Source organism: Dipodomys merriami, unplaced genomic scaffold (genome assembly GCF_024711535.1).
Source record: "Dipodomys merriami isolate MVZ:Mamm:240054 unplaced genomic scaffold, mDipMer1.0.p SCAF_17, whole genome shotgun sequence".
Classification (NCBI taxonomy): Eukaryota; Metazoa; Chordata; class Mammalia; order Rodentia; family Heteromyidae; genus Dipodomys; species Dipodomys merriami.
In genome coordinates this window covers 3745173-3888708 of record NW_027203048.1, presented here as the reverse complement: position 1 = coordinate 3888708, position 143536 = coordinate 3745173, and the positions used below count along the sequence as shown (strand labels likewise).

Genomic DNA, 143536 nt, shown 5'->3' with positions numbered 1-143536 from the left:
AAGTGGTAGAGCACTAGCCTTGAGCTGATGCTGAGGGGCAGCGCCCAGGCCCAGAGTTCAGGCCCCACGACCGACCAAAAAAATAAAGCAAAACAAAAAAAAAAACTTATCTTGGGGGGAGGGGGGAGGCGGGGAAGGGAAGTGAAGGGTAAACAAAGGAGGAGGCTGCAATGCTTGGTAAGAAATGTATGCATTATCCTGCCCATGTAATTGTAGCCCCTCTGTACAGTATGTTCTCAAATAAAATAAAATACAATTAAAAAAAAAAAAGAATGGGGGAAACAAGCAGAAGTCTGTATGAAGAAGGGCAACAGACCTTGAAGGAAGTGTGGATTTCCCCAGTCCACCCCTTACTGTATACATGCGGAAACAGAGGGTTCAGGAACAGGACTGAGTCAAAGTCACTCTGTGGGTGGAGGGGGAAGCTGATACTGCAGCCCAGGCCCACACCTCTTGGGTCAGTGATTGATCCCCACTGCTGTCCAAGCCCTCCTGTCTTCTCAAGAGCTGGGTTTTGAAGTCTGCTTCAGGCTTCACTCACAGGCATTTGGGGTTTGAGTCTCTACCCCATAATTCTCTTGGAACAGAACTGCTTTTTTTATTCTAGATCATTAGTCCCCAGAGGACTTGGGGGCTATGTCATGAGAATAATTTCAAGCTCAGTCTCTCTTTGAAAAGAAAAACTCTTTCCTATGTTCACAGGCAACAGCAGTGTTAACTGTGTTCCACCATCATCACAAAATATGCGAGTATGGATAATTCATTAAAGAGCTTTATTCAGGTCACAGTGTTCTGCTTGGCAATGGTGAGGGCCCATGACAGATGACATCATAATGGCAGGGGTAAGAGTAATCAGAACTCAGGGAGGGGCCATTCCTGCACTTTTCTAAAATCCCTCCCAAGGGTCCCAGGAGAAAAGACTTCAATCCTTTCCAAGGGCAGGTTCCCCAAAGACCTAATGATCTCTCACTAGTCCCTGCCTCTTAAAGGGCCCATAACCTCTTGACATGTGTTGCACTGGGAATCAAACATCCAACTCATGATTTATTTATTTATTTATTTTTTGCCAGTCCCAGGGCTCGAACTCCGGGGCTAGGTGCTGTCCCTGAGCTCCTCTTTGCTCAAGGCTAGTGCTCTACCACTTGATCCATATTTCAATTAGAGGTAAGAGTCTCAGGGGCTTTCCTGCCCAGCTGGCTTTGAACTGTGATCCTCAAATCTCAGCCTTCTGAGTAGCCAGGATTACAGGCATGAACCCTGCACTCACAAACCTTTGATGTTTGCACAAACCATGTCTAGATTATATTGCATCCCAGCTTCAGCTGTTTGTGCCAAGGGCACAAGGCTAAGATTGGGAAGCAGTGGACAGTCCTCCATCCCACTCTCCCTGGTTCGCAACATGGCTGAAGACAGATGTCCCATGGATAGTTGGGCAGGGATATCTTCTTGTTCTCCTCAACCATCTTACAAATAACAAAATGGAGCACAGATAAACACTGTGCTAATAGACATCCCACAAGCTGTAAGCTCAGTCTTCTCTTTCTTAATTTGTTTTCTGGGTGGTGGTGTGTTGCTTTGAGGTTTCTGCATTATTTCCAGCCCATTCCAGCAGGGCAGCTTGGTATACAAAGAATACTGTGAAAGCTCCTGAAAAGTGCTGTTAGTGACTTAATGGAAAGTGGCTGAGCTTGGGAGGGCTCAACAAAGCATATTATGGGATTGAGGTTTGATGCTTAAAAACAACAACAACAAACAACAACAAAACACACCTCATGCATAGGAATACTGTGGGCCTCTGGGAGTCACGTGAAACTGGGCAGCTCCCAGGTTGTAGAAACAGTGGTCATGACCATGACTAATCCATGCTCTGCTCCAAGCTTTGCAGATTGTGCTAGATGTGCCTGTAACTTGAGAAATCCTGCTCATTACTGAACGCTATTAGGGAGGAGGAAACTGTAGCTGGGTAGAAGCAGAAAGCCGCCCAAGGTCACTTCATGTAGCTGTTGGAGACACCCGGTTTCACCAGAGGCCACATCTAATCCTGGTACCAGGTACCAAAGGCAGGCAGAATTAGATTTGCACAACTCTAAAATAGATGCTCTTGTAATCTTGAATGGTCCATTTTTCTCTGATTTAGGGATGATGATCCATTTCTGGTTTTCCCATCCATCAGCAAATATTTATCAAGTTTGGCTTAGTGCTAGGTGAGCTGGTATATAAAAAGATTTATAAACATATCCTGTCCTTCCAGAGGTTCATTCTAGCCAAGGTAAGCAAGCCATACACACAGTAAACTCAGCCTGTGTGTGCTGGTATCTAGCCAGGGGCACGAACTCAACGTCCACACATGAAATACCACCTTCTGAAGTTGGGCTTTGTGGCAGGTCTGGAGCTCAGAGGAAAGACCCTAGTGGGCCTGGCTGGTCAGAGAAGACCGTTGTTTCTGGTGGTAACTGGCAGATCTCTCAGCCAGTGGCTTAGCTAGCTCTGTGTATGTTTGTTGATGTCACTTGTCATTCTCACCCCCTTTTTGTTACGCTGGTCCAGGGGTTTAAACTCAGGGCCTGGGCACTGTCCCTGAGCTTTTTTGCTCAAGGCTAGCACTCTACCACTTGAGCTACAGCTCTACTTCTGGCTGTTTTTGTGGCTAATTGGAAATAAGAGTCTTAACAACTTTCCTGCTGGGGCTGCCTTGGAACCTTGATCCTCAGCTCTCAGCCTCCTGAGTAGACAGGGTTACAAGCATGAGCCACTGGTGTTCATTTCCTATTTTTGTAACGAATTATGATATGATCAGCAAAAGGTCACTGCCAGCCTTCCTTCCTTCCTCAAATCCCTTCCAGAGCAGAAAGAAATGTTTGTTGTTTAGAAAGAAGTTGCCCAGTCTTTTGTGTTCTGCTGTAGAAAACCAAATGACTAGGCAATATTCCAGCTGCTTTACGTAGTCCTATTTGGTTACTAGAATTTAGAGGAATCGGACTTCCTATGTTTCACCTCACCTAACTAGTAACCAGTTATCACATTTGTATTTAAAAATTTACTACAAATGTTTATTTGTTGGGTACTAGAGTTTGAATTCAAGACCTCATGCTTGCTAGGCAGATGCTCTACCATTTCAGTCCTTTTGATTTATTTTGCAAATAGGGTCTCATACTTTTGCCTAGGTTATCCTGGACCATGATCCTCCTATTTATGCTTCCTGTGTAGAAGGATGACAGATACATGCTACCACACTCAGCTCTTATTGATTGAGACATTTTTGTTAGGCTGACTTTGAACCAGGCTCTTCCTGACCTTAGCCTCCTGAGTAGCTAGGATTATAGGCATGAGCCACCATGCTTGGCTTCTGGAAATATTTGTGCAAATGCACATAAATTTTAAATTTGTACTTTCCACATTGTTTTTACAAAATGACATGCACACATTGTCTCTTTGTAATAATATTTGACGGATTTTGTGTTTCTGCATATATAGAAAGCGCTTTCTTCATTTCATTTATGATGTGGCATAATTTAGTAAAGCAATCTCTATTGATGGACATTTGGATTGTCTCCAAACATTTGCAATTACAATTAATATTGCAATGGATGACAATATTCATACATCATCTCACCCAGATGCAAGTACATATGTAGTAGAAATTCCTGGAAGTTGGATTGCTGAATGCATTTGAGATTGGTTGTGTTCTGTCAAATTCCCAGCAACATGTTAGGTGGGTTCTTTTCCTATAGCCTTGTCAAGAGTTTGTTCTATCAAACTTTTGAAGTTTTGTCAAGCTGTGAAATTAAATAATTTCAATTTAATACTTTTAGTAGCTTCTCATCTTGATACAATTAAAATTGACAAAATTTGTAGGAATGTATGAAGATTTCCTAAAGCCTCCCCTTTCCTCCTATCTTCCCCCTTTCCTTCCTGTCTTTCTTTCTGCCAGGAACTTGGGTGCTGTCCTTGAGGGTTTTTTTTTGTTTTTTGCTCAAGACTAGTGCTCTACCACTTGAGTCACAGCTCCACTTCCAGCTTTCTGGCAGTTAGAGATGAGTCTCATGGTCTTTACTGGGCTGGCTAGCTTTGAACCATGATCTGTCTTCTGAGCAGTTAGGATTACAGGCATGAGCCATTGATGCCCTGCTTCTTTATGTTTTGGATTGGGTTTTAATTAGCATTTTTCCTAATTGAGGCTGCTGCTCTGAGTTGAGCTGAAGAGATGACTGATGACACAGCCGATAAAACAAGGCAAAGTTCAAGCAAGTGGGACAATCATTCAAATACTGTGTGGCTTCAGTCACTGTGTAGGAAGCAGAAGGAAGGCTGGCCAACTTCAGATGGCCCTTCACCCAAGAAGCCAAACACACCAACAGATATAGAGGCTGGGAAGCTACTTCAGGATGGCAGCCTGAATGGGAAGGTGTGTTGCAGGCTTTCCTTTATGTAAGAGTGGAGGTGTGTAGTACAGTGTTGGGCAACCTGCCCTTGGGAACTCTCAAAACGAACCAGGCAGGTATTAGTGATTTATATATGTAATCCTAGCTACTTAGGAGGCTGAAATCTGAGGATCTGAGTCCGAAGCCAGCCCAGGCAGAAAAGTCTGTGAGACTATTTTCAATTAATCACCAAAAAGCTAGAAGTAGAGGTTTGGTTCAAGTGGTTTAGTGCCAGTCTTGAGCGAAAAAGCTGAGGGAAAGCATGTAGGCCCTGAGTTCAAGCCCTAGTACTAGCTCAAAAAGTTGCCATTTTGAAATAAATATGAGTTGAATATTAGAGAAACACACACATACACACAGAAGCAAAAACAGAGGAAAGATTGGCGGATTGATGGATGGTGACCAAATGGAAGAATGATCGGACAGATGGATGTCAGTCTGTTTGTGGATTTGACATTCTATGTATCAAACCAGCAACTCCCTCTAGGTAGTACTCTATGTGTTTCTTTCACTTTATAATCTTGCTTCTTTTAGAAAACTAAAAGCAGTTCTCCCTTAGTACCTACTCTTCTCAACTTTTCCTTGAAGAGTTTTTTTTTCACTAGATGGTCCTAGGAATCTCACACTATTGTTTATTGTCTTCTTTTTTATTCTAAACTAATCAAATTAATCAAAGAACGCATAGTTTTCATAAACAGAACTAGAAGACTAATAATAAAATCCAATGATTGCTCAGTTTTCCTCATTCCTCTTCACCTCTTCTCTGGACTGTCTCCCTACTTCCTTTATCTCTGTTGCCACTTTTGATACCTATGGCCCCTTAGCCTTCACATCTCTGTGTGCAACACACTTGGCAGTGTGCCTTTAAAGCTCCCACCACACCAAGATGTAAGAACCTGGTATTCCAGTCCTTTCATCTGTGCTTAGCCACATACCCTTGTTTCTATCAAAAGAACAAATCACCTGAAGAGTTAAAGTAGTACTTGAAAAGAATGCTCAGGCTTGTCTCTTTACAGTTCTTCTGCAAGCCCTATGAAAACTCCATGCAAGAGTTGGTGCCAGCTTGCTAATATGAAGCACAAATGTCACCCCAGGTGACATGAAATTGACAATCAGACATGTGTGATCATTCTAGAGCATCCTTCCAGCCTCAAATAAGTTCATCAGCTGACCACAGGATTCAATGGAACTTATGCAAACCTGAAGAGAGAAAAAAAGTTTGAAGGTGCTAAGTTTTGTGGTATTTTATTACCCCACAAAAGCTGACCAGTAGCAATGCTTTGTTTTTTTTTCTTTCCCAGTATAGGCCCATTTCCTTATTCTTTTTTTTTTTACTTCTTTTTTTTGGGGGGGGGTCCAGTTGTGGGGCCTGAATTCTGGGCCTGGACGCTCGCTGTCCCTCAGCTCTTCAGCTCAAGGCTGGCGCTCTACCACTTGAGCCACAGCGCCACTTCCGGCTTTTTTCTTTTTGCTTATGTGGTACTGAGGAATCAAACCCAGGGCCTCCAGCATGCAAGGCAAGTGTTCTACCACTGAGCCACTTTCCCAGCCCCCCCATTTCCTTATTCTTAAACAACACACAGGCTCTATTTTCATTAGGTTTTTTTTTTGTTGTTGTTGTTGTTGTTTTTGGTCAGTGGGAGAGAGACTAACTCAGGATCAGCCAGCCTTCTTGCTCAAGGCTGTCACTCTACCACTTGAAACACGCATTCAACCTAGCTTTTTGCTGGTTAATTGGAGATGGAGAGTAATGTCTAATTTTTCTGCCCAGGGCTGGCTTCCAACTGAGATCTTCCAAATCTCAGCCTCTTAAGTAGCTGGCACTGGGCTCATGAACCAACCTTTGTGTTATCTATCTTATACTGTCTTCTAGTCCTCCTTTTGGCCACCCTACCAAATATACATGTCAGTGTTCAAAATATGCATGTTCCACGTCCTGTGAGATACACCACTATTTAGTATTTGTTTGACTACACCTTTTATTATCCTCAAATGTATATTGTAGCATACTTGACTACGTTTTTTCCCAAGTTAGTCACACGTTTCATACAAAAGACGCATAAGTCAAAGATTTTAATTTACTCATTAATTAATTCAAGGCTCCATCCCCGAAGATGCCAAAGCTGGAATATAAAGCATTCACCTACAGTGTTGTAGCAGGAATGTAAAAAGAATGTACAAATTGCATCCAGAGCTTTCTGGAGGGGTAAGATTGAATACGAAGTCCAGTGAACAAGCCTTACAAAGATGGATAGAACACCCCAAAGAAAGGTGGAGAGCTCTCAAGGCTATACAGAAGGGTGTGTAAAGCTGGCTGGTTTTAATGACACGCGTTTTCACTCGTTCTTCAAAACTGCCTAGTCTGGGTAAAAACAAAAAACCAAAAACCTACCCTTTATTTTGCTTCCGATTTCTTTAATCCTTTCTCCTTTGGCAGAGCTGAACAGGATTTTTTTTCCCCTCTCTTTTCCCCTCCTTCCTTCCCCCCCTCCCTCCCAACAGACTTCAGAGAGAGAGGCCGGTGGACCAAAAAGTAAGCCCTAACCCTCCAGGGAGCCTGGATTTGCTCCGGAGCGGGGCGGACAGCTCGTGGCCACGCCCCTCTCGGTAGACCACGCCCCGTCCTGCAGGCACCGTCCACAATCAGCCCAACAATGGAGCTACGCCTGAAGGTCACGTGAGCAATGCCGTCTTACAACGTGGCAAGGACTAAGCCCAGAAAGCTCTTCTCGCTCGCTCTCTGCTAGCCACTCCCTCTCGTTTCTCCTTTCTCCTATTAAATGCCTCTTGCCTGTCTCATCTCGGGGATGAAGAACACCCAGGTTCTCCCTAACTTGAACTACCCTAAGTCTACGAGCCGACGCTTGCCCTCTGGAGCCGAACAACACTGAGGCGAATTGCACTTTTGATTGGACGAGAGGACTTGTCAATCTCTCATTTTCTTCCAATCAGGACCTGGATTCGTCCAGCTTCCCTCTCCCTATTGGTCTACGAGGAGCGGTAGGAGGCAGGAGAACTGATAAATCGTGGTCCCGCGAGAATTCACTGCGCAGGCGCGAAGGAGCTGGCGGGGCCCAAGCTAGGGCGGTTTTGAAGACGCGTCGTTTGGCCTTGGAAGTGGCGACCGAGCTGTCTGGGATCAACCTCCGGGCACAAAGCTTTTGTTAGGGGGACTGGCTAAGAAGGAGTCATGGTGTCCATGACTTTCAAGCGGAGCCGCAGCGACCGGTTCTACAGCACCCGGTGCTGCGGTTGTTGCCATGTCCGCACCGGGACCATCATCCTGGGAACCTGGTACATGGTAAGTGGGGGGGCCGCACGGGAGAGCTGGTAGGCCTCGGCGCCCGGCCACGCCTGTACGCACGCGCGAGACCTCGAGGCGCTGGGTTTGTGGGGCGGGGGGAGCGAGTGCGCATGTGTGGGAGATGGGGGGCGTCCATCCTAGTAAGGGTTGGGTGGGTTGGGGTGGGGCTGGAAGCGGGGTGCTGGGAGCGGCGGGGACGTGGAAGTTGAGGCACTTTTTTTAGTTTTTAGTTTGTCCATGTTTTAGCCCCGAACGAAGCCTGGGAGTTTGTTAAGAGAAGTTGTCGGGGAGTCGCGGGGTGGGGTTGGACCGAGGGAGGTAGTTCTGCCTGGAGAACCGGAGGAGAAAGAGCGAGTGTGGAGAGACGCGGCGTTCGGGGCGGAGGGCTGCCGGGTTTGGGGGAGTTCCGCAGTTCGGGCTCTTTGTGCCCTGCGATGCGAACGGCGCCCCTCTCCCCCTCCCACCCAGCGCTCCCTACTGGGACAGCTGAGAGCGGGCCGGCGTTGTCTGGCCTGGGGGGAAGCCGAAGACGCCAGCTGTAGGCGCGCGCGCGCGCGTGTGTGTGTGCGTGTGTGTGTGTGTGTGTGTGTGTGTGTGTGTGCTTGTGTGTGCGCGCGCCTCATTCGTTCATGGAAAGGCCTCTGATTCGAGAACAAAGATAAAAGATTGCCTTGGCGGGGCCGTCTGCCAGGATCCCCGGGGCCACCCCTGCCCCCGTCCCCGTTTCCTTGATCGGCAGAGTCTACTCTGTTCCCGCCACATAAGCTAGAGATTCTGGGGTTTCCAGATCCGCGCGATTCTATGAGAACCTTGATGGATGGCTTCCGATCATGGTTCAGTACTTCACCCATTTGTGATTTCTTACTACAATCCGCAGGATCCCTTTCACATGGAAACTGTTTTACGTGTGCCTTCTAAAAATGTTCTGTTAGACGGTTGTAGGTTATTGCCACTTCTTTGAAACTTTGACCAAGTTTGGCTAATGGCGGTGATGTGGTGGGTGTGGGATGAGGAAGGAAGGAAGCTTAACTGATAGCTGTGGAGGTCCTGGCAATTGTGTGAGCAGCAGATGAAGGGGGAGATTTATCCCAGGGTCCCCCCCCCCCCGCATTTTTTACTTTCTTTGTACTTCTACTTCCCCATCCAGGATCTTCAACTCGTTAGTAACTATTTGGGCAAAAACAGATGAAAATCTTCAGTCAGGCAGTGTGTCAGGACCATCAGACCTCCACATTATTCCTGAACACCCTTGTTTTTACAGCCTTGCTTTTGTTAATGTACATTAGGAAAGAAAAGCCACAAAACTTGAACGTGCAGTTTTATTCATTTGTACTGAGGTTATTTTCATGTTTCCATACTTTTGTGCTTAGAAAGTCATGCTATTACTGTATAACTATCACTTTTCCCTTAAGCTCTCCCTTGCTCTGTGTTTTAACTGATTTGTAATACTGGATGTAGAATAAATGACATTCAATTGCTTCCTTTTATTTCCTTTCCATTTAGCTGTAGGATTGAGTCTTTAATTTCTTTTGTTTGTCCTTAGCTCTGCCTTCCATTCCCCTCAATGATTAGTTCGTATCTTTAGGATCCTCACGCCTTATTCAACTACAGCTTCCTTCTACAAAATGACCTTCCCTTCTCTAGCTGAGAAAACAAGAATCTGCCAGCCTGGGACTCTTGCCTGTAAACTTCATTTTCCTGTTTCTTCTCAGATCTTTCCCTCCACTCACAAAGGGTTTCTAATTTCTCAAGAAGAAAATAGTCACCATCCCAACTTCAGCTATTCAACTGCAGTTGGCTCAACTTCTTTCCAGTCTTTGCCAGGCAGATTTTTTTTTTAATGCTGTCTGCTTTAATAAGAGGACAAAGTGGGACTTATAAACAGGAAACCCAAAGTGCAGTGAGAAAAATTTGAGTAAGGGCGTTTTTTTCCCTTAAAAAAACAAGGAGTGAGGAATTTTAAGTCTGTTCCCTAAAGAAGCTGTTGGTGTGAAAAACGTTTCTCTTCCTTTAACTTCACAATTTAAAAGATGCCATAGTTGTTTTTACCTGGCAAGACTTTGGGTTTTTATAACATTGTAAATAGCTTAAATCAATTCGACTTAAATCAATTAAGCTGTTTACTGACCATTTTCAAGGTAAAAGGCTATGGTGATCATATAAAAGGGATAAATCACAAAGACTGGGTGTACTATTTATCATTGTATTCCTGTTACTTGCTACATAGTAGACCTAGATATTTCTTGTCTTGAACATGGGTGGCATTGGCCTTTAAGATACTTTGTAGCATTACAAAGTATTTGGAGCACAGACAAGAAAATGCAACTTATGGTACAAATTAAGGACTGGAAAAGAGCAACTGTTTTTATTTATTGCAGCATTGCTAGTAACTTTAAAAACTGTAAGCTTTAGTACATACAATGGAAAGATAATTTTTGCTAGATGCAGAGACATGTGAGATGTAAGAGCCCAAAATATAGTACCTCTAAATAAAGACTTGTCCAAACAGACTGTACTAAGATGGAGGTGAGGTAGAATGTCACTTCCCTCCTGATCAACTGTGTCATGGTTCCCTCCCTAACTTCCTTGTCCTGGTTTGCTGTTCCTTCATTCTGGGTGAGTCAGTACTTACTGTCTGTGGGGGAATATGTATGGCACTTGTAGCTTGTGTTGACCAGGAAACTTTAGGTGCTGTTTAGAACTTGGAAATTCAACCCTCCCTCCTTCTAGGCTCAGAAACTGTATCTGATGTAGTGTCTCTGCTTTCTAATACCTCTTTTCTTGGTCTTGTCTTAAGGCAGTTGTAACACTGTATACTGATGAGTATTTGGTATTGAATAGTCCTTGCAGGAAGAGAATAGAGAAACCAGTACCAGTTCTGTGTGCCAGAGTTACCAGCCCTGAAGTTAGCATTTGTCATTTTAGGTTTGAAAGAAACCTGCCTAGCTTAATACCTGGTTAAGTAATATGAAATTCCAAATGAATGCATTTAAATTCTTGCATTCCTAAAATTGTTTTCTGTCATTATTAAGGAATTTAAAGCTGGATTATTTTAACCAAGTTTCTTATAAGATGTAGCCTCAAATGTTTATTGAATGACTAAGGGTAGGATTAAAAGGCTACTGCCAGAGGTATTTTTCTGTATAAGTAATGGTGTGACTCAGGAGTACATGAGAAACCTTTGTAGTAATTGTAGGTCTTGGAAAGATGTAATATATAACTAATTTTTAATGCATGTCTCCCCTTCCAGGAGTCAAATGTCAGGTTGTTGAGAGAGAAGTGAAGACATGTCCTCAAGCAGTATACCCCTCCAGCCAGTTAGTATCTTTCTTCAAACACTTCACTGCCTTTGTGTATGCTATTTCTCTCCAAGTGCTCTTCTCCCCAATTCAGTTTTTTAAAACTTTAATTATTAAAGAGCTTAATTAGTGTATCTTTTATTTTTCTCTCCATGTGAGATGTCCTCCAGGATTAGGGGAGTAGCTCCAGTGGTAGAGTACTTGCCTAAGCATGCATGAGTCCCTGGGTTCAATCCCAACCACCACAAACTAAAAAAGTGCCCCTGGAAGGTGGTGGGTGATGTCTTAACTCTCTAAAATGTGTGTAGGAGTTAACTTACTGATTAGATCATTTGAGATAATTTTTAAATATTAGAGGGATGCGTTGTCCCCTCAGATTACTAGGGACAACTTGGTTGTAACTATATATAGTAGTAAACAACAAAAATTCTCTGTACATTTAAAAAATTCTTCTAAAGGTAATCAGTTTGGTCTTTATAACAGTAGTTCTTTGCTTAGAACCCTGTGGGAGTTTTCAGCCTATGAAATCCTTAATTGTGAGGCCTTGAAAACAAACACTCCTTTAATTGAAGTCTTAGCAGATAACTGGATTGAGACGAAATAATGCTGTGGGAAAATTTTTTAAGTCCCCCATTCTCCACGATAAGCCACAAATCTAGTCTCAACAAAAACTGTAATTGTAGCAAGTAACTTTTCTCTCCACATGCAGCCAAACTAGAAATCAGTATTAGGAGAAAGTTTTAGGAAAGCTTGTAATCAGATGGATATTAAACAATATTCTCTTAAAACAAGGACTGATGAGGCCAAGAAGACTTCAAAAATGAACTTAAAAATTTCTTGAAACAAATGAAAATCTGCAGAACACTACAAAAGTGGTACCAAGAGGGAAGCTCACAGCAGTAAATGTCTACATTAAAGAGTAGAAAGCTGCCAGGCGCTTGCTGGCTCAGGCCTGTAATCCTAGCTACCAAGGAGACTGAGATCTGAGGATTACAGTTCAAAGCCAGCCCAGGCAGGAAAGCCCACAAGAGTGTTATCTCCAATTAACCACCAGAAAACTGGAAGTGGTGCTCTGGCTCAGGTAGTAGAGTGCCTGCTTTGAGTTGAAGAGTTGAGGGACAGCACCCAGGCCCAAGAGTCAAGCCCCAAAACTGCCCCCCCCCAGCAAAAAAAGTAGGAAGCTCTCAAATAATAATACATCTCAGGGACCTAGGAAAACAAGAAAATACTAAACCATTAGCAGGGAAGAAACAGATCAGAGCAGAAATAAAAAAGGGACAAGCTGGATGCTGGTGGCTCACACCTGTAATCTTAGCTGCTCAGGAGGCTGAGATCTGAGGATTGCAGTTCAAAGCCAGCCTGGGCAGAAAAGTCCATGAAACTCATCTCCAGTTAACCACCAGAAAACTGGAAGTGGTGCTGTGGCTCAAAGTGGTGGAGTGCTAGCCTTGAGCCAAAAAGCCTAGGGACAGAGCCCAGGCCCCAGTGTTCAAGCCCCACAACTGGCCAAAAAAAGAAAAGTTGGGGTGGGGGTCAAAAATTTCAAGAGATTAGCAGATTGAAGTATCAGTATTTTCAAAACATAAAATTGGCAAATTCCTAGCTAGACAAAGAATAAAGACTCACAGTGAGCGCAAAAGAAGATACTTTTAAGAAAGACACAAAGAAGCAATGCCTATGTACCTCTATATTTCTATAAGATTATATATATATATATACACACACATACACACATATATATTGAAATTAACTCCAAGGTATAGAAACAAGAACTCTCTTTAATATTTATCTTTTGAAGATTCTCTTTTTAATGTATGGTGGGTTCACATGTAATCTTTGGGAGGGTGGGAGAGGAAGGTACAGAACTCAAGGGAAAAAGGAGATGACAGTGCAGCATTGGAGCTCACTGGACACTGGTGAAAGTGAACTCTACAACTCATGGGTGGAAATGGGAGGGAGGGACTGGGAGAGAGTAAAGGAACAGAGGACACTGTACAAAAGGAACTGTACTCAACACCTGATTTATGTAGTTGTAATCCCTCTGTTCATAACGTTTATAATAATAATTAAGTAAATAGTGAAAAAGACGCAAATCATAAAGAAGGAAACAGTACAATTCATGCCACAGAAACATAAGGAATTGTAAGGAACTATTATGAACAAATGTATGTTGATCAATTTGAAAATGTACTAGAAATGGGTAATCTTGAATACATAAAACCTATTAATGGTGAATCATGAAGATAGAGAAAACCCGAACAAACCAATAAGTAACTAAATTAAATGCAAAATAGTTTCTCAACAAAGCCTGCTTGAATTCTCCAAAACATTTAAAGAACAGCTAATATCAAGTCTTTTCAAATTACTTCAAGTTGAAGTGGAGGTCAGTATCACCTTGATTCTTGTCTGGTGACAGACAAGTTATTGGCTGATATCCCTGATGAATGTAGATGCAAAATTCTGGGCACTGGTGGCTCCTAACTAGTCAGGAGGCTGAGATCTGTGTGGTTTGAAGCCAGCCTGGGCAAGAAAGTCCGGAGACTCGAGTTCCAATTAAGCACCAAAAAATCTGGAAGTAGAGCTGTGGCTCAAATGATATAGTTCTAGCTTTTAGCAACAAAGCTCAGGGACAGTGCCAGGCCTTGAGTTCAAGTCCCAGGATCAGCACCAAAAGAAGGAGAAAACACTAGCAAACTGAATTCAACAGTACATTCAAAACAGATAATTCATCATGATCAAATAGGATTCATCCTACAGATGAAACATGCAAATCAATATCACCAGAATTAGGAATAAAACCTGTGTGACCACCTTAGTAGATGCAGAAAAAAACATGAATTTTAATCTCCTTTCACATAAAAATTGCTTAATAAATTACATGTTTGGAGAAAAACACCCAACACAGTAACAGCTATCTATGCCAAACCCACAGCTAATAGTATACATACTGGATAACTTTTCCTTTAAGATCAGGAACCCAGTGTGGTTTTCACACTTCTATTCCATGAGTACTGGAATGCTACAGAGCATTGGAGCAAGATGAATAGATGAAGAGCCCTCCCAGACCAGAAAGGAAGTCAAGAGATCCTTATTTGCAGATGACACAGTCAAATACATAAAAAGCCCTAAAGACTTCCCAGGGAAACTCTTAGAATGAATAAATTGAGTAGAAGACTTCAGGATATGAAACTAAGTTAACAGAAGTTACTAGCATTTTTATTATATATTGCTAACTGAAAAGTAAATACCTGGAAAAGAAAATAGGAAAGCAACACCATTTATAATTACTGTAAAATAAAATCTGGGAGTAAATCTAATCAGGAACCTCTACAGTGAAAACTGAACCATTAATTAATGAAAGAAATTGAAAAAAACAAGTAAATGGAAATTTGTTTTTACTCATAGAAGTCTTAGAATTAAAATGTTAAAATGGCTGTGCTACTTAAAGTGATGTAGCAATGTAATTTCTATTATACCAGTGTCATCCTTCACTGAAATAGGGGGAAAAATCCTAAAATTTGAATGGAGCAAGACTACAAGCAGCCAAAGTAATCTTAAGCAAAAGAAGAAAAACAACACTCAGCTTTGAAATATACTACAAAAGTATAGCAACCAAAATGGCATAGTACTGATATAAAAATAGACACATAATACCGGGGTCATGACTGTAATCCTAGCTACTCAGGAGTCAGATCTGAGGATCACAGTTCCAAGATAGCCCAGGCAGAAAAGTTCATGAAACACTTATCTCCAATAAACTATCCAAACAAGCTGTGGTTCAAGTAGTAGAAGACCTTAAGTAAAAGAAACTTAGAGGTAGTTCCCAAGCCCTGAGCTCAAGCCCGAGGACTGGTACCAAAAAAAAAAAAGAAAAAGAAAAAGGAAAAAAGGTACGTAGACCAATGGGACAGCATAGAGAACCCAGAAATATACCCATACACAGCCAAATGATTTTTAACAGAAGTGCCCCAGAGTACAGTTTTGGGCAAGCATACTCTATTCAGCAAACGGTGGTAGGAAAAGTAGATAATTGCATGTAGAAAAATGACACTAAATCCCTTTTCTGTCAACATACAGAAGAACCAACTTAAAATAGATTAAAGATATATATAAAACCAGAAACAACAAGACTACTAGATGACAATACAGGAAAAAGCATTCTGGCATTGGTTTGTGCAAGGATTTTTGTGAGCAAGAATATAGACATGGGCAACAAAAGAAAAAGACAAATGGGGTTATTTCAAACTAAGACGCTTCAACAGAGTGAAATCAAGCACGGAATGGGAGAATATACTTGCAAACTATGTGACTTAGGATTAATGTTTAGAATATATGAGGACCTCAGTACAAAAACACATTCAAAAATGTCAAATCAAAAAGTGAAATATCAGTCCAGTTAAAATGACAAAAAAAACCCAGACATGCTTGTGAGGATGTCGATTTTTTTTACTTATAAAAATCAGAACACACAATAAAGTGTTGCTAATAGTTGTGGATGAATTTGTATCTGTGTTTGGTCTATGTTTGAAGAGAATGTTTTTATATTTAAAGCTCCTACAGTTTGGCATCATTTTCTTCATTTAGTAATTTGGTTTGTATGCTTGAATATTTTTCTGCGGGTAGAATGCCTGTCTAGTAAGTGTGAGGCCCAGTTGAAACTGTACAGGACCACCAAAAAAAAGTCTGTATTGTGCAAAAAAAAAAAAAAGTCTTTTAACTGTGACACTTTTGGTTTATAAAGTTTAGCAAAGGAGTTTGCTGAATTGATTTCAAGCTGATATCCATTGGACAGACACTGTCATTTAACCTAAAGATGGAACTTGGCCTGCTTGCTTATAGAACATTTGTGAAATGTCATTCAGGGTGGACATGGGAAAGAATTATATAATAGGGTTTATGTTCTTGTAACTGTTCAGCATATCTAATGTGCAGGATTTTCACAAGGGAGGAGGGCAGATTTTGTGGACTTTAGTAAGGCAGTGCTAACTCTAGTCCTAGGTGAGGTTGGTTGGTTTGTTTGTTTTTTCTTTCCCATTCTGGAGCTTGCACTCAGGGCCTGGGCACTGTCCCTGAGCTTCTTTTTTTTTTTTTTTTTTTGTCGGTCGTGGGGCTTGAACTCTGGGCCTGGGCGCTGTCCCTCAGCTCTTCAGCTCAAGGCGAGCGCTTTACCACTTGAGCTACAGCGCCACTTCCGGTTTTCTGGTGGTTTATTGGAGATAGGAGTCTCACGGTCTCTCCTGCCCGGGCTGGCTTTGAACCGCAATCCTCAGATCTCAGCCTCCTGAGTTGCTAGGATTACAGGCGTGAGCCACCAGCGCCCGGCTTGTCCCTGAGCTTCTTTTGCTCAGGGCTACCACTTGAGCTCACCCTACCACTTGAGCTACAGCACCACTTCCGGCTTTCTGTTTATATGGTTGGAGTTCTTTTTTTTTAACTCTGGCCTTGGTGATGTCCCTCAGCTCTACAGCTCAAGGCTAGTGCTCTACCACTTGAGCCACAGCCCCACTTCCGGCTTTTTCTGCTTATGTGGTGCTGAGGAATCGAACCCAGGGCCTCATGCATGCAAGAGTGCTCTACCACTAAGCCAACTTCCTAGCCCTTTCTGCTTATATGGTACTGAGGAATCGAACCTAGGGCTTCATGCATGCTAGGCAAGCCATATTTCTAGCCTCTAGGTGGGATTCCTGTTTTGAATCATTAATCATTAAGAAAACTGTTTCTTAGCATGTAAACATGACGGTGCCTCCTGGGATGCCACAGGGTTTCACTATTGTTGGCATAATTAATCTTAAGATGGGATTTACAGGAAGATTCACCAAATGGATTTCAGCAAAATGTTTAAAGTAGATAAAATATTAGATTTTGCTAAAAATGGGGAGGAGGCAACTTTGTCTTCTTCAGCTCTTAGGGGATAATACTAATTATTAGGTTATAGATGATAATACTACATTATTACATGCTGATCATATTTTTACTTGCAGAAAGCTGAGTGAATCAACCTATAGAATATCAGAATCCAGAACTAGACACATTTTTTTTTTTTTTTTGGTCGGATCGTGGGGCCTGAACTCGGCCTGGGTGCTATCCCTCAGCTCTTCAGCTCTTCAAGGCCAGCGCTCTACCACTTGAGCCACAGTGTCACTTGCAGCTTTTTTCTTTTTGCTTATGTGGTGCTGAGGAATTGAACCCAGGGCCTCATGCATGCAAGGCAAGCGCTCTACCACTGACCCACCTTCCCAGCCCACATTTTTTTTTTTTTAATTAGCTCTATACTTGAGCCACACCTAGAACCCTCAGATCTGGAAAATCTTGATGGGCAAGATGAAATTTGATCACAAATACATTGAGGGCTATGCTTGGGGCCTCTCAATCAAATTGTGTTCTGGTTACAGATGGTAGTTTAGCACCTTTTTTAGTATTTAAAAAGACTGCTGCTGGGTGCTGGTGACTCATACCTATAATCCTAGCTACTCAGGAGGCTGAGATCTGAGAATTCCAGCCTGCAACCAGCCCAGGTAGACTTAACTCTGGTTAACTAGCAAAAAGCCCGAAGTGAAGGTGTGGCTCAAGTGATAGGGGACTACCTTGAACAAAAAAGCCAAACAAGAATAGGTAGGCTCTCAGTCCATACCAGTACTTGTGTGTGTGCATACAAATTTTTTAGGAAGTAAATGTTCATTTAACACTCAAAGAATGTACATCAGTACATTAAAAATAATGTCAATACAGTTTAAATTGTGTTAATTGAAATTTGCTTTCTAGAATGGGTAAACTCAGATCCCTATTGTTTTGGACTACGCTGATCTTAGTTCATTTTGTATCTATCGTTTTGGAGCTTATGTAAGGGGGAATGCAAAAGGGAAATGGTGAGTCAGCTGGAAAACATTGCACAGATAGAAGAGTGAGTTAAGGATCTGAGTTGTTTATTCTAGACAAGACAGTATTTAGAAGCTGCCTTAAGGTATTAGAGAAGCACTTAAATTAAGGAGCACATTTAAGACGAGTAGTGAAAGTTAAGTGACCTAGTCAAAAGTTTCTTTTAAGCTTTTAAGTCTAGCTTTGGGGGGGGGGGGGAGGTAGAGATGATGTGTTAGGCTTCAGGATAAATGTATTAGCTATATGAAGCTTTTTCAAACACAGATTCTGAGATTGCGTATGTGAGTAAATATATGAGCTCCACTTCAGCCTTTTTGTTGGTTAAGTGGAGATGAGAGTCTCACGGTTTTTTTTCTGCCTGGGCTAGCTTTGGTCCATGATTCCCAGATCTCAGTCTCTAGAATAGCTAGCCACTGGTGGTTTTTCTATGCCCTTTTAAACTAATCTCAGATTGTCCTACTATTTTGTATCCTTATTACTTTTTAAATAAAACACTTTAAATATGGGACCATTTAGAGGTTTTCTGAAGGCTGTTTCCTGATTGTAATCAATAAAATATAATTGATGTTACTCTTCACAGGTGGTAAACCTGTTGATGGCAATTTTGCTGACTGTGGAGGTGACTCATCCCAACTCCATGCCAGCTGTCAACATTCAGTATGAAGTCATCGGTAATTACTATTCATCTGAGCGAATGGCTGGTGAGTTTTAAGTTGGAAAAAAAATCCCCACTGGTTTTACCAATATAATTTAGAAATATACTTAGTTGGCAAAGTATTGATATGCTGACATTATACTTCAAAAGGTTAAATAAGTAAATTGAATAATAAGATTAACATTGGATTATTTAAACTACTTGTTGAAACAGGAAAGTATATGAATGATTTTTTTCAAAGGCATACAATTAAAATTACAGTAGGCCATTTCTAGCCACAGGATTTAATAGACTACTAGATTCTTGTGGAATGTAATTATGTGCCTTGCTTTAGAGCACAGTAAGGGGGAGATAAAATGATTGTAATATAAGATTTTGAGGGCTAGCTGGCAAGTTTACTTAGGATGGGAGATTTCCCCATGGAGTCAAGTAGAAAATACAGAATGTTTATGTATTTGATGAGATCTCTTGTTCAGGGTCAAATTCTGTATATAGTTCTGTTTGTATGGAGAGATGACACTGGGATAGAAAGTGGAGTAAACAGAATAAATTTCCCTGTATATCTGTTAATCCTGTTTATTTCTTGTAGCAGTAATTTTTAATTACTATTTATCTTTCTTTAAAATACAGGCACAAAAAATACTAGTGACTGTTACAGAATTCAAGTTATGGAATATAATAAACAGGAAATTAGACCTCAGACATTACCATGCAGACAAGTTCTGCACATTTAATTTTTTAGTTTCACATCAGAAAAATGTTCCCTGTTCTCTCTCTCTCTCTCTCTCTCTCTCTCTCTGTATATGTAGGATTTTAAGTCTCAGGATTTTGGACTTTATTAGCATGCTTTTATTTATTTATTTATTTATTTATTATTTATTTATTTACCTACCTACTTATTTACTTGTCAGTCATGGGGCTGGGGTTGGGGCACTGCCCCTGAATTCTTTTGCCCAAAGCTAACACTCTACAGCTTTGAGCCACAGAGCCACTTTGGTTTTCTGGTGGTTAATTGGAGATAAGAGTCTCATGGACTTTTCTGCCTGGGCTGGCTTGAATTGGGATCCTCAGGTCTCAGCTTCCTGAGTAGCTAGGTTTACAGGAGTGAGCCGCCAGTACCTGGCTCTTCATTAGTTTTTATTATGAACTTTATTACTTGTGACCCATTCATGGTTTGTGTCTGGTTATTTGGTTGTCGATATAATAATTTATGATCTGCAGGGCTAACTTCATTTTTCAGGTGCAGAGATGAATTTTGTAGCTTATCATATGTCACCACATGTTCAACATGAAACAACTAATATAGTTGTTCCCACAATTGGGATGTTTTCTTTTTTAATAGTTTGAGAATTTGAACTTGGGACCTTGTCTAGGCCAGCACTGGGCTTCAGTGTTCTTGTTTTCACTTCCTGCATAGCTGAAATGATAGCCATGTAATACCATGCCTGACTTTTCAGCCTCCTGAGTGCTGCAATTGTAAGCATGTGCTACCATGCCTGGCAACTTGTGTGTGTGTGCATGCACATGCCCTGGTCCTTGATCCTAAGCTTTTGTGCTCAAGGTTAGTGAATGCTCTACCACTTTGAACTACAGTGTCATTTCCAGCAATTTGGTAGTTAATTGGAGATAAGAATCTTGTGGACTTTATTGCCTAGGCTAGCTTCGAATGGAAATCCTTGGATTTCAGCCTCCTGAGGGAGCTAGGCTTATAGGATTGAGCCACAACTGGGCTCCGGCTACTTTTTGGTTGCACATTTTTTAACTGTATACTGTACAATTTTAATTAATTGGTTAATGCCAGAAATTCTTAGTCATGTGTGGTTTTCCTAAAACTGAGATATAGAGAAGAGTGAATTAATTATTTAGTGGTACTGGGGTTTGAACTCAAGGCTATAATGAGGCTATACATACATACACACATACACCCACACACTTTTATATTTACTCCCCACCAGTCCCACTTAAGGTCTCATTTCTGGTTTGTCTTTCTTGCTCAACAGCTGGCACTCTACCATTTGAGTAATACCTTTAGCCTGGCATTTTGCTGGTTAATTGGAGATAGAATATTCTATGGATATCGTTTCTCACTTCTCTAGTTACCAACTCCCCACCCTTTTTTGTTCTAATAAAATATTTTGAATTTCATTTATTTAAAACTCAGATAGGGCTTGCCTAGCATGCATGAAGCCCTGGGCTTAATTCCTCTGAAACACATAAACAGAAAAAGCAGAACATGGTGCTGTGGCTCAAGTGGTAGAGTGCTAGCCTTGCGCAAAAAGCTCAGGGACAGTGCCCAGGCCCTGAGTTCAAGCCCCAGAACTGGCCAAAAAAAAACAAACCCAAACTGAAAACAAAACAAAAAAAAACCTCACATACTAAAATAAGCATATCATTCCCCGTAATTGAATCTTTTCTGTGATGTGCACGTGTGTCCACACACTCAATGCAGGTCTTGTGCTTAAGTTTAGGGCAAGCCCTGCCTTTTTGCTCAAGGTTAGTACTTTACCACTTGAGCCACAGTTCCACTTTTGGCTTTTTTTGGTATTTAATTGGAGATGAGAGTCTCATGGACTTTATTTTCCAGGCTGACCTTAAACTACATTCTCAGATCTCGGCCTTCTGAGTAGCTATTGGTGCCTGGCCCATAATCAAATCTTAAAACCTGGTTGTTTTTTTTTGTCAGTCCTGGGGCATGAACTCTGGGCTTGCGGGCTGTCCCTCAGCTCTTCAGCTCAAGGCTAGCCCTCTATCATTTGAGCCACAACACCACTTCCTGCTTTTTCTGTTTTTTTATGTGGTACCGATGAATCGAACCAGGATCTCAAGCATGGAAGGCAAGCACTCTACCACTGAGCCACCTTCCCAACCCAAAAGCTGATTCTTTTAAATTAGAAATTTGGCTTTCCAGTTTGGTGGTACCTATTCTATTTAACTTTATATTGTTTTTATATTATATATATTCATATATACATACATACATTACATACATATATCCAAATTACATACATATATCCATATATATGGATATATGTATGTATGTATATATGAATTCTTGTTCGTGATGTTTTGTATCCTGTAGCAGGGAAGTACTTTAAAATTTGTAACATTTGGGGCTGGGAAGGTGGCTCAGTGGTAGAGTGCTTGCCTTGTATGCATGAGGCCCTGGGTTTGATTCCTAAGCACCACATAAGCAGAAAAAGCCAGAAGTGGTACTGTGCCCCAAGTGGTAGAGTGCTAGCCTTGAGCTGAAGTGCTGAGGGACAGTGCCCAGGCCCAGAGTTCAGGCCCCACGACCAGCCCCCCCCCAAAAAAAATCGTAACTTGTAGGTAGCCTGCTATTACAGAGTTTAATGCTAACTACTACTCAATGGTGAGCTTATACCTATATTATCCATTGGTGTGAATATATATCAGGTCACAGAGTCAGAGCTAACTACTGTGCCAAGAAACTCAGTAAGTCAAGTGTGGTTTAGTAATGTTGGAGATTATTTGAATGTTTTGGGAAAAAAATTAGTAAGCATGGGTTAGTGCAGAGTTGGAACAACCAAGGAAGAGTTGAGAAACAAGGAAGAGCATAGACCTGTGAGTAGAAAACAGACCAAATAGAAGGAAGTGGTGAGGTTAAATGTTGGGGAGACTGGGCTGGGGAAGAGGTAATTAATGGAGAATTTTGCATTTCAGGTTGTATCTTATTGAGGTTTTCTGTGTTTAATTTTTCTTCTAGTTAAAAATGCTTCCCATCTTTCAAGGTCAACTTTGTAGGTTGTTGGGGGTTTTTTGTTGTTATTTTTTGATTGTCTAATTGAAATGTTTTCTCCATCTGTTGAAGCACTTGCCATGTTGTATTGTAATTACCTATTTAGCCATCTTCATTTTTTTGGACTTGGAGAAGAGCACATTTGCTTTACCTATAACAAATAGAAGCTTTCTATGAATTTTTCAAGATTTATTTTGTTATTTATTTGTTTATTTTTGTCAGCTTGGTGTTTGAACTCAGGGCCTGGGTGCTGTCCCTAAGTTTTTTCACTCATGGCTAGCATTCTACCACTTTGAGCCACTATGCCACTTCGGTTTTCTGGTGGTTAATTGGAGATAAGAGTCTCGTGGACTTTCCTGCCTGGGTTGGCTTCATATGGTGATCCTCATATCTCAGCCTCCTGAGTAGCTAGAATTACAGGCGTGAGCCATCTGCACTCAGCATTGCTGACTGAGATGGATTCTATTCCTTCTGGCCAATTTTGAAATTTACCTTAAATGTTGTAAGCTATCTTTAAAACATTTTTTGTCATGAAGAGTTTTGATTTTTATTGTTGTTATATGAGTAGCTTAATTTGATTTTTGTTTCTTTCTTAGATAATGCCTGTGTTCTTTTTGCCGTCTCAGTTCTTATGTTTATAATCAGTTCAATGCTGGTATATGGAGCAATTTCTGTAAGTATGTCTTATTTTTACCTTTTTAAAGTTTGTTGTGTGGTAGTGATATCATATGTAATAACTGTGTTATTTTCTTCTACAGTATCAAGTGGGGTGGCTCATTCCATTCTTTTGTTATCGGCTCTTTGACTTTGTTCTCAGTTGCCTGGTTGCCATCAGTTCTCTGACTTATTTACCAAGAATCAAAGAATACCTGGATCAGCTTGTAAGTGTGTACACTAATTAAGCTTACCTTTTTTAAGGGTGGAGGTGTTGGTGGGTAGGATTGCACTCAGGACCTGGGTACTCTCCCTGAGCTCTTTGACTCAAGGCTAAGGCTCTGTCACTTTGTTCCACAGCTCTACTTCCTGTTTTCTGGGTTTAATTGAAGATAAGAGTTCCAGGTGTTTTCCTGCCCTGGCTGGCTTTGAGCTGCAGTCCTCAGGTCTCAGCCTGAGTAGTTAAGATTACAGGCTTGAGCCACCAGCACCCAACATCAGCTTAATTTTAAATAAAATAATTTTTATTGAAGTCCTGGGTAAACCTTAGGTACTATTTCTTAGCTATCCCATTTGCTTTTTAAAGTAGCTACTAACCCTTTTAAAATGAAAATAGAATATCTTCTTACCATACCATGTGGACAGTCTGGTATTAAAACTTGTTAAAAATGGACAGCATAGACTTTAGGTACTATTTCTTAGCTACCCCATTTGCTTTTTAAATTATTTTAAAGTAGCTACCAACCCTTTCAAGATGAAAATAGAATATCTTCTTACCATACCATGTGGACAGTCTGGTATTAAAACTTGTTAAAAATGGACAGCATAGACTTTAGGTACTATTTCTTAGCTACCCCATTTGCTTTTTAAAGTATTTTAAAGTAGCTACCAACCCTTTCAAGATGAAAATAGAATATCTTCTTACCATACCATGTGGACATTCCGGTATTAAAACTTGTTAAAAATGGACAGCAAAGAAGTGTAGCTCTACTTTTGATTTTCACTTTACTAACAATAGACTCACTTGCCTTTTTTTGGCCCTCATAAAATGATGGGTGTGCTGTTACCTAATAATCTGTAGCAAATGTCCAAGAGTCCATTCAGCTCTGTACTAGTCACCATCTGTGTGTGTTGTGGATACAAGGTACAGATAACTTCCTTCTTCTCCGGGAGCAAACCATGTATCTGAGGACTCAATACATGATGTCTGCAAAAACCAGAGGGGAGCTGTCTTAGCCAGAGTGAAAGGGGTGGGGCCCAGGATACTGGGCCCAGGTGGCCAGGTGGGGCTTTGTGGATGAGTTTTGGAGGGAAGGATGGCATTGAGATAGGTGAATGCTGGAAAAGAGGGTATTTTTGTTTTTAAAGTCAACTGTTAATTTTATTAGAAAATGCTACGTGGTAAGAAGGGAAGTAAAACACAAAATGAGCGAGTTACTTTGCTTGGGTTGTCATAAAGTCCTACACAGAGGTCACAAATGACCAGAATTCACTTCCTCTCAGTTGTGGAAGCTGTAGGTCCAAGCTCAAAACTGGCAAACGGGCTTCTCTTTGCCTTTCAGATGATCTTCTCTTCGTGTGCACATGGCTATATCTTAACACCTCTCTATCGGTCTCTCTCTCTCATTAACATACACTAGTTATTCAGGAGGAGGGGGGAGGATTTCACCATTGCATCTCCAGCCACTCTCACCCAAAATAGGGTACTCTTCATTTTGTTTTCAAAATGCTTTTAGAACTTTTTCTCTCCACTTGCAGGTGTGCTGTCCAGTCCATTTTTGCACATCACCAAATGTATCTTTCATTCATCCAGAATTTTGGTTGCTGCTTATGTGCAGGACACTCAGCTAGATTTTAGGGAAACCTCATTGGAGCTTACTGTCTAGTGAAAAAGTAAGAAAATTAACCATTAAGTTACTAAACTAGGCAGCTCTGTGAGTGGATGTCACTTGGATATGAGACCTGAGCTGGGAAGTGAGATTTAACATTTCGTTGGGGCTTTAAGAAGAATCAGGCAAGAAAGTGCTGAAGAAAAGGCTCTAGAGAAATGAGAGAGTCCTGGAGGCGAGGCAGAGGAGGAATGGGTAGGGGTGGGGGAAATTTGAAGCTGAGGGCAGGCTCTGGTGCCTGACAGCCAGAGGGTGAGGATGTGAAGAAGTGGCGAAGGTGTGAGATGGGCTGAGGCTGGCCTGGGAGGGGTTCTGGTAGTGGGGGCCTGGGTTTGTTGCCTGACATCTGTTGTCATCTCCGGCTGTAGCATCCCAAGTTGTGCCTTCCCACCTTCTGAAAAAAGTCCTCAGCATAGAAATGCTCCTTGTGTGGCTTGTACTCAGTATATGAAAATGTAATTACTGGAGTCTTTGTGTTGACATTTCCACTGAACACAGACGCATGCTTTAAACAAAAGAGCTTTGTAGAAGCGTTGGCTCAAGTGGTAGAGCACCATCAGCAACCAAGCCAAAAAAGCTGGAGAATGAGTTCAAAGCCTCACCCTCCCCCCCAAAAAAAACATGCTTTATAGAAAAGAGTATCAAAGTGAAGTTGCTTTTATAGGAATAGGCCTGTCTTCTTGTCCCCTGTGAGACTATAAGGTGCTTCTGCAGCCAGCAGTACGTCCTGATGTCTTGCCCAGAGTCAGAACAGAATAAGGGTTTAAATGAATGCAGTCAGTCCTTCTTAGTGTCTTCAGCGAAGCATATAATCTTGCCTGGGCTTTTAACCAGTAAAATCCCGCATTTTTGCCCATGTGGTGGAGAGTTGAGACAACAGTAACTTTTTAGAAAAAAAAAGTTTTATGTGGGACTCCGTTGCACATGGAAATTAGATAGCTCTCAGCGCCTTCTTATTTACTGATCAGGAACAAATCTGCAATCCCACATGGGAGACTGTGTTCTGTCAAGCTCCAAAAGATAAGAAATAGTGAAAAAATAAATAGAAAACTAGCTCGATTTAGACTTTATTGGAGTATTCTAGATATTTAAACGAGTAAGTATATTTTAAGTGTTTAGGGGCTTCAGATAATGTAGCTTAAAAGTACAGAGTTAAATCCTGTTATGAACAGCTTAGGAATTTTTATGAATTTTTTATTTCCCTTGTATTATTCTCCTCAAATAGTTGTACAAAGCACTTCAGACTTCCAGAGTCTTGTATTTGTATTCTTGAAATGCTGTCTATGTTTTCACAAAGTGTAACAGCTTTTATTTTTAACAACAGCCTGATTTTCCCTACAAAGACGACCTCCTGGCATTGGACTCCAGCTGCCTTCTGTTCATTGTTCTGGCATTCTTTGTGGTGTTTATCATTTTTAAGGTAAGTTGTGTACTAAACTTTAGAGGCACTGGTAAAACAATACTTAGTCATGGCCTTCCCCACTCCTTGGCACAGTGGATGGAGGATCGGTTGGAGGTGGGGGTCAGTGGAAGTGGTACTTCCAGGGGTCTATTGTTTCCAGGGAGTAGGAAGTGTCAAGATCTTTCCTAAGTATAAAGAACTTGCTTATGATTTCAAAAATAGTTCATGATTTGTGTTGCAAATCTGCTACCATTCCCTACATTCAGAACCCCAGAATTTCCTCTGTGGCACACTAGTAGACAGACTGATCAAAGCATCAACTTTTCTTCTTTGGAAAACTTGACATTTAAATGAGAGCCAGTAGGGAAAGGTTCTGACATCTGTTAGGTCCCAAATATCAGGTCCTTTCTCTACAGAAAATACGTGGGGAAGTGTTGGAAATCTGTCTGCATCTTCGAGCAGATAGTTGAAGTTTGTCTTTACCATTTCAGGCTTATCTGATCAACTGTGTTTGGAATTGCTATAAATATATCAACAACAGAAATGTGCCGGAGATTGCTGTATATCCTGCCTTTGAAGCACCTCCACAGGTTAACCACCGTTTACTACATGGAAATGTTGCTGGCCATTGTTGATCTAAAAGAGGAATGTGGTTTGATCATCTGTTCTGGGCCATAACTATGGTTTGGGGCCTGAGTAGCTTCAGTCACCAGCTTTCGGTATTTTACGATGGGAATCTTGGGTACTTAGGGCTAGACAGTCTCTGTACTAGTGCACCCAACTTGGCTGTTAGATGTCTTCATTCATGCTCCCCACAAGTGCTGGGCACTGTGTTGGAGGGTGTGGGGAATAAGATAGGAAATAATTGTGTTAGGCTCATATAGCTTCTAGGATTCTAAAGATGGCAGGGTAGCATTGACTGAAACTGGTATTGCTTTCAAATAACATCTGTATTCACCAAAGGGTGAGCTGATTCATCTTGGAGAAGAGGGCTCTGAGTCAGTTAGATGTAGAAAGGCCTACCTCTCCTGTCTCCTCAAGTTTTCAGCACATAGAATATATGTAGTTTATGTAGGGTCACCTTGTCACACTTGGAATTTCCTAGGTTAGAATGCACTATCTTACAAAAGTATGTCCATTAACCTAGAAGCTATAACTGTTCATGTCCTCTGACTACAACTGGCTTATGATTAAACTCAGGGTCTAGTCACCTCTTTGTGGCTTCCTATGTAGCGATTCAGTTGAGTGCCTTAACACATGCTTGCACATGCACTCCCTCCCGTACCGGCATTCGACTGCTGAGGTGTGATTGACATTCACTGGAATGAGGGATTGGGAAGAGTAGGTACTGCATGTTGAGAAATTCTAGCAACCAGGCTAGTTTAAAGGGAGAATTCTGCCTGCTTTCCAGCCATCTCTAGCAACCTTAGGTCAGACATCTCACATGCAATGCTCTAGAGTATTTAAACATCCTTCAGCTCTTCCCTGTAGGCTTGTATTCTCCTGCCTGCATTTCTAAAGCAGAATTAGTCTAGAAAGGATTTTAAAAGAGAATAAGTCTGATGGAACTATCTTTCTCTTCCTAGTATGTTTTGCCAACCTATGAAATGGCTGTGAAGATGCCTGAGAAAGAACCACCGCCTCCTTACTTACCTGCCTGAGGATGTTCTGCCTTTATCAATAAACCCTATACCAGCTTCTTGTCTTGTTTATTTTACAGAATGCTGCAATACATGTTTGATATGAAATACATTGTCTTTTTGTTTCAGCATTTTATTTTCAAACACTAAGGAGCTTTTGGACATTTATTAAAAGTCTTTGTTTTTGTTAAATCTATTACATTTTAATACTTTCTCAAGACAATCTAGGTTAAGCAAGAGCAAAGTGCCATTGTATGCCTTTAATGGGGGGAGGGGAAAGGCGTTCTACACATATATTCTTTTTATAAATTTCGCACTTTCTTTATAGAATGGTTTGTGTTTTGGTTATTTTCCACCCTGGGTAATTCCAGGAGTGAGTTCAGTGTTCAGGATGAGTGAGTTGGGTATAAGATCTGAGGTTTTCAGCTATAGAAGTAGGAAAAATAACACTTTGACCTGGGAGATAGTGGTTGCATGTTTTTAATTTGTATGTTTCCATTTTTGTGATAAGATGCTTTAATAAATCTCTTAAATATTTACTGTTGTCATTATTTTTTAACTCTTACCCCCCCCTTTTTTTTTGTAGATAAAGCCTTAGAATTGCCATAACAGTATGTAGTTGAACATCTCTGAAGGCAGAAATACGTTATGAGAAGTGGCACCCTCGTGTGAGCCTCCAAGTGCACTTATATAAACCTGGAGAGTCCAGGTCAGTCACGAGGCTGTCAGCAGAAACTTAAAGTGTTTATTGTAAAATATGCACATAATTGTATATGGTTTACTTTCATATGACAGATGGCACAGTTAGTTTTCCACCAGATCTCCACCCTGAAATGTACAAGGTGTCATGAGGTAGTAGGAGTTTTTTAGTTCCATTAGAACTTTTTTTGTTGTTGATCATGAACTCCAGGGCCTAGACACTGTCTGAGCTCCTTTGCTCAAGTCTAGCATGCTATCACTTTGAGACACATTGCCACTTCTGATTTTCTTGGTTTAATTGGAAATGAGTCTCACAGACTTTCTTACCCAGGCTGGCTTTGAACTGCAATTCTCAGATCTCAGCCTCCTGAGTACTTAAGATTACAGGTGTGAGCCACCAGAGCCCAGCTAGAACCCTTTTTTTTTTTTTGAAACAAGGTTTCATGATCTTCTGCCTTGGGACTCCCAAATGCTGGAATTGCAGGTGGGCACAACACTCCCCAGCTTCCACTAGAAGAATGGAATTGCTGTCCTTCACTCAGCCATCAGGTGGTACATAACATTCTAGTTAACTGAGGATTCATTTGAGACTGCAGTGCTGGACATGATTTTGGAAGCATTTCTTTCTTTTTGGGGGGGGGCGGGGGGGGGCTCCGGTCGTGGGCCTGAACTCTGGACCTGGGCGCTGTCCCTCAGCTCTTCAGCTCAAGGCTAGCGCTCTACCACTTGAACCACAGCACCGCTTCTGGCTTTTTTTTTTTTTTTCTGCTTATGTGGTGCCGAGGAATCAGACCCAGGGCCTCATGCATGCAAGGCAAGCGCTTTACCACTGAGCCACCTTCCCAGCCCTGGAAGCATTTCTGTAGCTAACTATTCTGTAGCTATTAAGTTGAAGATAGTTGAATTATAAGCCAGAAATTTCTCATTGATGGCTTTATAGAACATTTCATGATTAGTATAGCAAGAACAAATTATAATACACCACTGGTCATAATAGGAAGCAGATAGACCTGTCAGTCTGATGAATCGTGGATAAGTGCAAGAGCTGACAAGCAGCATGAGGAGTATAGTTTGCTTGAGCCAGGTCTCTAGCTTTGCTTTTTGCTGCTTATTTTGGGGATAGTCTCCTGGACTTTTCTGCCCAGGCTGCCTTAGAGCAGCCTCTTGACTGACGGGTTATGGGCATAAAGCTTTGGTGCTAGGCACATACATAGTTTTTAAAGGGAAGGGATGGGAAATTGGCATGCTGAAACTTGGCAGGAACCACAGTTCTTGTGAATTCTTGTGATGAATGCAACAGTGGTAGCTTCATTTACACCATGTAGACCTGTGGATGTATTTCACACACCTTTCAAAGAATTGTTGGATTGTAAACTCACCTTTCACCACTTGTAAAACCAACCAGAGCCAATAAGCTTTACATGTAAGAAGGAACTGTGTCTGGCAATATGCTTACTATAGTTACCTTTAGTTTTCAACCACATTTCGGATGCAGCTGTATTACAGCATGTGTGTACACACTCTGTCCAGGTCCCTGTACTTGGAAATATACACTACTTTTTTCATTTGGAACATTTAGCTTCGACCGCACAAAAATGTGGGTGGAAGGGACTTAAGAATTTGCCTCCAGCCGGGCACTGGTGGCTCACGCCTGTAATCTTAGCTACTCAGGAGGCTGAGATCTGAGGATCGCGGTTCAAAGCCAGCCCGGGCAGGAGAGACTGTGAGACTTCTATCTCCAATAAACCACCAGAAAACCGGAAGTGGCGCTGTAGCTCAAGTGGTAGAGCGCTCGCCTTGAGCTGAAGAGCTGAGGGACAGTGCCCAGGCCCAGAGTTCAAGCCCCACGACCGACAAAAATAAAAAAAAGAATTTGCCTCCACAAATTTTACATTGCTGATGGATTTGTTTTTTGGGTTTTTATTTTTGGTTGTGGGGCTTGAACTCAGAGCCTGGGCGTTGTCCCTGAGCCTCTTTGTTTTCAAGGCTAGCATTCTACCACTTGAGCCACAGCACTACTTCAGTTTTCTAGTGGTTAATTGGACATGAGAGTCTCACAGGGACTTTGCCTGGGCTGGCTTCAAACTGCAATTCTCAGATCTCAGCCTCCTGTGTAGTTAGGATTATAGGCACGAGCCACTGGCACCCTGCTTGGTACTCTTGTATTTTGATATAGGGTCTCATTTTGAAGTTCAAACTCCCAAGCATTGGAATTATGGCTGTACAGTACCACTCTTCTTGCAATAAAACTTGGGAATACACCAGCACAAACTACATGTAACAGTTGAAGTTCTTACAAAACCAAGAAAGCTTCCATTGAGAAAGTATTTTCTTCTCTATGGTGGCAGTGGTGTAATAATGTTTTCCATCAATGACTCATGTGTTCCCATTCATCATAGAACTTATTTTGCACTGAATCTAATTATTCTTATGGACCTGGTAGGCAACAGATCAATGGACCGTTTTCAGGATTTCTTTTACTTTCAAGGCAGGAACATATAAATAAGCTCAAAAACTTGGCTGAAAGAAAAAGCTGTATCTGCTTTTCTGTCATTGCTTGTTTTCTGTAAAAATCATGCTCTTCTGGTTAGGAGGAAATAATTTAGAATCAAGGTGAATGTTCCCAAATAATGTGGAATTCGCAGCATGGTGACTGCCAGTGAGCCCAAGATCTTAGGATTTGAATTGAAATTAGGATGCTTATTCATACCAGATGGAGACGGACCCTGTGAAGTTTATCTGTGAAATGAACTTGATTCAGTCAGTTCTGCATTTCATGAAGATGCAAATCCCCAACCTATGTGCTTCTTTTTGTTCATAGGATCAAGTGAGGTAACAGACTATAAATCCCTGTGTAAATGTTATGAGGTATGTGAGAGGAAGCCAGGGCCTGAGAAAGGAAGAAAAGAGGAATAGAATATTTGACCTGGAAATCAATGAAAGAGGGACTTTGTTTCTTGTCTGTTAGGTTTTTTGTATCTGTCATCATCTGGTTAGGTGATGCCAAAAACCTCTTCTTTGGGAACTTTTTGCCCCAGTTGGCCTTGAGTTGTGGTGGTCCTGATGTCAACTTCTGGAGTAGTTAGGGTTGCAGGCATGAGTTGTGATGCTTAGCTTGAAGAAATTTTAGGACCATAAAAGCAATATAGCAATATTCAAGTGATTGTTTTTTAAGAAAAGCTACCTGTAATTGATTCCTTAAGCCTTGGTTTAATATTCTTATGATGATGCTGGCATGCTGAGCCAGACCATGATTTCTGATGTTGCTATTTCCCCAAGCTCCCGCATCCATGAAGCCTCAGGTGGCCGAGGACCCAGCCCCCTGCTAGAGAAGGCCAAGGCAAGACCTCTGGAGCAGTGCCCAGGGTACAGCAGTCTGTTGTCAGTCAGTGAAATGAAACCAAGCAAAGCCTTTCCTGGGCAGCATTTGACTCTTGAAAAAGCAGTGCCAGGCTGTGCCTTCTGCAAACAATCTATCCTGGCTTTTTACCACCTTGCCATTGCAAAGCTCAGCACTAGCCTTGTTCTAGAAGCTTCCTAGTGTCTTAGTCCTCTCCAGGACAGGATGCCTGCATGGGGTAAACCAGTCTGTCTCAGAACTGGGTAGCAGTCAGGGCAGACAACTCTCATCCTGAGTTGGGACTCAAGTGGGTATCACATGGCGAGACACAGCAAGCAATCCCACTCAATCCCATTTGGGTCTCTTGCTTAGAAGACTAGTGTGGTGCTGAGCACAACACCCTCAGGACCTCATCCAGTATCTCTCAGCGGCTCCACTTCTACATATCAGCATATGATGTTAGAGAATTAAGTTTCCAACACTTGAACTTTTGAAGGAGGGGGCTATATAACAAACTATACAACAAATCTTTAAAAAAATTAACATATCCAACAAATTAATTTTTTTTATTTCACAAAACTAAAACTAAGCAACAGCTCTTAGTCCCTATTTCCTCCACTCACTGGGAACCACCCTTCTAGTTTGCTTTAAAAAAATGATCTTACTCAAGATATCTCATACATATCTCCTTTTGTTGTGACTGGTTTACTTCAGTTAGCATCATGTCTACAGGTTCATCCATATTGTAATGTGTTTGAATTACCTCTGGGGGGGAGAGGGGGAGGGTGTGGGTTGGTCATGGGGTTGAACTCTGGGCCTGGACACTGTCCCTCAGCTCTTCAGCTCAAAGTGAGCACTCTACCACTTGAGCCACAGTGCCACTTCCAGTTTTGTTTTTTTTTTTTTTTTCCTAGTGGTTAATTGGAGATAAGAGTCTCAAAGACTTTCCTGGCTGGGCTGGCTTTGAACCTCAATCTTCAGATCTCAGCCTCCTGAGTAGTTAGGATTACAGGTGAGTCACTGGTGCCTGGCTAGAATTACCTTTTTAAGGCAGAATACTTTTTGTAAATACCTCATTTTGTATACCAATTCATCCAAAGAGGCATAACGGTCGTTTCTGCTGCTTGGCTAGTGTATTATGGCCTGCTAGGAACATGGTACATAAATATAAAATGATTTTCAGATTACAACGTGGATAGACTGAAGAGCCAGTGAGAAGCAAGAGAGCCCTATTGTGAGTGTTGGAATGGAAGCTCATGGTCACCGGTGCAGCTCAAGCAGGCCCTGGGTTTGGAAATCTGTTCACACGGGGCCTCTCCTGACAGGTCCCCCATCTCTGTGCCACTGTGGGAGCTCCTTGAGGGTCCTCTGGGGCGATCCGTGTCCTGTGCTGCTGCCCCCCGCACTTCCGGAGAGGAGGTGGACTATAGGGTGAGCCTTTTGAAGTACCTTTGGGGACAGGCAGTTCTGGCGCTCTCTGGGAGAGATGTATATTTGGTTTTCTATTTCTGGTCATAGAAAATCAAATGTTTGTGGATGTTTGAGACTGGGATGAAAGTTCTCCATTCATGCTGCTAGAATCTGCGAGCCTGTCCCTCTCCCCTCGCTCCTTCCTGTGTTGGCTGGAGAGAAGGGGATGTGAATGTGGGGAGCGAGGCTTCCTCTAGCCCTGAGCCCGGCCTGCTCGGTGCTGGGGCGGGGGAGTCCCGGGGCTCCCTAACTGGAAGGCTAGGAGGGACCCAGCGGGCTGCGCGCCAGTGCTCCGGGTCTTACGAAGAGGGAGGCAGCCAGCCAAGTCCACCGGCCGCGGAGGACGCGGGGGGGACGCGAGTCAGGGCTGGCGGTGACCACCACGCGGCGGGCCGCCGGGCCCCAGACATGCCGCCGGGCCGCTGGAATGTGCGGACTGGGGCTCGGCGTTGGCCTGGGGCGGCCCGGGGCTGCTGGCCAGAGCGGGGCGGGGCGGGGCGGGGCCGCCGACGCGGGACCTTTAAATGGGCCACCTCGGCCGGCTCAGGTCCGGGACTGACCTAGTGGGTCCCACGCAGCGGACAGGTCCCCGCCGGCCCCCCGCGCCCACCATGTCGCGCCTGACCCCCGTGTGCTACCTCCGGGGACTCCCGCTGCTCTGGTCGCTGCTGCTGCTGCTGCTGCCGCCTCCGGCTGCCCCCGGCCCTTTGGACCGCCCGGGCATCCGCATCCGGAGGCCGGAGATCCGAGGCCCCGGCGGCAGTCCCGGGCGCAGCCCTGCTCCCACCAGCGCACCCCATGCCGGGGCCACCCAAGGTCCAGGTAAGGTCGGGCAGGGGGCCCAGAGCATGAAGAAGATGGGGGAGCCTCTACATCCATCAGAGGCTCCACATCTCAGAAGTGGTTCTGCAGAAAGAATCTCCTCCCCGCCCCGCCCCCCCGGTGGAAAGTGGGGTTCAGAGAAAGACACTGAGATGTCCGGGCTAGCATTTGGGTCTCCCCCTCCCCGCCCTTGGTGCATGACTTGGGCAAAGAGCGAAGGCACACGCCGACCCCACTCCGAGTGCCTCTCGGCCCTGCCCTGGTCCTCTTCTCGTGGTTCAGCGAAGCACACCTTTTCAGAGAGCCCACTTTTAGTCCTTTCCACAGCCCGCTGTCAGCGTGTGCAAGGCTTTCTCCTCTCCTCCTTGTTCCCGAGGCGGCCTTAGAACCCAGGACCTGGCAGAGGAGAAAGTCACTAGGAAGCGTGAAGGAAACCCCAGCTGCCTTCTGGATGGCCGGGACCTGGCCTGTAACCATCCTGTATCAGAACCCCTCTTCTGGGGGTTCTGCTTAGCTGACTGGGCCCCATACACCCCAACCCAGGCTTACTTAGCTCTCCCAAGACCTAAGAGACCTTGGAGTTTGCAAAAAGCCCCAGGTTTACCAAAGTCAAGGCACCCAGCAAATCAGTGTCTCCGCCCAGAATAAACTGCAGGAAACCCTAAGCAAGATTTCCACCACACCAGCTTACCATGCATTCGGCTTATGCAATTTTATCTTCCTTTCCCAAAGTTTAGCCTGGGTCTTGCTCGAGAAAAGTTGAACAAAACCATTTTCTCTGTGTGGCACCTATTCTCATCTGACCATCAACTTTGTCTGGTTGGTTTCCATTGTTTCTTTTCTCCTGCACTTTCCTGAATCTATAGACCCCAAGGGACTCTTTGCTGTCACACCCCAGCATTTGAATGGTAAATCTGGAAATAGTGAATGCATGCCATGAAAGCAGGCAGGGTCAGGGCTCACAGGGGTTAAGCTGGTAGCTAGTAAGATGTACGATGTTCTTAGTCAGAAATAGTGGGGGAGAGAGGGCAGCCTGCTTTTTCCCCAGAACTGGACTTACCTCCAGTCCTCACCCACCTTTCTTAAGGAGGGGACCGGGAGATGGAGTTGAGATTCTGTAGGGGAGACCATGTTTCCTCTAAGCTGTACCTGTTCTTTACTACCTGACACCCACACCTGATCTGGAGTAGTAATTCCTTAATAAACACCATCTATATGCTCTACATTTCCCATTTTTGTTTTTAATTGTTGAGTGTTCTTCAGGCTTTTATTTCTAGCAAGACTAAAAATTGGCAGTTGGCTGGGTGCCAGGTGGCTTGAGCCTGAAATCCTAGCTACCCCCAAAGGCTGACTTCTGGAGGGTCCAGGTTTGAATCCAGGCTGGATAGAAAAGTCTGAGAGACTCCATCTCTAAACTAGCAAAAAACAGGGCTTAGAGATGTGGCTTAAGTGACAGAGCACCAGCCATGAACAAACAAGCCAAGTGAGTGCTAGGCTCTGAGTTCAAACCCCAGTACTAGCAAAACAACAACAAGAAAAACCTTTTCAGTTTTTCTTGAGAGCCAATGGCTACTATTTGGTAGTGAGATCTGAAACACTATTAGTGCCCTTTGCTGAAGGGGTTCAAGACACCAGATGGTCACAGAATTGCCTAGCATCCTGGGCCTTACCCCTATTGCTGCTATAACAAATGACCATGAATTCAGTAGCTTAAAACAACACCAGCACCCAGCACAGCTTAACATTTGACCCTTTTCTGTTGCCCTTTTCCACTTGGGTTTTTATAATTACATTGGATCCACTCAGATCATCCAGAATTATGTCCCCACCTTAAGGTTTTTAAAGGTCAAGTTACTTCTTTCTCACAAAGTAGCATATGCGCGCATTACTGTGGTTAGGTTGGGACATCTTTGTGGGGGACGTGAGGGGGACATTATTTTGCCAACCACAGATCCTGTCCCCTTGTCCACCTGAATAGGATTCAGTGTGAAAAGCGGAGTAGAGAAGGAAGGAAGCTGGCTAGCTCAGGTTCAGTGTAAGGAATCACAGCACATTTAGCAAGGACATGGAGCTATGATTTGTAAGGCTGCCATTTGGGTGTCAGCAAAAGCATAGTCGGTTACAGGTTCCTATCACCCTGTTGTTTTGTTCTTTTTTATTTTTTAATTAAGTAGTTACAAAAAGAGGTTACCACTCTGTACATGAGGTTATGAGCATAATGCATCCTAACCACTTCCATTTCTCTTCCTCTCATCCCTACCCTCGTCATCTAGTTTAATTTTTACATAGTGTACAATGAATATAATGACTATATTTGCTCACTCTTCCTCCCTCCTCTTGTGTGTTCCTCCCCTTGTTGCTCTTCCCCCTCCCAAAAAACTCCCATGTTTCTATTTTTCCTTTTGTGTGTGTGTATCTGTGATGGTACTGGGCTTGGACTCAGGGCCTGAACACTGCCCTGAGTTTCGTTGCTCAGGTCTAGTGTTTAGCCCTAGCAGTTCTACTTCCAGCGTTTTGGAAATTAATTGGAGATAAGAGTCTTACAGATTTTCCTGCCCAGGCTGGCTTCAAACTGAAATCCTCAGATCTCAGCCTCCTGAGTAGCTAGCATTCTAGGTGTGAGCCACTGGTTTTTCTTTTTACTCTAAACATGAAAAAAATATATTTAGACTCACATCTGGACAAGACTTTCTACACTAGATCTTCCTTGTTTCTAATCCCCAGGAATCTTAAGGGATTCCCTGACATTCTGGAGTTGTTTTTTTAAAAAAAGAGAGATTTGTAATTCCTTTTGACTTAACTAAATAGATGATATATGGCATATTGCAGGCTAGCGGCTCAAAGTCATCCCTTAGGACTTTTATGGACACATGAGATAATGTTGATTTTTGTGGTGGAAAATGTTGCTTCACAAAGGGCAGCATGATGCTTCAGAAAAGCCCAAGGCGCTAGGAGTCAGGAAACCTGGAGTGTGACCACATCTAACCACTTTTTAGTTCTTTCTCCTTCCTGAACACTAGGTATATCTGCTGTTAGATGGGAATGAAAACAACCTGTTCACTTTCTCCCTCGCAGGGTCCTTTCAAAAATTGGCATCTGAGATCACTATAGTGACACTGAAACTGAGACCTCCCTCTTCCTCCTCCCCTCCCTCCCTCTCTCTCTCCCTTTCTCCTCTTCTTCCTCCTCTTCCTCCTCCTCCTCCTCCCCCTCCTCTTTCTTCTTCCTCTTCTTCTGTAGTACTACTAGGGTTTGAACTTGAGCTTGCTAGGCAAGTGCTTCTACCTTTAAGCCATACCTCAGCCTATTTTGTTAAAACATTGTTTTTGAGATAGGATCTTGAATTCTGCGGGGGGGGGGGGGGGGGGGGGGGAGGCAGGCGACTGGGCCTTGCTTGATCTGCCTATTTTAGGCTTCCCATCATACCTGGCACAGCAGGATCGTGTCATCAAGCCCAGCTCTAAGTTGAGAAGGGGTCTTGTGAGGTTTTCTGCTTGCACTAGCCTGGAATCATGATCCTCCCAATCTGTCTCTGGAGTAGCTAGGATAACAGACTTGAGCCATTTGTGCTGGCTAAGGTGATACCCTAAGGTATCCTCCAGGGCAGTGGAATAAAACTAAGAGGATACAGTTCAGCTTTTGAAAGACAACCATAAGTGGTATAAGCCTGATTCCAGACAAGACTTTTTCTTTCATAAATAGCTTAGCCTAAGAATTTGGTTGTTTTTTTTTTTTTTTAAATCTGCCTTCTCCCTGTTTACTGTGAAAATTTCCTGCTTCAAATAGTATCAATGTCTGTTCTTTCATTAAGAAAAGAGTTCATATGGACATCTCCTTAGGACTCCTTTTCTAGTTAGGTAGGACCATGCCTATGATATGTATGTGTGTGTGTACATGTGTGTGATATGTACATATGTTGGTCAGAAAGGGGGAATGGCCTTAAAATGAAATATGATAACTGGCTTCTTTTGCATCTAGCCTTGCTTGTAGGAGGGATTTTGGTGACTGAGACAGGGGTTGTGTAAGTCAGGTGGAAGGAAACAGGAAAGGCTGAGAAAGAAACTAAAGAAACTAAAACGTAATGTGTTGCTGCAGTGTGGTGCCAGATTCTTCTATGCAGAAAAGATGTAAGTGCCTTGTGTGTGTAGGGGGAGATGGGGGCCCAAGGGAGGGGCTGTACAGCTAGTCCCTCAGAAACTGGTGAATGAGTGAAAGAGAGAGAGAGCTGGCTAAGAGAGTTGGATGGGGCAGCAGGCCAGACACACAGGTCCGAGTCTGCTCCTTAAAATAAGAGATGCCCTCAAGGTTAGAGGTGCAATAGACACATGTCACATTAAATTTTTACCCACTCCCCACCCCTCCTTGCTTCGGAGAGCCAAGGTAGAAAGAAGCCAAGAAGAAAAGACTGGGAGCCATTCAGTCTTGCAGTTTGTGAAGACCTTGGAAGTAAAACATCAAGCCCCAGGACAGGGCTCTAGGCAAATTTTTGTGCTCAGCCAACATGAAGGTGAGGTATTTGGGCAAGCTGCATGCATGTGAATCCTCACTATAGGATACTAAAGGTTTTTGGTGTTTTTCTTTGTTTGTTTGCTTGTTTGTTTTATTTTATCTTGTACCTATCCTGGGGCTTGAACTCAGGGCCTGGGCACTGTCCCTGAGCTCTTTTTTTCTCAAGGCCAGCACTCTACCACTGAGCCACAGTTCCACTTCCAGCTTTTTGGTGATTAATTGGAGGTAAGAGTCTTAGGGACTTTCCTGTTCCCATTGGCTTCACACTGAGATCCTCAGATCTCAAGTCTCCTGAATAGCTAGGATGACAGGCCCGAGTCACCAGCACTTTTTTGGCTTTGGTGTTTTTAACACCCGCAAGGGAGGGTTCGAGTTTGGGTAAGAAAACAGGCAGAAGGAGCATTAGAAATAGTAACCTGCGTTCTGCCCGGTCTCCTGGATCCCAGGGTTCGTTCCCTGGGAGTAAAGATCACCTGCCCTTTCCAGGTGAGGTCTGATCGTGTGCCCCCACATCTTCCTCGGCAGGTGTTTGCAAGACCAGGCCTCTGGACTTGGTGTTTATCATCGATAGTTCTCGTAGCGTCCGGCCCCTGGAGTTCACCAAAGTGAAAACCTTCGTGTCCCGGATCATCGACACCCTGGACATCGGCGCGTCCGACACGCGGGTGGCCGTGGTGAACTACGCCAGCACGGTGAAAATCGAGTTTCAGCTGCAGACCTACTCCGATAAGCGGTCCCTGAAACAGGCCGTGGCGCGGGTCCGCCCGCTATCCACAGGCACCATGTCCGGGCTGGCCATCCAGACGGCGATGGACGAAGCGTTCACCGTGGCAGCAGGAGCTCGGGGACCCGGCTCCAACATCCCCAAAGTGGCCATCATCGTGACCGACGGGAGGCCCCAGGACCAAGTGAACGAGGTGGCGGCCCGGGCGCGGGCCTCGGGCATCGAGCTCTACGCCGTGGGCGTGGACCGGGCGGACCTGGAGTCCCTCAGGATGATGGCCAGCGAGCCTCTGGATGAGCATGTCTTCTACGTGGAGACCTACGGGGTCATCGAGAAGCTGTCCTCCAGATTCCAGGAGACCTTCTGTGGTGAGTTTGTGGCGCTGTCCTTCCGACTAGAAAGCGCGTTCTAGTTCAGACCTTGGGTGTCCAGAAAAGGAGATTCGTTCTTTTTGTGTTGTTTTGTTTTGGGTAGAAGTCTTGGGGCAGATTTAAATACATGCAGTGCTTTTTTTGGAGTGTCTTTTGTTTGTTTTTTTTTTTTAAAAAAACCAACTTAAGCCCACAGCATGGGTTTGAAAATATAAAGATGCACTGTATATAACTTGGTTTGCATATAAAAATCTTCATGTTTTCATTAGAAATGTGAAGGCCAGGAAATACCGAAGATAAATAATCCTGCGTGTCCTTGATGGGGATCAGGGGGGAAAAAAAAGAGAAAGAATAACAGTGACTCTCAAACACTCAAATTGAAGACATCTCTCTTGTCTTCTATCCTACACCACACTTTCCTCAGATCTACATCTATATCTATACCTATATCCATATCTATATCTAACTCTATCTCTTTCTTTATATAGCTCTCTATTATTTAGCTTTACCATCTCTAGACCTAATAGGACTCTATTTGTTCTGTAGAAGGCGGTAGCAGGCAAGCCCAATTCATGGTGTCTTTAGCCTAGGGAATACTCAATTTTGGATTAGACTGTTTCTCAATTCTTTATAGAATTGAATTAGGGACTGGGAAGATTGAGTTTGGGTTCAGGTGTGAGATACAGAAGCAGATAAAAAAACAACCAACCCTTGTTACTCTTCTACACTGTTCCTTCTTTAAGATGGAATTTAAATGCAAACATGCTAATTTCACTACAGTTTTTTAGCATGAAATTAAGGAGATCTGTCAGTACAAATCTATCTTGTGCTAGGGTTAAATTTTTGTCTAGTATTAGAATTATGATTTGTAGAATTATGATTTGATTTCTTTTTTGTCATTTGAAGATTACCTTTTGAAGCCCATTAGGGAATATCTAAACAAGTAGGGACAAAAGTGGGATTTAGATGAATTTCTAAACATAGATACCTTTTTCTGCTCTAGCTAATTTTGAACTGTAATCCTCCTGAGTTGTTAGGATTACAGGCATGAGCCACCAAACCCCAGCAATAGCTTTTTCTTGCATAGCACATTTCACAGCTGTTTATTCCACATGCATTTATGGATCACTAATGACACAGAAAAGTAGTCCCAACCCTTAAGTAACATTCTAGGTTAAGGGCGAGACAAGCCAGGGAGCCAATAACTACAATTTAAATTCAAGGAGACTTTATATCTAAATGAATGTGAACCCAGAAATCACCAGTTGGTGGGGAAATGGGAGACAGAAATTTGTCTGCCAAGAGTGGTCTCATCTCAGCCAGACCTGGCTCGAATCCTCTAACCTTTCCTGTCCCAGGACACGGGGCCTACCTATAATGGCTTTGGCTTTGGTGGAATCTACCAGGAATTTATTGGGCTCCAAAAGAGAAAGTGACTTTCTTTCTCCTAGAAAAAGCCCTCAAGCTTGTGGGTGAGAGAAGTTCCATCAGGGCTCGGGTCTGTGGCAAAGTTGGGTGTTAAGGGTAGCACCTAGGGCTGGGCTTGAATACCACAAAATAACAAGTGGTGGGTGGCAAATCGCTACCTCTTTATACAAAAGACCTCCCTGTCTGGGGGAAAATGCCCTCTCTATGGAGGAAAGACTGAGGGGCAGCTTGTTGGAGCCAACAGGTTGGAACGATCATTCCATGAAAAGGGCCTTCTTGGGAAAATGTTAGTATTGTCCTGTTGCCAAGGGCAATGGAGGCTGGGATACCCGCCACCCCAGTGCCCAGCCTCCTCTAACAGGCCTCCTTGGTGTCTGAAAGATGACTGAATTCATTGATTCTTCTTTGAAAACACATCACTTGGAAATAAAAAGTCCAGTCAGATATAAGTGGTTCCTGGGATCAAAAGATGGAGACACAGTTTAGCTGATGTAATCACATCTTTCTTTCTTTTCTTTTTTTCCTTCCTTCTTTCCTTCCTTCCTTCTTTCCTTCCTTCCTTCCTTCCTTCCTTCCTTTCTCTTTCTTTCTTTCTTTCTTTCTTTCTTTCTTTCTTTCTTTCTTTCTTTCTTTCTTTCTTTCCTTCCTTCCTTCCTTCCTTTTTCCTTCCTTCCTTCCTTCCTTCCTTCCTTCCTTCTTCCACCCACCCTCCCTCCCTCCTTCTTTTTTCTTGCTTGGTTTCTCTTTCTCCCTCCCTCCCTGCCTCCAACCCTCCCTTCTTCCCTTGTTTCCTTTCTTTCATATATATATATTTTAAATTTATGTGGTTGTATGAAGTTTCAATTCAACTGGTCAGTTTATGAGTATAAGGCATTTTGACTAAAGTCAGTCCATTGTTCTCCCCATTTCTCCCAACCCTACCCAAAGTAACCTAGAGTTCCATTTTTTACATATGTACATGGAATATTATGACTGTGTTTGCCCACTTCCCTTTTAAAATCTTTGATAGCATACGATTGTGATATTTCCATAGGTATCCATAATATATCTCAATTCAGTTTACCTCTTCCATTGATCTCCCTTACCTCTCCTCACTTCTAAATCAATTTCAACGTTTCTAAATCTATTTTCGTAATGCTACAAACCTCCATTGGCCACATTTACCCTCATTTATCTTCTCTTTGTCCTCCCTTCACTCGATGATATCCACCCTTACCAGAACCTGTTTTAATTTCATATTATTCTTTTTTTTTTATGTGTATGCATTGTATCAAGGGTTTTCACCATGATAGTTCAGATCTGAATATATTCTATTTTAATCAGAAGAACTCTCTTCCTCTCCTTCCCTGACTGAGCCTCTTATTCGTCCTTTTTACCTGTTTATATTTAGCATGCGAGGTCACTGTCCTTGTAGATATTAGCACCCCAAGTTGCATACACAGATTCCTGAGCTCAAGAACCCATGGTGCATATGCAAAAGCATGGTACCTGTCATTATTTGCATATTCAAAATAGGGAACACAGCTCAAGTGTGAGTGAGCTCCAGGCTGAAATATGCGTGCTGCATGTAAATTCTACTCAGGCCCAAAATATAGAAACCTTGGCACCCCCACCCTGTTCTGGCTGCAGTGGGATCACGCTCACTGACTCACTCACAGCACTTGAGACAGTGTATTCTACATTACTCATCTCCCATCTCTCATGGTTAGGAAGCAAAAAAAATTTTTTTTGTGGATATGTGAATAAGCTAAATAAACATCAAGTGGCCTGACCAATGGAAGAGGCTGGCTTCAGCTACTCCAAATCCAAAATTCACTATTTCCTTTGAGGAAATTTACAGAAGGATCTATACTTGTAGTGGCATTTCCTGTATACAAGTACTAGAAATCCTAATAAACCAGAGGCAGAAAACAAATAGCTAATTTCTTTTTGTTGTTGATCATAGGGTTTGAACTCAGGGTTTGGACATTGTCCCTGAGCCTTTTTGCTCAAGGCTAGCACTCTTCCAGTTAGAGCTACAGTTCCACTTCTGGTGGTTAAAGATAAGAGTCTCACAGACTTCCCTGCCAGGCTGGTTTTTAATCTCAGATCTCAGCCTCCTGAGGCTAGGATTACAAGATTACAACTCCTGAGCTAGGATTACAGGTGTACTGACCAGGGTGCAGACAAATAGCTATTTTCTATAGTGAATAATAAGAGTCAGAAGGGAGTCGGAGAGCAATGTCTTTCTGAATGGGAGAAAGTATGTCAGCTTTCAAATGTGTTAATGCCTCTTCCTGTATGCTTCCTTTGCACAGCTGTGGACCCGTGCGTGCTTGGCACACATCAGTGCCAGCACGTGTGCATCAGCGATGGGGATGGAAAGCACCACTGCGAGTGTAGCCAGGGATACACCCTGAACGTGGATAGGAAAACCTGTTCAGGTGGGGCCTACACAGGGGACTGTGCCTCACTTGGACTTATTTGGGGGCCTTCTCTCCAGGGGTGGGGCTGGCCTTATGATTTCACTGTCTCTTTTTAATCTAAATGCCTTTTTCTGATTGATTGTTCATCAATAATTTTCCATGGAAGGAACATGGGAGCAAAGTGAGATAATACCTTAGCCTAGCATGAGCCTTAAGTAAGAAAGGAAAAGTGTTAGTGGGAGAGGAGGTGAAAAGCATCTGAAAGTCTTCATCCTCTTGAGGAGTTGGCATCTTTCCTGAGTTTTATTTAATGAGATATAAGCATCACCTATTCTCTGTGAACATACATCCACAGGGACAATTAGGGAGGTCCTTGCTCGTGGCTCATGAATTCTCACACAGAGTCAACCAAGAATGGGAATTAGGTTTTCTTTTCTTTTTTTGGGGGGGGGGGAGGTAAGGGGCTGACTGAGACTGAGACTCAGACTCAACACTTGACACTTCACTTTTGCTCATTGGGTAGCACTCTACCAACTGAGCCATATGCCTCTAGCACCAGCTTTCTATATTTTTACCCTAGAAAAGAGTTTCCAAAAGAATGAAAACATAAAGATTATTTAATACGGGCTGGGAATGTGGCTTGGTGGTAGAGTGCTTGCTTGCCTAGCATGCATGAAGCCCTGGGTTTGATTTCTCAGTACCACGTAAACAGAAAAAGCCAGAAATGGCACTGTGGCTCAAGTGGTAGAGTGCTAGCCTTGAGCAAAAAAGAAGCTCAAGGACAGTGCCCAAGCCCTGAGTTCAAATTCTAGGACTGGCAAAAAACAAAAAAGATTATTTAACACAACCTACCCACATTATATAAAATAAAACTGAGATGCAAAGAAGGGAAAAGATGTACACACATTCGGCGAGTCTGTGAGTGAAGGAAACAATCCTAGACAATCCCTGCCCTCTACTATGATCTGCTCCCTTTATCAGCTGTGTGTGTGTGTGTGTGTGTGTGTGTGTAAGAAATGTGGCCTGCAATGATTTATCATCTATTTTCCATGTGCTCATATTTTTCCTATTCATCTTTTGATAGCTATTGATAAGTGTGCCCTTAGCACTCATGGGTGTGAACATATCTGTGTGAATGAGAGAAGCGGCTCTTACCACTGCGAGTGCCATGAAGGTTATACCCTGAATGCAGACAGGAAAACATGTTCAGGTGAGTGGGCTTGTCTGCCTACCTTCCCACCCACCTACTTACCTACCCACCCAGTGTTGGAAAGACAGGCCACATGGGCTGGGAATGTGGTCTGTTTTTCTCCCTTGCCAAACTTGAGTCTTTCCTTCCTCCCTCCCTCCCTCCCTCCCTCTCTCTCTCTCTCTCTCTCTCTCTCTCTCTCTCTCTCTTCTTTCTTTCCTTCTTTCTTTCTTTCTCTCTCTCTTTCTTTCCTTTTTTAAAATGTATTTTTGTTTTGTTTTTGATTGTGTTTTCCCATTTCTAAGTTTCGTTTGAACAGTTATGAATAATCACATGAATATGTCAATGTGTGTTGGCTCCTTTCCTCTCAGCCTTCCTGGTCCTTCCAAATGCTCAGACAATGTGGTAATTTAGTAGCAATTACCACCCCACAAAGGACTTATTGTTTACAAAGATAAGGAGAACCTGGTAGATAGTACCTTATCCAAATGATCAAAAAGATCAAAGCCTACGACAAAAGTGACATCATGTATGGCTATGTGCCTCACTGAGGACATGATAGCATGGCCGAGCGATAGCTAGTGCCGGGGTCATGAGGAAGCTCAGACAAAACACAAATAGAGAAAAATTTTTATTAAAAAATAATTTTACAGTACTTTTTTTTTTGTTGTTGTTGGTTGTGGGGCTCGAACTCTGGACCTGGGCGCTGTTTCTCAGCTCTTTGGCTCTAGACCAGTACTCTACCACTTGAGCCACAGTACCACTTCTGGTTTTCTAGTACTTTATTGTAGGTAAGACTCTCACAGACTTTCTTTCCTGGGTTGGCTTTGAACCACAATCCTTAGATCTCAGCCTCCTGAGTAGCTAGGATTACAAGTGTGAGCCACTAGCGCCCGGCGGAGTTATTATTATTTCTTACAGGCTCATGCCTGTAATCCTAGCTACTCAGAAGGCTGAAATGTAAGGATTGAGGTTCAAGGCCAGCCTGGGCAGGAAAATCTATGAGACTCTCATCTCCAATTAATTACCAAAAAAACTAGAAGTGGAGCTGTAGCTGAAGTGGTAAAGTGGCAGCCTTGAGCAAAAGAGCTCAGGGACAGCACTCAGGCCCTGAGTTCAAGTTGTAGGACCGCACAAGTTTTACACACACACAAAATACGAGGATTGAGCATATGGCCTGCATGTGAGAAGACTAGCTTAAAGCAAGTCCAATCCTGGACCAGGAAAAAGGACATTTGTGAAATATCAGTGAAATTTGAATTAGGTGTATAGATTTGTAAATTATATCGTATCTATGTTTTTCATAATCATGCTAAAGTAATATTTGTTGTTATAAATTCTCTTTTTTGCAAGCTTTTTTACAAACCTGAAATTGTCTCAAAATAAAAAGTTCAAAAATTTCAAATGAAGACAGTTTTGGAATATATTAGTACAGTGGGAAGGGCATTGAGTGACAATTTGAGCCTTTAGTTCAGATGCTGCCCTGTATCCATTGGTCTCCTCCAGGCTCATTTTCTCCATTTGTAAAACAGGAGAGGTTTGACCTACACGTTCTGCACGCTCAAATTCTGTGCTTTGCCAAGCCTAGTGTAATTAACCACATCACTGCTGTTATCTCTCTAAGTACAACAAACCTAAAAGGAATTTATTTATGACCTACTTACATTATAAAAACCCTATGTTGATTTTTTTGTTGTTGTTGTTGGTAGTGGTCATGGGGCTTGAACTCTTGGCCTGAGCGCTGTCCCTGAGCTCTTCAGCTCAAGGCAAGTGCTCTACCACTTGAGCCATAGTGCTACTTTGGTTTTCTATGAGCCATAGTGCTACTTTGGTTTTCTAGTGGTTAATTGGAGATAAGAGTCTCACAGACTTTCCTGTCTGGACTGGCTTTGAACCGTGATTCTCAGACCTCAGCTCCTGAGTAGCTAGGATTATAGGTGTGAGCCACCGGTGCCCAGCTGTTGATGATTTTGAAATGAAATTGAAGAAGGTTGTGTATGCAGGAATTTTACTTAACTCAGTCCACTTCTAGTTAGAGAAAATAGTGGTGACAGCTTTGACTAGCCTCCAGTAGGTTTTTCCTTTTCTATATTTCTAGCTGCAAATAAGGATGTTTCTAAGAATGTTTCTATCTATAATAAAAAGACCTTTTACTTTTTATTTCTTTTCTCCTGGACTTTTGTTTGGCAGCTCAAGACAAATGTGCATTGGGTACACTTGGCTGTCAGCACATTTGTGTGAACGATGGAGCTGGGGCCTATCATTGTGAATGCTTTGAAGGCTACAGCCTGAATGCAGATAAGAAAACATGTTCAGGTAAAGGGCTACTCCAGAAAACTCCTTTAAACTTGACTCTTTCTAGGTCAGTGACACCAACTTGCAACTTGCCAGGAAAGAGGGTTTTGGGTTTTTTTTTTCAGGTAACTTAACATTCAAACATTCTGCCATCCTTACATACTAAGGCATGCATTGCTCAGAAGGAGATGAGCTCACTGGGTTTTCCAAACACAGATCACTTCAGAAAATTACTAGGAAATGGGTAGGGAGTGGTGGTGGGGGTATAAAAAAAGCTAATTAAATGTAGAGACCTTATCCAGGAAAATTTTATAGCCCTACACACTGGAGATATTTTTCAGCAAATAGGAGAGGAAGTCTGCTGGACAGTAACTATTTGGTGTGATAGGCTGAACTGATCTTTTTTCCAGTTAAAATGCAGCCTGGAACTTCTCTGTAGTGTTAATCTTAAAACTTGATGGTTTCAGTAAAGGAGACTTTGTAAATGCCTGAATTAGACCCAGACACAACTTCCAGTAAGTCTGAAGTAGGACATTCCTTGACAGTTTCTAGCTGATCAATCTTCAGTCAGCCTGAGCCTTATGCCTTGCCTAATGATCCCTTGCCGGGACTGCAAATCCTCATTAATTTGATTTAAACTCACTGGCAGACCAGGGTGGCGTTTATACAAGTCAAAACATTCCAAAAGGAGAGAAATTCATGGCTCTTGAGATGGTGTTTAGTTTTGACATATTGAGTACTATCTAGATTTCATATGTCTTTTCTTTTCCCTTATGGAACTCTATTTCGAGGATCTCACCAAGGAAGATGAAGAAAGCTGGGCAGCGGTGTTTCAGACCTGTAATCCTAGCTATTAAGGTAGTGGAGATCTGGAGGGTTGCAGATCCATTGCAGATCTGCCTATTGTAGAAGCCATCATGAACAGAAAAAGTTGAGCAATTCCATCTCCAAAATAACTAGCAAAAAGTCCAGCTGGAAATGTAGCTCAAGTGGTAGAGTACCGGCTGAGCAAACAAGCTAAGCAAGTATGAAGCTTGAAGAGAAGAAGAGAGGAAGGGAGGAGCAAAGAGGAGAGGAGAGGAGTAAATACAGATGTAGAGAAATTACATATGGCCAGTTCCCCTCTTTAAAAGAATAAAATCAGGCTGAATATGGTGGTGCATAATCCTAGCAGTTAGGGAGGCTGAGGTAGGAGGATTATAAGATCAAGGTGCATTTGTGCTACAGAGGAGTTGGAAGCCAGCCTGGATTATAGCATGAGACCCTGTCACAAACACAAAAAGAAGTCACCACAAAAATATTGAGTACCTATGCAGGTGCGCACACAGACACAGACACAGACACAGACACAGACACAGACACAGACACAGACACACACACACACACACACACACACACACACACACACACACACACACAGGCTGGACAGGGGACTAGCTGGCACTGTTTTTTTTGTTTTTGTTTTTGTTTTTGTTGTTGGTCGTGGGGCTTGAATTCTGGGCCTGAGCACTGTCCTTCAGTTCTTCAGCTCAAGGCTAGTGTTCTACCACTTGAGCTACAGAGCCACTTCCGGTTTTCTGGTGGTTTATTGGAGATAAGAGTTTCATGGAGGGGCTGGGAAGGTGGCTCAGAGGTAGAGCGCTTGCCTTACATGCATGAGGACCTGGGTTCAATTCCTCAGCACCACATAAGCAAAAAGAAAAAAGCCAGAAGTGGCTCTGTGGCTCAAGTGGTAGAGCGCTAGCCTTGAGCTGAAGAGCTGAGGGACAGTGCCCAGGCCCAGAGTTCAGGCCCCACGACTGGACCACCCCCCCCCCCCCCCCAAAAAAAGAGTTTCATGGACTTTCCGGCCCAGGGTTGGCTTTGAACTGTGATCCTCAGATCTCAGCTTCCTGAGTAGCTAGGATTACAGGCATGAGCCACTGGCGCCTGGCTCTGGCACTGGTTTTTGCTGGGTAGCTAGAGTGGAGAGGACTCATTCACCACTGGTTCCATCCCTGTAGCTGCTTCTGACAATCCCAGGACATGGAGGAACTGAGAAAATGGAACAAAACCCAATCTGCATCTCAGATGAGCTAAAACAGAGGCGTTTACTTGAAAAATTAAACATCAAGTTTTCATAAGGCAGACCACTCCAGGCAGTACTTCCAGATACCTGTGGCCATATTCCTCAGTGCCTCCTGTGGGCCTCATATAACAATGCTTAATTCTAGTATTTTGTACATATCGTGATGCCTTCAACCCTCACAGCAACCTTAGAAGGAAACTGAGGCACAGACTGAAAAACTTGCTCAGGTCACAGAGCCAGGGTTTGAATCTAATAGTTACATCTGCTTATAATCACTGACAGTATGCAAAGCACTGGACAGCAAAGAGGCATGGAGAAGAAGAACAGAATGGTGGTAAAGTTACATATGTATTTAAAAAAAATTTTTTTTGGGGGTCCGGTCATGGGGCCTGAACTCTGGGCCTGGGTGCTGTCCCTCAGCTCTTCAGCTCAAGGCTAGCACTCTACCACTTGAGCCACAGTGCCACTTCCGGCTTTTTTTTCTTTTTGCTTATGTGGTGCTGAGGAATCGAACCCAGGGCCTCACGCATGCAAGGCAAGCGCTCTACCACTGAGCCATCTTCCCAGCCCTACATATGTATTTTTTTTAATGTGCCTAGTCTTGAGGCTCAAACTCAGGGCCTGGGCACACTGTTCTTGATTTTTTTTTTTTCTCATGGCTAGGGCTCTGCCACTTGAGTCACAGCTCTATTTCCAGATTTTGTTGGTGGCTAATTAGGGATCAGAGTCTCACAGATTTTCCTGCTCTGCCTGATTTTGAACTGCAGTGCTCAGTTCTCAGACTCCTGTGTAGCTAGGATTACAGGCACAAGTAACCAGCTCCTGGCTGTTGTTTACTGTTTATTTTCTTTCCTGCATGGGTCCTTGTCAGTGGATAACAAATGTGTTCTGGGTACTCATGGCTGCCAACACATTTGTGTGAGTGATGGGGTTGCATCCTACCACTGTGACTGTTTCCCTGGCTACATCTTGAATGAAGACAAGACGACATGTTCAGGTAAAGACTAACCCTTTAAGTGCCTCCATTTTTTTTTAAGGAATAAGCTGCTATTTATATGGTATGTCATTAGCATCCTTCCAGTAGTTCCAGCTGTCTACAAAATTAAAAAAAAATTACTTTCTGCCAGACAGCTACCTTCTGTACTTGGATCCCATCCTTTCTCTTTTCTTGCCAATTAATGTCTCTATCTAAATTTGGTTTAAAAAATCACAGTAAAATATACAGAATATGAAATTTACTATTCTCATAATTTTAAAACGTTCAGTTCAGTGGCATTCCGTATTGTTCATCTCCAAAATATTTCCATTATCCTAAGCTAAAACTACGCCCTCATGAAACATTAAGTGCTCATTCCCCACTCACCTGGTCCCATCTGGCCCCTAGTAATACTGTTCTACTTGATCTTGTCTTTTAAAACTTCTTTTCTAAGTCAAGCGCTGATGGCTCATGTCTGTAATCCTAGCTACTCAAGAGGCTGAGATCTCAGGATCACAGTTTGAAGCCAGCCCAGGCAGGACAGTCTGTGAGACACTTATTTTCAATTAACCAACCACAAAAGACTGGAAGTGAAGCTGTGGCTCAGGTGGTTGAGCACCAGCCATGAGCAAAAAGGCCAAGAGAGAGCTCAAAGCCCTATGTTCAAGCTCCAGAACTGGTGCAAAACAATGACGACACTACTTCTTTTCTACTATATTCACTCCTTCTTTTCCAAGTCTTGCAGTCCAGCCACAGTAGCTATTTGATATTCTAGGCACATTCTCTATTCCTGGCTCCAGTTAACATCCCTCACCATGTTTGCAGATAAAAACAAATGCATCAATCCAATGGGAGAAATGCTAGGAAAGCACAGGGGCAGAGGAGGGTTTCGGAGAAAGGACTGCTGGCTGGGAAGTGAGACGTGGGAGTTGGGGAGAAACTGTGGTTAGGTTGAGACTGGAGCCCTAGCGGAAGAAGGAAGAGAAGCTCTGAGTGTGGCTGGAGGACTGGAAATGATGGGAACGTGACTGGCCAGGGGAAAGGAAGTGTGGCTTGGGATGAGCATGGCTTAGAATAAGTGTGGCCTAGGAAGTATGGCTTGGAGAGTTAAGCAGGTGCTCAATCAAGCTGAACATCCAGGTCACATGGAGAGGAGTTCTTATTTCATCTCAAGGGTGATGCGAAGCCATGGAAAGATTTAAGGCTGCGACGCAACATGATGTCTGTATGTTTAGAAGCCTCTATGAAGAGGCTGGAGAACATGAAGGGTGGAAGGGGGACTCCAGTGAGGACATTATTGTCATGGTATTGTGCTTGCTAGGCATATCTTCTACCACTTAAGCCACACTCCCAGCCCTTTTACTGTAGGTATTTTTCAAATAAGGTCTCACTTTGTCCTGGACTAGGATTACAGGTATGAAACACCATGCCTGACCCTCTCACCATCGTTTAAAAAAGTTTCCTTAATATCATGAATAATTTCTTATAATCACAAAACTATAGAGAACCACATAATGGACTTTCATATGAGCATCACCCAGTTTTGACAATTATAAGCATTTCCCCAATGTGTCTTAGTACAATTTAGTGACATTAACATTCCAAAAGATTGCCTTTATCTTTTTGTTTTTGTATTATTTTACCTCCTAAAGATACCTTTAGGTAAGTCTTGAAAATGGAAATGTTGCTGGGCGCTGGTGGCTCACGCCTGTAATCCTAGCTACTCAGGAGGCTGAGAGCTAAGGATCGCGGTTCAAAGCCAGCCCGGGCAAGAAAGACCGTGAGACTCCTATCTCCAATAAACCACCAGAAAACCGGAAGTGGCGCTGTAGCTCAAGTGGTAGAGCGCTCGCCTTGAGCTGAACAGCTGAGGGACAGCGCCCAGGCCCAGAGTTCAAGCCCCACGACCAACAAAAAAAAAAAAAAAAAAAAAAAAAAGAAAATGGAAATGTTGAGTTGAACTGCAGATTTCCTATTTTTTTCTAATTCCATGTAATAGGTTTGAGCACAGAGCCTTCATATAGCAAGCAGGTGCTCTATCATTGACCTATGTGCCCAGCTACTGATTTGTTGTAATTTCTAGGTTGCTATAACAATTTGTATAATGTCATTGTCTCCAGCTGTTGAAGAAGCACGGAGTCTCATTTCCACGGAAGATTCTTGTGGCTGTGAAGCCACCGTGGCATTCCAAGAAAAAGTTAGCTCCTATCTTCAAAGACTGAACACCAAACATATCCTTTTTGGAAGATATTCTGCTTCTTATTAAAGCCAATCTAGATACCACAATGGTACCAAACATTTTTGGACATTGCATAGGTAAGTACCTTATTGGTTGGTTTAGGATAAGCAGTAATAGTGCTTTGAAAAATACTAGAGTTCCTTTTGATTTTTTTATTTTTAAAATTGTTTAGTTGCATGTATTAATATTATTTGCAAGACTTATAAGCTTTAATTTTAAAAATATTTTAAGGGCTGGGAAGGTGGCTCAGTGGTAGAATGCTTGCCTAGCATGCATGAAGAAGCCCTGGGTTCGATTCCTCAGTACCACATACACAGAAAAAACCAGAAGTGGGGCTGTGGCTCAGGTGGTAGAGAGCTAGCCTTGAGCAAAAGAAGCTCAGGGACAATGCCCAGGGTCTGAATTAAAGCCCCAGGACTGGCAAAAAAAAATAAATTATTCTTGTACAAGAGGTTTATCATTTAATAGGTGCTGTTATGTATTCATTGCATCTTTATTTTATTGTTATTATAAAGGTGATGTACAGGGTATTATAGTTACATCTCAGGTATAAAGTTCCTTTATAATGGTTTTGTACATCATCTATGCACATGTGATGTTTACAGGTAAGAGCTATGTAACTATTTCTTTCCTAGGATTTTCCCATAGCAATAACAGAACTCCTGTATAACAGAGTGATGATATGATACTTCCTTACTATGGCCTCTGAGCTCAGAATCTGTGCAAATACAGAACAAATCAGGGTGTGGTATCTTGGAAGCACATGGTTCCACACGAATGCAAAATGTAGTAATGATACTGTCTCAGAAACCTTAAAAATAAGTTCTTTGGTTAAAGGATTAACATAGAAAAAGTACTTTTGTCTTTAAGCTCAAGTTATCATCTCTATTTTTATAAAACTCAGAGGGAATAGAAATCAGACTGTGGTAGGTATAACTGACAAGTATGCAGGCTTTCAAGGAGGGTATAATCCTAAAGGAATGAATTTCCAAATCATTCTTTTGCTTAGGACACTACTTTCCCCATGTTTGACATCAGTGTTTCCATTCTCCTATGCAAGTAAAGCAGATCTTTCTTCCTGAATCTATGAAGATACAATCACAGGGTCAACTCAGCAACTCTGTCAAGACTTTATGAATATTGTTTCCACACCCACACCACTAAGAGATGCCTTTCTAATTAAATTTTGTATGAGCAAAAAGATTTGAAGATGCTGTAGTCTCATTTTTATCATGCTCTTCAAAGAATATCTGAATTTTGGATTAGACTTAGTGAGAAAATAGTTTTGCTCTTCTTTACATTATTTTCTCTACTGTTGAAGTGTTTGAAAGAGTGTTTGTGTCTAATGCATACAAATGAATAGTATTGGCCTTAACAAGAAACCACTCGATGACATTCTGGAGAAGTTGCAAGTAAATGAATATGGACAAGTACATCGTTAAAAATACTCAGATTTTTTCATATGGAAATGTGGAGAATTTATGTGTTTAGTTCTTATCCTTTTGTTCACTTGTTTCTTCAAATGTTCCTCCCAGTAATTTGCCATTATTATGCCTTGGTATTACTGGATAAATAGTATGAGGCTTTTCTGGAGAAGCAATATTATTTTCTAAGGAAATAAGTGTGCAGAACTTTATTAAAAGCACACTTTAGTATGTCTATGCTATGACTGTGAAATGGTTGCTAGGAAGTAGAATAAAATGTTTAATGTTTTATTAGCTACTAATTGAGCCATTTAACTATTAATTATTAGATGAGTAAAGATAGTCATGTGGGTAATGGGAACATCAGATCTATTTTCTCTTGATAAGATTTATAATATGTAAAAATCTTATGAGTATAACTTTTACAGTTATATATAAAGTTACAAAGTATACAAAAGTTACATATAAAAGGCTTATATGATTAAATTGTGATATATAATTTGGAACTGTTCACAATTTAACACTTGTATTGTGCATAATTTTACTGAGCATTATTGAATCTATGATCAAGGGATTGCAATATATTAAAAAAACTATTAACACAAAGTACTATTAGTGAACATTGCATACCAACCTAAATTCATTCTGGCCTTATAAATTTACAACAAATAAACATTAATTGTAAATAGGATATTAAACTTTTTACCAAGGCCAAAAAAGGAAAACACAACCCTAAATTTACTTTATTATTTTGCTTTGGGATCAATTAATAAATTTATGTAAAATTGACATAACAAGTAATAAAATCTAAGATTGTCTTATTTAATGTTAGTAGGAAACCTAATGCTCAGATTCTTTACTAAATTCTTTATTTTGGTTTGAATTTTTTTTTTTTGGGGGGTGGGGGTCTGGTCATGGGGCTTGAACTCTGGGCCTGGGCGCTGTCCCTCAGCTCTTCAGCTCAAGGCTAGCACTCTACTACTTGAGCCACAGCGCCACTTCCGGCTTTTTTCTTTTTGCTTATGTGGTGCTGAGGAATCGAACCCAGGGCCTCATGCATGCAAGGCAAGCGCTCTACCACTGAGCCACCTTCCCAGCCCTGGTTTGAATTTTTTAATACAATAAAATGTATTCTCTTTATTATTGTTATGTCCTTTTTTGATGATTTGTGTTAGTTTTGTCTACTGAATATAGTTATGTTGAACTAAATTAGTAATTATTTTGAGGGCATCAGTTTTGTGTCAAAGGATAGAATGTTGATACTTTTACTATATTTAAATCTCAGATACTTTTTTCTTGCCGATCATGAGACTTGTATACATGGCTTGGTGCTATCCCTGAGCAATTTTGCTCAAGGCTAGCACTCTACCACTTTTAGCCAGAGCTCCACTTTTGGTTTAGGGGTGGTTATTTGGAGATAAGAATCTCACAGATTTTTCTACCCTGGCTGGCTTCAAGCTGCAATCCTCAGGTCTCAGCCTCCTACATAGCTAGGATTACAGGCATGAGCCAGTGCCAGCTTAAATCTAATATTCTTGAGGTTAAAAAAATATTAGTTAAGCCAGATGCAACTATTTCATGCCTGTAATCCTAGCTACTCAAGATGATGAGATCTAAGGATCATAATATGAAACCGGTACAGGGAAGGAAAGTTCTTGAGACTTTTACCTCCAATTAACCACCAAAATGCTGGAAGTAGAACTTTGGCTCAAGTTGTTGAATGCTAACCTTGAGCAATAAATAAATAAATAAATTAAATAATGTGATCATAAAGAACCAAATGGAGGGACAAAGGATGAACAAATGCAGCAGTAGTACTCACTAGACACTATGTTGAAACTGTACAACTTGTGGGTGAGATGGGAGGGAAAAACTGCTGGAGAGCCAGGGAAGGGGTGACATTCTCCAAAAAGAAATGTGCTCATTACTTGACTTATGTTATTGTGACCCCCTTTGTACAACACCTTTATAATAATAAAAACTAAATAAAAAAGAACTATATCAGTTTTAGGAAAATGGGTAGAGTTGAAGATTATCATGTTAAGTGAAATAATCCAGACTCAGAAAGACAAGCATTATATATTTTCTCTCTCAATGTGTAATCTAGGGGAAGGAGGAAGACATGAAAGTAATAGAATTGTTAAAGAGGAGAGGGATCAAATGGAATGGGGGAGGTGAGAGGAGGAAATGGAGGGATGGAGATCATCAATATCTTATACACATGAATGAAAATGTCACAGTGAAACCTATTATTTTAGATAATACCACTAGTAGGCTATAATGAAGTATGTTTGCAGCAGATGGAGTGAGATAAAATTATTGCAGCAGATGGAGTAAAATTATCTAGATTTAGACAAAATGAGAGGCTAACATTGACATAAATAAGTTCCTGAGAAGCAAATATAATTTACAGATGTAAACCTAAAATAACCTTAAAGAGGTACACTAAATCAGCATATTATACAAAACAACTATTGTTAACTTTCAAATTTTGGAAAAGACATGGCATAGAACGACAGCGGTATTTCCACAATTTATTTGATTCTATATTAATATAGTAGAGAAATACTGGGATAGAAGGAATAAATGAGAACTAATATACAAGAAGGAGTGAAAGGCTTATGTCATCATAAAAGATCCTTTTAGGATGAAGGAAATGTGTTTTTTTTAATTGTAAAGATACTATACAGAGGGTTACAGTTACATTGGTAATGTAATGGGTACACTTCCTGTTGAACATTGTTACCCCCTCCATTGTTTTCCCCCTACCATCCCTTCCCTCCCTACTTTCCCCGGGGTTCTTTTTTTTTTTTTTTAAATTGTGATTACATAATTTCTGGAATTTCACAGTATTGTGGAATAATGATGCTCATTTAAAGTCACAAGTTCATTCTAACTTTCCTGGAGCAAATTGTCTATCACAGTCTATAACATATAACGGTTTACACATGTTATATACCATACATATGATCAGCAGCATGGGGATATTTAGTAGTGGTTCAACCAGATGAGTGGGAGTTCTTTGTTTCTTAAGTCCTGTTAGTTTTGTCCTTATCACCTAACATTTTGGATTTAGCATCCACTTATCAGGGAGACCATGTACCGTTTGTCTCTTTGCCCTTGGCTTACCTCACTCAACATGATTCCTTCTAGCTCCATCCATTTCCCTGCAAATGCCATTATTTTGTCATTTCTAATGGCTGCATAATATTCCATTGTGTATAGATACCACAATTTTTGGATCCATTCATCTGTGGTGGGGCATCTGGGTTGTTTCCATATCCCAGTTATTGTGAACAGTGCTGCAATAAACATGGAGGTGCACGTGTTCTTGTATATTGGTTCCTGTTGTTCAGGGTAGATGCCTAGAAGTGGTATGACTGGGTCGTAAGGGAGGTCAATCAGGAACTGTGGTTTTTAGGTGGACTTTAGATTTACTAGAAAAGGCACTGGGAATAGCCGTCAACTCTTGAAGATGCTGGGTGACCAACAACAGGTTCAGGTCACAGGATATGAAGATTTGAAAGGGGGAAGACCCCACGGGGGGTACTCCCCTTTCCTTTGTGTAAAGTGCACCCTGGTGATTCACATCAGCACCTGCAGCGATGAAAAAGGCGTTGAGCTCCAAGACTCCCAAGAGGGTGGCTGTACGTGGGCTACTGCCCTATGCTTCCGATTCTGAGGCTCTGCATCAATCACACATTGAAAACAGACCAGGGAGAATGAGAAAACAACTGAGGCAGAGGGAGAGGTGGACCCCGGGCGGGGGTGGGGTGGGGGGGTAGGGGGGTGGGGGGATAGGGGGGTAGGGGGGTGAGGGGGTGGGGGGGTGGGGGGGTAGGGGGGGTGGGGGGATAGGGGGGTAGGGGGGTGGGGGTGTGGGGGTGGGGGGGTAGGGGGGGTGGGGGGTGGGGGGGTGGGGGGGTGGGGGGGTGCCACACCGCCCAGCAGGGAAGCTATGCGCCCGCAACAATTACAGCAGCCTCAGGGCCTCAGCAACAGTTTAACCATTTTACCAACCCCTACCCAGAATAAACAGACTTCTCAACGCCCAAACTGCTCCCGAGAGATCTCCACGCCCTCCCCGCAAAACGCGTTAATTTGCCCGGTCGCGCGGTCAACGGCGATACTGATCAGATCACGTGACTCCACCAGCCCGCTCTCAAAGCCTAGCCTCGGGGTATAAGATCCCGCTTGGAGTGGGCGGACCCATCGCCCGCGCAGGCGCACAAAGACTCACGGAGGCCCAGGGAATAGGGAAGGGGGCGGGGCAGCGGCACAGGAAGTGCTCCTCAGCGCGCCGGAAGCCGCGGAGCGGCTGCGGTTGCCAGGGCGACGGGAGCTTCCCCGATTGCAGATACCTGCCAGTGGAGATGTAGAAGCCGTTACCAGTTGTAGGCCTTGGGCCTCCCTCTGGGTCTCCACGATGTTCTTCTACCTGAGCAAGAAAGTGAGTTTCCCGGGGGTGTGCCTCGCCCCTCCTCCATTCCGGGAGCCCGCGGGCCGTTCCTTCATCCTTCCCGCTGGGACGGCCGCGTCTCCTCACCTTGGCCCGCCCCGCCTCGGCCCTCCTCCTCCGGGCTCCACGCCGGTCCAGCCTCGGCCCTCCTCCTCCCGGTCTTCTGGTCTCCGGTACCCCTTGGCCGAGGCAGCTTCCTTCTCCAGCCCTTCTCCGATGCGCCCCCCTCCTCCCCCGGCCAGGCCACCTGCTGCCACGCCGTGCTGCCGTCTTTCCTCCACTCCTTGCTGCGGATTCGGATGATGGCTCGTAACAACAAAACACTTGGGTGGTCCAATACTGTGCAGGGAAATGCATAGCCGTATGAATTTATACCTCTCCAGCTTTTAGACATTCTTCAGGCGACCTACACACCTGGCTTTCTTCTTCTTTTGTGTGCACTCCTTTTCCTCTACTAAAAGGCAGCACCTTGGGGGCATTTGGGGGACCCACGTCCCTGTCCATAACGGCTCCTTTCCTCCTCTCTACCCGCTCCCCCCTCGCCCCCCGCAAGGTCTCCTGTTTTCTTTGGAATCTTTTCTTCAGTCTTCAGACTTAACTGCTTTCCCCTTCCTTCGTGAAAAGGTGCTAGCATGGCTGTGACTCTTTTTACAGATCGCCATACCTAACAACGTGAGGCTGAAGTGTATATCCTGGAACAAGGACCAAGGGTTTATAGCATGTGGAGGTGAAGAGGGATTATTGAAAGTTTTGAAATTAGAGACACAAACAGGTAAATGAAGATAAGGCCAAAATGTTTGAGATCGCTAGAAAAATGGCTAATGTCAGATTTGTTGAAAGTATTTGTCTAGCTCTTAAAAAGAGTATGCATGATTCTGTATGTGATTTTGTGTGAGAGTACGGTGATTTTCCTAGTGTATTTTTTCAATCAAGTGTAGAGAATATAAATAACATTATACAATAAACATCAGATTGCTTTTTTACTGATATTATTGATGTAAAGTGAAAAAAAAAGAAAAGTATGTTGTCTTATGCTATGTCCAAAGATCGAACTGATGCCATAAGATTCAAATTGAAGCCATGGAAACCAACACTTTGGTAATATGACAAAATCTCACATTTTGTCATATTTATACTTTTGGTGGTAGAGGGCCTCACACTTGCTAGGCAAGTGCTCTCTACCCATTGAGCCATGTCTCCAGTCCCTTTTTGCTTTATTTTTTTCAGATAGTCTTTTTTTTATTGTATGCTATTTACAGGCCTCTATAATTTTTCTCAATGATTATATGACTAGTGCTCCCAAATAGAAAACTGAATATATTTTACATTTTTTAAATTACTAGATCTCTGAAAGCACAGCAAACAGTTATACAATTTTTAGCTTTCATCTTGTTGGTCTAGGTTGGTGATCTAGATTTGGGGCTTCAACTCTGGGCCTGGGCGCTGTCCCTGAGCTCTTGAGTTCAAGGCAACTGCTCTACCACTTGAGCCACAGTGCCACTTCCGGTTTTCTGAGTGGTTTATTGGAGATAAGAGTGTCACAGATTTTTCCTGCCTGGGCTGGTTTTGAACCGCAGTTCTCAGATCTCAGCCTTCTGAGAAGCTAGGATTACAGGCATGAGCCACCAGCAGCGGGCTAGATGATTCTTAATCAAGTTTGTGGATCTAGATAAAGAAATTGCATTTGGAATTGGCTCTGCCACACACTCCTGAATGACCCATTTGATAGAAGTGAATGTTCTAGGGGAGAAAATGGAGGTACTGATTAGTTAATAAGTTGCCAAGGTTCTGCAGGCAGTGAATAGTAGAGCTAGCATTGGAAACTAAGTTTATTTCACATTCAAGTCCTTGTTTTTAACCATTCAACAGAGAACTCATGGATAGCATAAGCAAAGAGGAGACTTGCCTTTTGTGAGTCAAAAGGCAGTTTTGAAAAATCAATATCTAAGTACAAAACTTTGGTTTCTGATGTTTTGTAATTTAATCTCTCAGTGCTTTAAGAATGTGTTTTTTCCCTCTCTTAATGTTTCTCACATGTTTATGTGTATATGTTCATATCAACAAATCCAATTAAAATTTGTATAAAAAATTTTTGGGTGTGTGTGTGCAGGTCTTGGGACTTGAACTCAAGGCCTGGGCTTTTTTTTTCCTCAAGGCTAGTGCTCTACCATTTGAGCCACACACACCGCCACTTCTGGCTTTTTAGTAGTTAATTGGAGATAAGAATCTTATAGATTTCCTTCCTGTGCTAGCTTTGAACCATGATACTCAAATTTCAGTCTCATGAGTAATTAGGATTACAGATGTGAGCCACTGGCGCCTAGCTTGTATCAGGTTTAAATTATATTAATTTGCTTGCCTAGAACCAAAACGCTGGGTGCAGGTGGCACACACCTGTAGTCCTAGCTACTCAGAAGGCTGCCATTTATTTTGTGTGACACTGAGTGTGTGTGTGTGTGTGTGTGTGTGTGTGTGTGTGTGTATGTGAGAGAGAGAGAGAGAGAGAGAGAGAGAGAGAGAGAGAGAGAGAGAGAGAGAGAGAGAGAGAGAGAGAGACTAATACTTTGCCAGGCTGACCTTGAACTCCTGGGTTCAAGCTATCCTGCTTCAACCTCCTGAGAAGCTGAGACTATAAAGCAGGTACCATCATGAGAAGCAGAGGGCATTTTTCTTTAAAACTTATGTCTGTTTGTGGGTCTTGGAGGACTTTGTGCTCCTTCTTGTTCTTTTTCTTCTCAAGGCTGAGTCATGCCTACAGTTTTAACTTTTTGCTAGTTAATTGGAGATAAGGGTCTCATGGATTTGTCTCTCCAGGCTGGCTGTGATCTGTTATCCTCAGATCTCATACTCCTGAATTGTTAGGATTGTAACAAACCATTGGTGCCTGGCTTCTTCCTTCCTTCCTTTCTTTTTTTTTTTTTTTGTCGGTCGTGGGGCTTGAACTCTGGGCCTGGGTGCTGTCCCTCAGCTCTTCAGCTCAAGGCGAGTGCTCTGCCACTTGAGCTACAGCGCCACTTCCAGTTTTCTGGTGGTTTATTGGAGATAGGAGTCTCACAGTCTCTCCTGCCCGGGCTGGCTTTGAACCGCGATCCTCAGCTCTCAGCCTCCTGAGTAGCTAGGATTACAGGCGTGAGCCTGTAATATTATTTTTCCAGACAGGAGAAGTAAAAGAAATTACTGTCACTTAAACATATTATCTATCCCCTGCTTCTGTGTGACTTCCTCAATGTCTTTACTAGATTCATAATTCATTAGATTTTTCTAATGATTGGAATTACTTAGAATTTGGATCTGTTCTGTCATCACTTATTCTTTTTTTTTTTTGCCGGTCATGGGGCCTGAACTCTGGGCCTGGGTGCTGTCCCTCAGCTCTTCAGCTCAAGGCTAGCGCTCTACCACTTGAGCCACGGCGCCACTTTCCGGCATTTTTCTTTTTGCTTATGTGGTGCTGAGGAATCGAACCCAGGGCCTCATGCTTACAAAGCATGCACTCTACCGCTGAGCCCTCATCACTTATTCTTCATTCCTGTAACTTCAAATCCTTGTGTGGGGTGATGATCTTTATTTATATCTCCTGCTGGATCCTGGTTTTAGATATGTGGACGTGTCTACATTCCATGTCCATAGTCATGTCCGGTTTACTGTCCAAAACCAAAATCCCAGTCATCTTCCAAATCTTAAGTATCTCCATTCAGCCAGGGTCTTAATTTCATTTATTTGCTCAGCTGGATCCCCCTTTCTCCCCATTCCCCTTCCACTTTAATATCACCCCATCAGCAATCATTGCTTCCATGTCCCAAGTTTACCTTGATGACACTCATCTCTTTTGTGTTCCCTGTAACTTCTGGTTTTCCAGCCACTGTCAGGCCTCATCTAGACTTCTAGGAAAATCATTGGCTAGGAAAATCCCATTGGCTCTTGCCTCTTTCTTGTCATTCTTTACATACTAGCCAATGTCGTCTGTAAAACAAAAACAAAAAAACTCTGCTGAAATGTTTTAAGTTAAAAGACGGGTAGCCAAGATGGAGGTAGGGTAGTAGAGTTTAAAGGTGATTGAGGTAACATTCTCTCCTCCTCCTCTTCCTCTTCCTCTGCTGCCTCATCCTCTTCTCCCTCCTCCCCCTCCTCTTCCTCCCCTCCTCCTCCTTCTCCCCTCCCCCCCCCATCTATGTTGTCTAGGCTGGCCTTGAATTCCAGGGCTTAGGTGATCCCTCAAGTAACGATCTAGGACTTGACTGAGGTGGCATCTCTAGCTTTTCATGGTGCCAATGCTGAAGAGATAGAGAATCTGGATTAAAAAAAAAAAACACTTGGTAAGGGGAAACAAAGGAGGAGGCAACAATGCTTGATAAGAAATGTACTCATTAATTATAACCCCTCTGTACTGTATTTTCATAATAAAAAAACCTTATTAATAAAAAAAAAACCCTTGGATCAGAGGAGCAGTATTTAAAGGTCATGCCAGCTAACTGTAGTCATGTGTACTGTCTGAAGTTAACTGAAGCAGTGAGAATGGCCCAGCCTTTGAAGATGGTCAGGACAACAGAGGGATCAGTTCATGCATGCATAGCTGTATCCCTCATGTGTAGTCCCTCATGTTGCCTTCATAGAGAGGCAAGGAATCAGGTGATCTGATCATCACCCCCTCTCTCTCTGAGCCCATTTTTCCTTCCTTCCTTCACACAGGTCTTTGTTTCAGTCACTAGAGGTCCAGGGCCTTTCATTTCTTGCTTGCTATCTAGATTCAATCCACTTATCTGTCCTTATTTTGCCTTGCTATCCCTAGTCAGTTACCATTTCTTTCCTTGTCTGTTTTCAGTCTAAACTAGCCCCTGTGGCCCTCTCTTGTGTTGTCTTTACTTTCCGAGTTTGTAATTATGTGTATGTGTGTGTGTGTGTGCGTGTGTGCATGTGTGAGATCTCTCACCATACTACCCATAGGTTACAAGCTCTATGAGAAGAGGGAACCATTTTGTTCATCATTTGCTACCCAGTACCTTCCTTAGTTCCTAGCACAGTGTGCATCTTGCATAAATATTAGTTGAAGGAATGAATACATGCATGAAGTCCTGTGAAACTCAATAAAAAAAACTTGCTTCTAAGGTCTTTGCTGTCTGGTCCCTCATAAATAAGTTTTAGTGTTTTTAGTCTCTGCCCACAGATCTTCTAGCTAGGATCTCTTGGAAGCAACATGAAGCACTAGTGACTGTGTACCTTTTAAATATACTGAGTAAAATATTTCCCTAGACTATTATTTTGAAAGGAGAATACAGTATTATTCACACTTGCACTGTGAATGAGGGACAGAAAACCATTCTAATGTCTTTATCTCGCCAAACCTCAGGGTATGTCAAAAAATATAACCTATTGCTTTTATACATGTATATGTATATATATAGTATAGTAAGTTTTAATTTTTATTTATTTATTTTTTTGCTTTAGATGATGCAAAATTGAAGGGTCTTGCAGCTCCTAGTAACCTTTCTATGAATCAGACCCTGGAAGGTCACAGTGGTGAGTCATCTAGTTTTTATTTTTTATTAATTTTGAATCCATGTACTTAATGCAGGGATGTTGACATTTTAGATAGTTATAATATTCAAAATAATAATTTTTATTGAGCCATAATTTATATGGCCTAGAGGCATATCATCTTTTAACAGGATTATGCATCTTTGATAAGTATGGAAAAGTACTGTTATTTTATATATTAAAAATGTCTGACTACATATATACATACATGTCTATGTATATGTGTGTATATATAATATAAATATGTTAAAATGATGTCAAGTCATTTTAAAGAATCTGTCTTGTGATTCTAGATTAAAGGAAACTAGAGATAAAATGACTCAATGAATTATATGATCTCATGGATCCTGCTAGGAGACAAAGAAATATCTAGAAAGGACATTATCTGACAATTGATGAAATCTGAAAATGGACTATGTATTAGACAATAGTTTATCAGTTAAAAATTTAGATTTATAATATGATTATGAAAGTTATTGTCATTAGGAAATAGACACTGAAGTATTTATAGATAAGAAAACAAAAAAATCAATTTTTTATATAACCCAGAGTTTAAGAGGTACTCATAACTTGTTACTAATAGCATAGAAAATTGAGATGAGGGAAAATGGAAAACAAACAACTAACCAACCAAAAATCTCAAAAGGACAACACAGTTTCCTTTGGGACATCAATAATGGTTTGGTTAATCATTCATGCTTGAATTTTTAGTGTGTGCAGGTACTAGGGCTTGAACTCAGGGCCTGGGTTTTGTCCCTGAGCTTTTTTTTTTGGTCAAAGGCTAGTTCTCTGCCACTTGAGCCACAGCTCCATTTCCAGCTTTTTGGTGGTTATTTGGCAATAAGAGACTGATGGGCTCCTGAGTAGCTAGGCTTATAGGCATGAGCCCTCAATGTCCAGCTAGGTTTACTTTCTCTTTTCTTTTTTCCACTGGGGCTTGAACTTAGGGTCTTGAGGTCTTGCTTGGCCTTTTCTGCTCAGGGCTGATGCTGTACCATTTGAGCTATACTCCCAATTCTGCTTGCTTATGTTTCTCATCAGATCAAAGATAACTTTTTAAGTGGCCATAGATATGTCTTATGATAGAGGGGTAGATAGAAATTGTATTATGTGTAGTTATAGAAAATTAGTGACTTCAGTAACAATATCCTCTGAATCTTTTTGGTATCTATACTTTAATTTTAATATTGAAGACTGTTTAGTTGGGGCTTATACAGATACAGATTTGAAATTAACTGTAATTTTTAAATTTATAAATTGTGTTCTGATGTCCTAGGTGCGGTTCAAGTTATAACCTGGAATGAGCAGTATCAGAAGTTGACTACCAGTGATCAGAATGGGCTTATCATTGTTTGGATGCTATATAAAGGTATTTTAGGAGCTGCTGTATTTCACTAACTGGAGTCTAGCTCATAGTATTTCTCTAAAATAGATTCATTATAACTAGCAGGAGGAGTTCATGCTGACTGTGCAGTGGTACTCTGGATTTATTTCTGCCCAGTTATTTCTTTTGAACTGTGAACCCATTAAGAAAACAAATAGGTTACTGTTGAATGTCTTCAAAATGAACTTGGACACTTAGTAGACTAGTTTCTACATGAGATAGTTCCCTCCCACCTTCCAGACTTCCAATGGGAATTACTCCCTATGCAATTAGTGGCTGGGGTTAGCTTACAAGTTAGAAACACATTTATGAAGTCAAAGGCAATAATTCATTCCTTGGATTGAATCAGTTAGCTTCCCTTTTTTTTGTGGATATACATTTTCTCTCAGCTCAGAAAACTGATTCATAATTTGTGTTCCTTGTCCACAATTGACAGCCAGGGGGTGAAGGAAGAGGAGGGTTAACTTAGATGTGTCACTGTTACTAGAAAAGCAGCTCATAATGTGTATTTTGTTCAGGAGAGTAGCCATCATTTTCCTTAGTAATGTCTCCTGTTTTATAAAGGTTCAGAATATGACATTTACAAATTTTTAATTTAAAATTATGAATTTTATTTTAAAGAGAGAGAGCGTGTGTATAGGCATGCAGTAGGGTACCACATGGAGTACAGTAGATTAGTGTACCTTTGGTTTTCAGAGTTAGCCTTCTCAAGGCTTCAGTCATGATTCTGTTAGTGCCCTGTTTTGAAGAGTTAGTCTAAATCATGTGACTATTTACTTGGCTGCTGGCCAGTATATTCCATCCCCTCTGCTTTTTTTTTCTTTTTCCTCTAATTTGACATTACTACAGGGAAGTCACATCTCATCTCAGGTAGGCGATTTTGTAGTTAGAATGTTTTTGTCATCAGCATAATGATGATCTGTTTATTACTGTAACAGTACTGTAAGCTCAGCATTTACCTAGTATTTGAGATGCTTTTGCCTAGTATGTAATTAATCTTTGGAGAGTATAAGTATGCATACATGTAAGGTGTTGTTTGCTGTCATCTCTTCATAGTTATTATATGAAAATGCTATATGTTATTTTTAAAAGGGGAAAGTTAAATAAAAAAATCAGTGGTTTTGGGCCTAAAAAAGCAAATAGGGTTTTAATTACTTATTTTGTAAGGTTTTATTTATTTCTCTCTGTCTCTCTTTGTCTCGTCTCACTCTCATTAGCTTATATTAGTTACACAGAGGAGGATTTTACTGTTACATTTCCACACATGTTAATAGTGTATTCAATCAATCTTAATTGACTAGAAGAGGTAGAAAGAGGAAGAAAGAACAAAGGGAAAATAATAGGTGTTCGTTGTGTTTCCTGTGATGACCTTGAAGCAATTGGCCCCAGGGTTAGATGACTTTTTCTCGTGCATGCGTGTGTGTGTGTGTGTGTGTGTGTGTGTGTGTGTGTGTGTGTGTGTGTGTGTGTGTGTGTGTGTGTGTGTGTGTGTGTGTGTGTATTTGTATATGTGTTGGGTTTGATGGTCTATAGTTCAGTTCCACAGATGGAAGAAAGCTTTGCAACTAATTATCCCATAGGATGCTTTCTAGACAAGCTGTTAACTAGAAGTACTATTCAATAGATGTGAAAGTGTGATTTGTCAATTTTTTAATCTCTGGAAACAGGCTCCTGGTATGAGGAGATGATCAACAATCGGAACAAGTCAGTGGTTCGAAGTATGAGCTGGAATTCCGACGGGCAGAAGATCTGTATCGTATATGAGGATGGGGCTGTGATCGTTGGCTCAGTGGATGGTATGCATGCATGCCTTGGACTAAGAGCAACATCCAGCTGGCTTTTATCCCTAGAGATTTAAGTATCATATAACAATTAGCATTCTGATTTAAAAATAGATACAGCACTTGATTCACAATTTGATGACATCTAAGAATACTTTTTGCTTTGCTGGTTCTGTTTGTTTTAAGCAAGTATATTTAAGAAAAAGAAAACACTATTGTTTGTTTTCCTAAGGTGATACTGGAAGAAGTGAATGAGACCCAGATCCTCGTTAGGTATTTATGGCTGCAGCTCAGAAACATCTGGCTGAAGGCGTAATTGGGGAATCTCTAGATATGCACGGTAGCTTAAACCCCAAATGGGTGAAGAAACTTAAGGGCCATTGGTAGAGTTAGAAGCTAGCAGCATTTGGAGAAGAGCAGAAGAAAGAGTTCATGATAGTGAAAAGGAATGGCTGCTGCTTAAAAGGTCTTTTACGATGTTAGCTTATATATGTGCTCAATAATTAATTTAGGTAGGTTAGTCAATAAAGAATGGGCATTTGATATTCTTTAGGGGGACAAAGATTTTGAAAGCAGCTGGAAGATAGTGACTCTGAACTTCCAATAATTATATTTATGTTTTGTTTTAGGGAACCGTATTTGGGGAAAAGACCTGAAGGGTATACAGTTGTGCCATGTAGCATGGTCTGCAGATAGTAAAATCTTACTTTTTGGAATGGCGAATGGGGAAATACACATTTATGATAATCAAGGAAATTTTATAGTAAGTACATAACTCATTATATCTATTTACATAGCTTTATGTAATTATTATATCCTTTATATGTACGTTTATTATAGTGTATGTAATTAGTCTTTGAGTCAGTTTTTTCTCTTTTTCAATCAAAAAAAGTTTTTGTGGTACTAGGCTTTGAATTCAGAGTCTCATGTTGGTCAGTAGGCACTCTTACCACTTAAGCTATACTCCCAGCACTACTTAATGGAAGTTATTTTCTTGTAGGGTCTCATGTGTTTGCCTTAGCTGTCCTGGACCATAATCCTTTTGCCTGTATCTTCCACAGTAGCTTTTAGACTTATAGGTATGTTTAGTGGATTACAGGTATGACTCCATGCCCAACTTGTTTTTTGAGATGGGGGTATTGCTCTTTTGTTCAAGCTGGTCTCAAACCTTGGTCCTCCTAATCTCTGCCTCTGAGTAACTGAGACTAAAGGTAATTGTGTGTGTGTGTGTGTGTGTGTGTGTGTGTGTGTGTGTGTGTGTGTGTGTGTGTGTGTGTGTGTGTGTGTGTGTGTGTGTGTGTGTGTGTGTGTGTGTGTGTGTGTGTGTGTGTGTGTGTGTGTGTGTGTGTGTGTGTGTGTGTGTGTGTGTGTGTGCTGGTCTAGAGACTTGAACTCAGGGCCTGGGTACTGCCCCTGAGCTTTTGTGCTTAAGGCTACTGCTCTACCACTTTAGCCACAGCTCTACATCCAGCTTTTTTGGTGGTTAATTAGAGATAAGAGTCTCATGGCCCTTTCTGCCTGGGCTGGCTTTTGTGATCTTCAGATCTCAGTTTCCTGAGTAGCTAGGATTATAGGCATGAGCCATTGGCTAGAAATTTTTTTTAGCTGGAAAATTTTTTTTGGCTAAAATATTTTTTAGTCAAGTTTTTTTACAAATTAGTTTCTCTAAGGCCCATAGAGATTAGCCTTGCTTTCAGTTCTGGTTTTTGGCATCTGGATGGATTCAATGTCAGTGTGTTAAAGCAGGGGATAGGGATTAGGATGCTGTGAAATTTAAATTTGCTAGTATCTTCTGCTGCCTCAAGTCCAGGTTTTCATGCAGCTAGATATTAAAGTATTTTTGAATCAATAAAAGTTGTTTGCAGGGACTGGGAAGGTGGCTCAGTGGTAGAGCCCTTGCCTTGCATACTTGAAGCCCTGGGTTCGATTCCTCAGTACCACATAAAAAGAAAAAAGCTGGAAGTGGCGCTGTGGCTCAAGTGGTAGAGTGCTAGCCTTGAGCTGAAGAGCTGAGGGACAGCGCCCAGGCCCAGAGTTCAGGCCCACGACCGGACCCCCCAAAAAAAAGTTGTTTGCAAAAAGAATGGGAGACTTATATCATGAGAGAAAAACAAGTTTGTAGAAAGAAGGTAAAGTCATATAACTTGGAGAAAAGTTCTGGCTTTGCAAGGTGGAGCCAGGATAGATCTCTGACCCACTGGTAAGGCAGTTTTGTTTGTGAAGAGGATTCAGACATCACTCTAGTCTACAAACAGTCAGTTTCCGTGTGACATTGTCCTCTGAGAGTACTCTCAGTAGCCTTGAGGCTTGCCTTTGCAGCCAGATTTTAGATCCCACCTTCAGTGTTCTTCCAGCAGCTCTCTGTTTGAAATTGCCCATAAGTAAGCTATGTGACTCTGTCTAGATGAAAATGAAGCTGAATTGTTTGGTGAACGTCACTGGAGCCATCAGCATTGCAGGCATTCATTGGTACCATGGCACAGAAGGCTATGTGGAACCTGACTGTCCTTGCCTGGCTATTTGTTTTGACAATGGAAGATGCCAAATAATGAGACATGAAAATGACCAAAGTAAGTCATCTTCCCATTTATAATTGGAGAATTAAATATTTTTTTTTTTTTTTTTTTTTATATATTTTTTTTTTTTTCCGGTTGTGGGGCCTGAACTCTGGGCCTGGGCGCTGTCCCTCAGCTCTTCAGCTCAAGGCCAGCGCTCTACCACTTGAGTAACAGCGCCACTTCCGGCTTTTTTCTTTTTGCTTATGTGGTGCTGAGGAATCGAACCCAGGGCCTCAGGCATGCAAGGCAAGCACTCTACCACTGAGCCACCTTCTCAGCCCGAGAATTAAATATTTAAAAATTGTCTTAACCTCATACAGTTCTGTAGGTTATGTTATTCTTAACTTACCTTTTTTTTTTCTTGACTAGACCCAATTTTGGTTGATACGGGCATGAACGTGGTCAGCATCCAGTGGAACCACACTGGTAGTGTGTTAGCCGTGGCCGGCTCCCAGAGGGTCGTCACTCAGGAAAAAGATATCAACTCTGTGCAGTTTTATACTCCCTTTGGTGAGGTAAATGCATTTCAGTGATTACTTCTTCCCTTTTGCAGGCAGGAAAAAAAACAATAGGAAAAGTATAAACGTCATTTATTTAGGGACATTTTAAGTAATAATTCTGAGACTACAAGTGTATGAATAATGTATTCATGCCACAAATTGTATGTTATTATGGAGTTTATTTGGTAATGTTCATTTAGAAACCCTGAAGTTTGCTGGTTATGGTGGTGCAAACCTATCTCAGCGTAAGACAGGATGATCCAAAGTTTAAAACCCGCCAAAGGTACACAGTGAGATGATGCCTCAAAAGACAAAAACAAAAATCACCAAAAAAAACAAAACAAAAGGAAAAATTAAAAGAAACCTAGAAGTCTGACATAAGATATCACTATGGAGTAGCTATCTAGGATATTCTGTCTGGTCTGCCTATTAATCTCTTCACAACTGGCTTTTGAGTAGTGTCATATACTTTAGTACTTAAAGTTTTTTTTATTATAATTTTTATTTTATTGTCAAGGTGATATACAGAAGGATTACAATTACATAGGTAAGATAGTGAGTACATTTCTTGTCAAACTTGTTATCCCTTCCCTCATTTTTCTTCCACTTTCCCTCCCTCCCAATCCCCCTCCACCCCAATTTGTACAGATCATTTCCAACATACTGTCTTGTGAGTATTACTGTTGCATTGATTCCCACTTTGTCCTTTGTCTCACAATTTTGTTGTTCTTCCCTTTCTTGATTCAGGTAAATGTATCTACAATACCTAGGGTACCAAATTCTAATACGGTGACAACAGGATAAACCATAAGGGGAAAAACACAAAAGAAAAAAAGAAATTACATAGTACATTAAAAACAATAGTAACAAAGAAAAATCTCTTGTGTCCATGTCTTGGAGTTAATTTTGCTTAGCATCATTCTTATATGGTCATATGTACATGGCTATTGATCTATTCTGCTCAACTGCTAAGATTATCCTAGACATATACTAATTATTACAATAAGGGAAACCATAGGACCTATATTTCTTTGGGTCTGGCTTACTTCACTTAATATGATTTTTTTCCAAGTCCTTCAATTTCCTTACTAATGGGGCAGTGCCATTCTTTCTGATGGAAGCATAGAACTCCATTATATATATATATATATATATATACATATATGTATACACACATATATGTACATATATGTATATATATATATATATATATGTACCACATATTCTTGATCCATCATCTACTGAGGGGCATCTGGGTTGGTTCCATATCTCAGCTATGGTAAATAATGCTGTGATAAACATAGTTGTCCTGGTAGCTTTAGTATGGCCTTGTTTGTGATTATTTGGGTAAACGCCCAGAAGTGGGATTGCTGGATTGCTACATGTCTAGTCTTTTTTTTCTTTGTTTTCTTTTGCTTTGGGTGGTAGTAATGGGGTTTGAAATTAGAGCCTGGCTCTCTGCTCCATTTTGGAGGCATTGTTTGACTCACTTAGTTCTGAGATGAAGCTTGCTTGTTTTCTGGAATTGGGGTAACTTCTATTGGTGGTGTTCTGAGGATTGGAGGAGAGAAGGATGAAGGGCTTTGCCTAGTGCTTGGCAACATAGCCAGTGCTTCTTGTCTGCAGTGCTGCCACCTCCTGGCCAGTTTGTATAGCTAGGAGCTGGCCTTTATCTCTCGTGGTGCAGGGATGCTCACCCAAGCTTGTTGGGTACCCTTTGGTTTCATGTAGGCAGCAAGACAGATCCTCCTAGGTAAGACTTTCTGTTTTTGTTTGGTTGTTCCTTTAGTTTCCCTGTGGAGCAGGGGTTAGTGCATCTGTCGTTTGTCATTGTCCACTGCTAGTACTGAGTACCACATGCTGGGAAACAAGCTCTGACGTTTATTTGCTCACAGGGCTGGACGGCCCTGCCAAGGCTATGGCTCTAGTGAGGGCCTTCTTGTTCTATGACAGAAGGGTAGAAGGGATGTATCTTAAAATCATACTATATTTTAATTAGAAACACTTTTTTCCTAAGTTACACCTAAAAGTAAAGGAGCATATTTCAGACTGTGGTGTCTTAGATTTAGTGCAATTTGTTTTCCAGTACTGTGGATATAGTTTATAAATTTCTATCAAATGTATGTTTTTTAGTCTAAAAAGAAAAATTCATTTAAAAATGAGTAATAGTTCTTCACAGAATCATTTTCTTACCACTGTTGATCTTAATTAAGTGCTGGTGGGAGTAATTCGTCATTGTGATATAAACTTGAGGTTAATGTGATTTTTCCCCTCCCTCCCCCCAGCATTTGGGTGCTTTGAAAGTTCCGGGGAAGCAGATGACTGCACTGTCTTGGGAAGGAGGTGGACTGAAAATTGCACTTGCTGTTGATTCCTTCATATATTTTGCAAATATTCGACCTGATTATAAGGTATTAAGAGCTGTTATAAAATAAGGTGTTCTTTTTTTCCTAAATACTTTTGTTATAGATCAAAGAATATTCATAGCTGTTTTATTTCAGAAACAAGGAATTTTTTTTGTGTGGACCAAGACTTTAGAACTCGTAAAGAGAAAGCTATTCTAGAATACTGCATGTAGTTAGTAAAATGACCCTTTAGGTGGGATCTCAACAAGGAAATAGATACCTAATCACTCCATGTATTGGCAGGATAAGGTGAACAGCACAGGGGAAAAGCAGGTGCCCAGGGCTTAGCCAGTGGGTTTGCAGGGGCAAGGTAAGGGAGAGATTGGGGAATAAATACTCCAATTCACCCTTCCATTGCACTGGCCCTTATAATGGCCAAACTCAGCTAAGGGCCAGACTTCAAGGTAGTCCAAATGACAGACTGTAGAAATCAGCTTCTGGGGCTTATTGCAAAGTAGAAAAGGGATGGATTAGCAGGAGAAGATGAGAAGAAGCAATAAAAACATGGCAGTATTTTACCTTAAACTTAAAATTTGAGCCAAGGGAAACTCTGAAATGAAATTGATCTGATATTGATTTGATAGACTGTTTCATGTGTTTTTATTTTTTATTTTTTGTTGGTTGTGGCACTTGAACTTTGGGCCTAGGCACTGTCCCTCAGCTCTTCAGCTCAAGTTTAGTGCTTTACCACTTGAGCCACAGTGCCACTTCCAGTTTTCTGGTGGCTTATCGGAGATAAGAGTCTCACGGATTTTCCTCAGCCTCCTGAATAGCTAGGATTACACATGTGAGCCACCGATGCCTGGTTCTCATGTGTTTTATTTTGAAAGGGAACAGCACCTTGGAAAAATGGCTGACTCAAGGTTAGGGCAGGGACCATACAAAGCAGGAGTATCTTACAGTGAGGAAGTGCCAGCTTGTCAGTGGGTATGGCAGGCAATTTAGAGGAGCTCACCATGGCCAAGGCTGGCACAACCTGAGAAAGTAAATGCTGAGATGTTTTATTGTAAGATAAGATAAATGTCCATTAGTTGATAAGGATATAGCAAATTATTGAAGTAGGCAAATAAGAGAGAATTAACAGATTTTTTAAATTTCAAAGTACTCCAGCTTACTTCTGAACTTCCTCCTCTAGAGGTGGGTGTTAGTCTCCCATCCCCTAGCTTAAAGGAAAAACAAGGGAGATTTTCAGTAGAGAAACCTGGCAAACCCCACTTTGACCAAGGAATCAAAATGGTCACCAATGATGAATGTATCTTGATGAGAAGAGCATTTTACTTTTTAAGTGGTCTTCCTAAAAGTCAATATTCCCAGTCTACGCATAAGAAAAACATCATAACAGGGGCTGGGAAGGTGGCTTAGCAGTAGAGTGCTTGCCTTGCATGCATGAGGCCTTGGGTTCGATTCCTTAGTACTACATAAACAGAAAAGGCTGGAAGTGGCATGGTGCCCAGGTGGTAGAGCGCTCACCTTGAGCTGAAGAGCTCAGGGACAGCGCCCAGGCCTACAGCTCAAGTACCATGACCAACAAAAAAAAAAAAAAAAAAAAAAAAAGAAAAGAAAAGAAAAACATACAGACCCAAACTGTACAAAATATGGAAACAGTATTCCTCTACACTGCTGAGGTCATCGAAAACAGAAAAATAGAGAAACTGTCACAGCCCAAAGGAGCCTGGTAACAACTACTGTAATGTCTCTATGGGATAGAAAGGACATTTGGGAGAAGCTGATGAAATCCAAAACAAGTATGCAGTTTTGTTAATTGTCATAGAAATGGTGCCTAGTTACGAAGAATGTTGGTTTCTTAGTTGTGACAAATGGGCTGTGGTATTATAAGAAGTAAACGATAGGATGGGAACTGCATGGGGACTCTATACTAACTTTATAGCTATCCTATAAATCTAAAAATGGTTTAAAGTTAGTGGTTCATTTTAGAAATTAGCTACAGAATAAATAGGTAAATGTCATAATGTTGAAGAAGATTGTTGATTTATCCAAAATTACCTTAAAACATGCTGGGAGAGTTAGACAGAAGGGTAAATTGTACAAGTAAAAGTCTCATAATGACTGGAAAAGGTTTGTACATGGGTATTTTTTGTGTGTGGGAGTTTACTTTTTTTGATAAACAAGAAGAATTCATTTTAGATAAGCAAGAATTTGACTATAGAAACAAGTTTTTATAAATACGCCTGTTGGGGACTCAGGACTTAAACCTGTGATATATCTGATGACTACCTGATGTCCCCTCCCCCAACCACAGCCACTCTTATTAACGAATAATTTATTATTTAACAAACTTTTGAAAAAATTCACTAGTGAAGCTTGAACCATATCAATTTAGAGTTATAAAGAAACTTTGATAAACAAACTTGTTTTTGTAGCATATTTTTGGTTTAAATGTCTTTGTTGTGACTTGGAGAATTTTTGTTAGTGAGAAAAGGTGTTAAGCTGGTGATTCGTTCCTGTCTTCATTTCTGTAGGGATGTATTTTGTTAGCACTGATAAACCACCTACCTGCAGTATTTCTAGTGTAAACATAAAATGATGGTATATCAAATTATTTAAATAAGCAAATGAGAGAGAAGTTCTTTCTCAAGCTAAGTGTCTTCCTTTCCCTCTCTCCACTCTTTCCCTTCCCCTTCCTTTCTTCCAGTGGGGCTATTGCTTAAATACTGTGGTTTATGCGTATACCAGACCTGATCGTCCTGAGTACTGTGTGGTCTTTTGGGATACAAAAAACAATGAGAAGTATATTAAATATGTGAAGAGTCTCATTTCTATTACCACTTGTGGCGATTTCTGCATTTTGGCTACTAAAGCTGATGAAAATCATCCTCAGGTAGGCCCTCATGGTTCTTCAAACACAGATGGGTTGATGATGGGTAGAATTGTGTTACTGTTACCTCCCTTCTCAAGCATGCCCTCAAGCATTGAGTCCATTGGCCATGTCTGTCTAAACTGTTTTGGCTAATTATGAGATTCTAATTTTTTTCTTCTATCAGTCAGTCAGTCAGTCACTGGCCGTCATGTTGATTGGTTCAATGCTGAAGGTTTTATCTCTGAAATCTACTTAAAATATCATAATATTTTCTAAGTCAAAATTCCACAGGCAAAAAAGAATATCCATATGTTTAGTAGAAATATACAAATTGTTTAACAGTATTTATAAAGTTGTATAGCTTTTGACATTGAGGAATACTTTTTTGTTGTTGTTGGTTGTGGGCCTTGAACTCTGAGCCTGGGCATTGTCCCTGAGCTCTTCAGCTCAAGACAAGTACTATACCACTTGAGCCACAGCACCACTTCTGGTTTTCTGGTGGTTAACTGGAGATAAGAGTTCACAGACTTTCCTGCCTGGACTGGCTTTGAACTGCAATCCTCAGATCTCAGTCTCCTGAGTAGCTAGGATTACAATTGTGAGCCACCAGCTTCCAGCTGAGGAATACTTTTATTCACACTTAAATTGCTCTAAAAACCAATATACCACAAAAGAAATAATACAAATTATATATTTTATTTATTTATTTATTTATTTGGGTCCGGTCGTGGGGCCTGAACTCTGGGCCTGGGCACTGTCCCTCAGCTCTTCAGCTCAAGGCTAGCACTCTACCACTTGAGCCACAGCGCCACTTCTGGCTTTTTTCTTTTTGCTTATGTGGTACTGAGGAATCGAACCCAGGGCCTCAGGCATGCAAGGTAAGCGCTCTACCACTGAGCCACCTTCCCAGCCCCATAAATTATAAATTTTAAAGTATACTAACAACTTAAATATTTGTTAAGAGTATGTGAATATTTCAAAATAGGTTACCATCGTCTTTGTCTGGGATATAATTTAAAAAGTAGTCAGTTTTTGATTAAAGGTGACTTGAATAGCTATATTTGGTTTTGTTATTCCCCTAAAGTCACAGACAATAGTAAACTCATTTTTAAAGAATTTTCAAAGCCCAAAGAGACCAGAAAGGGAGAGAAAATGGCCACAAAAATTTGAGGTTAGAGTAGCTGGATTAGTGGTAATTACTTTAGCAGACCTAAGGAAATGGAACCATAGCCTTTTATGGAACCAGCAAAGAGGCAGGTGCTGTGGAATACTGAAGGGGGGTGGACAGGGCTTGTGGGGAGAGGCTGGTGGGAGAAAGCAGCATACACACAAGCAACATGGAAGGGCCAGAGATGACACAGGACAGAAAAATCCTGAGAGAAAGGAGTGAGGCAAAGAAATGGAGAGAAAGAATGTGTGCATTGTATGGGGGTTCACACATAAGAGAGAGAGAGAGAGGAAGAGAAAGGGAGGGGGAAGAGAGACAGGGAGAGGGAGAGAGAGGGAGAAGGGAAGTAGGGAAAGAAGAGGGAGGAGTAGAGGGGAGGGAAAGGAAAGGAGAAGAGAAGAGAAAAGTAGATTCCTGGGTCTCCTTTCCTGACTGAGCTCATAGGACCTAGGCAGCAGCTCTTCGCACCTATTGGGGGGGGGGGGGCGGCAAGGGGGCGGGGAGGGAGGGGCGGGGCGGGGAGGAGGGGGGAGGGGAGGGGAGGGGTTGAGCCTTCTGGGAGGATCAGAGGCAGTTGCTGCTCACTGAGTGTGTAGTGGAGGCAGATGATCTTGGCTGAAAACCTGACAGATGTGAAGCTCACTGCTCAGTATTCTCCCCAGCCTGCCTTTCCCACATGGTTCTTGAGCACTGGCAGCCAAACGCCAAGGTTTGAGATAGTAATTTGGGGACTTCTTTCCTGGAGAATCTGACCCATTCAGGAGAAAATACATCTAAGGCTAGGAATGTGGCTCAGTGATAGAGTGCTTGCCTAGCATGCATGAAGCTCTGGGTTTCATTCTCCAGTACCATGTACATAGAAAAAGCCAGAAGTGGTGCTGTGGCTCCGAGCACTAGCCTTGAGCAAAAGAAGCCCAGGGACCGTGCCCATGCTCTGAGTTCAAGCCCCAGCCAGGACAAAAAACAAAAACAAAAACAAAACACAAAATAACAACAAAAACCATCAAAAGATACAAAGATTGGGAATCCCCTGGAAAACAATTGTGTCCAGTCCTTTCACAGTGAAGGCTGTGGCTTTTAGCTAGCATCCCACATCTTGGTACAGAGGATAGACTGATTGATCAGGAAGTAAGTCCAGATATTTGAGGCAGGTATCTAATTTAACAGAGAGAAAAATCAAACACAAGTAGAAAAGAACTTTGAGGAAGCAGACTGTACAGAAAAAGGAATACTCCCAAGTACAATCATCTGAAGAATGGCTATTGTTATCCTGAAGAGTTAAGAAGTTTTCATCTGTAAAATAAAAAAAGGGCAGAAAAGGAAAGTTTTGGAAATGGAAGAAAATGAAAGACAAGGAAATGAGAGAACGAGTCCTGGAAACTGAGCATTTCAGTGAAGCACTGACTGGATAGCAAGATAAGTAACTCTGAAGGAAACACGTAAGCAAAGTTCCCTTGAGGATCTATATTGGAAGTACCTAACTCAGTGAATAAAAACATCTCCATATGAAGGCATATTATTTGAAATTTCTGAATACTAGAGATTCAAAACATCCAACAAGATTGCAGAGAGGAAAAACATTTCACAAGATGAAGAGTCATCAATACTTTGGAGAATTAATTGCCTTAAAATTCTGAGGGAAATTATTTCCTGTCATTGACCAAATTTCTCATCTAGAATTTCACATAATAAACAAACTACTGATTAAATGTGTGAATGGAACATAGTCTTTTTCAGATGTTCAATTCACCAAAAATTTACCCAGCAACTTCTCTATTTTGGAGAGTTACTTCAGGATAAAGTCCATTGAAATGAATAACTCAGGAAACAAAGCTTCCCAGGGTAAAGTGTGGTCCCAGATGAATGCTGTGCAAGTGCGCCCAGGGAGCCCGAGAAAGCTGCTGAAGAGACTGAGGCGAAGGCAGGGGTGGTGGCACATCTGTAATCCTAGCACTTGGGAGGCTGAGGCTGGCCAGTTTGGAATATGTAGGAAGAGCCTATCTCAAACAACCAAAACCTCCAAAAGCAAAAAAACAACAAAAAACACCCCCAAACAAAAAACAAAACCACCACCACCACCACCAGCAAACAACCTCCTCTCCCAAATTCAAAAAGGATGAAGTCACTAGTGTACCTCATACGTTAGAACTCTTGAGAAGAATTATGCTCAACCTAGGGTAACAGGGGTGGGGGTTCCAGTTAGTTATAGATACATAGAAAACAAAAAAAGAGGAAATGAACACAATTTTCAATGGCAACACATGCTTGCAAGGAAAACAATCATGCTATTTTTCCTCTGCTGTGAACAGCCTTTACATAGTCAAAATTATGTGACCACTGGGATTCTTTAAACCAATTGAAGAAGTATAACAAAATATTTAAACCTACATTCTTGGTGTTTTTTTTTTTTTTTTTTGTTCTGAGACCAGCCAGGACTTGAAGTTGGTATCTCATGCTTTCTCATTGGCTGGTGTTCTACTACCTGAGCCATGCCTTTAAACCCTGAACCTAAATTTGGATGTGAAGTTATGTTAAGAGTGGAAAGTTGAAAGGAAACCCTTACTGCATTGTTGGTGGGAGTGTAAACTGGTCAACCACTCTGGAAAGCAGTATGGAGTTTCCTCAAAAGACTCCACATAGAGCTCCCCTATGACCCAGCAATCCCACTTTTGGGCATTTACCCAATCACAAACAAGGCCATACTAAAGCTACCAGCACAACTATGTTTATCACAGCATTATTCACCATAGGTAAGATATGGAACCAACCCAGATGCCCCTCAGTAGATGAATGGGTCAAGAAAATGTGGTATATATACACAATGGAATTCTATGCCTCCATTAGAAAGAATGACACCACCCATTTGTTAGGAAATGGAAAGACTTGGAAAAAATTATGTTAAGTGAAGTAAGCCAGACCCAAAGAAACATGGGTCCCATGGTTTTCCTTAACTGCAATAACTAGTATATGCCTAGGACAAGCAGAAGAGGTACATATGACCATATAACCTGATGCTAAGTGAAATGAACCCCAAGATGGGGACATAAGAGACTTTATCTTTCTTGTTCTTTTTAATGTACTTATAATGTACTATGTGATTTTTTTTTGTTTGTGTGTTTAACCCCTGTTTTCACTGTATTTGATTCCGGTGTCCTGCATCTTGTATATACATTTTTCTAATTTGGGGAGGGGAAGGGAAATAAAACGCTGAAATAAGGATACAGGATGACCCATTGTAACAATGAGATGTATAAGACAGTATGCTGAAAACAAGCTTTACAACTTTGTGGGGCGGGGAGGGGGAGAGGGAGGAGGGAGGAGGTGGGGAGGTGTGGGGAGGAAAGGGATGGTAGGGGAAGAATAAAGGAGGGTGTTACAATGCTCAATAGAAAATGGACTCATTACCTTGCTCATGTAACTATAACCCCTCTGTACAGTATCTTTCCAATAAATATATATATTTAAAATAAAAAAGAAATGAACTATGAAGAAACAGTTGTGAAAATTGCATGTCAGGGGAACTGTTGAATGTATTTCTACTATGGCTTGTAATTTGGACTGAATGATGACTAAAATATTTTACAACTTATAATTCAGTGTTAAGTCCTAAGGTATAGTAATACCTTTAAATATTGTAGCATCTATAAAATAGAGTAGTTGATATTAAAAGTTGATACTAAAATAGTGTAAAGTTGCCTAGGGCATGGCTCATGTGGTAGAGATCCCAAGTTCATCCTCAGTACCCTCCAACTGGAAAGTGTATGGATGGGAAAGGACATGGGAAAAGACAAGAACTTATCTTTCATAGGAAGGCAACGGATTGAAGCAGCAAAATAGGAGGTTGCACTATAGCATGTTACTTAGATTTGTGGAGGTCAATGGCAAAAGGAAGAATTAATTAAGAGAGCAGGAAACAGGAGGTTGGGATTGCCAGTTTTAGTAAGAAGCTTGTGGAAAATTTTGATTCTTAAAATTATCAACATCGTCACTGATAAAAATAAAAAGTAAATTAAACAATTTACTTCTGGTGTTTTGTGGTAATAAATAGCTTATTTTAAGTAGTAGGAGTCTAAGTTATGGTATTTTAGTACATTTTGTATCATATATTTTATGAAATGAGTTAAACAAGTTTTCATTGAGATGGTGAAAAAAAATCTCTGACAATCGCAGATAGAGAATTGATTTGTTTGGGATAATTTGGGGAAAATGTCTAAGTAAAATAGTATTATAAGTACAAGATACAGTAAAAGTGATTCAGTGAAAAAAAGAGAAATGCTCAGGCATGAATAACATGAGTCAAAGTGCATTGTGCTTGATTGTTTTCCTAACATTTGTCATTGATAATTATTTGTGGATAGGTTTTTTTTTTTTTAACCAGGTGGGATAATGTCTTTACTGAATTAACTGAACTTTTCTGAATTTTCTCATGTCATTTATGTATTGCTTCAAAGGAGGAGAATGAGATGGAGACATTTGGTGCAACGGTAACCAATTCTGTTAGCTCTTACTTCGCTGGTTAGAGCATAAAAGGAGCTGGGCTGTGTCTGACCAGGCATTTCCGAAGTGTGGTGGAGAGTGAACTGTATTGTAATTCCTAGGATCTAGATTGAGAATGTTGTCTTGGCTTTGAATTCATGTTCTTTATAGTCAGTACTGTGATTACCTTGCTTTTTAAAAATCTATCATTCTTTGTATCTAGAAATTTTATTAATTATTTCCCAGCTAGTGATTTAAAAAGATAAGCATGATATATATGTAACATATTTCCTTTGTTATTCATATGCAAGAGCTCTGATTTTCTTTTTGTTTTATTTGTTCACAGTTTGTGCTAGTTCTTTGTAATTCTATCGGCACACCCTTGGATCCCAAATACATTGATATTGGTAAGGAAATGTGAATATTTATTTCCTCTTCAGGTTTTATGGATAACACTATTAAAAAACACAGTAGTATTAGTTAGAAAAGTATTCTTTAAAATAATAATGGCCATACTTGTAGTTGATTCTTGTTCTCATGGTAGGTTTTTAAAAATATTTTCAGACTGGGATTTGTATGTTTGCTATGTAGTTTAGGCTGACCTAGAGCCTACTGACCTGAAACTAATGATGCTCCTGCCTTACCCTTTTAGTGTTGGGATTATTGGTATGTGTCACCATGCTGGCTTATGACAATATTGTTAATACCCCTTTTTAATCTCAGAAGCATCCTGATTTTAATACAATAAATTACAAGGTTACTCTAGCTAAAACCCATAATAATTTCATACCTACCATATTGTCTTCATTTGCTTTACATGGCAAGTATAATTGTAAAGGAATTGGTATGCAGCATAATGATTAGTGTGTAATAAACTAAGGATTATAGAAAGAATTTTGCTCTCAAACCATTTTTATTATTAATAAACTGCTTGTAAATACCTTTCTTCCATAAAAACACTTCAGCTGCTTGTAAAATGTGTTTGACTTTTCCAGAATTTTCTAATGAAATGAATCTAGTAATAGGGACAGCTTTAAAAAATACCCATTTTTGTTTTCAGAATATATTTATAATTTTAGTTTTACCCTTTCCTCTATCCAATAGCTATGAAAGTAACCAATTAAAAAATTCCAAATCTTATTCAAAGAAAGTTGCTAAAATCATTTAGGAATATTTTATTGCCGTTTTATTATCTTTCAAAAGTAGTAGTAGTTTTCTTTTAAAGTATATGGTAGCATTTTGGAAATGGTATGACCCAAATTATTCAGTATAAAAAAATGAAACACTAAATTGTTTTCTGACTCTGAAAACTAGTTTTTTTTTTTGATGAGACATTCAGTCTTAACAGTCAAATGTTAACGTTGTCTTCTAAATATATGCATTTTGTTTAGCTCTTGGAGTGATACCAGCAAGTATTTTTGGCCTCCAACACTTCATACTCCATGTTTAGGGTCTATCTACTCACTTGGATAGACTGAAACACTTCAACTTCCTGCCTTATATTCATTGTTATGTATTTATATATAAAATATATAAATATCATATATGTTATGATGCCTTGTTAAAGGCTTAGCTTATAATTATTACAGACTTGTCATTTGAATATTTTATTAAATTCATAACAGGTAAAATTCTAGGGTTAATTCTGTCAATCTTCAGATTATATTCCTTTTTTTTTTTTTTTTGGGTCCTGTTGTGGGGCCTGAACTCTGGGCCTGGGCGCTGTCCCTCAGCTCTTCAGCTCAAGGCTAGTGCTCTACCACTTGAGCCACAATGCCACTTCCGGCTTTTTTCTTTTTGCTTATGTGGTGCTGAGGAATTGAACCCAGAGCCTCATGCATGCAAGGCAAGCGCTCTACCACTGAGCCACCTTCCCAGCCCCATATTCCTTTTTTTTAATATAACAATTTTTAACGTTGAATCTCATGGTGATAGGGTGAGGAGCCAAGTTATTTTTATCAAGACTTTTTGAGGCAGTATAAGATGTGAAATCAGAAACTTGTGCTTGCCACGTAGTTTGCCTGCCATTTAAGCCACACGCCTGTCCCTTTTTGCATTTTTTACTTTTGAATAGGACTTTGTTGCTTACTTGGTTGGCCTGGACCAGGATCCTCCTATCTACACTTCCTGGGTAGTAGGATAATAGGTGTGTGCCACTGCACCCAGTTAGGGGTTAACCACCAGACGGGAGTTTCACAAATGTTTTGCCTGGTCTATCCTCGAATCACATTCATCCGGTCTCAGCTTCCTGAGTAGTTACTGAGTTATTAGGCATCAGTCACCACACCTGGCTCAGGTAGACTATTTAAAAAAAATAAAATTTAAATCTCTTCCTTTCATAAAATGGCAAATACTTGGGTGCCTGATTTGTATTTATGAGTCTTAAAACTTTTTTAAACAGTCTTACTGGCGGAAATTTTAACAAACAGTTCTTTCATTGCTCTGCAGCAAACACAGCAACAGACTTAACTTTTTTTTTTTCACACATTTTCTGTAAAATTCTACCTAATGTTTCTATGAACAGTTTTCACAAGGATGGAGAGAAAAACAACAGTGAAGGTGTTGTTTTTCTTATATTATTTCTTATCTTGATAGTTTCGCTAGAATCTTTTTTAAGGGCACTAGGGACTCAACTCAGGGCTTATGCTCGGAGGGAAGTTGCTCTGCCACTTGAACCACACCTCCAGTCCCTTTATGCCTTGATGATTTTTTATTTTGTGGCCAGTCCTAGGACTTGAACTCAGGGCCTGGGCTCTGTCCCTTAGCTTCTTTTGGTCAAGGCTACCACTTTACCACTTGAGTCACTTCTGGCTTTTTCCATATATGTGGTACTGAGGAACCAAACCCAGGGCTTCATGCATGCTAGGCAAGCACTGAGTCACCTTCACAGCCTGCCTTGATGATTTTTGAGGTATGGTCTCACTTTATGTCTAAGCCAGCCTGAACTTTGATCTTTGCGCTTTTCCGTGTTGCTGGAGATGGTTGCTGGTGCTTATCCTAGAGCAGGGATAACCGGTGTGCACCGCAGCTCCCAGCCTTTTGTTGAGATGGAGCCTTGGTAACTTTTATTTCCAGGCTGGCCTCCAACTGCCATTCTCCATCTCTGCCTCCCAAGTAGCTAGGATTAGACTTGAGCACCCAGCTCTGTAGAGTCTTTCTAAAAGAACTTTACATACTATGGCAGCATGGTTCATAGGGCTCTGTATCACTCCATGTGTGAGTTTGCGTAGCCTCTGTTGATGCTATTCTGTGGAGTCCTCCATTCTTTGCTGTGCTTCTTCCCCTGCACTGTGGGTATTGATTAGCCTTTAAACTTCTTAAAGATCTGTATCTGGTTAATTTCTGTATCCCTCATACCTGATGATGTGCTTAACACATAATAAATGTGTTAATAATAAATGCACAGACAAATAGCATTTAGCAAGTCAACACTAACTGTGCTCTGGTTCACATACTGTAGTGGCCCCTGGGAGTCACGAGAAGTAAATGATGACATTTCTTCTAGGATGTTGAGATGTGGTCTGTGCATCAGGCCATGACTTGTCCCCCTGCAGTATGCAGGTGCTGTGTAGGTGCTGGAGAAATGGAGGCTGGCTTGTAAGGAAGCCAGGACAGCATTTGGGCTGAGTGTGTGTTAAGTGCTTCTCCAGGTGCTATTTTAAGGAGAGGAGATACTGTTCTCAGGGGAATGGAGGCATACAAAGTGGTTGGAAAGTACAGGTCACAAGCAACCATAGTTGTGTTGGGGGCCCGGGTCACGGTGCAGCCATCCTTGTGGGTGTGAACAGAGGTCACCCGCGCAGCTGTCATAACGGTGGGTGCACAGCAGTCAGTGTTCTAAGGCTGGCTTTCACCAGGACCTGACCTTTCCCCATGTAGTCTAGAGCAATATCTTCCTAGGAAGTGGTGCTGTGGCTCAAGTGGTAGAGTGCTAGCCTTGAGCTGAAGAGCTGAGAGACAGCGCCCAGGCCCAGAGTTCAAGCCCCACAACTGACCAAAAAAAAAAAAAAAAACTTCCTGAAAACACTTCAGTACAACTTCAGTTCACCTGCTAAGAGGTAACTAAATGGAGAGTGGGGAAACATTACAGACAGAGACATTCCTTTCACTCAGCATTAAAATATTACAAGCAGCTTTTCCTTATTTATGAATTCCTAAATTGTTTCCAACTATTTTACAATCTAGCTTGGCTGGTAATGGTTCCCTATTAGCGGTACAAAGTTCAATTAATGGAAGCATAATTATTTTCTCATTCTTTTTTCCAATAATCTTTCTAGACCTTTAGAATTTTTCTTTCCAGATGTTAAATAGTTGAGTCAGTTATGAGGTTCTCCTAAAACATTATTTTCTTTAAATTTAAGCTTTTTCTAAGATGCTTCATCTAGGTGTAACAGATGCCTTACAAATCTCTCAAATGTTATAGAAACGCTATTATTTACCCATGTGAACTTATTGAAATTGCTACTGTATTGATTCTAAAGAAGTTATATTTTAGATATATTTGTATTTGTTTGGAGAATTTGTACATTTTAGATAATAAAAGTAATAATGGCAACCCTGGCCACCATTTCCTAGCTCTTAAAAGGGCCGGTTGGCCACAGTGGTTAAGGTACTGATCCTGGGGCCACAGGATCCATCTCTGCCACTTCCTAGGGATATGACATAGGCAAGTTATAGTGATGCATGCCTTGCTTTTTTTTCTTATCTGCTAAATGTAGATAATATTGTCTGCCTTACATAATGGTTGCCTGGTAATTATTATATATTTTTGCCAGACACTGTGCTATGTTTTATATTGATTTTTTCCCTTGAATTCTGAAAACAATACTATAAACTTGGCATCATTATTACCTTTCATTTACAACAGGTAAACTGCAGTTCAGACAGGACAAAGAATTTATCCAGGGCCACAGTTAACAAATGCCTGTGATTTGAATTTGAGAAGTCTGGTTCTTTCTTTGCACCACTTAATTTTGATTTTGACTCACTCAAACCAACTGTAAACCTTTGGGGGGTATTTTGGATGTATCCAAAAGAAAAAGCATGAGTGTAACTGTGGTTAAACTCTTAGTTGGAAAAGTGCTTTTTTATGTGTAGGAAAAACAATATTTTTCCAGACAGAAGGCAGTAAATGTTTACACACTTCAAGTCACACTAGGGCTATAATAGTTGCCAGCTTCAGAGTATTCATGATGAAACTTACCAAATGTTTAATAAGTAAATGTCTTAGTGGTATTTCAGGTCTGGGAAAAAACACAATGGGCCAGGCGGGAACGCCCCCTGGAGGCTTAGCTGCCATTGTCTGCAGCTGGCTTTTGTTCTTTCTAGGAAAGGCTTTGTGCTCCCTCTAGAGGTCATTAACAGTACATATTTCAAATAGAAAAATCTTGATAATTGTAATGAAAAAAATTAAACGAGTCAATTATACTGTTGCTTAGAATATACAATTTCTTGAATTTGAATTCCCAAATTGTTAATATACTCAAATAACATCATATTATTAGGCAAGTCTTTGTTTGGTTTCTAAGTCTTACTGTTTTCATTGTCCTATTTAAAACACTGTGACTTGAACTCCATAAATCATTACTTCTATTAACATCATACTTTTATTATGAGTATATTGATTATTACTTTGGCTAGTACTTACACAAAGAAAAATGTAGTACACTTTTAATTATTCATGAATTTAGAAAAGTTACTAAATTATCTTATACTAAGGATTGCATTTGTGTGAATATATATATATATAATTTTATATCATTTATTTTGTATTTTGTGGTTATGGATGAGTTGTTTTGCCAAACTTAGTCTCCTGTGTTTTTTTAATGTGTAATTGTATTTGATGAGACTCCATGTACTTCATAAAAGTCCATACAGTAGGAGCTCAATTAAATATTCTCTAAGAAATAGGGACTGGGAAGGTGGCTCAGTGGTAAAGTGCTTGCTTCGCATGCATGAGGCCCTGGGTTCAATTCCTCAGCACCACATAAGCAGAAAAAAGTCGAAAGTAGCACTGTGGCTCAAGTGGTAGAGTGCTAGCCTTGAGCTGAAGAGCTCAGGGACAGCACCCAGGCATCTCTAAGAAATAGAACAGATAAGAAAACTATCTTTTTGGAAGAATATGTTCCTAAATTAGGAGTGAAGTTAGGAGAATTTTCTAGGCCACCTTATAGGATCAAGAGAAGAAGGGCTGGATTTCATTTATCCATTCATTCATCACTTAATGGAAGTATGAATTATTTTGTGTGTGTGTGTGTGTGTGTGTGTGTGTGTGTGTGTGTGTGTGTGTGTGCGCGCGTGCGTGCATGCGTGCATGCGTGCCCGTGCTAGTCCAGGAGATTGAACTAAGGGCTCAGGGCCTGGTTCCTGTCCCTAACTTTTTTGTTCAGGCCTAGCAATCTACTACTTGAGCCACAGCTCTACTTCTGGTTTTTGGTAAGATTATTTGGAAATGAGAGTGTTAAAAACTTTCCTGCCTGGCTTTGAACCATGATCCTCAGATCTCAGTCTTCTGAGTAGCTAGGATTATAAGCATGGCACCAGTGCCAGGCCTTTTGTTTCTATTTTTGGGGTATTGTGAATAATAACATTGTTAACATTTGTGTATGAGTTTGGACATGTGTTTATAATAGCAATGGTTTAATTTTATGTACATAACTTTCATTAAAAGGTTAACCCTTTTATAAAGATGTTCTTGATGTCCTAACATCCTTTGCTTTTCTCACAAATAAGACCCCATTATAGTACAGAAGTCACATCATGAATGGATGTGTGTTTAATTTCTTTTGAATTTATACTTAGGTGTGGTTAGGGCAGATAATAATGCTACATTTAACATGTTGAAGAACTGCCAAACTGTTTTTCAAAGTGCATTTGACATTCTCAGCATTTCTTCACATCCTTGTCAACACTGTCACTGTCTGACTCTGGCTGTTCTAGCTCATGGTAGCTTTGATTTGCACTTCCTGGTGGCTGCTGATTTTTGCTATCTTTCTATCTGCTTTATGGTTATTTGTACATCACCACTGGAGAACTATCTACTTATGTCTTTTGCTTATTTTTAAAATTGGGTTATTTGTCGTTTATTATTGAATTTTAACAGTTCATTATAAGCAGTGTTTACTATGTAAAAATGAACTATGTAATTATATATTTGAGATCTTATTCCTTATTAGATAGATGATTTGAAAATATTTTCTTCCGTTTTACGGATTGTGTTTTCATTTTCTTCATGACGTCATTTGAAGCAATTTTTTTTAATTTTGAGGAAGCTCAGTTTGTTACTTATTTTTTGTTGCTTATATGTTTGGCATCATATTTAAGACATATCTATTTTTTAATGTTCAATAGCTTTAACTCCTGCATTTTGGCATTTGATCTATTTTGAGTTAATATTTTTGTATGATCTTACAATTGTTTGATTCTTTTCTACTCTGAGAGACTGTGGGTATAGTGTCTGTAAAATGAGGAGTCAGACAGACTCCATGATTTATATAGTGCACTGTAGCACATTCTGTGATTCTCTATAATGACATAATTGTCTAATGTTTTCTATTTAATAGTACCGTTATTTGTTGCAATGACCAAAACCCATGTGATAGCAGCTTCAAAAGAAGCATTTTACACCTGGCAATACCGTGTGGCAAAGAAACTCACAGCACTGGAAATTAATCAGATCACACGATCTCGAAAAGAAGGGAGAGAAAGGTATCTTTTTTGATGCACAGACATGTCACATTTAAACTAGATAGTTAATTATCATTAATGAGAAATGTCAATTGCCTTGATTGGTAGAAATAATGTTTCATTAATTTGATTTTCTTTTAAGTTGATCTATTCTACTTTATCAAAACAAAAGAGAGGTAGCATAGTGTTAACAAGGGGAAGTCCTTAAAGGCTGGAAGTGGCTATCTTCACTTACTCTTTCATATTAGGTTAATTAAGGTATATTGGCTTCAAGTGTCTAAGTAAAGCTGAATGGAGCTGTGGTTTAATGATATTAACCCATGTTCTAGGAGGGTGAGGTGATTCTTGCATTAATTCAGGTTTATTTAACTTTAGACCTCTTGGTTCTGCTGGGATATAGAGGCAGGCTTATTTTAACTCTGGACCTGTGGTTCAGACAGGACTTCTTTGTACCTTTCTTGTTTAAAGAGAAGGAGCCAGAACACATGATCTCTTAAGGGACCTCCTATTCTAATCTTTGACTTTCCTGTTGTTAAACTAGGTATGCTTAATAGAAATATTTTAAATTGCAGAAGTAAGTACCAATTTAGACATATCTTTCTGCATTTTAATACACTTCTATTAAATTTAGTCAAATTTTTATATTATTACATCCTTGAGAGTATAATTAATTACAATTCCAAATGAGCAGTTATAAAAATTCATAGTACTTCAAAATTTAGAAAATGGCATGCTTCTACAACTATGTTCTCTTGAACCCCTTGTCTCTGTCAGGCTCTGTAATTTTGTAGTTTCCCAATATCACCTTATTTTTGCCTTTCAGAAATGCTGCAGAGTAGAGATTGGTACCGTAATTTTATATAGAGAAAAACAGGTTCAGAGAAGTCTAGTAATTTTCTCATCTAGGATATTTTTGCAATTAAAAAATTGAGACTCGAGCCTTATCTAGGATATTTTAGCAATTAAAAAAATTTCCATTTATGTTAATAATTCCTCAGCAGACATTGTGCACCTCTTGTCAGTTTGTGACTCTGTCTTAGGGATTGGAGATTGACAGTCTTGTCTCCGGGAAATCCACCACTGTCCACAAGGGAGCAAGTGGACAGTGAACCAGTGGTGATGCTGTAGTTGTCTGTGAACGCATGTTGTGATGTGGGTGTTCACCCACAGCAGTGCAGCTTCGGGACCTGGAAGGGAGGGGAGATTTTTACATCAGCACAGAAATCTTATTCATTAGGGCTTCACAAATGGATTAAAGTTCTACTTTTATTAAACAGAGGAAAATTATTAAAAGTAAAATTATATATAAACAAAAGAGGAAATCAGTGTATTAGAGGTTACTCTTGACTGGTAGAGTAAGGTAAAGTCTCGCAGCCTAATGAATTCAGTGGGAATGTACGACTCAATGTTTGGGATGCAGCTTTCAGAAACAGATGAGTCACATAACCAGTAAACACATGCTAAATTGTTTCCACTATCAGGAGATGCAGAAGTCCTTAAAAGAATCAGATTTCTATATTAAGTAACAATATTTGTTGATATCACCCATTTTTTTAAAATTGCTCTCGGGATTATGAAATAATATAACCCTTAACCTTTCTTTAAAATTCTGTTTTTCTGTTGTGCTTTTACAGAATTTATCATGTTGATGATATTCCTTCTGGATCATTGGATGGGGTGCTTGATTATAAAAAAGCCATTCAAGTAGGTAGTTTTAGTCTTGCTAATAACTGTTCACATCTGCAAATTTTGAAATAATGTTTTTACTTTGAGATCTGAAAAAGAACTTATTTATCAAATAGGATATAACTTTACTGATTCTTTAAATATTTTTCTGTTCGGAAAACCTTTCCCTAAGTTTTAAAAACAGACTAAAATAAAGGTGATATGTGGTGATAAGTAACCTGTAGAATACTACATTGAAAGCTTATTTCTAAAAATATTGGGTAATGTATTCCCCTTTTCTGCTACTCATCTCTCTCATCTATCTGTCTCTCGTCCATCTATCTGTCTCTCTGACTCTCTCTGTGTGTCTATTGGTCCACCCATCTATGGTTGGTCTGTCATGTCTGGCCTGTTAGGTACTATATCTAGGTACAGATATACTTTTTAAAAATAATATGCTAGGGGCTGGGAAGGTGGCTCAGTGGTAGAGTGTCTGCCTTGCATGCATGAGGCCCTAGGTTCGATTCCTTAGCACCACATAAGAGAAAAAGCTGTAAGTGGCTCTGTGGCTCAAGTGGTAGAGGGCTAGCCTTCAGCTGAAGAGCTGAGGGACAGTTCCCAGGCCCAGAGTTCAGGCCCACAACTGACAAAAAAATGAATAAAAATACTAAAATTTAATATTTTAGTAAGCAATTTTGTTTTTGATAAGATTTTCTGAGATTTTTGTTGATAAAGCTCTTTTTGTTGTTGTTGTTGGTTATAGGGCTTGAACTGGGCACTGTCCCTTGAATACCACTTCCAGTGGTTAATTGGAAATAAAGAGTCTTGTGGACTTTCCTGTTTTGGCTGGCTTCAAGCCACAGTCCTCAGATCTCAGCCTTCTGAGTAGCCATGATTATAGGCATGAGCCACCGGTGCCTGGTACTAAAGCTTTTTTTGCTTAGTTTTCTATCTGATGCTCATAACCTTGTGAGACAACCTGGAGACTCCTCTACCTTATAAATTAGAAAATAGAGATAACAGCTATGATAAACAATGAATTTTTTCTAAATGTGCTATACTGATATTTCTTTTTCTCAAAAAAAAACACTTTGAAACAACTAAGAGTTCATAGGAAATTGCCAAAATATCCTCTTTCCTCAACTTTTCTCAATGGTGACCTCTTTTAGAGTTATAGTATGACATTAAAACAAGGAAATTGACCTTGATTCGGTACTGTTAACTGGACTATAGACTTGTTCCTCATTCAGTTCCCACTAACATTTACACGTACTTTCAGTGTCTGTGTTACCACCATAAGGAATTCCCTTCTCACTACTTCATTTTGTCTTTTACTCTGTCCATTTGGGAAGTTTTTGTCCTTGTTCTCCATCTGTATAGCTTTATCAATTTGAAACTTTTATGAGTGGAATCACATAATGCATATCCTGCTGAGATAGGCTTTTCTCACTAAGCAAAATACCCTTGAGACAAGTCCAAGGAGCTGCTATATTGGTCCATGTTTCCCTTCCTGGCATGTGCTGGTCCTTCTGCTTTTATTCAATCTTTTATCTGTAGGCTCAGATTTTTGCCAATTTTAGTGTAAGATATTTCTTTTATTATGCTGTCTTTAATTATGTGTTCAGCTCACCATCTTTCCCTGTGGACAGTGAGTAATCCTCTGAGGTAAAGATTTACCTGAATATCTCTAGTGCTTAGTTCAGTGTCTGACACAAAGTATGTGCTCTGTAAATAAATTTCTGTTAATATATTTTTGATATATTCTTCTTAGTGAGCTAATGCTATTGTGTACCAGATTAGTCATTTGATGAATATTTTTGAAACAATAATTATTGATTGATTGATTTTAGGGCACAAGAGATCCAATTTGTGCCATAACTGCATCTGATAAGACATTGATTGTGGTAAGTTTCAGTAAATTTACTTTATGAATAAAATTGTTCAAATTGTAAAACTAGGATAAAGCAATGAGTTTTGGATTTGAATTATCATCTTGTGGGTACCTCAAAGATATCCTCATATAAGAGATGAGAAAAATTTAAAGCCTGCCTCAAAAATGATTAATCATTTCCACTAATAGCTATTTCTAAAAGCAGAGAAGGTGGAATGAGCCCTACAAAGGGCTGATGGGGTGGGTAGATTGCGCAGTGGGAGTTAGGACTAAGTTTCCTCTGTACGTAGCCTGATATTACACATTGAAAGAGTGCTTTGGCTACTTTCATAAGACTTAGAATGAAGAGGTAATGATGTTTGCCAGACATTAAAATAGAGAAATCCCTGGCAAGTTTCTGCTAATTTTTTTCCAGTAGAATTAATAGTATAGTGTCTTTTCTTGAGCTCTGCCATTTGAAAATATTAATTTTAGAAATAAATGTTTAATATGGCAGGGCTGCTGGAGCTGTATTTGAATTGCATAAATAGAGTCTCAATAGCATATATTTCCAGTTCTAGTTTTTTTTTTTTGCCAGTAGTTTCATGGGGAAAAAGCTCTTAAGAGCATTGTGTTTGGTAGTGGTCACCCTTCCTGATTGGTCCTTCTTGAGAACTGGGCTGCAGAAGCAGTGTTGCTCTGATTAAAAAGGGAAGAGGTAGAGATTGGCTATATGGCAGCTGTGTGGCTCCCATTGTGGTGGCTCAAGGCACTGAAGAGTTTGAAAGCTATGCTCTCTCCTGTCTGTTGTACTTCCTGCTCACATCAGCTTTGGTGGTTGCCCAGAGTTGCATAGAAACATGTATTTTACACACACACACACACACACACACACACACACACACCCTCAACATATCCTGCTTTTAGGACACACACACACACACACACACACACACACACACACACACACACACACACACACACACACACACACACACACACACACACACACACACACACACACACACACACACACACACACACACACACACACACACACACACACACACACACACACACACACACACCCTCAACATATCCTGCTTTCACACACACCCCCCCCTCAACATATCCTGCTTTTAGGTCATTGTTTCCATTGCTAAAACTAGTACAAAATGGGCTACATAAGATAAAGCTGAGACTTTCAGTAACAGATGTTTCATAACTTGATCCTCTGGTGATTTTTCATATATGTGAAATTTAATTTCAATAAGTGTTCTCTATATCTTAGCTCCTAACATACTCCATATAATAACCTATACAATTTCAAAAAACCTTAGATATTTCTTCCTTGTTATATAAGAACTTGTATATTACTAAGGAGTTAGGCTTTGGACATCTTTCTTGAATATTATGAGAAAAACATTTTCAGCCACTTGAAAAAAAAGGTTGAAATTAAATTAGGAGATAAACATATATTTAGTAAACTGATTCAATATTGGAAATGGGAACTTATTAAGACTACATTACTTTGATTAAAAAAAAGTATGGATCTATAGAGAGACCTGAGGTGGTAGTTTAATTTTGTTATGGTTAATACACCTTAGTAATCAAAGATAAATTCCTTAGGGTCGTGAATCTGGAACCGTTCAGAGATACAGTCTTCCTAATGTCGCTCTGATTCAAAAGTATTGCCTACATTGTCGAGCCTACCAATTGTCCCTGAATTGCAACTCTAGGTAAGCCTGAGAACTGTCCTCAGGGGGAAGAGTTGGATTTATATAGTAAAAGTGAAGACAGGTGTGTTTGTTATGAACGTATCTTAAAGTTGGGAGTGGTTTTACTACACTGTATTTGGTTTCAATGATTTTCTCTGTTGGAATATGACAATCTAGGTACATATTTTATTTTGCACATACTACTTAGGTGAGTAAGTGAATATAGAACAGATCATATTTTCATATGAATTCTGTATGTTTTCTTTATAGGGAAGCAAAATGGAGAATAATGTATACCTTCTATCAAATGTATTTAAAAAGTTCAAGAGCCATTTCTACCATATTCCAGTTTTCTGATAAATTGCTTTTGTAGGTGGTTCCACTCATGATTGCTGAGAATAATTTTGCACATTTTTCTCTTCCTCCAAATACACTGTTTCTAGTCGTCTTGCTATCATAGACATCTCTGGAGTTCTCACTTTCTTCGACCTGGATGTTCGGGTAACTGACAGTACAGGACAGCAAGTAACTGGAGAGCTGTTGAAATTGGAGCGGAAAGACGTCTGGGATATGAAGTGGGCCAAGGATAATCCTGATTTGTTTGCAATGATGGAGAAGACAAGGATGTATGTTTTCAGAAACTTGGATCCTGAGGTAAATCAAGAAATGAATGTTAACAGTCTAGAAATAATGAGCCAAGTAACAAAACCTCTTTTTTTGGGGGGGGATTTGGGGGGACTGAACTCTGGGCTTGGGTGCTGTCCCTCAGCTCTTCAGCTCAAGGCTAGTGCCCTACCCCTTGAGCCACAGTGCCACTTCCGGCTTTTTTGTGCTTATGTGGTGCTGAGGAATTGAATCCAGGGCCTCATGCATGCTAGGCAAGCACTCTACCATTGAGCCAACTTCACAGCCCCAAAACCTCTTTTAAGAGGTGTGTTAGATGCATATGTTTGTGAATGTAAATAAAACATTTCTGTAGAGTTTCAAACTATTTGAGATGGAAATAACACTCCATTTTTAAATAGTTTCCATTTTCTCTGAAAGGTACTTCCTAGACATCTGTTTTTTAAAAATGGTGTGTGTGTGCATGTGTGTGCATGTATATGCTGTTTCTGAGGCTTGAACTCAGGGTGTGGGCTGTGTCTCTGAGCTCTTTTGCTGAAGACTAGCCTAGTACTCTACACTTGAACCACAGCTCTACTTCTGGCATTTTGGTGGTTAATTAAAGATAGTATCTATGGACAACTCCTATCCGGGCTGAGTTTGGACTATGAGCCTCAGATTTTAGCTGTGATTACAGGCGTGAGGCACTTGTGCCTAGCTTCATTTATTTGTTTGTTTGTTTTTTTTAAAGTGTTTTTTCCCCCTCATCAAAGTACAAAGAAAAATAAACAAAATTGTTTTCTTTACTAAGTTTTTGTACAAAAAAAATCTAATTGTTCTTTCCTTCTTTTCTGCCAATGTGTCTATTTTGTGTTTTCTTTGGGTTACCATACCAACCACTAATCCACATTCTTTCTCTCCCCAAGTGTTCTTACAAATATGGTTGTGAATAGTCTTTTTTTCTTCTGGGTATCAGAACGTCCCTTACTCACTCATTTTTCAGGTTAAATTTAACTTTCTGTGGCTCAGATCAGCCAACTTTTAAAAAGGTTTTTTAAAATTAGCAGCTATTAGCAGCTGCACAAGAAGGCTTTCATTGTGATATTTCTATGCATGCATATAATTACACCAACCACATGTACCCCCCTCTGTTATTCTCCCTTCCCCTTTCTTAAAACAATTTCAGGGCTGGGAATGTGGCTTAGTGGTAGAGTGCTTGCCTAGCATGCATGAGGCTCTGGGTTCAATTCCTCAGTACCATATATGCAAAATATAGTTATAAAAAATTTAAAAAGAGCCGGCACCAGTAACTCACGCTTGTAATTCTGGCTACTCAGGAGGCTGAGATCTGAGGATCTGGATTCAAAGCCAGCCCAAGCAGGAAAGTCTGTATGACTCTTTTCTCCAATTAACCACTAGAAAACTGGAAGTGGTAGTGTGGCTCAAATGGTAGAGTGCTCACCTTGAGCTGAAGAATGCAGGGACAGCGACTAGGCCCAGAGTTCAAGCCCCACGACCGACAAAAAAAAAAAAAAGAAGAAGAAGAAAGCCCTAAAAAAAAACAAAACAGTTTCAACAGATTTCATTCTTCTATTTACATACATTCATATAAAATCTCTTCTATGTTTATTCCCATCAGAACCTTTTACCCTCCCATTATTCATTGTTTTCATCATTTTAGTGTATATTAATTGTACAAGGGTATTGTACCATAGTACCTTACATTGGTCAGATTGACTCCCTTCTGTTGCTCTTTTGCCCTGTCCCTCTTAGGCTCGATTGTATAAGTGCTCAGGGGGATTCCTTATGCCATCTGTATACATAGTCACCAAGTATGGAAAGATGATACTGGAATACATGGTGAAAAAAAACCAACCCCCTCAGATTTTAAACAAACGTTTAAAGCTACTTGTCCAATTTATGCAGGGTAGCTAATCTAGGTATATGCTTAGTCTAGGTGTATACAAACAGCATGTCACAATGTGCTATACTGAATAGACAAGTTAGAGCATTTTAGGATGTCTGTTGTGTTAAACTTGCTCTGCCTTCTGACTGTGCTAAGGGAGGGGACCAGTTTCTCACTGTGTTGTAGAGGAATAAAATACAGATACTTTTTTGATAAAGGAAATACTTGCATACTACTTAGGAGATTGTACCTTGATTTGTAGGCCTTGGGTCTTAAACTACATATTCAATTGAGATATGGATAAATAAGTAATGAACTTTGGAAAATAAAGGAAATTAGTTGATATAATTTAAGCAGAAGTTGAGTTTAAAAAAAGAATGACATAAATATCGATTCATGTTTACTTATAGGCCAATAAACATAGATCATTGAAAATCTATGGTTTTTAATCTTTCTATCCCTTTGTCTTTGTTTTTGGTATTTCATTTTAACCCACAGATCACCTTTTACAACTTCTTTTTTTTTTTTTTGGGGTCCGGTCATGGGGCCTGAACTCTGGGCCTGGGTACTTGTCTCTCAGCTCTTCAGCTCAAGGCTAGCCCTCTACCACTTGAGCCACAGTGCCACTTCCGGCTTTTTTCTTTTTGCTTATATGGTGCTGAGGAATTGAACCCAGGGCCTCATGCATGCAAGGCAAGCACCCTACCACTGAGCCACCTTCCCAGCCCCAGAGGTGAAGTTTATTAGCAGTTTTATTTATTTTGGCTCATAGAATATTTACACTTCTTTTATTATTAAGAATTTAGAGCAGCTACTTTACATTATAATATGCATATCCTATGCTTTTTTCTATAAGCTTATATAATGCTGAGATAAGGTAAAGAAATATAATGGACTCATGTGCTTGTATATTGGCAAATGAAATGTTATGTAGGAGACATGTCAAGACTACTCTAAAGGCACATTCTAATTACCACAAGTGAGGGAAAACATCAGAATATGTTTGGGTCTGGCTTACTTCACTTAATATAATTTTTTTCACGTCTTTCCATTCTTTACCAATGGTACAATTTCATTCTTTCTGATGGAAGAGTAGAATTCTATTGTATATACACTATACTACATTTTCTTGATCTATTCATCCACTGAGGAGTATTTGGGTTGATGTCATATCTTGGCTATGCTAAACAATGCTGCAGTGAACATGGCTGTGCTGGTAGCTTTTGTGTGGCCTTGTTTGTGGTCTATTGGATAAATGCCCAGGAGTGGAATTTCTGGATTATGTTTAGTCTTATGAGGAACCTTTATACTGCTGTTCAGTGGTTGGACAAGTTTACTTTCCAACCAACAGTAGACACATCCTCACCAGCATTTTTTATTGTTAGTTTTCTTGATAATGGCCATTTTAATTGGGGCAAGGTGGAATCTCAATGTTGTTTTGATTTGCATTTCTTTTTTGACCAGGGATGTTGAATTTTTATTCATGTGTCTATTCCCTCATTTGGTAACTAGACTGTGCTGATCAATCCAAGTAAACCCACTGGATAGTAAAAGAAAAAAATATACTAGGACATGATAAATTGTACAGGTCTTTAGGCATTCATACAGAGTGAGACCAAAGGATGATATTCTTAGGAGAGAATCACAAAGGCTCAATAGCTATGTGCATCTAATCATATAAACTAATATTTATTATTATTGGGAAATGGAAATGAGATTTTTTGTTGCTATTTTTATTTTCTTTTCCTTTTGTCTTCTTTGTTTATCTGTCTTTGGGAAGGTAAGGGTAAGCATAGAAATGGTGGGACAAAGGGTGAACAAATGCAGCAGTGGTACTCACTAGACACTATTTTGAAAATGAACTACTCTACAGCTTTTGGGTGGGGATGGGAGGGAAAAACTGAATGAGGGAGGGAAGGGGTGACATTGTTCAAAAAGAAATGTACTTATCTGACATATGCAACTGTAATCCCTCTGCACATCACCTTTGCTATAACCATAATAAATAAATAAAATAAATAAAAATAAAGGTAAGTAAAATATTTGGAAAAAAAGAACACTCTAAAGAAGGGGACATTTTGTATAATGAAACCTAACACTTGTCTTTGTCTTTAAAGGAACCCATTCAGACTTCTGGATATATTTGTAACTTTGAGGATTTGGAAATCAAATCTGTTCTTTTGGATGAGATATTGAAGGTAATTAAAAAACAAGCAAACAATTCTCTTCTCTTGTTGGCTTGATTAGGATTTTTGTTTGGACCAGGCCTGTGGCGTTCTGGTTAGGGGAATGGAGCCAGAGGTCAGCAGATCTTGTGACCAGCCCTGCTTTCTTAGCTGTGCTTTAGTTCTTAAGGGTAGGGTGGATGTCATTGAAACTCTGGCTGGTCCCAAAGAGGGAGCACCTGGGTTCTCCTATCAGCAGGACCACATTAGGTGGAAACAGGGAGGGGGATAGGATGCTTAAAGCCAAAACAAAGTCTGAGTCTCCCACACCTACAAATATACAGTTACCATGGTTAAATGTTTCCCTCTTTGGTGTGGATAGAACGTTTTGCAAATGGTGAAGAGAAGGTCCTGGCCATGTGTAAGTTCTATAACCTGTAAAAGGAATGAGTGTGTTTCAGTGGCTGTTTAAGTTGTATACAGTATTTTCAGAGAAGCTGTTGTGAACTCTCTTTAGATTGTGGTTTTTCTGTGTCCTTTAAAATCCAGTTAGAAGTTACAGTAACTATAATAGTACTTACAGTAATGATAATTGCACTTTAAATGATTTTAGAAAATATATATTTAAATTGATTAGATGAACTGTGAGATCTTTTTTTCTTTTTGGTTGGTTATGGGGCTTGGATTCAGAGTCTGGGTGCTACCCCTGAGCTCTTTTGCTCAGGACTAGCCCTCTACCACTTTGAATCACAGCTACACTTCCAGTTTTCTGGTGGTTAGTTGGAGATAAGAGTCTCATGGAAACTTTCCTGCCCTGGTTGGCTTTGAACCACAATCCTCAGATCTCAGCTTCCTGAGCAGCCAGGATTACAGGCATGATCACCAATGCCTGGCTTGCCTGAGATTCTTGATAGCTTAAGTGCATTTTATATGTATCTAGGATTAGGAGAAAGCCTATCTACAGCATGTGTGTTCAGTTTGTTGAGAAGGGGTGCAGATAGGGTAGACAAGCTAAAACAGACCCCAAACTTGTTGTCACCATTTTGTTATCTACCTACTATATACACAACTGACTCAAGCAAAGAATGTAGTCATGCTTCTTTTCTGACCTTGTTGGCCAGGAAATGTCTCATGGGACTGTGTATTCCTCTAAGCATATAGTTTTTCTTTGGGGCTGGGACTTACATTAGTTATGTGAGAAGAGTGGGATTTCACTATGTTTCCACACATGTTTACAACCTCACTTCATGCATGTATTTTTAAGAATAACACAATACTATTTTTGGAGGACTCAAGAAATACAAAAAGAAAAGAAAGGGAGTGGACATATACAAAAGTCTGTTCATCTGGCATTTGTCCTTAGATGAATGGATGGGGGAGTGGAGGTGACTGTCTGTGGGTTTCTGCTTTGGCAGAAGGTAGCACACTGGGTGGGAAATATGTTCCCAGGGAAGAAACTGAGCTGAGAGAACCAGGAAGCACTCTTGTCATTGTCCACATCTCCCTCAAGGCGGCTGGTGGCTCAGGAGGGACTTACTTATTCATGTGTTTTGGCTGTTAGGAATGTCTTTCCTTCATAGTTTTGCTCACAGTATAGAGCATCTGATTTTGTTGCTTTCTTGTTCTATTTTTAATTGCAAGGAAGAAACATATTCTCTAGGCAGCCTTTTGAATTATTTGTTTTCTATCTTTGCTTTTAGAATCCAGAACATCCAAACAAGGATTACATAATGAACTTCGAGGTTCGATCTCTGCGAGACAGTCGAGCATTAATTGAGAAGGTTGGAATTGAAGATGCGTCTCAGTTCATAGAGAACAATCCACACCCCCGACTTTGGTATTGAATCCCCACCTGTCATGTGTAGAGTTCTTGCTGTCATCCTCTCTCTACACTAGTTTTCAGTCTTGGTCTTTCTGTCTTGCTCTTCTTTTTTTTTTTTAAATCATGCTGGGGTTTGAGCTCAGGGCTTCAGGCTTGCTAGACAGGTGCTCTACTATTTGAGCCATGCTCCCAGCCACCTTTGCTTTAATTATTATTTGGTACATTATCATGTTCTTGCCTGGGGCCAGCCTACTTATGCCTCCCAAGTATCTGGGATTATGAGTATATACCACAACACACAGCCTCTAGCTGTTCTTTTTAAAATATAGAAATTCACTTTAGAATTGGAAGTCTTCAATATCAGTACAATATTAAATGAAAGATAGTTGCACGTGCTAGGATAATCACTTCCCTGAAAATAATAGGTATGGTTACTAGTAATTACTAGTAAGACTCCCCTCCCCTCTTTTTTACTTATCTTTTTAAAATAAAGGCGCCTGTTGGCTGAAGCAGCTCTTCAGAAGCTGGACTTGGACACCGCAGAGCAAGCATTTGTGCGCTGCAGAGATTACCAAGGCATTAAGTTTGTGAAGCGCTTGGGCAATCTGCAGAGCGAGTCAATGAAGAAGGCTGAGGTTGTTACCTACTTTGGCAGGTTTGAAGAGGCTGAGAGAATGTATCTTGAAATGGACAGAAGGTAAATTGTGCAGGGGCAAACATGTACAAGTACTCTAGAGTTCATAGTGTTTTGCAATATAAAACTAAGTATATCATAGCATCGTGTGTGTGTGTGTGTGTGTGTGTGTGTGTGTGTGTGTGTGTGTGTGTGTGTGTGTGTGTGTGTGTGTGTGTGTGTGTGTGTGTGTGTGTGTGTGTGTGTGTGTGTGTGTGTGTGTGTGTGTGTGAATGTGAATATGTGTGAATGGGAATCTGTACCAGTTCTGGAGCTTGAACTCAGAGCTGAGGTACTATCCTTGAGCTATTGATCAAGGCTAGTGCTCTACCACTTTGAACCATAGTGCCATTTCTAGTAGTTAAAATGGAGTTAAGAGTCTCATGGTCTTTCCTTCCCAGGTTGCCTTTGAACCACAGTCCTCAGATCTCAGGCTCCTGAGTTGGTAGGATTACAGGTGTGAGCCATTGACACTGGGTCATAGCATCTTTTTTAGAAAATAATTTTCAGTTTGGATTACAATCAAAGATATTCTATATATCTCTCACCAAATTGTTTTATCATTGGAGGTAGCCTTCTTCTTTGTTTTATATCTGACAGTGGAGATTGTTTTCATTTTTATGTTTTCTGGGAAAAATTGTTAGAGCTATGGAGAATAGGAGCTTTCGTTATTTATTATATAATTCATGATTTAATTCTCTCATTTAGGCTGTTACTTAATTTTCTGCTCTCAGTAAGTATAAAATCAAATGCCATTAAAATAGAATATTATTGCTTATATTTAATTATATATATAACATGTATATACATATATAGTTATGTACTTCATTTCAGCTAATTTTTATTATTGTTTTTTATTCTTCAGGAGATCTCTAATAATACTTAAGCACTGAAAATAAATATAAAAACCAAATGTATTTATCCTATATGTTCTGTTTCAAAATAAACCTGATTCTATCTAAGAATCTGATGAAAGAAATTATTAATTAAGCTGTTAAATAAGTTGGAAGTCCAGGAAAATAAGACTGGAAACAGATTTTTTTTCCTCTGGTGTCATTGTCTACTTGTATTACTATAACCAAATTCCTGAACAGACTTATTTCTCACAGTTCTGAAGGCTGGCTGTCTAAGATCAAAGGGCCACAGGTTTGGTGTCTGATGACAGTCCTGACTCTGCTTGCAGAATGGGTCTTGAATTTTGTATCCTCACATTGTGGGCAGGCATGAGTTTTCTCTGATACCCCTTATAAAGAAATTAATCACTCACGGATAAGCTTAGTCACTTGATCAATACATTGGCCAGGCTATTTGGAGAGCTGCCTTGTCTGTCTTCTCTGTAGCTAGAGCTATACTGAGTTTATTGTAGACACTGGTAAACATTTGTAGGATGGATGAATGAATGAATGAATGAAGATCTCGTTGTTTATAGAGATCTTGCTATTGGCCTCCGGCTGAAGTTGGGGGATTGGTTTAGAGTACTGCAACTCCTGAAAACTGGATCTGGTGATGCAGATGACAGTCTCCTGGAACAAGCCCACAACGCCATTGGAGACTACTTTGCTGACCGACAAAAGTGGTATGTAAAAGTCGCCAGAGCACTTCCTGAATTCATGCCTGCTTAGAATTGTAGCTAGTTGAATACTTGCCTTGGCAGTAGTGCTAGGGAAATAAAGATTCAGTTAGCTGTTCTAAGATTCAATTAGCTCCAAATTCAAGTGGAGAACAAGAAGTTGCAAGATGAGCATTGTAAATTTTTGGAGTTTACAGACAGCATTTAACTCCAGGTAGCTTTCTGTTGTCTGAGATCATAGTATTTAATACTAAGATGTTATGATATGACTGATTTATGAACGAAGTGAAAACCAGTTCATGTTTGCTTGTGTTATTATAGATTACTTTCAGGAATCATTGCATTTATTAAGTTTCCATTTTGATCGGTATGCTTATCTATATGTGGCAGTGTTTGGGAGTATAATATCTCCTGATGATAAGTAACGATGTTACCACTATAAAGAATTTTAGAATGCTACATGGTCTTTAAGTATTTTGCAGCTTAAATGTTTTGTAGGTACTGTGTAACTGAGATGAATGACCAAGGGAATAACACTTGTACCAACAGTTCTAATGAAGGAACATTTTGGTAGGAAGTTTGTGTTAGTCCTAGAAGTTTTCCTTGTTTTCTTCCCACAGGTTGAATGCTGTCCAGTATTATGTGCAAGGTCGGAACCAGGAACGCCTAGCGGAATGTTACTATATGTTAGAAGATTTGGAGGGATTAGAGAATCTTGCCAACTCACTTCCAGAAAACCACAAGTTGCTTCCAGTAGGTGTTATAATTGTTAGCTCTTGAAGTTTTTAGGTTATCTTATAAAATTTTAATGTGTAGTCAGGAAATATTCCTTGCAACAAGAATAATTGAAAAATCTTTCTGTTTATAGTTTCTTAGGTATAGAATGATGTTTTTATTTTCATTTTAAAACAATATATCAGTATTACAGAAACTTGAAAATGGAAGGGAAAATAGTCATCAGATTATCAATTTTTTCAGTTTCATAAAATTGCTTTTAAAACTTAGCTTTTAAAATCACTTTTAAAACATGGGCTACTTGGTGCCATGCCATATGTGTCTCCATGATTGTGTCCTGTCTCTTGTCTCCGGTCATCATGGTGTCCCAGTTCAGCTCTCCATGGGAGCTGAATTGATTTGTTGGTAGTTTTTTTGTTCTTTCTTCCCTCTCTTGTCTGTTTCCTAACCATGTTATGTATATTTGGAGGCTGCAGACCTTTGTAACAACGGGCGGCCTGCAGCTGGCTAACTGTATAATAAAGATTCCAATAGTTCATCTTCAAAAAAAACAACAACATGGAATGTTTGCAGACAAATGATATGTTAGCAGACATTTGCTTCAAAATATCTTGAAATGACTAGAAAATTTCAGCATCTAATGTTTTATCTTAACAATTATTTCATTAAAAAAATTAAGAGCAAAGTTCTTTTTCTTTTGAATGCTCTTTTCAGCTACCTTTAGTTATCGCATATTGTTAATGAGTTAGTAGTGTATTTGTTCGCCTAATATTTGAATCACTGAACTATACAATACATACGGAGTAAGCAGCTCTCTGTTATAGGATCTAGACTCACAGAAGCTGTGTTTTTGCTGGGTAACAGTTAATAGACAAATATAGAATTCTATAATTTGATTTTCTTTTTTTTTTTTTTTTTTTTGTCGGTCATGGGGCTTGAACTCCGGGCCTGGGCGCTGTCCCTCAGCTCTTCAGCTCAAGGCGAGCGCTCTACCACTTGAGCTACAGCGCCACTTCCGGTTTTCTGGTGGTTTATTGGAGATAGGAGTCTCACGGTCTATCCTGCCCAGGCTGGCTTTGAACCGCGATCCTCAGATCTCAGCCTCCTGAGTAGCTAGGATTACAGGCGTGAGCCACCAGCGCCCGGCTAATTTGATTTTCTTATTGTGAATTAAAACAGCTATCCCTGGGGCTGGGAATGTGGCTTAGTGGTAGAGTGCTTGCCTGGCATGCACAAAGCCCTGGGTTTGATTCTTCCGTACCACATAAACAGAAAAAGCCAGAAGTGTTGCTATGACTCAAGTGGTAGAGTGTTAGCCTTGAGCAAAAGAGGCTTAGGGACAGTGCCCAGGCCCTGAGTTCAAGCTCCAGGACTGGCAACAAACAAAACAAAACCCACAACCCTGTGATGGTGATTTCTTCTTTGTGTGAGCAGTACTTGGGTTGAACTCAGGACTTCATGGCTTTTTGTCTAGCTGGTGCTCTACCACTTGAACTGCATCTCCAGTTTCAGCTTTTTGCTGGTTAATTGGAGATTAGAATCTTGATGTTTTTGTCTTCCCAGGCTGGCTTTGAAACCTGATCCTCAGATCTCAGCCTCTGATTAGTTACAATTTTCTGATTAGCTAGAATTATACTGTGAGCCACCAGTCCACCAGTGCCCATCTGCATGTGTTTTCTTTTTCTTGCTTCCTTCCTTCCTTCCTTCCTTCCTTCCTTCCTTCCTTCCTTCCTTCCTTCCTTCCTTCCTTCCTTCCTTCCTTCCTTCCTTCCTTCCTTTCCCTTCTTTCTCTCTTCTCTTCCCTCCTTCTCTCTTTTATTCTCTCTCTGCTCTTGTTTGTATCTATTTCCAGTGGTTGCCCCATTCTTTTTCCCTATAATCATATATATTGTAAAGTGCTGACATTGTAAGAATAATACAGAATTACAGTTAATTGCCCCGTAGTAAATTAACTTTTAAAAACTAATTTTATTAGCAAATATTAAAAGTACAAGGGAGCTTCATTACAATAATGTCATATATACATGCAATATACTTTGAAAAAATCCACTTTCTATTTTCTTAATCCCCCATTTTACCTCAATCCTTTAATGTTTGGTGAGTTTCGTTAGGATATCATATCTCATTCTTTGATCCTCTTCACCCTCTAGTATTCTTTTTATTTGTCTCCTTCCCTTTCCACTGTTTTCTCGGCAGTCTCCACTTACTCTCACTGTGAATTTCTTTATAGAGGTTCTTTAGAGCATCTACGATTCCACTGAGCACACAAACAGTTCACTTAACCCTCTCTTGCCCCTTGATTGTTTTGGAGCTTGACATTTCTGTTCACCAGCTGGGAGAAGCTAGAATGGCAATGCCTCCAGGCTTGAGCCAGTGAGGTAATGGTTCTATAGAAGGAGAAGCTTTAGCATCTGTTCAGTTTTGTAGCCTCTGCTCCTCTTCTCTGTTTAAAAGAAAAAAGATCACTCTAACAATTTACTATTTTTTATATCTCCATGGAGTTTTGCTGAATTAAAATATAAATGGTTTTCTTAGACTGTAAAATCAGATACTTTTTGTGCTTACAGGAAATAGCAGAAATGTTTGAGAGAGTTGGAATGTGTGAACAAGCAGTGAATGCATTTCTGAAATGTAATCAACCAAAGTCAGCAGTGGATAGCTGTGTGCATCTCAACCAAGTAAGGGACTGAAACTCACCATATGGCTGTTGTTTTGGTGTTTCCAAACCTAAAACACGACTAAAGTCTTTCTGGGTGAAGTTTATAAGTGTTATGTAAGTAGTTGAGTGACTAAATGATATATTTTTTTCCTAGTGGAACAAAGCTGTTGAATTGGCTAAAAGTCATAATATGAAAGAAATTGGGTCCTTATTGGCTAGGTATGCCTCTCATTTACTGGAAAAGAATAAAACTCTTGATGCCATAGAACTCTATCGGAAAGCCAGTTACTTTTTCGATGCTGCTAAACTAATGTTTAAGGTAATGTAACAATCTTGGTATTTGGCTTATTCTAGTTAGATTTTTTTTTAATTTTAATTTTAATTTTTTGTGAACATACTGTACAGAGGGGTTACAATTACATGGGCAAGATAATGAGTACATTTCTTATCAAGCATTGCAGCCTCCTCCTCTGTTTACCCTTCACATCCCTTCCCAGCCTCCCCCCGCCCCCCCCCGATCCTCCCCCCCCCTCACCCCCCCCCCCCCCGCACCAAAGTTGTAAAGTTTGTTTTTGACATGACAACTTGTACTTCTCATAGTTGCATCGGGTCCACCTGTATCCTTAAACGACTTCTTTTTCCCCATCTCCTCTACAAATTATACCGACATCAAATATAGTGAAAGCAGGTATTATACTGTGGGGGAGGGACATACAAAGCTACAAAGAAATAATCTTATAAATGTGTTAGAAACAAATGCATGAAAGAAAAAAACATTTAAATACATATCTAAGGGTTCATTTTCCTAACATCACATTATCTGACCTTTTCTGCTTGACTCCTACATATACTAGATATTGCAAATAAGGGAAACCATGGGACCTATGTTTCTTTGGGCTTGGCTTACTTCACTTAATATAATTTTTTCCAAGCCTTTCCATTTCCTAACAAATGGGGAAATGTCATTCTTTCTGATGGAGGCATGGAATTCTGTTGTGTATATATACCACATTTTCTTGATCCATTCATAGTTAGATTTTTTTTTTTGGTCTAGAATGTTATTGCAGTCCTGAGGATTGAGCATGCTAGATAAGCTCTCTGTCACTGAGCTATACCTTTAGTCCCCTCAAAAATTTAAACATGGTACTGAATACATTTTCCTTATCTTGGAGACAAAATACTTGTTACAGCAAACCCATCTTTTTTTTTTTTTTTTTTCTTTTTGGTTGGTTGTGGGGCTTGAACTCTGGGCTTGGGCGCTGTCTCTCCACTCTTCAGCTCAAGGTGAGCACTCTACCGCTTGAGCCACAGTACCACTTCCAGTTTTTCTAGTGGTTTATTGGAGACAAGAGTCTCACGGACTTCCCTGTCTGGGCAGGCTTTGAACCGTGATCCTCAGATCTTAGTCTCCTGAGTAGCTAGGATTACAGGCATGAGCCACTGGCCCGAGGCTAATCTATTTTTTTATTATGACTTTAATTATGTGTATTATTTATCACCTACTACTACCAAGGCTATTTGCTGACACCAGCAACTTCCCAATACCTAAACATTTTGTATTTGGTACTGAAGTTAACAATAAAGTGAAGAATTCATTGGGACTGTCAAGAACCCATTATCTTAACAAGAAATTAAATCCTATTGATGATAGAGTTATTTGCTTATTTATTTATTATTAAGTAGCTGTACAAAGGCGTTATAATTCCGTAAGTCAGGTTATGAGTATAAATGCTTCTTGGTCAATGTTACCCCTTCTTTCATTTCAATGATAGTTTTAAGTCCTTATAAATGTACAACATTTTAAACTTTATATGTTGCAAAATGTCTTATTTGGAATGAATATTAACTGGTAATCCATGCAGATTTTGCATTTCGTTTGTTTAATAAAAAGTAGTAAACACTCCCTCAAAACCATCTAAATAAGTTTAAACTTCTGAAGGATGAGTTATGTTAATGCCACACTATCTTTGTGTATTTGGAACTTTATTTCTAAATCTGTGTGTTACAGAAAATATTACTTATTCCATCATCCCTTTCTTCACCTTGACTCAGTTACTAATATCAGATGCTATTTTATTTTTAAGATTGCCAACAGTTTTAACTCCAGGCCTAAAAACTAAGGAAAGAACTAACCTTCTGCAAGTAGTAAGGAAAAGAAAATGGCTTTTAAAACATTAGACCCAATAGTAGTGTTTCTACACCATCCTAACTGAGCTTCCTCCTTTATTAGAGAATCAAATTTCAGCTGATTTTGGAAAAGATGGTAGTTTTACAACTGTCTTTCCCAATCTTGAACTGTTTCAAGGTTGCAGATGACGAGGCAAAGAAAAGGACTAAACCGCTGCGTGTTAAGAAGCTCTATGTACTATCAGCCTTACTCATAGAGCAGTACCATGAACAAATGAAAAATGCCCAACGGGGGAAAGTTCAAGGAAAGAATTCACAGGTGAGTCAGGCAGAGCATGAAGTGATTAAGACAGGGAGATGGAGTACACCTCTTAATGGACATGTCTATGTTTATTTCTTTCCCACACGCGGAAAAGGCATGGTGTAGTTAAGACATTTCTGTAGAAATATAGAATGGTTTTTCTGTAAGACTAGTGTTAGTTTTATGTTATTTTTGATAAAATTTTTACTTGCTTAGTAAATCCCCCTTTCTGATCAGAGAATTAAAAATCTTCTTAGAGGATCTGGGAAGGTGGCTCAGTGGTAGAGTGTTTGCCTTGCATGCATTGAAGCCCTGGGTTTGATTCCTCAGCACCACATAAGCAGAAAAAGCCAGAAGTGGTGCTGTGGTTCAAGTGGTAGAGCGCTAGTCTTGAGCTGAAGTGCTGAGGGACAGTGTCCAGGCCCAGAGTTCAGGCCCCATGACTGACAAAACAAAAAACAAAACAAAACAAAAAGCCAAAAAACAAAAAACCTTAGATTATGGGTTTTTTTTTTTTTTTTTTTTTTTTTTTACCAGTCCTGGGACTTGAACTCTGGGCCTTGGTGCTGTCCTTGGGCTTCTTTTGTTCAAGGCTAGCACTCTACCACTTGAGCTGTTGCACCGTTTCCAGTTTTTTCTGTGATTAACTGAAGATATGAGTCTCAAAAGACCTTCCTACCTAGTGAATATGTGTATCTTTAAACATATATTATGAATGAATCTCACTAAATTAAATGAACTCCATTTAATTATAAGTTGGATCAATTGTTTTAAAATTTGATCATACTGGCTTAAGATAATATGAATTTTAATAGAAAAATCAAGTCTGTAATAAGAACATTATGATAAAATGCACTCAAATTTAGGCATGTTGATGTAGCACTAATTCAGATCTTGCTATCGTTGTAAGTCCTTGCTGTGTGGGGCTGACTGTGTATGTGTGTGTGCGCGCCACGCGTGTGCACACATACACACATACTGACAACAAGTTGGCTTTTCTCCTAGGCCACTTCTGCTTTGGCAGGCTTGATGGAAGAGGAAGCCCAGTCCACAACCAGTCGTTTTACAGATAATGCATGGCGAGGGGCGGAGGCTTACCACTTCTTTATCCTTGCTCAGAGGCAGCTCTATGAGGGATATGTTGATACTGCCTTGAAGACAGGTGGGCTTGTCACCTAATGTGCGTTGTATGGAGGGCCTGCTTCCTCCATTTGTCTCAATTAATTTCAGTAACATTTTCCCCTATGGACTTATTTTCAACTATTCAAAGTTATAATATATACTTTGCTTATGAAAACAAGATAGCTAAGCAAACTATATAGTATAATTACAAACTATATGTAAACTATATATAATTCGTTGCTATATAATTAAAATTATAAATAGTATACTTATGTAGTCCCTTTTTGAAAGTTTTCTTTTCTCATACATAGAAAGCAGTACAAATTCACAGATATTAAATATTTGAGAAATGAAAAAGGGTAGCATTTGTACTCTCTCACCTTAGGTTAAATATTTAATAGTCCAGTTTCTGCTGTTTTGGAGATCTGAATTGCCATGTTCAGGCTCATGACTATGTCTCTATCTATATAATAGTTTTATAAACTTTATAATACTGGGAAGTATAACAGAGTCTACTGTTATGTACTTTTTTTTTTTTTTGCTTCCACTTAAATTGCAGGTTTTATTTCTCCAATCCCAGCAATAGCACAGAAGCCTGATCATATCCCTCCCCAATTGGTTTCTAGTAGGCTAAGATTATGGGGACCTTTGTCAAAGCAAGTGATACTAAGGGCTCCCAAATTTCAGGTACAAATGTGCCTGTTGAGCAGATGGAAGTAAACAGCACACTGGCCCCAATGCTTCATCAGTTTGACTTTGCATTGCAGTCTGCATCCTTGAAACCAACAGTCTGGAGTGGGGAGTCATTCTGAGGGAGTTAAGTTGAAACTGCTTCCTATTAGCTCACCCTTTCAACATTAAACCAAGAGACCAAGAGAGAATGGTTCCAACATGTCATTACATGTATTTCTTCTTATTCAGTCTAAGCTGAGAATGCCATGTAAATGGATCACTGTGAAATGCAGGAATTTAATTTTTCTCCAATCAAAATAACAAACCAGTATGATCTCACTGCTATTAACTTTTGAAGGTTTACAGAAGTTAAAGTATTTTTGTTTCTATGTATGAAGGTTAAAAATCATTTTTTTCATAAATACAAGAGCAACCAATTTCACCATTGAGTAAAAGTAAAACTGGGATTTTTTTTTAAAATTAGTACAAAGTGAAACCTAGTTGTAGGTTGCTTTGCTGACACCATGACAAACCAAAGTGTAGGGTTGGGTCTGGTTTTGTTTCAGTTTTCTTTTCAGTATCCAATGTTCATGGATTAAGTTCTGGAAAGGTTCCAATTGTAAGGTAGGCATCTGTTTGGATTCCATCATGGGTATGCTCCTTGGGTTGGATGCTGGAGGGTGAAGCACCTTTTGCCAGACCCATGTCTACTACCTAGTAGTCATCATTCATTGTCTCCTCCTTGGTATTCCATGCCCTGGAAATCTACTCAGTACCGCAAAATACCTCCAATTCCACCAAATCCTTTCCCAAACTGGGATCCTTTTTGTGATTTATCTGTGACAATTTCTAATGTAGCTACAATTTTTTTTATAGTTGTTAGCCAACCATTCCAAGAGGGGCATGCTCTCAATCAGCTCATGTTCTGGTCCTGTCTCTGTCTGTGAAATGAGATTTATCCTTCTCTTGTTCTGGTGTTAAGTAGAGAATTTTCTCCTCTCTTATGTACTTTTATTATTATTATTTTTAAAATTGTTTCAATTTATTATGAAAATCTAAAGAAGACAGTCTAATGCAGAGTGATAGCATAATACTATATAAGGAGTATATTTTGGGCATGACAAAAAATGTTCTGGATCTTGCTATGTCATATGAAAAGGTGAGCAAATTTGTCAGCTGCACACTTAAGGTTGTTATATTTTATTGGATACATCTGTATATAATGCAACCTGTATATAAATTATACCACACAAAAGTTGATTTTTTGTAAAAATCAATTTTATTCAGGATGGATTTTCAAATTTCATTATTTGCCAGGCACCTAGCTACTCAGGAGGCTGAGATCTGAGGATCACAGTTCAAAGCCAGCCTGGGCAGGAAAGTCCATGAGACCCTTATCTCCAGTTAACTACCAGAAAACTGGAAGTGGCACTGTTGCTCAAGTGGTAGAGTACTCACCTTGAGCTGAAGAGCTGAGGGACAGTGCCCAGGCCAGATTTCAAGCCCTACAACCAACAAAAAAAAAAAAAGAAAAGAAAAGAAAAGAAAAGAAAAAAAGAAAATTTTCCTTCCTCTGCCTAGAGATTTTAAGGCAAAGATCAATGAAACATGTGATGATGATTTTTATTTTCTTGTTTGATTCTTTTAGGATAATGCTTTCAGTATTTTACCACTGAGGATATAATATAATTTCAACAAGGACATAAGGTCTTATTCTTGCTTGAGGCAGGTCTTATGTACTTTAAAAAAGAATAATGTGGGAGCTGGGAAGGTGGCTCAGTGGTAGAGAGCTTGCCTTGCATGCATGAGGCCCTGGGTTCAATTCCTCAGCACCACATAAGAAAAAAGAAAAAAGCTGGAAGTGGCGCTGTGGCTCAAGTGGTAGAGCGCTAGCTTTGAGGTGAAGAGCTGAGGGACAGCTCCCAGGCCCAGAGTTCAGGCCCCACGACTGGACCCCCCCCCCCAAAAAAAAATAATGTGTTAAATTTTTTAATAAAAAGGATCTTTCCTTATAAATTTTGGCCAAAACAGAAAAATATGAAGAAAAAATAAAATAATCTAATAATTTGTATAAAATAATTTTACAGGATGTATTGTCTTTCTTCCTTGGCAAACATAAATCTGTATGAATTTTAAAGCTATATAATATTCCTTGGTGTTTATGTGTTATAATTTATAGATTATTTGCATATGATACTTACATCTAGATTTCTTCTGGATTGACAATATGATAGTTTAGATAATCACCTATAAAGAGCACAATTGTGAGCTATGTGAACGATGAATACATTACTGTTCTTTGAGCTTGGCCATGACAGCCATGTAAACCCCTTTATAGCCCACCCCACCCTCTGTCCATCACAATGGACGGACACTATGCCTTCATCCATGGTATCTCAGGTCATCACTAAGAGCACAGTACCTTCTATCCAGATAGGTTACTAGTCTAAATGATAATGGATGTTTTTAAACAATCCGTACATAGAGAAATTATGCTATTTTTGAATACTTACGTATTTCTGTAAGGGTAAATTTTTGTTTCTTCTTATTTTATAAGAGCTCTTCAGAGATTATGTATAGCAACCCTCTCTCATATATGTTGATTCTCCCTAGCATTTATAAGTCATTATCACAGAAATATCTAAATGAAATGGAGCAAAAGAATATGTCAAACGTTTTCTGTGCATAGTTATGTGCATTATTTGGTGATTGCTATTTTCACAGGACCTGGAGATCATGTGTCCACTTCCTCCCATGTATGCTCCTCCTCTTCGTCTCTCACTGTTTTATTTCCTTAGGTTCCTTAGTTTCAACTAGAATACCTGAACAGAGATCCTTTTCAGAGCATGTCCACTGATCTCCAATGTCAATTGCCTCCCTTTTCCCTAGCTCTTCACCTGAGAGACTATGAGGATATCATCCCTGCAGTGGAGATTTACTCACTGTTAGCGCTCTGTGCCTGTGCCTGTAGAGCTTTTGGCACCTGTTCGAAAGCTTTTATTAAACTTGAATCTTTAGACAGTCTCACTGCAGAACAGAAACAGCAGTATGAAGACCTTGCTCTAGAAATCTTTACCAAACATATTCCAAAAGATAACAGAAAATCTGAATTGAACAGCATTCTGGAAGGGTAAGCTAATTATCATTAATAGCTGAATTTACTTCAGTAGAAGCTTAGATTTCTTTATGTAAATATGTACTATAACTAAAGCACTAACATTTGCACTAATTTTCTTAATATTATAGTGTTTAATCTTTCAAATGAATTGATGATTTTTTATTACAAGAATAATTTTTGGTAAAAATCTTTTTGGAATAAAAATGTTTTACTTGAGGTTTACTTTGAATTTTTTCTTGAACTTATAAGTATATTAAATAAGGGTAGATAAATTGGAAATATTAGAATATAATTAATTACTTTTCCCTTTGATTTCATAGTGGCGAAGGTAAACTCCCAACATGCATTGCCACAGGAAGCCCAATCATTGAATATCAGTTCTGGATGTGTAAAGTCTGCAAACACTACGTTCTTGCTCAGGAAATAACTAACTACAGCTTCTGTCCCTTATGCCATAGTCCAGTGGATTAAAGATGAACTATATGTAATTGCAAAATATATGTTGCTTTACCTGTGTCTCTAATAATGTTGATTTCCATGAGTTTTATATGAAAATCAGTGCCATCATTTTACACAAAATACATTTTGTGTATTTTTATACAGAATATAAAGAACAATTTTTGCACAAAAATACAACTGTGCAATGGATGTGAACTTTATTTGATCTATCAGTTAATTATTTATGTACATTGGCTACCATGGAAATATTACAAATAAATATTTTTTATCACGATGTCAAGGAAGTAAGTGAGGGTGGAGGAGGCATGGGAGTGGGACTTTGAATTTAGAGAGAATGAAGCAACTAACATGTGAAGTGAGCTCCATTTTATCTAAGAACTGGTTTTCCTATGTGTTATTTTCAGAAGTGAGAAAGCTTGGGCTCTGCTTATGAAATAAGTTTCTATAGAAAGAACCATTTTATTACAGTGCTGCTTGAAACATTGTAACAATGCATCCTTCATTAATAAAGTGTCTTGCTCTGTGTGTGTGATTCTTGATGGGTACCTATTTTGATTTATTACTAATTTAGAAGAGGAAAAATACATTCAATAATGGATAGTTTCTTACCTCTTTATATAGCTAATGTTTTCTGTGAACTCACATGCTCCCATTTGTGGCAAAAGACTTAAGACTTTAAAGGTATGCTTAAATTTGGCTGATACTCAATGAGGCGATAAAAGTATGCTACACTGCTATTGTAATTTATAATACTTAGGTTAATTCACTTCCCTCTGTGTCATATTTAATTATCTATCTATCTATCTATCTATCTATCTATCTATCTATCTATCTATCTATCTATCTATCTATCTATCTATCTATCTATCTATAATGCCTGTTGCAGAGAATAATGAGCTAGAAGAGGCTTAGAGCATAGGGGCATTTAGGAGTTTATGTGCTTGAATGAAAGAAAACTGGTCTCTGAAGTCTGTGCGCATGTCTGGTGGGAAATGACCGGGCTACAATGGTCCCAATACATTGCTGAGCAAGCTGTCTGCGGCAGAAAGGCCTCCAAATCAAGCAAGGATGTGTGTGCATTTTTTTTGGTCGGTCATTGGGCTTGAACTCTGGGCCTGGGCGCTGTCCCTGTGCTCTTCAGCTCAAGGCCAGCGCTCTACCACTTGAGCCACTACGACAGTTCCGGTTTTCTGAGTGCTTTCTTGGAGATAGAGTCTCACGGACTTTGCTGCCTGGGCTGGCTTTGAACCTTGATCCTCAGATCTCAGCCTCCTGAGTAGCTAGGATTACAGGCGAGAGCTACTGATGCTTAAAATTTTTTTTTTTATAGCCTTTAAATGATTAATTTCTGTTGGTGTGTATGTGTGTGTGTATGTATGAATGCATTACACTTCGGTGGCAGTAAGCTTTCCTTTGTAAAATGAGAAGGAACAACACGTAACTCAAGCCTTATGGACGGGTCCTCATGGAAATATTCTGAGACAGTTTTCTTTTGTCTTTTTTGCGGACGGCAATGCGCTGACATCGTTGGGGAGTCAACAGAACTGGGGGGCCGCGAGAACTAAAACTGGGGCTGCGGCTCCGGAGGCCGGAAGCGGGTACTCGGCGCAGTAGTCTTGAAACCTGGCACAGCGGCGGATTCCGACGGAGGCCCGGCGCGGCGCGGCCCTCGGGACGCGGTCCTCTGGTGACCCGGAAGCAGTGTTGGGGTACCGGAAGGACTGCACCGTGACCGAGCCAGCTCCTCGCACCGCGGGTAGGAAGCCACTTCGACCCTTCGACCCCCTGCCGCTCCGGCTCTTCCGGGAAGCCACGCGGAAGGAGGAGGGAAGGAGGAAAGCACGGATCGCTTCTTGTCTCGCGAGAACACGGGTGCCTTCCGTGAGTGCAGAGGGCTCCTAATTAGCCAATCCCAGAGTGCGGAAGTGGGCCTGTGGCGCCTCCCTTCATCGCCCCAAAGTCAATTCCCCTCCCATACTGCCAGTCAGGCGCTCGACCGTGATGGCTGGCCGGCCGGGGCACGAAGCCCAAACTGCCCTCGCCCTAGCCCAGGCCCACTTCGACAAGGGCGAGTTCGCCGAGGCCGAAGCGCTGTACTCTGCCTACATCCTCCAGTGCGCGCGCTCGGCCCCGGCGGCCGGCGAGTGTGGCGGGAGGTAAGTATCGCGAGACGTGGTTCCGCGGGCCGGGCCGGGGAGGGGCCGAGCCTGGAGGGGCAGGGCCGAGCCGGGAAGGGCGGGGTCGGGCGGGGCGGGCCGAGCCGAGCCGAGCCGAGCCGAGCCGAGCCGAGGTGAGCCGGGTCGAGCCGAGCCGGGCCGAGCTGAGCCGAGCCGAGCCGAGCCGAGCCGAGCCGGGCCGAGCCGGGCCGGGCCGAGCCGAGCCGAGCCGGGCCGAGCCGAGCCGGGCCGAGCCTAGCCGAGCCGAGCCGAGCCGGGCCGAGCCGAGCCGAGCCGAGCTGAGCTGAGCTATCGGAGGTCTCTGGTGCTGGCTTTCTCAGGCTTAGGGACCATATGTGGAGCCCAAGGGCCTGGGATAAAAGAGGAAAAAAGAAGGAATGCTGTAGTGTAGCGGTGACCTGGGAACGCGCGTCCGGCTGGCAGAAAGGGACCATGCCATGTGGGTATAGACAGTTTATTGAAACATCATACGCCTATGTACAGCAAGGGGGCCTAGAGATAAGTCCGTGGTCACGGACAGTCACAGGACAGTCACAGGACAGAAAGTTTTCGGGGACTGCAGACAGTAAAAGCTAACCTTTAATCAACCTTTGTTGTCAACAAAGGTGGAGCAGTTCCCTGAGATCAAAGATAATAAAGAGAAAGCAAGGTGCAGCTGGGCTCCATTAAGGACCCTTGAGGCGCTGTTCTACGGAACTGTCTGGAGGAGCAGGGGGGGCACTTTCCCCATGTCCTCCACCGAGGTCGTGGCCGGGCATCTAGACCTTGGTCCCGATAGGGAAGGGCTTCCTCCTTCCAGGCTGGAGGCTGCAGCTGCGTGGCCCGGCCTTGGCCAGGGTTATGGAGGAGCGTTCTCCTCGTGGTCCAGCGAACATAAACCTCACACAGCACACGAATCCTCAGGCGGGGTCACGCGAGCCTGTGTCTCCCACACTCCAGGACAGTGCTTTCCAAATTACAACCAGTGAGTTATAAAATCGCCTTACTCGATGGGGACCAGCATTTTTAATGGAAAGGAATGGAGCAGGATAGAAAACATGAAAAGCAAAGTCTTCATTAGTTTGGAGAGCGAGGAACTGATGAGTCAAAGCAGTAAAAGGAGTGGCAACCGTCGCCCAAGAACCAGCCCTCAAAGTCGCATAGATTGTAATTCAGTTCAGGACACGGGGGCACGCGGGACCGCGCGCGCGCCACCGCGATGACACCTCTCGGAGCCTGGGCTCCACCGGGCCCGGCCCGGGCGCGGGCCTCGCCCGGCTCCCAAGAACGCAGTGCCTTTGGGGGTGGCGGGCACGGCGGGCTGGAGGACCGAGGCCGCAGGCGGACTTGGAAGCTTGCCAGCATTCTAGGCCTCGGAGCCTGCCCATCGGGGCCTGGGGTGACCTCCCTGCCCCACTGGGGAGACCTCACCCCGCGACAAGGACACTCGAAGGCCCTAATGGTCCTGGCAGGTGCGCCCGCGGGGAAACCGTAAAATGGCGAGCGCTGGTGCCCACCGGAAGCCCCGAGGATCTCCTGGCCGCTTGCAGGCCTGTGCGTATCGTCCGAAAAAGCTGCTCCCAACTTCCCCAACCTTTAAAAGACGCCCTTAGTCCAGCTGGGCATTCCAGAAGAGGTTGCCAACGTAGGATAAAGCAGAGATAGAAAGTCACGCTTGTCAATTCCCTTTTGTTTGTGAAGACCACAGAAATGTCTTCTGGAAGTGACTTGAATGGCGATGTTAGGCCACCTCCAGACGAGATCGCCAGAGCGACACTCCGCGTTTGTCCCGTGGATGAAGGACGTGGAACAAGACCCGTGGGAGGAAAGAAGAGGGGACCGGCGAAGGCGGTTTCCAGGGACAGCCATTGATCTGTATGCATCTTTGGCTCTTTTTGTTTTGGAGGAGAGGTCTGGGAAGACGGGCCAGAGACAGGCCTTAGGCGCTGCTACTTCAACCACAGCAAGGGCTTTGGCCACTTGCCCCCCCCCCCTTTTTTTTTGCTTACGGCTGGTGCTTTACCACTTGAGTCACAGCCCCACTTCTGGCATTTTGCTGGTTAATTGGAGATAAGAGTATTATGGACTTTTCTGCCCTGGCTGGCTTCAAACCACGACCTTTGGATCACAGCCTCTGGAGTAGGATTATAAATGTGAGCCTCCAGGGCCTGGCCTTCATCTTGTTTGTGTGGTTTTTTTTAAATTAAAAAATTGTTGCAAAGAACATTTTAAGTATGCCGAAAATAGTATAAGACTTTAGGTATTCATCACTTGGCTTAATTATGGTTCCCCTACCCAGACCTCAGATTCCTGTAGGGATGCTTCAGAATGCTTTCTTAGAAGTTAAGAATTCTTTAAAAGGCCTGACTACAGTATCATTAGTGTCACAGAATTGTTTAACATCAAATATCCAAACCCTGTTAGAACTTTTCTGATCTGTCAATAAAAGTGCTTTGTTATCATTTGGTCAGTTGATTGACCAATAAAAGTGCTTTGTTACCTGTTCAGTTGATTTTTGGATTACATTCTCTTTGGTTTCTGGGTTTTTTGGTTGATCATGAGGCTTGAACTCAGGGCCTGAGTATTGTACCTGAACTTTTTTGCTAAAAGTTGGTGCTCTATCACTTTGAGCCACAGTTCCACTTATCTGCTCAGTTGATTTTTTTAGCAGTTGATTCAACTCAGGATGCACATCTGGTCCCTATTTAGAGTCAAATCCCCCCCCCCCCCCAATGTCCCTTGTAGCTTATAGTTAACAGATTCCCATGTTTTAGAGTTTCCATATTTAGGATTTAAAAAATGTGTCTTTTGAGTGTCATCTGCCTACTGTATTGCTCGTAAATTAAATTTTGATCCAATTTAGATTCAACATTATGGCAAGACTACAGGTGGCCCCCCAGTATGTCATATCAGTTGTTTCCTTTTTTACAGTATTTGTAGCCTCTCCTGATAATACTGCTTGTCCAAAGCATCTTTGTATTTTATGCATAGATGTGTAGCATTTCTTGTTACTTCCCATTTTGCCCGCTGATGGTGTGGAGTGGAGCAGAGTGAGAAAAGAAAGGGCCTAGAGAAGTTGCTTCCGTGATTTTTGACAGGAAGGTTTTTATTTTGTGTGGGGACTGGGACTTAGGACCTCACGCTCTTGCTCAGAGCTGGCAATGCACCACCTTGAGATACTCTTCCAGCTAAAATATTTTTATTTATTTATTTATTTATTTTTGGTGGTCAGTTGTGGGCTTGAACTCAGGGCCTGGGTGCTGTCCCCAAGATTTTTATTGATAATATAAGCTTATTTTTGTATGAGGTTTAACTAACTACTGAAGTCTGGATTCTTACCCTGTTAGACTTATGTGGAATTTGAAACATTAAATTGCTTTCTTAATTCAATGATACATCAGAATGATAGTTAATCAAAGGTCTAGACAGGAGCTATGATGGTGCCATCATCCCTTTCTCCTTGCCTCCCTCCAAAGAAAATTAGTAACTAGAGGAAACTTGGTTTTCTATCCTATTTCAAGTTCTAAGAATAGACTTACCTTGTGAGTTTAAAAATGTACTCAAAAGCAGCCTAAGAGCTCAACTATCCATAGCAATTTCTGCCCTTTATAGGCTTAGAGGAGCTTACTGAGCCTGCACCTTTGCTTTCTCTGCCACAGTGCAGGGAACTTTTCTCAGCCTCGGTTTCTCATCTGTAGAATGAGTCATCAGTTTCCTTCAGTTCTTGGAACTCATGGATTGAACTGAATCCTATCAATTTATTTTTCCCCCTAAATCATTTTTTGAACGATTCTCCTGAATAATTTCAAAACAAGGCAGTACTTGCAATCATTGAATGGCTCTTACTCTGGACAGTTTATCATATTTTCTTTTTAATATCCAAAGGTGCGATTTTAGCTGTAATCTAATTTTCACATATTTTGTCTTGGCCAAAGCTAGTAAATGCTAAAAATTCACATTTGGGTTAGGTAACCTGGTTAAACTCCAGTACAAGAAATACTATGTTTACAGAAATCTTAATATTCCAAAAATAACTAGCTTTAACTGTCAGCTTATTTCAAAAAAAAAAATTGTGGAGAACAAAATTACTGCATGAAATGTAGGCTTTTAAGAGTTTGTTGGAATGAGATCTAATTTTGAATCTAACGTTCTATCATCCTCTGAGAATATAAAAATTTATAGCAAAGCCTCCAAGGCTCAAATATAGCGACTAAAATTTTACTGAAGTCCCAAAGCTACATTTTTCTTCAGACTATACTGGGCACAGTTCAGTGATGTCCTAGTAGAGAGATGACAGGCGTGCGCCCTCTTCTGGTGGCATCCAGAAGTATCCTGGAAGCTGACAGGACAGAACATTCCTAAATTGGAGCAGTTCCTCTGAGCAAATTTAGATGATTACTTCTGCAGGCAGCAGTAGTCACAGTCCTTGTCTAAGCTCTCAAGAATCCGGATGTTAAGGGAAGTAGTCACCTGTTTTCCAAGAAATCTACTTTCACTATGGAGTCCAACAAAGAAAAGAGATAAACGATGCAACTTCTCTGGTTTAGGTGTGAGAATCTCACTGCAATTGAAGAAAGGAACAGCATGTTCCCCTACTCAAAGTCGAGTTCTCCCTGTAGGAGAGTTGCCTCATACCAGGATGCCTTGGGGCAGTAAAGGGGAAGAGGGCTGTGACTCGGGGATGCTCAGAGCTGCTGAGCATCCAGACCCCATCCCGTAGTGTCTGCTCACTTTCAGAGCTTGTCAGCCTCCAGATCCGGTACTGTTGGGACCTCAGAAGTGGGCTGGAGCCCAGTCTCCTCGCAGGAAGCCAACCTGGTCTTGGCTGGGGATAAAGGAGAGTTCCAGCCAGGGCAGGAAGGAGGGCACCTCTGGGCCAGAGATCATGCCTTAATCACCAATGTGTTGGCTGAATTTTCACCTGTGGTTAAGTTGCATTGATTTATCAGAAAATGACATCAATTCTCATTGTTTTAAGGTCACTTCACAATTTGAGAGTCAAATTGATACTTCACTTTTTGACACCTGCTTAGCACACTTGAACTCTTGATTGCCTTTCCTTCCTTCTCAGAAGCATCTGATCTATCTTCTCTGCCTTGCTGCTGTGTGCTTAGACTACGTGGAACGATCCCGTTAGTATTGTCTTCAGCAAACCATGCTGCTAGTGAACAGGGGCTTTGAACACGGAAACTCATGCTTTTCATACTAACACTGTACTGTAACTCCACAAAAGAAGATAACAAGGTTAAACACAAATTCATTTCAGTTCCCTATTTATCTGCTCATTTTTTTTCCAGCTTGTTTTTCACAGCATATTATAAGCTATGAAGTTTGACAGTGCCCAGAAGAGAATGAAAGTGGAAATGAGAGGAATTTGGTAATGCAGTGTTTTTAATGTGAACTTTTATGTTTAAAGCAAATGCAGCCCTGAGGATTTGGCTACTGCATATAACAACAGGGGGCAAATCAAGTACTTCAGGGTTGATTTTTATGAAGCCATGGATGACTACACAGCTGCCATAGGAGTCCAACCCAATTTTGAAGTTCCGTATTACAACAGAGGGTTGATACTCTATCGGCTGGGTAAGAAGTTTTTTTTCTGGATTTAATGTTTTGCCCCCCTTCCTACCAACTATTCTGTTTTTTTTCCCCAAAACTATCAACAGCTGTAAAAACAAATGTGGTAATCACCAAAATTTAAAGTTATGTGAAATTTAGGTTTAGAGCTTAGAACAAAGGAAGCATACCTGAGCGTATTTTAGGGCTTTTGTCAGGCATTATAGATCACAGCGGAGCGCTGGGGTGGGAATTGGACCTGGGCACGGGAGTGGGGGTGACCCTATTACTTGTGTCTGTGTGTTTCCAACTGCAGAATGAGGATAATGCTGACAGGAACCTGTGACACTTTTCCGAGCAAACGTCTTTGGAGACACAGGAGACAATAGCGAGTGAAGTTTTGTATCACTGAATTAAAAGAGACTGTGGATGCTATTCCTTATTAAAATGAAAATAAAATCCAGCTATTTCTCAATTGAACTAAAACTGTGTAAAAACAAGTGATACATTTTTGTTGAAATTTTATGATGCTACTCTATTAAATTGTATAAAGAAATCCATAGCTAATTTTATTTTCTTAATTTTTTTTGGCTGTGCTGGGGATGAAACCCAGAGTCCTACCTATGCTGTACAGTTGCTTTGCCACACCCTGGTCTTCCACTAAACTTAGATATAGTTGTTCTGAAGCACAAAGGAAATTACCTCGATGTGCACATCTCTGTATCATCATTGAAAGGAAAAAGCTTCCTTTGATAGAAGTGGTTGAAAATCTAAAAGTATGAGTATTTAAACTTTGTTGTGAGTAATAAATAGGATACTCAGGGTTTTTCTTTTTCTTTTTCTTTTTTTCCCTGGTTCTGGCACAGGATATTTCGATGATGCTTTGGAAGATTTTAAGAAGGTATTAGACTTAAATCCTGGATTTCAAGATGCTGCTTTGAGCTTAAAACAGACTATCTTAGATAAAGAAGACAAACAAAGAAGAAATATGGAACATAATTATTAAAATTTTTAACTTAATTGAGATGTTAACTCATGGTCCAATATATACAGATGATTGGCTCAAATTTAAAGTAAGTATTGAGCTATTTTGATTTATATTTAAGATAAAGGAATCCACAAACTAGAATTACGGTTAAATAATATATTTAAGGTTGCTAATTTCAGGTTGAGAAATTATGTCAGATAGGTCTGCTTTTTATAAAGTATAAATAAATCATTAATGTATAAATATTTGTGGGGGGAGGATGGAAAGTGGAAACAAAGGAGGAGGCTACAATGCTTGATAAGAAATGTACTCATTATCTTGCCCATGTAATTGTAACCCCTCTGTACAGTATTTTCACAATAAAAAAGTATAAATATATGTTGTTACAGTAAAATACTTTAAGCAATGTGTGATATTTTCTTCAGTAAAACTTTTTCATTTTTCTTTTTATTTCCAGCTTAAAATTTTTTTCATCTAAAGTTTAAAGTAATACAATCAATACCTATAAATTCTTTATCAGTTAGCATTATGACATATTTGCTTTTTATTTGTATTTAAACCTGAAACATTGTTGAACCATTTGAGAATAAAATACAGATATTACAATACTTCCCCCCTAAGTATTTCAGCCCACATCTTTCAAAAATAGATACCTTTCTTTTAAAAAAAAATATTTTCTTGTAAAGATGCTATACAGATAGGTTACAGTTACATGAGCAAGGTAATGAGTACACTTCTTTTTTTTTTTCTTGTTTTTGTGACTTCTTTTTCTTTGTATGTTTTTTATTGTAAAATTGCTGCACAGAGGGGTTACAGTTACATGAGCAAGGTAATGAGTACATTTCCTATTGAGCATTGTTGCCTATGATTTCATTTCTTGTCGGGCATTGGTACGCCCTCCTTAGACACCTTCCTTTGTAGCCACAATACCATTAAAACTTTAAATAAAATTAGCAACTCTATAATATTGTCCATATCCAGTCCATATTCAAATTTTCCAATTATTTCCAGAATGTGTAGGTTTTACTTTCTGAGTCTGTATAGAAAGCCAGGTTTTGTTGAGTTGTGTTGTTGTGACATTTACTCACAGTACTTCTTTTCAGAGTTTCATGTAGTTGGGTTAAAGACATAGTACTCAGACTTAAGAATAAACATGTTGGGGCTGGGAAGGTGGCTCAGTGGTAGAGCGCTTGCCTTGCATGCATGAGGCCCTGGGTTCGATTCCCCAGCACCACATAAGCAAAAAGAAAAAAAGCCGGAAGTGGTGCTGTGGATCAAGTGCTAGCCTTGAGCTGAAGAGCTGAGGGACAGTACCCAGGCTGAGAGTTCAGGCCCCACGACAAGACCCCAAAAAAAGAAAAAAAAAAAGAATAAACACATGTCTTATAGGAAAAGAGTTTGAAAGAAAGAATTTAACCCACAGTTGATTTTCTTTAGAAAGAATTGATACAATAAGTTAAGATTTAAATATTGATCATAGTTTTCTATCTCTGGGTAATGATAGTAATTATTGCCACAGTCAGCGATTCCTAGCTATTTACTGTAAGCCGAGCACTGTTTAGATGCTTTATAATGGGGTTGTGGGGAAGAGGTGCGGAATGGATAAAAACATATAAATGGGAAACTTAAACTTTGTATTATTTGGTTGCTGCCAGCAAATGATGGAGTTTTGAGAGTTTTAAGAACTGGGAAGAACATGGAGAGAAAGCAGCCAAAGCCAGCATGTCCCATCTACGGTTTAAAATTTTTATAGTTGTGGTTTGGCTTTCAAAGTTACAGACCCTCATCTTCAGCTCTCCCAAGCTAGTTTATGACTGCCTTGGGAAGGCTATTGTGGGGCAGAAAGTACACCCTTTGGGGGAGAGGAAAAACCGTGCTTGCCTGGTATCTCCAGAGGAGGTACCCAGGCCTCAGCTGCAGTCACCATTACGCTCAGCTGGTCCTTTGAGTAAAAGTGGTCTCTGGAAGTAAGTAAAGCATGTGACCCGCTTGTAGTTCACATATCACACCTGAAAAACCAGCCAGAATGTGAGCTTGTTGTAGGTAAAGGAATATAAAGAGGAAACTAAGTTCAGTGGCTAGAAACCCAAAGTCCCTTATGTTTCTAGAATAATCTACATTTTTCAATATGATTTATCTGTTTGTTGGATATATCTTTGAAAAAGAATTTATAAAGGTGTATGGAAACAAAAATCCCCCCCCCCTTTTTTTTGGTCAGTTGTAGGGCCTAAATTTGACCTGGGCACTGTCCCTCAGCTCTTCAGCTCAAGGCTAGTGTTTTACCACTTGAGCCACAGTGCCACTTGCAGTTTTTTCTGCTTATGTGGTACTGAGGAATCGAACCCAGGGTCTCATGCATGCAAGGCAAGCACTCTACCACTAAGCTACCTTCCCAGCCCACAAAAATCCCTTTTAATAAAGCTTTTTTTTTTTTTAAAAGCAATGTTTAAAACTCCTTCTGTTCAGAGAATTAACTACTTAAATAATATTTAAACAACTTTATTTTCTTTTGGCTCATCATCTTTTAGCTGTGGCTGGCATCAGATATAATACGAAAATAAACCTTGTTGAAATTTTTTATTTGACTTACTGGTTTTGTTATTCAAAATTTTTTCATTCCTCAGGAAAAAAATCATCAACATATGCTGATGAGGGGGTTGCCCAGGCACTAATTTTGCTCTTGTTACTAGAGATAGCTAAGGAACAATGCATTTGCTCCATTTATCTTCTTCAAGCAGTACACATTCAGAGTCGAAGTTTCTTGGCTAACCAATACCCTTGATATTTGCCTTCAAGATATTCTTTTATGTTCCTTATTGTTCTTCTTGCCTGCATTTCAGTTTTTGTTGTTTTCTTTTTACTACAAAACTACCCAAGCTGTATTGTCTTCGCATTTTATTTTCCTCTGTAAAAACAAAACAGAAAAGAGTTTTAATTTGTAACGAGTTGTCTCATACCAAGTACAGTAAAATGGAATGAATGGACTGAAGTTACTTTTTGAGTTTAGAAAGTTACTCTAAACTCAGAAGCGTGGGGCTGTTTGTCTTTCTTTTGAAACCCTACAACTGAATGAGGCCCACAGACTGAGCTTGTGGTAGCAAACTACAGTACAGTTGGTAGAAAAGCAAACTCAATTTACAAGTTACAGTCATTATCTAATAGCTCCTCTCTGTATATTTCCTGGTTTTCTGGCTCTCTGGCACCTCTACTCGAAGCAGCGTTAGCCTTCTGCCATTTTACAGGTCATGGATCTTTCTCCACGGCATCATGTATCTTACCTGCCACTTAGTGGATGTCATTTACCATTTACACCTCACAATCCCCACAGATAGATACTCACACAGAAAAGTCAATTTAGCCATGAAAACAAGTGTCTCTAATGACCATTTGAAAGCAAGTCTGGGAAATGGAGGTGTGGTTCAAGTGGTCCTTGGGCAAAAAAGCCAAGCAGAAGTGCGAGGCCCTGAGTTCAAGCCCCAGTACTGGCAACAGCAACAAAATAAATAAGTGAAGGAAGCAGTTGGCTGTTACAGTATGAATGGGTACAGTATGAGTGGATTAAAAGAACAGATTTATTGAGATATGATTCATTCGTTTGAAGTATATAATTAAATGCTTTAACACAATTTTACAAAATTCATTTAGCATGCTTTGGAGCCTTATAGTCATCTTGCATGCAAAGAGTAGTTTAAAAAATTCAAACCCAGAAAAGCACCTTGGGTCAGATTAAAGGCTACAAGCATGTTACTCGCACATGCAAAGGAACATTGAAGATGCCACCTCTTCTGGCTTTGTCCAACTCTGCAGTCTTGTTATGATAGTCTCTGGCTAGAACCATGTGCTGAGGCAAGGTGAGGATGTATCTGTGTGTAAGTATGGTGTGGATTTATTGGGGGTGTCTGGGCGAACAGAACGTGCTGCAGAAACCTTCTTGACAAACACATGACGTGACTTCTCTAGCCTGGTAAGAAGCAGACCGAACAGTTACTATTGCGAGCTAAGTGTGTAATTTTGTCTATACAAATTAAGATTTTAGCACTTTCTGTATTTCTGATAGTAAATTAGGGGAATGGGATTCCAGTTAAAGATGGCATTTGGCTAGAGAGACAGAGGTAGATGGGGAGTTTTGCTATAATTCCAAGACTTGACAGAAAGAAAAGGATTGTAAATACAATTTAATTTTTTTTGTCTTTTGGAAAAGCAAAGTAGCTAGTAAAGAATCAGTTCATGCTTTAAAGAATTGTAACAAGGTAAAAACGCAAACTTAGGAAGCAAAAAGCAAATGATTTAAAAAAATCCTAAAAGGAGGTTAAAAAAAACTAATTAGAAATTATGGCCTGGAAGTATTGGTATAACAGTAAAATCAGAGTACAGTTGTATTTCCCCAGGCTTGTTTGCCAGCACGTAATCATGCATACAGCAATGATATAAAGATGGACTTTAACATTTTTTTTTCACAGAAGCTGAGGCTGAGAAATTCAGTAACATGCCCAAAATTAGGTCCAAAATCCATGTAAGTATTTGAAACTGCACTTAGCATCAATTGATTTTTTGTTGCTGCTGCTGGACTGGCATTAGCTCAAAGCAGATCTGTAGACCAGTTTTTTCCATCCTGATTACAAAAATGTTAGTGGCTTGCACAAGTTGCTCATAAAATATTTTAGTACCCATCAAGGTGAGTATGAAAACAATGTTAGAATTTATTTCATTTTTTATAATGGAACATGATTTCAATTCTAGAAACGCTTGTTGTTCATTTCTTCCTTCCTGATTGAAAACAGACAGGAAAGATGGTGAAAAGAAGATTAATAGTAAGGACAAACTCTTACTTGGAAACTTGAAAGCCATGGCTGCCAATATGTAAATTTGTATCTTAAGTGAAGCATCCAACCAAGATAGCATGTTCCTTCAAAATCATAGTGAGCAGAGTCTAACCCAAGCACCATTAATTCTACTCTTGCTTGGGGTCCAGACTTGTGGGTTTTGCCTGGAGGGCATGCTGCAAATGAATTCTGTATGGTAGAAAAGAAAACCCAAAGGTTTTATTGTCCTAAACAGCACCAGCAGTTTTGCATGTGACCTGGCTGCTCTGTTCGTTCCTAATTCCTTCTTCATTGTCCATAAATACCCCTCTTCAGATGTTGTCTTAGCTATATCCTGGTGGTTCTTTCATCACTGATGAAACATTTATCATGTTTACATTCTATCTTCTTTTAGGCTCTGTATAACTTAGTTTTTTTCCATATTATAACAACACAGTTGAAAAAAATGAATACCTTAAATAGTGCTTCTCATTGTAAGGTCACTGTTAGGTTCTTAGCCTTCCAGACTATTTTCTTTGTACAAATACACAGACACATGTACACACACACAATTAAAGGATTATGTTGTACATATCACTCAGTAGCTTGAGTCCTTTATTATCTGTAATTTATATGTAAGAACAAAAATATACTTCATTTCATTTTCTGTTTATGGAAGGACTGGAGCTTGAACTCATGATCTCATGTTCTTGTTTAGTTCTTTTGCTTAAGACTGGTGTTCTATCACGTGAGCCACACCTTCACTTCTGGCTTTTTTTTTCTTAATTGGAAATAAGAGTATCACATCTTTTTCTGCACAAACTGACTTAAAACTACTCAGACTCCTGAGTAGCTAGGACTACAGGTATGAGCCACCAGTGCCTGGATTCAGACTTAAAACTTTTAAACCACATTAAAACGATTGTCAACATTTTATGTGACATGAGTACATGGATTCAGTAATAATTTAAAAAGCATAATAGTATGATGCCACCCCCTTTCCCCCCTCTCCCGGGTAACTACTTTCAACTAGCACAACTAAAATCCAAGAATTAAAAGCTGCCTTCCCTAGTCTTGCCAGTCAACATCTTTAAAAAATTATCTTCAGTTCTGCTCACCATCTAGTGACTATTCTCTCCAGGCAGTTTTGACTAGATTGTACCAAGAATACCTCGGAATGTATTCTTTTGGCATCACACTTATTTGAAGCCATTTCCACTTAATTATAAAGCTTTTTTGAAGATTGCAGAATTTATGTGGTGCAAACTTAGCATGGCTAAAATAGAGCTCTTGGTTCTTCCCTGTAGCTGATGGAGTTTCCACTGCCCAGGATTTCAGACCTGACTCTAGCCCCAGTGTGCCCAGCAGCAAACACTTTGGTGCTAGCCTCGGTGTGGATCCGGATCCAGTGGGTTTTATCTCACCTCTTACTGGTGATGGCTAGGAGTTCTTCCATGCCTGTGTCTTGCCAGTCTTTTTGCTTTGTCTGCCCTGAAAGTTTATTTCAACACAGCCTCCAGGGCAAGGTGGACATACGTAATGGCCGTAGGCCCCGGAAGAAGCAAAGCTCTTACCACAGCAGTGTCCAGTGCCTCTGAGACTCAACCTGAGCCTTCCCTGACCACCCTGCACAAAGTCACAAATGCCCGTCACATTCCTTAGGCCCCTATATTGTTTTCCTATCTATACCATGTTTTGTTGGTTTCTTCCCCACTGGCAGGTGAGCTGTGGGAGACTGGACTAGGGCTGTCATCATGTTCAATGCTTTTCCCTCTTCCCCAGAACTGCTGGGTGTGGCAGATGGTACAGCCTCCAATGGGTGGCATGGATCAAGAAGCTAATTTTCAGAATTGCTCATGAACTTGCTCCTTAGGTTGTACATATTGGTTGCTAACTAAAAGGCATGGGTGAACAAGTGTTTGAACACTGATCAGTTGAGAATAGGGCTCAATTTGCGGTTAAGTTTTTAATTTCATTAAAACAGCTCATGCTTCTGGTTTAATTTAGAGGAAACATGTCCTCTTAATAGATGGACCAAATTCAGCGGGGACTTAGAAGAAAAGGTTTTTTCATTTCAACATGTCTGCTTGAGTACAATGCACCTTGATCAATGTCATCCTTTTTGTAATTTTCTACCACTTCTCCCATCCCCTCAAATTTCCGATTTAAGACTTGGTTTTAATATGGCTTTATACCATGATTGAATTGTACATCCTACCACCAAAAAGATACATGTCAAAGTCAACCATAGGTACCTTGGTTATGATTTTATTTGTGAATAGAGTTATTACAGATCTAATTAAGGGGAATTTCATGGAGTAAATGGGCTCTCAATGTCAATGGTGTTCTGTGTGATACCACCTCATATGAACCGTGTCTTTTATAAGAAGAAGAAAATCTGGACACAGACATGGAAGAGCATCTTGTGACAAAGTTAGCAGAGGCTGGATTCTCACGTGCTGTGAGCCAAGGAGATCTAGGGCTGCCAGGAACGGAGACAAGGAGAACCCTCACATGGAGGCTCTGGAAGAAGCCTCATCCTGCTTTCTCCATTAACTTTGGACCTCTGTTCTTCAGAACTGTAAGAGACCTGTGGTACTTAGTTATGGTAGTGCTAGGAAACTCAGTACCTGAGAAATGGTAGTTCAGTTTTTCAGGTGACAGACTTTTTGCACAAGTGTTACTGTGTTCTTACACCCACAAACATAGCTCTATTGAATACAAGGTGGGCCTTTTTGTTGAATGAGCCTGTAGATGAAAGATTTCTAGGGTAGAGGAGAAGAGGAAACTTTTTTTTTACTTTGTTATGACCTTAGCTGAATCAGGGGAGGAACCCATGACTAAGCACCATACAAAACATGCTGCTTTACTCTGGCGGCGTGCAGAGAAACTCATAACCACCCCACATAGCTTTGAGACACTCAAGTCTTGGAGAACGGAGGGTCCTCTGATTTGAGATTGGAAAAGAAAAGTAGGAGTCACTTCGGACTGCCAAACAACAAACCATTACTAGCAAGCCAGGTGAAAAAATATCCAAGTTGGCTAAGCTGACAGGATTGGGAGCTGTCAGTCTGGGGCTTTCAGAACAATAATTATTTCCATCATGAAGACCAGCTGCCAGTAGACAATTGGAATTGGACCAGTCTCTTGAATGAGGAGGCTGGGATGAAGGAAAATGGAGCCCTAGGCCTAGGTCTGTCACCCTAGCATGTGACATGGCCAGTGTCAACTTTGTGTGTGTGTGTGTGTGTGTGTGTGTGTGTGTGTGTGTGTGTGTGTGTGTGCACGCACCTGTGTGTGTTTTCTCTGGGTCTGGACCTTGAACTCAGGATCTGGGTGCCATCATTTAGCTTTTTCATTCAAGGCTGTTGCTGAGCCACAGTGTTTGGTGGTTAATTGGAGATAAGAGCCTCATGGACTTTCCTGTCCTGACTATCATTGAACCATGGTTTTCAGCTCCGAGTCTTGGAGTAGGTAGGATTACAGGCATGAGCTAATGGCCTGTGGCAATGTTCATTTAATCTTGTTCTCTTCCATTCTGCTGAAGTTACTAGGTGTTCTCTGTAGGAATACCGTTTTCCTTATTTATGTAAATCTTGTGCATCAAGACACAGCCCAAATCCCAGCAACAAACATTGGGCTTTCCTCATCAACATAAACTTTACTCATCTCTCATTCTCCAATTTCCACTGCACCAGCAGTGTAGCCGGAGCATCATGCCCCAGGCCATGGTAGGAGTATGCACTTTCAGGGCTGTAAGTATGGCGCAGTGGGAGTGTATGGGTTTAGCACACATGGGCCCAGCTGTCAATCTCCAGCGCCAAAGAAAGAAATATATATATGGTCACTAAGTCCGAATCTAACTGACCCCCGGGTAGTTCTGATGTACACTAAGGAATGGGGAGCCCTAGTCTGTCACACTGGTTCTCAAAGCAAGATCTATAGATCATCAGTACCCAGGAACTTGTTAGAGGTGAGTGAGACTCTGGAGTGGGATCTGGCCCTCTGATAAACAAGTCAAGAGATTCTGATACATGCTCTGATTCATCAACCTAATTAGTGTCTAGTCATATACTTTCATCCTGTGAGTGTTACGCAGGACATATTGGGTATGTGCCTCTTCTTTTTGGCCAGTTCTGAGTGCAGGGTGGTAGATATCCTGGAATCACTGTCAGTTTCTCCTCTCCTACATGTTCTGATCAAGTGTTTGAGGGCTGGGTAGGAGAACATGGCAGCTTTGTTTCCAGAGATCTCAGAGGTTTGAGATTTTTGTTGTTGTTATTGTTGGTCATGGATCTTGAACTCAGGGCTTGGGTGCTGTCCCTGAGCTTTTGTGCTTACGACTAGTATTCTACCACTTTGAGCCACAGCCTCATTTTTGGTTTTTGGGTGGTTAACTGGAAATAAGAGTCTCATGGACTTACCTGCCCAGGCTGGCTTTGAACTGTGATCTTCAGATTTCAGCCTATTGAGTAGCTAGGATTGCAGGCGTGTGCCACCGGCGCCCAGCTGGGTTTGAGATTTTGAGGAGTGTTATACTTCCTCTCTTAAATTGGAGACCATGGGTACCATGTAATTTTGTTGTCGCATCACAGCCTGATTTGATCCAGAATTCTGTCTCCAATAGTTTGTTTTTTTTTTTGTGGTCCTTCCTACCCCCACCCCACCCTGTGGGAAAAAAAAAGTCATTTTTATTTGCTATTAAAATAAAGCAATGCTGGCTCACTTCTTTTTTCTGGATCAATAAGTCCTTCATCTGGACAGTGGCCGAACTGGCTCCCCGTGCTTGCAGTATCAGTGAGAAGGAATCTCAGACATGACGAATGTATACCTCCTCGGACTTCCTGCTCATGAGCGCTCATAAATCGCTGCTGTGTTCCATCATCATCAATTAACACCGCAGCAGTGTCCTGGGTTGGGGCACAGACTATCCTTGCCCCAAACACTCTTCTTCCTTGGGCTGGCTGCTAGCTTTCAACTTGCCAGACATAATTCTTTTTGAATTGCTTAATGCACATACAGTTTTTTTAAAAAAAAAATCAGAATCATAGTATACTTGAGCTGGAAAGGGATTAGGATTTCTCCAGTCCCTCCTTATTTTATAGGTAGACATAGAGAGGGAGGAGGTTCCAGATTGAAGGTTAAGAGCAGAGTAATGATTCCACTTGAGGCCATTTACTTCTCAGTTGAGGAACAGTAAGCTTTCTAGTAAGTGAAATACCCGTTTACCCTCCTTCCATTATTCCTGACATGAAATCAGGATTTCCTCCAGAATTAGAACCTTTGGCTCAGCCCTGCGAGGAACTGCACAAAAGCCCAGAAACCTAACTTAGAGGAGGATGCTGGGGGACCCAAGTCCAGTCCTTGAGGTAGTCAGGATATCTCAGGACAGAGATGAGTTATAGAGTGTACAATCTGTGAAGCTTCAGGAAAGAGTCATCATAAGGAAGTTTGGGAGAAAATACACATAGAACCCCCCCATTTCTACCCATTGAAATGTAGGTTATAATCTGATTTACAAATACAGCAAGTGGAGTGTAATTTCATATAAAACAGGAGCTACAGCGCAATCTATTGGGAGTAGGGGTAGGAAGAAAAAAAAGGAACTTGTTAGAGAAACTCCTAGAAAGCCTGTCATTTTCCATATCCCTGCATCAAAGCTGTATGTTAGTCCTTTGAGACTGATGCTGTTTCCATTTTACCAAGAGAGGCAATCAGGATGTTCAGTTAGGCTGAAAAATTGGGGGGTACCTCACGTTCATCTGTAGGGTCACCAGATGGTCTTGGCTCACCCATCACTTTCTCAGTTTCATAAATGGAAGCTCGGCATCATGGAAATTCCCTTGGCCCATGGAAAGTCTTGCTCCTCTCTTCTTCTGCCCCACAGGGGACAGAAGTCCTTACAAGGGGCCGCCCTGGACTCAGAGAACCCTATTTAAGCTAGTTTAGCTTGGGTGATGGGTGCTTGGTGCCCAGGCAGACCTCCATCTGTGAAGCCTAGCAGTGGAGGTGAGATGGAGCGCATAGCCGTGGGCTGGCTATGCTTCTACCAGCCTCATTCACTTCCCATTTTATTGTGGAGCATTGGTCACCTGCAGGAGTGCCCAGTCTGCCCTGTTCTACTTTAATTCACATCTGGAAGAAGTTGGACATGAGATGACCAGATGGGCAAGTGACTCAGCCATGAGGGAAAGCTAATTCCCTCATGGTACAGACTTAGCTGCAAGGGTCAAAAACCTGCTGAGGTTTAGCTCAAGGCAAAAGGGACTTATTCAAAGGGTACAAATCTCACAGAAATAAAACTTCATGAGTGGTCATGCCCAGCCCAGCCTGGCTTGGGCTCAGAAGGGCCAAAAGTGAACAATGGAGTTGGAACCAACTGCTGATATTGACAGGCAGATGTGAGGTCAATCCTGGGCTTCTCAGGAAGGACTGGGTAGGAGGACACAACTTAGAGAAAAGGGGACAGTGCCCCAGAACAGGGTCTCAGAAGTAGAACAGGGTTCTGGATGATGGTAGACATAGACCCACTGGAGAGTGTGAGTTGGTACTATGGCTGGGTAAAGATTTACATAGGAAGAAACAAGAGACGCACAGACCTTGCATGAAAGCTACCCCCAGGGGAGTGAGGAAGGAGAGAGTTTAATCCTTTATCCTCACCCTGGGGGTGGGGGGGAAGTCATTCAACCACAGGGTCGGGGACAGGGAGGCAGGTAGAAAGGTAGAGGTTAGGATTGTCATGAGTTCTAACATTAAGACTTCTTCAAACCCTGGCATTGGTGGCTCACACTTACAATTCTAGCTACTTAGGAGGCTGAGATCTGAGGATCCTAGTTTGAAGCCAGCCTGTGCAGAAATGTCTGTGAGACTCTTATCTCCAATTAACCAATAAAAAATACAGAAATGAAGGTATTGCTCAGCCAGTAGAGCATCAGCCTTGAGCAAAACAGCCAAGAGAGAGGGCAAGGCTGTGAACTCAAACCCCAGTACTGGCACAAAAAAGCATCAAGACTTGGCAAGGAAGAGCTGAAGCAAGAAGTCTACTTCTGAGCCTCAGATCTCTTGTCAGATGGTGTTTTGTGAACTCTCAGGGTTGAGATAAACATTGATGGGTGGGGTAGGGTGGGTGGGTAGAAGGTAGTCTTATGGCCTATCTTCATGGCATAGAACTATCTGCCTGAGAAGTTAGGCAGACTCTACATTGTCTAGCTTCTCAGGTACCAACAGATCCATTAGCAAGGAAGAAGCAGCGGGACTGGAAGCCAGTCATCACATCTGAGGCATTGAGGAAGGACTCCACCCACAGAGGAGGTGACAGGGCCCTGACTCCAGTCTATGTGGCAAGCTCTTGTACAGCGAGACCAGGTCACCACACTTCTGCTTCTGGTCCTGGCACAGTGCTCACTTGTGAGCTAGCTCTGGGCCAGCCTCTCTTTGCAGTGCTGTTTCTCCACTTAGTACTTAGGCCTTAGACTATACTCAAAAGTAAAGCCTTTCACTCTTTTAGATATATGATGTGCAAGTCCCATCTTCTCAGAGGCCCCTGATAAGGGTGCTTTTTAAAGTAGAGTAAGTCTTTGCACTTGAACTGGTGTTCTTTCTGTTTCATGGAACTAGTGTTCGTACATCTTGAGAGTGCGCTCAAGCCTCAATGGGGAGAAGCCAGCATCTCAAAGCCTTCAGGCTCCTACAGGGTCTGAGGCAGCCAGAGTTCTTCACCACTGAGGCCAGTAGACCCCCCACCCCTCACAGCTAACCAACACCTGATGCTCAGCTAGGTTAATGAGATGGACCACCCATTTTTACAGGGAGAAACATGGCCCTTCTGAGACAGTTGCATGGGCCAGGAAAGAGTGTGGGCCGAGCTGAAGCCTTGGTCCATTACAGCATGGTCTGGAAAGGAGGCCAGCTTGGTAACTGGGCTCCAGGGGAACATTTTTACCACCCTCCTCCAAGACTGCTTCAAGACCTGGCCAGGAAGAGCCCCAAGCAAGAGGCCTACCTCCAAGCCTTTAGCTCTCGTGTCAGATGTGTGCTGTGAACTCAGGATTGAGATAAACTTTGCTCTCTCTCTCTCTCTCTCTCTCTCTCTCTCTCTCTCTCTCTCTCTCTCTGTGTGTGTGTGTGTGGTGAGGCTGGTATTGTGGACATCACTGGAAAATACTCCCCTGAAGAGGGACAAGTTGAGCTTTACGAGTAGTACAAAGCAGAACACAACTATTTTCCTGAGGAGTTAGGCTCCCAAGAAAGAGGAATGGAGCTGTTCATGCTTTTGCAGAGTTCAGACTTCCTGGACAGCACTCAGGGCTGGGCCCATCCCTTCAAGATTGGGTCCAGGGTCCTTCTGGCTAAGCGTAGGGTGGGTGGGTCCTGGATTAGTTTTGTTTCCTCCGCTAATGATTCCAGATGTGATGACTGTTCTTGTTCCTATATTTCCTCTTTTCTAACTGGTGTATTGCTGAGGAGCTAGTCAGTGTCCCTTAGGTCAGTCACTTAATTTCAGCAATCACAAGATTTCTGTGGAGAGCTGCGGATTCTCTCTCCTATGAGGAAGGCCCTCATCTCTGAAGTTGAACCCTACCGACAAGGTAGTAGTAGGGTGGTGTGAACTTGGTTACATGTGCTGATTACCTTTAGAATCTAGTGTCAGTTGTGGGATGACTTACAGGGTCATCTTGGCAGTTCTGGCACACTAGGAAGCAGCTGGCCACAGAATCACAGCCAGCATCTTTGGTGCTATAATCTAGGGAGAACATGGGCAGTGGGGTGGGGTGGGGACTCTCAAGAAATAAGTTTTCTTTAGAGTTTCCATTGACACCCTGAACTTCTGGCTTATAAGCACGTAACTTCCTAGTCACTGATACTCTAAGCTAGATGGTTAAGAATATTTCTCTGGCCTCAGTCCAAGGTGGGCCTGGAGTGGAAGAAACCACTAAGGCAGGAAGACTAACACTTCTGCGCCCATGTAAACTTCCTTCCAAGATGTCTTCCTTCTAGAAGGATAATCAGACTTGTGAAATGTCTCATAAAATGCCCAGGAATTAGCATAGCCAGACACTAGACAGGCGTGATGGGTGAGAGCCAGGCATTTATGGCCAAAGACATGTCAGACCTCACCCAGCAATGCATCCAAGGCTTCCTCAAGCAAGTTCCAGGGGAAGAGAGAACAGAATGGGTCTGGAGATGGTAGCTTGAACCACAAGGTGATGAGCGGAGTGCTCTGCAGGGCCCTGTGTGCTCCGCACAGATCGGGGGGGGGGGGGAAGCTTTCTGCAGGTGATTCATTGAAGCTTTGGAGAAGGGCAGAGATGTGCCTGGGCAGCTGTTCTGTGTTGTGGCTACCCAGCATGGCAGGGACTGCCCTTTCCTCTCCTTCTCAGAAGAGCACTGGCCACCTAGTACCCAGGAGGGACCCAGGGTAGTGGACTCAGGTCAGACGGAAAAGATGAGTCTGAGGATGGTCAGCCAAGGCTCTGTACTGAGGCAGGCAAGAGTCCTCCACGGGTCAACGGTCTCATCAGCCTGGCTAGAAAGGCTCCTGGTGGCCCGGGCCCCTCTTTTCCCATGTCATAGTCTCAGGGCTCAATGTTGATTCTGTTCTGGTCCAACTCTGTCCTAAGATAGAAGTTCTATGGGACCTCATTCCAGTCTGCTTTGAAAAGAGGGAAACTGTATCCAAGAAGACAGGAGGAAGAGGAGGAGGAAGAAGAGGAAGAGGAGGAGGAAGGGGAGGAAGAAGAAGAAGGGAAGAGAAGAAAGAGGAGAGACAGACTTAAGGTCTGATGACAGGGAGGGGAAGGTAAACTTTCTTCATTTAGTCACAAAATGGGGTCCTTTGGGGGTGTTGGTTAGGAGTGAGACCACTTTCCCCCACCCTCCCCCCCACTCAGGAAGGACTTTCTGGGTCACCCAACGATAATTGGCTAAAACGCCAGCTCGTGCTGTGCTGCCAGGCTTAATCTTGGTGTCAGTTGCCAGTTCCCGTTTGCCAGACTAGACCTCTGGACACCAGTGCCAAGTCGCTATGAAGTGTGTGTCAGGCAAGAGCTCATCCAGCAAATACTCATGAAGTGGGGTTCTCAGAGACTCTGCTCAGCGTTCCTCAGCTGTCTGGATCTTTGGGAATCCAGGGTTTCATGGGGAGCTTTCTGGCTCTGAGAGAATGCACCTCTTTGACATGGATGCCACAGACGCCGCCATCAGTCTCTTGATCACTGGGGTTGGGGGGGGGAGGCTTTGAACTCCCCACAATTGGGAGTTAGGTGAGAGTTCACCTCTAACAGGCCATGTTTCTTCATCAGTCAAAGAATTAGGAGACAGGGCATGAGGCACTCTGGGAAAAAAGTGTGTCCATTAGCAACTGACTGATGTTCACTCTAGAAACTGGTAAGAGCAGACTGATTGCTTACCCACACAGAAAGACGTGTGGGTATGTTTGGTCTGACCAGGGCTGAGATGGGGGAAGATCTTGATTGGGAAACTATAACACAGGGATCTCACCATATGGCCTAGGCTGGCCTAGAATGTTCTCCCTGGCCCGGGTTCTACCTTGCTTGGCTGGGAACTCTTGACTGTCTCAGATGACCCACAGATCTGCCGGGAGCTGCAGTCCTCACTTTGGGGAGACTGATCTGGCACATGGGTTAGGATTGGGGTTCTACCCCACCTCCTCAGCTTCTAGCCCTTGCTTAGCTACCACGAAGTCCCACCAGAGGCTGACATCTGACGACGGTGACAACAGAGGCCTTTACCCAGCCCATCACTTCTACCTCCAAGAACCGGTGCTCACTAGCCGTGACCACCTTCCTGGGGCAGAGCTCGGCGAGGGAGGGCTTAGAGAGTGACTCAGCCTCAAGGGAAGCCTTTGCCATGCTCATGGAGAATGCGCTCCCAGGCTGCGCTCGCTTGTTCCACACATTGGCCCTCATGCTGCTTTCTGTGATCCAAGGCCCAGGACCCTTCTTACAGACCATGGACCTCACCCAGGTGACTGGATGGTGCCCCAAGTCGAGGCTGAGTGTCAGAACCTGCCTAGGCTCTGACCTGTCGTCCATTCTCTTGCATACACCTGGGGACAGAGTTGGTTTGCTAGTGCGCTGGGTTTAGAGTTCAGAGGCCATTTGTGGAGCACCTTCTGCTCTGTCCTCTTCCTCAGTGCGCGAGGATGGATGTAGGGTGGGGGAGCTCTGCTGAGTGACCTCAGCCTTGGGGCTGGAGTTCAGGAACAGCCCGGCTCCTGTGCTGTTGATGCCTGGGGCCAGTTTGGAAGCTCAGCCCACCAGCTCCATTGTCCTCCATGGGGGGTTGGGGGAAAACCCCCTGCCATGCCCAATGAGCAGCTTCTCAAGCCTGGCAGACAGGCATGGCACATTGGAGAGATCATTCCTCATATCTAAAGAGGGTAGACACCCGGGTCACCTCCATTCAAACGCAAGGAACCCCAGATAGGTTTCTAAATTGTTAATGTGCAACTTTAAATGATCGCAGGGAATCTTGGGTACCGGCTCACTGCCTAGAATGGTTCAGGCTGTGAGAGCCGTCAGATGCCCCCTGCAGCCCTCACTGCCCCAGCCTAGCATGAGCAGAACTCAGAAGGGAGGCTCAGCAGAGGAGGCCCGCAGAGGGGGCTGCTAGCACTCAGCAGTGTGGCTCCCAATGGAAAGCAAGACGCAAAAGGCAGGAGGACCTCTCCAGAGGCCCACGTAGGGGGATTTGAAGACTGACAGGGCATTTAGCTGGAACCTCTCTGCACACTGGATGGGAAATCCAGGCTGGCCAGTTCTTAGTCTTCCCATGAGGAGCACAGCTACCCAGTGCTCCTATGGTCATCGCGAATGTCCTGGAATATTGCTATTTGTAGACACATGTCCACCAGTGCTCCTTTGTATGGAAGGGGAAGACACACAAAGCGGGGGGTGGGGTTCCTCCATCGACTCCACTTCTCTCTCTGAGACCATCACAGGTCTCAGAGATCATTTCCCAGCTCTGCCTTGTGGCTACAGTCATGTGCATTTTAGCCTGCTTTGTTTGTTTCTGATCCTGGAGCTTGAACTCTGTGTCTGGGCACTGTCCCTGAGCTCTTTTGCTCAAGACCATTTGAGCCACAGCTCCACTTCCGGCTTTTTCTATGATTAATTGGAGAGAAGACTCTCACAGATTTTCCTGCTTGGGCTGGCTTCGAACCATTATCCTCAGATCTCAGCCTCTGGAGCAGAGTGAAGTTTAGAGTGTGAGCCACCGGTGCCTGGCTTTTAGCCTGTTCTTTAGGTCCTCTTCATTTGAGGGACTGACCCAGTAGATACCTACACCTGCCCAGAAACATCCTCAGGAGCAGGGAATCTGCCTTTCTTATTGGGAATCTCTATTCCTACCAAGGCATCTTAAAATTGTCTGGTCACTAGCTCTGATACTCTAAGGGCCAAGGCAACCGCAGGTGCCACCCAGCGGGCAGTGACTGTAATGCAGCCTACCTATCTTTTATGCCTCTAAAGTACCTTTAAATACCTTTCAGGCCTTTCACCTTAAAAGTTCTATTTCCTTCCCTCTAGCTGAATCAAATCTTGTTTTCAGAAAAGGCTCTGCTGCATGGCAGATAAGGCTTAAGTTCTAGGAGACCTTGCTCTGTGGAACCATTAAGTCATGGCAGCTTTCAGAGAGCAAGTGCAGTGGCTTCCGTCACTGGAGATGGTTTTTTCTGATGGGTGTCCTCATGTCCTGGCCATGCTGACTGCCATGAGTTCTCTTCACAGGGAAAATCCCCCTTGGGTCTGTTGACGTTGGAGGGGGACGTGGCTCAGCTCTAGGGAACTTCTTCACCAGATTCTGTGAACTCAGACAACTGTGTGGCCATCTGAGGGCAAGCCAATCAGACTGGCAGAAGGGCAGGAAATCATTAAGTCTCAAGAGGATTTGGAATGAGTTGAAGAAGTCTTTTCTGTAGACCAGTGGCCGTGTGCAGGGAAGGGAGCAGAATGTACTAGGGCAGGTAGAGTTTGGGGTTGAGAAAGAGGACATCCATTCTCACCTCTGTGCTGTGCACCAGTTTCTAGAAACTCCCCAGATCCTCACACCCCTGGTTCTACTGGACTCCACTCAATCTGACCTTCCACCGTGTGGACACCGTAGCCACGCCCACCTTTCCATCCCACCTGAGGCTCCTTCCCTGATGGTTTTCATCTGGAACACAGTCAGAGGCGCCTGGAAGTCTCACCTGGGTGAAAGACTCCTAAGCCTGTGTGAGGCTAACCCTCCTGCCGGATGTAAAACAAGCTAGGAAGTAAAGCGAGCTCTTGCAGCCCTGTCTGTCTCCCCAGCCATGTAAGTTTTCTTTGTCTAACCCATGTTGCCATCCTGTGTACCAGGGCTTTGCAGGGCGATGCTGGGATCTGAGGCCTCCGTGCAAAAGGTTCGTGGCTCTGAGGGCGGGGCCTGTCTTTTGTGTTTTCCTGGTTGTGATGTGCCTTGCCTGGAAGGGAAACCTAAGGATCATAACTGCAGGATTGAAGCCCCTGAGGACAGGTGCATAAGTGTGTGTGTGTGTGTGTGTGTGTGTGTGTGTGTGTGTGAGAGAGAGTGTAATGCCTGGGGCGGACTGGTCTGGGCAGAATTGAAGCTGCTCAGAGGAGGAGGAGGGAACCCTGGCGCCTGGTGGGGCCCAGGTGTGTCTGGGAGCTGGGGAATGAGGTTATCTGGAAGGCAGGAAGCAAACCCCTTGGCCCAGCAGGGACTGACTTAAAACTTCATGTCATTCAGGACCATGTTGTGCCCACTGCTGCCTTAAAGCTGACCTTCTGGTGCTGCAGGTTTTTCAGGGATCTGCCCCAGATACTCACACAGTTCTTCTTCTTCTTCTTCTTCTTCTTCTTCTTCTTCTTCTTCTTCTTCTTCTTCTTCTTCTTCTTCTTCTTCTTCTTCTTCTTCTTCTCCTTCTCCTTCTCCTTCTCCTTCTCCTTCTCCTTCTCCTTCTCCTTCTCCTTCTCCTTCTCCTTCTCCTTCTTCTCCTTCTCCTCCTCCTCCTCCTCCTCCTCCTCCTCCTCCTCCTCCTCCTCCTCCTCCTCCTCCTCCTCCTCCTCCTTCTTCTTTTGTCTGTCATGGGGCTTGAACTCTGGGCCTGGGCACTGTCCCTCAGCTCTTCAGCTCAAGGCTAGCGCTCTACCACTTGAGCCATAGCACCACTTCCAGTTTTCTCATGGTTTGAGATAAGAGTTTCACGGACTTTCCTGCCTGGGCTGGCTTTGAACCACGATTCTCAGATCTCAGCCCCCTGAGTAGCTAGAATTACAGGTGTGAGCTACCAGCACCTGGCTTGGATTTACTTCTTATAAAAGAAAAATATAGTCAGGGCTCTGCTGGCTCATGCCTGTAATCCTAGTTACCCAGAAGCCTGAGATCTGAGAATTGAGGTTGGAAGGAAGGCTCCTATAGCCAATTAACCAAAAAGTCGAAAATGGATCTGTGGTTCAAATAGTAGAGTGCCTGCCTCGCAAGCACAAGGCCCTAAATTAAAAAAAATTAAAAGTATCAGATCACCTCCAGCAAAGCATTTCCAATGTCACCTTTCTGTGCCGCAGAACTTCTCATTTATTCACTTTGTCTCACCTGATTTGTTTTCCTGGGTTTAACATCACTTTCATGGCTGTAGATTATCAAGGCAAAAATTGTTATTTTCTTGAATGCTGACATTATTTGCAATGCTTGGATCATGCAAATAATGCTGACACATATATTGCTTCATACAGATGATTTCCATTATGATACATTTCCAGTAGTGAGATTTTTTTTTTCAGCCAGGGAACACTTTTATTTTCAAGAATCTTGGAGTATATTGCTACCCCAAAGAGTTTTTTTTAAAACCAATTTTCACACCTATTGGAGATTATGATTCAGCAAGGGCCTGTGGTGAGCCAGTCCCTGGATGCAAATGTCAGATCCAGGTGGACATCTCATGTCAGCCCTTCCTTGTGTGCTAGTGTTCTTAGTTTAAGCCAAGCTAAGATTCATTTGCGTTTGCATCTCTGGGGCACGAGGGAGGCGGAACATCCACATGTGTCTGCTTTCTCATCAGAGCATTGAATGGATGTGTACATTCCCCATTCCCATCTCCAGATGTAGGTTTATCTTGTCCATTTGGATACATTCTGATAGAGCAAGAGATGGACACACACACACACACACACACACACACACACACACACACACACACACACACACAGGTGTTCCTGAGACAGGAACTTCTTTTGGTCCAAAGCCTTTATAGTGTATTAAATGACTCCCCACCCCATATGTCCATGACTTAACCCTGAGAACCCATGCGTGCTATTTTATTTGGAAACAGTCTTCGCAGATGCAATTAAGAGAAGGGACTTGAGATGAAGGGCTAGACCGTCCTGGATGATCTGGGAGGACGCTAAATCCATTGCAAAGGTCTTTGGCGGGGAAAGGGACCGGGATCCTGGGACAAAGTGAAGATGGAGAGTGGAAGCCCCTGGAGCCAGGAGAGGCAAGGACGTAATACCGTCTAGCATTCGGCTTTGTTCTCTTGTATGGTTGAAGAATTTAAGGTCAGGAAAGTGTTTAGAGCAGACAGAGGTTGACTTGAAAACAAAATAAACAGCCACACAGACTCCAAGCGCCAGGAGGGGTCCCATGGTCACAGTCTCCAAGAGCCTGTTAAGGACCCAGCCCCTGGCCGCCTCCCACTAAGGCGTACTCCCGGTCTGATTGGTGGAGGAGTGGACCTGCGCTGAGAGGAGTCTCCTGATTGGTTCCCTCACCCTGAGTGGGCATCTCCCTATGGATAGAATTGGGGATGGAAGGAGGCTCTGGATGGAGGTTGGGGGAACTTGAATGTGAACGTGGTTACAAGGGCACAAAGTATGTTGATGTTGATACTGCCCCCCCCCCACCCCGCCCTCATTTTTATCGCTAGTTGCTAAGGAGGCCCAATTTCCCCTCAGAAGGAGAGTGTGGCTTTTCTGACATGGTAGCCTAGGATTCCCAGCCTCTGGAAGTGAGGCAATACAAGCTACGAACTTGCCCCCCTTTGTTCCAGCAGCCAGATGGCACGTTGCTTTTCAGAGAGGAGGAGGTGAAGGCGCCGAGCTCGCTGAGGGCCAGCGATTGAGTGCAAAGTCATTCATTTCCAGGTGCTTCCTTGGCACGTGATTTGGCCTTCTTTTAAAGGACCCTTAGGATGTAGGAGATGGAGTTGGCCAAGTTCACACTTG

At 41.4% G+C, this 143536-nt stretch overlaps 4 protein-coding genes across 5 annotated transcripts; all 4 read left to right on the top strand.

Moving 5' to 3' along the window:
- The first annotated feature begins 7161 nt into the window (after positions 1 to 7161).
- On the top strand, positions 7162 to 28434 carry Laptm4a (lysosomal protein transmembrane 4 alpha). Its single transcript, XM_070025048.1, has 7 exons — positions 7162 to 7722; positions 18481 to 18601; positions 22909 to 22985; positions 23071 to 23193; positions 26180 to 26275; positions 26749 to 26847; positions 27844 to 28434. Exons 1-7 carry the CDS (start codon positions 7612 to 7614, stop codon positions 27916 to 27918), a joined length of 702 nt encoding a protein of 233 aa, XP_069881149.1. The 5' UTR covers positions 7162 to 7611; the 3' UTR covers positions 27919 to 28434.
- A 5583-nt stretch (positions 28435 to 34017) lies between these two features.
- On the top strand, positions 34018 to 54695 carry Matn3 (matrilin 3). Its single transcript, XM_070025695.1, has 8 exons — positions 34018 to 34228; positions 39263 to 39829; positions 43558 to 43683; positions 44750 to 44875; positions 47045 to 47170; positions 50089 to 50214; positions 52314 to 52424; positions 53819 to 54695. Exons 1-8 carry the CDS (start codon positions 34018 to 34020, stop codon positions 53872 to 53874), a joined length of 1449 nt encoding a protein of 482 aa, XP_069881796.1. The 3' UTR covers positions 53875 to 54695.
- Positions 54696 to 58162: 3467 nt separating this feature from the next.
- Positions 58163 to 114333, top strand: Wdr35 (WD repeat domain 35). Of its 2 annotated transcripts, XM_070025046.1 has the most exons (28): positions 58163 to 58306; positions 58970 to 59087; positions 63758 to 63829; positions 65124 to 65216; positions 66899 to 67027; positions 67642 to 67775; positions 69417 to 69582; positions 69940 to 70085; positions 72356 to 72481; positions 75129 to 75314; positions 80913 to 80945; positions 81284 to 81344; positions 88500 to 88644; positions 90258 to 90327; positions 92139 to 92192; positions 93788 to 93897; positions 94320 to 94530; positions 98503 to 98583; positions 100251 to 100387; positions 100866 to 101069; positions 102475 to 102621; positions 103236 to 103368; positions 105918 to 106028; positions 106164 to 106328; positions 108315 to 108455; positions 109443 to 109599; positions 113121 to 113361; positions 113670 to 114333. In XM_070025046.1, the coding sequence occupies exons 1-28, from the start codon at positions 58283 to 58285 to the stop codon at positions 113818 to 113820; spliced, it is 3546 nt and encodes a 1181-aa protein (XP_069881147.1). In that variant the 5' UTR covers positions 58163 to 58282; the 3' UTR covers positions 113821 to 114333. The 2 variants fall into 2 exon arrangements, with proteins under 2 accessions (XP_069881147.1, XP_069881148.1); XM_070025047.1 differs by lacking the exon at positions 80913 to 80945.
- A 1185-nt stretch (positions 114334 to 115518) lies between these two features.
- On the top strand, positions 115519 to 124745 carry Ttc32 (tetratricopeptide repeat domain 32). Its single transcript, XM_070025045.1, has 4 exons — positions 115519 to 115689; positions 115793 to 115964; positions 121381 to 121547; positions 122387 to 124745. Exons 2-4 carry the CDS (start codon positions 115810 to 115812, stop codon positions 122524 to 122526), a joined length of 462 nt encoding a protein of 153 aa, XP_069881146.1. The 5' UTR covers positions 115519 to 115689; positions 115793 to 115809; the 3' UTR covers positions 122527 to 124745.
- Positions 124746 to 143536: the final 18791 nt, after the last annotated feature.

Bases quoted from the DNA above. Each gene is read 5' to 3' on its own strand.
- Ttc32 (XM_070025045.1), top strand. From the start codon at position 115,810: ATGGCTGGCCGGCCGGGGCACGAAGCCCAAACTGCCCTCGCCCTAGCC. The intron at 115,965-121,380 runs GTAAGTATCGCG...TTATGTTTAAAG, and splicing joins GCCGGCGAGTGTGGCGGGAG to CAAATGCAGCCCTGAGGATT. The intron at 121,548-122,386 runs GTAAGAAGTTTT...GTTCTGGCACAG, and splicing joins GTTGATACTCTATCGGCTGG to GATATTTCGATGATGCTTTG.
- Wdr35 (XM_070025046.1), top strand. From the start codon at position 58,283: ATGTTCTTCTACCTGAGCAAGAAA. The intron at 93,898-94,319 runs GTAAGCCTGAGA...CACTGTTTCTAG, and splicing joins TCCCTGAATTGCAACTCTAG to TCGTCTTGCTATCATAGACA. The intron at 98,584-100,250 runs GTAATTAAAAAA...CTTTGCTTTTAG, and splicing joins TTTTGGATGAGATATTGAAG to AATCCAGAACATCCAAACAA.
- Matn3 (XM_070025695.1), top strand. From the start codon at position 34,018: ATGTCGCGCCTGACCCCCGTGTGCTACCTCCGGGGACTCCCGCTGCTC. The intron at 44,876-47,044 runs GTGAGTGGGCTT...TTTGTTTGGCAG, and splicing joins AGACAGGAAAACATGTTCAG to CTCAAGACAAATGTGCATTG. The intron at 47,171-50,088 runs GTAAAGGGCTAC...GGTCCTTGTCAG, and splicing joins AGATAAGAAAACATGTTCAG to TGGATAACAAATGTGTTCTG.
- Laptm4a (XM_070025048.1), top strand. From the start codon at position 7,612: ATGGTGTCCATGACTTTCAAGCGGAGCCGCAGCGACCGGTTCTACAGC. The intron at 7,723-18,480 runs GTAAGTGGGGGG...TACTCTTCACAG, and splicing joins TCCTGGGAACCTGGTACATG to GTGGTAAACCTGTTGATGGC. The intron at 23,194-26,179 runs GTAAGTGTGTAC...TTTTAACAACAG, and splicing joins AAGAATACCTGGATCAGCTT to CCTGATTTTCCCTACAAAGA.